At 35.6% G+C, this 144,179-nt stretch overlaps 9 protein-coding genes across 9 annotated transcripts; 6 read left to right on the top strand and 3 right to left on the bottom strand.

Moving 5' to 3' along the window:
* Positions 1–26,876: 26,876 nt before the first annotated feature.
* LOC120218750 (probable E3 ubiquitin-protein ligase XERICO) lies at positions 26,877–27,762 on the bottom strand. Its single transcript, XM_039215649.1, has one exon. The coding sequence runs from the start codon at positions 27,668–27,670 to the stop codon at positions 27,119–27,121; it is 552 nt and encodes a 183-aa protein (XP_039071580.1). The 5' UTR covers positions 27,671–27,762; the 3' UTR covers positions 26,877–27,118.
* Positions 27,763–59,022: 31,260 nt separating this feature from the next.
* Positions 59,023–61,621, top strand: LOC120218749 (protein TIFY 3B-like). Its single transcript, XM_039215648.1, has 5 exons — positions 59,023–59,223; positions 60,220–60,331; positions 60,422–60,629; positions 60,761–60,818; positions 61,075–61,621. The coding sequence occupies exons 1-5, from the start codon at positions 59,096–59,098 to the stop codon at positions 61,235–61,237; spliced, it is 669 nt and encodes a 222-aa protein (XP_039071579.1). The 5' UTR covers positions 59,023–59,095; the 3' UTR covers positions 61,238–61,621.
* A 1,236-nt stretch (positions 61,622–62,857) lies between these two features.
* LOC120218748 (F-box only protein 13-like) lies at positions 62,858–65,119 on the top strand. The gene is made up of 2 exons (XM_039215647.1): positions 62,858–63,215; positions 63,831–65,119. The coding sequence occupies exon 2, from the start codon at positions 63,855–63,857 to the stop codon at positions 65,088–65,090; it is 1,236 nt and encodes a 411-aa protein (XP_039071578.1). The 5' UTR covers positions 62,858–63,215; positions 63,831–63,854; the 3' UTR covers positions 65,091–65,119.
* A 13,208-nt stretch (positions 65,120–78,327) lies between these two features.
* LOC120218747 lies at positions 78,328–80,335 on the top strand. Its single transcript, XM_039215646.1, has 2 exons — positions 78,328–79,631; positions 80,074–80,335. The coding sequence occupies exons 1-2, from the start codon at positions 78,400–78,402 to the stop codon at positions 80,120–80,122; spliced, it is 1,281 nt and encodes a 426-aa protein (XP_039071577.1). The 5' UTR covers positions 78,328–78,399; the 3' UTR covers positions 80,123–80,335.
* Positions 80,336–88,731: 8,396 nt separating this feature from the next.
* LOC120218745 lies at positions 88,732–101,156 on the top strand. The gene is made up of 12 exons (XM_039215643.1): positions 88,732–89,112; positions 89,333–89,424; positions 89,625–89,727; positions 89,829–90,091; positions 90,296–90,427; positions 90,600–90,722; positions 90,921–91,043; positions 91,132–91,346; positions 91,436–91,589; positions 91,714–91,977; positions 97,754–97,758; positions 101,145–101,156. Exons 1-10 carry the CDS (start codon positions 88,902–88,904, stop codon positions 91,930–91,932), a joined length of 1,635 nt encoding a protein of 544 aa, XP_039071574.1. The 5' UTR covers positions 88,732–88,901; the 3' UTR covers positions 91,933–91,977; positions 97,754–97,758; positions 101,145–101,156.
* On the bottom strand, positions 92,708–97,478 carry LOC120218746 (polyadenylate-binding protein-interacting protein 7-like). The gene is made up of 5 exons (XM_039215645.1): positions 97,223–97,478; positions 95,594–96,481; positions 94,453–94,773; positions 93,859–93,983; positions 92,708–93,442 (listed from the first exon to the last, which is right to left on the bottom strand). Exons 2-5 carry the CDS (start codon positions 96,383–96,385, stop codon positions 93,148–93,150), a joined length of 1,533 nt encoding a protein of 510 aa, XP_039071576.1. The 5' UTR covers positions 96,386–96,481; positions 97,223–97,478; the 3' UTR covers positions 92,708–93,147.
* A 1,576-nt stretch (positions 101,157–102,732) lies between the features above and the next one.
* Positions 102,733–107,917, top strand: LOC120218744 (guanine nucleotide-binding protein alpha-1 subunit-like). Its single transcript, XM_039215642.1, has 13 exons — positions 102,733–103,249; positions 103,357–103,429; positions 103,926–103,963; positions 104,046–104,135; positions 104,268–104,345; positions 104,491–104,598; positions 104,718–104,819; positions 106,557–106,612; positions 106,863–106,997; positions 107,128–107,221; positions 107,315–107,374; positions 107,457–107,536; positions 107,625–107,917. The coding sequence occupies exons 1-13, from the start codon at positions 103,163–103,165 to the stop codon at positions 107,800–107,802; spliced, it is 1,179 nt and encodes a 392-aa protein (XP_039071573.1). The 5' UTR covers positions 102,733–103,162; the 3' UTR covers positions 107,803–107,917.
* Positions 107,918–108,752: 835 nt separating this feature from the next.
* Positions 108,753–109,579, top strand: LOC120218903. Its single transcript, XM_039215792.1, has 3 exons — positions 108,753–108,822; positions 108,931–109,099; positions 109,204–109,579. Exons 1-3 carry the CDS (start codon positions 108,753–108,755, stop codon positions 109,577–109,579), a joined length of 615 nt encoding a protein of 204 aa, XP_039071723.1.
* Positions 109,580–109,853: 274 nt separating this feature from the next.
* On the bottom strand, positions 109,854–140,703 carry LOC120218743 (myosin-15-like). Its single transcript, XM_039215641.1, has 39 exons — positions 140,522–140,703; positions 140,186–140,314; positions 139,934–140,083; positions 138,946–139,091; positions 138,695–138,851; positions 138,228–138,286; positions 136,841–136,997; positions 136,185–136,334; positions 135,968–136,104; positions 135,242–135,388; positions 135,003–135,104; positions 134,746–134,803; positions 134,539–134,640; positions 133,992–134,029; positions 133,769–133,895; positions 133,509–133,682; positions 124,722–124,853; positions 124,059–124,168; positions 123,623–123,683; positions 123,328–123,505; positions 115,702–115,907; positions 115,308–115,427; positions 114,680–114,778; positions 114,349–114,570; positions 114,013–114,152; positions 113,639–113,750; positions 113,472–113,522; positions 113,242–113,331; positions 112,963–113,133; positions 112,630–112,782; positions 112,166–112,342; positions 111,638–111,772; positions 111,316–111,386; positions 111,135–111,234; positions 111,001–111,057; positions 110,862–110,918; positions 110,696–110,776; positions 110,537–110,619; positions 109,854–110,366 (listed from the first exon to the last, which is right to left on the bottom strand). Exons 1-39 carry the CDS (start codon positions 140,525–140,527, stop codon positions 110,243–110,245), a joined length of 4,569 nt encoding a protein of 1,522 aa, XP_039071572.1. The 5' UTR covers positions 140,528–140,703; the 3' UTR covers positions 109,854–110,242.
* Between the last annotated feature and the right edge of the window lie 3,476 nt (positions 140,704–144,179).

The following is a 144,179-nucleotide window of genomic DNA, read 5'->3' as shown; positions in this document are numbered from 1 at the left end:
TATTACAAATAATCAATAAAAATATTGAAAATTCGTAATATTTACAAAATCCCGTATTAATCCCGTATAGGATTTTCTGCATGCACCGTCTTCAGTAAAATAGTCATATCTTGAGTTCCCGATATCGGATTGATGCGATTCAAGAATAGTTGGAAAGATAAGAGAAAGACAGTCATATATCCAGAAGACATCTTGACTAAATAAGATCATGATCCCATTCAAAAAGTCGTCGTAAGTCTGCTTCTGTTCTGATCTTCTTTTCCAATGCTTGGACGAGTGGATCATTTGGAAGAGTTATTATTTCTTCCTTTGATGTGAGCCTTGTGATGCATGTATCATCCTCCCTTTCTTCAAAAAGATTCGACCTCGAATCTGAAACATTAAAGGGAGCAACATTAGAATCATTTAATGATTCATTCACATTATACTTACCGAATATATATGCTTTGAATCTTTGAGACTTTGTTCTTCTAATAGGTTCGAGTAGAAACATTTGTCCAAAGAAGCATGTATTATGGACTCTGGTGCATGTATCATTCCCCCACTCCTCAAAAGGATTCGTCCTTGAATCTGAAAATCCAAGAGAAAGAGACTTAGATGTGTTGAAAGGAAAACTTGTGAAACATTTACCAGGATCAATGTGATGTGTCTTTATGCGTTTCAGTCGAGGTTTCTTCTTTGTAGGAACTGATTTCTTGTAGTCTTGAAATCCTCTTTTGCATACAAGTCTTGTAATCTGATGTTTAGGTTGAAATTCAACATGGTGTCGACCACTGTTTGCTTTCTGTATGATTGCTTCAGATAATTTCTCCATGGTTTTATTCGTGTGTGGTGAGAATGAGTGTTTAAAAACCATGTAAACTGGTTTGTTAAAGTAATCCCTTAAGTCTCCTAAGTGTGGTTCATGAATTAATAATTCTCGGCAGGATATTTATGGATTGTAGAACCTGTTTAGTTAGCAAGGAAACTCATATACAAGATAAAACTCATTAAAAACACTTTTAAAAGTATGGGTAGAAATATCAGAAATATCCGAGTTATCGTGATATACATCTTTTATATGTTCAATTCTTGGAATAGTAGCATGCTTAAGAGTATACCTTCGTGGTAGTGCATCGTCTAATGTGTTTTGCTTACCTCGGTTTGTTACGCACTTAAAGGAGTTGTGTTTAGTATGGATGACAACTTCACGAGCCTTACCTTTGGACTCTCGTAAATCATGACTCTTCATTGATATAGCATAGTGATTAGGGCTTTCAGGTGGTAACCCGTCAGGAGGGTCACCTAGCACTATTCAATAACTCTTGGCGATAGAAGATGGTGTGGGCCAGTCTCGTGTTGTTTTTACTTTCTCATCATTTACATGGATTCCCTGTGCATGAATTATAAAGCATGTGGAGTTGTTCAAGTCATGTTTCGTCATTAAGATGACGTTACGACTAAGGCTTTCATGGATGTAGCCTTTTTGTAACAAATTTAACTCTTTGGTTTCTTCGAGATTGTATGTTTGACAAGGTATGATGGAACCTTGAATTAGATTGGTTTGGTGTTGTTTTCTTTTTTCCAGTGGTAATCCGTCAGGTGGATCACCTAATTCTTCTTGAAAATCCTGTAACAAAGATGAAAACACACTAGGCAAATCCTTGTTAATGTTAGAAATCGAAACAATTGATTCTCTAAAGCGAACAAGGATGAAAGGCTGTTTGTAAAGAAGGTTCTCTCTCAATTCTTTTGTGCTCACACATAGATTTTGAGTCACTCTTTTCTTCTCACAATTAGGTTCACTCACCTCCCATGGGTCATTATTCTTTTGGCTTTTATAACTAGTGACCTCTTTTGCTTTTGCCTCTTTCTTAACTTTTTCTTTTTTTGCTTTCCCTACCTCCTCACAAATTATTATTTGATCTTTAGGGACTGGAAGTGTGTCATTCTTTGCTGGTCGTTCTTTCTCCTTGTCAGGTTTGTCATCTCTTGGCTTTTTTAGAGAAGATGGAGTAGAAGATGAGGAAGGATTTGAAGGATTACCTTGGTAAGAGGATGAAGTACCTTGGTAATGTTCACTGATTCGAGATCTCCTTTGGATTTGTGCTTCGATTGTCATTGCATTCTTTAGTGTATCTTCAAGGTTTTCGTACCCTTGTAGATCAAGAAGATCAGTGATGTTTGAGTTTAAGCCGACGACGAATCTTGACACGGTGACTTCTTCTTTTTCGGTTATATTAGCCCTATTGAGTAAGGACTGCATCTCCTTGTAGTAATCTTCAACTGAACTTCTACCTTGTCGAAGTCGGTGTAGTCGTTGTTTAACTTCTCGTGTATAATGTGTCGGTAGGAATCAGTTTCTCATGGTTTGTTTGAGGTCAGTCCAAGAAGTGATTGTTGGAATTTGGAAGTTTTGGATCTTTTTCCTTGTTTGCATCCATCAAGTTCGAGCATATCCTTCAAATTGTATGGTGATGAGGTGAACTTGTTTAGCTTGGGGATAGTCATGGTATGCGAACATGAGATCAACTTTTCCTTCCCATTCGATGTACCTGTCTGGATCGTTGTCTCCTTTAAAAGACGGGATCGTGAACTTTGGTTTTGTAAAGAGTTTGGGTGCTTGAAAACGTGGTTGTTCTTTCCCGGGTACCAAAAGTTCAGCATTGTTTGGTCTTGGATTCTGGTTTGGTAGATCCAGTTGTGGTTCTTGTCGTTCTCTCACGATTTCATCAAATCTTTCAACTTGAGTCGTGAGTCGGGCAAGTATGGCTAAGATAGCCGTAAGTGTCTTGTTGTTAGTGTCGCCCATTCTGAAATCATAACACTCAAAAGAAAATTTTAAAGTAAAATAAAAATAAAAGAAAGAAAATTCAACAAAGTAAGAAACCTCACAAGTCACTCCAAAAAAGTAACAAAACGAGAGGCAAGTAAGCCAATCTTGTACTCTTTAAAACTAACTTTACCAAGTAATCTTCCACAGTTCGTATCGGAGTTTGATTACTAGCAAAGATTATAAGAAAAACTTAAAAGTTCTAAGAGGTCAAACAAGGGTTAGACTCCAAGAGAACGAGAATGCAAAGAAGGAAGAAATATGCAAACTCTTTAGTCCTACTAACACAAGAAAGATAATGTGTTAGATAATGCAAAAGAACAATAAAAAGAAAAAACAAAAGAACCTAAAGCACTAAGAGTCAAAGAAAAAAAAGAACCAACCCAGAAACCTGGAAAACGCTGGATCAACTTGAGCAACGTTTTTGAGGGGGTTACCGATTTCCGAAAATTTTGGAAAAATTCTTGAATGTTTTTCGATGCGTCAAGAAACCACCAGTAAAATTTCAGAATCAAATATCTTCAGTAGTATCCAGTGGACTCTGTTGAACGGTGAGTCCTCAAACAATCTGTTTTTCTTGATCACTTTGTTCGAAGGTGTTCTTGATCTCCAAATATTCTGATTTTTTGTGTAAATGATCTTCAATATATGAAGTTGCAATCTGGAAATTTTTACCATGAAATTCCTCCTGTAGAATTTTCAAGAACTTCGACAAGATCCTAGACCAAATCTGCCGATGAAACTTGAAGAACGTATTTGAAGGCTCTAATGAACTCCGATTTGTGTGGATTTCGGACTGAAGATTTATATTAGGATGAATATGATATCTGGATAAAATCAGCCCTAAATACCTTCGTTTGCAATTTTTTTGAAATTTTGGGTTTTTTGTTTTTTTTAAAAAAAATAGCAAACTAACAAAAAGGATTTGAATCTAAATTAAAATTAAATAAAAAAAACCTGAAACGATGAATCTTCTCTGAACTAGCTCCGTTGGGGTACCTTGACGGTGTTGTGTGCAAGAACAAACAAGATTGCTTGCTTCTTTCCAAGAATCGGCCTAAATCTGATACCAATTGATAGGGAAGCGGTGGCGGGTTAATGAACGTTGCTCTTGTTGAAGAATCAAGCCTAGAAAAGATCTAGACTCGATGAAGAACAATAAGGGATGAATGGGGAATGTTGCGGCAATAGATAGGGTTCTTTAGGGTTTCTTTTTGGTGTTGGAAACAAGATAAGAAATAAGATTAAAACAAGATAAAGAAAAGTTAAAGGAATTGAAAATAAAATAAGATAACCAAGAAATCAAAAGATCTCCCTTATGAATGTGAACGGTAAAGATGATTGATGACGTGGATGGATATGTGGAAAATCGATGGATAATGTCCTATCGAGCCCTCCTAGTCGCAATGAAAAGGCAAACACGATAATATGGCTCTAACCAACCCTCCTAGTCGCGATGAAAAGGCAAATTGGAGTGTGAAGATTAATCTCCCTCGCAAGAACTTGAAAGAACTCAAGGAGAAGAAGCTTCGAAGGCACAAGGCAATCAGCACTTGCAAAAACGAACTCTCGTTGTATTATTAATCAAAGAAATCTTGAATTAAAAAGTTTAATGAAGCCTCCTTTATATAGGGGCTGAGTTCTAAAGGTCCTAAATAACTAATGAATAAAATAATAATAAACTAAATATATCTTAACTCTAATTCCTAATAAAATAATAATAACTAAAGATAATATTTTTAACCCAACCTTAATTCCTAATAAAATAATAAATCTAATCCTAAAAGATAATGCATCATCCTATATTAAGTTATATTACAAATAATCAATAAAAATATTGAAAATTCGTAATATTTACAAAATCCCGTATTAATCCCGTATAGGATTTTCTGCATGCACCGTCTTCAGTAAAATAGTCATATCTTGAGTTCCCAATATCGGATTGATGCGATTAAAGAACCGTTGGAAAGATAAGAGAAAGACGGTTGTATATCCAGAAGAAATCTTGACTAAATAAGATCAGGATCCCATTAAAAAAGTTGTCGTAATTCTGCTTCTGTTCTGATCTTCTTTTCCAATGCTTGGACGAGTGGATCATTTGGAAGAGTTATTATTTCTTCCTTTGATGTGAGCCTTGTGATGCATGTATCAATCTTGCATAATAGTATGTGATTGATTTGTAATCTTTATGGTGTGAAGTGAGATGTGTGATATGATGATGTGTATATAGCTTGGTTAAGAGGAATTGATGCAAGAACATATGACAAAAAGATAAAGAACGAAAATAAGATTAATAAAGATAATAATAAATACCTTACAAATGATTTACATGTTTTGTGCTATGAAACCTGTTATAAGAATATGTGAATGATGTGTGTGTACAAGTGGATAGTGGTTGCATGATAGAATGTATGATTTTGTATGATATAATAAGTATAGATTGTGAATGCATTAGTAGTGGTTATATGTTTTTATGCATCACTAAGTCATCGACTTAGCGTGTGAGTGTTTCACATCTAAATACATCAATTTCAAGCATCTCATTTCAGGATTAACCTACATAAACGTTATGGCCATGAGATTTTTTACACATCTAAAATCAACAAATAGCAAATTATTGAATTCTAGGTACTTAACCAAACATTTTCAAACCAACAAAGAGTATATATGTTAACAACACTTGCTCAAACTTACCAATAACAAATGGTTGTTTATGCACATTTTCAGCACGCGGATGCAGGTAGGCAACGTCTAGCATATATCTCTTTAGCCATAAAATATCAAAACCATAACCCTATTGCACCTCTATCTCTATCTGTGGGAGGTAGAAACTGTTTACCTTCTGTCGTCATACGTTTCAAGCACATGCATACAAGAGGACCACAATCCCCTCTAGCTCCAGCCATTTGTTGTGGCGTTGTCTCGTCTTTCATCATTGTAACTTTTAACTTATTTGGCTTTTTATTTCCTAAATTAGTCCAATAATCAATTGCATCCAAGTATTTAGCCAAATGAGCGCTCCATCCCCTATAAATAATATCTTTCAAATCAGGCAATGGTATGTAATTTAACTTGCTGTCATATACTATCGTCTTCAGGGATGGGAGTTGAAGCTCGACGAGAAGTCAATGACAACGTTCCATAACAGGCATAAACACATGCAATCATAAATAATAATTCAATTGCGCACATCAAATAAAATTTATGAACACCTTTAAATATGCAAAAATAAATACTAACCTTATCAATCTCCCACCACGCAGGATAAATGATAGTTTTTCCATTACCCAACGCATATGAAGCATCTCTCTGATCCTTCAAATGAGCTACGTGAAAAGACGAAAGCATAATAGTCCACCGCGTCTTTTTTATTTTCTTCAATTTCCTTATAATCAGAAGACGTGACACCCATGCATCAATATGTTGTTTTATAAAAAAAATAAATATATTAGTGAATTTAATAAATTTTAAAAAAAAATAATCAAAATGCAATATAAGAAGAATATAAGATTTACCCCCATTCGAAATAGCCATTCTCTTCAACCCCTAATAAAACACCCTACCAAGACCGCTCAAGAAATAAATACATATTATCGTCGATTTTGCATATGTCAGCGTAGCACCCCTGGCTCCGCTCATGTAGATAAAAATCAACTGCGGTCTTAGCCCAAAGGGTATTATCCATAATTGTATCTGATAATGTTCTCATCTCCTGCTGAGGAATGGTACTGACCGGTAACTGATATGAAAGTCAACTCTGATCCATTATACCGGGAACGAGAGAGGGTTTATCAATATGTCGACATAGTATGCCATATGAATCGGGCTCTTGAACGGTGGGAGGGGCCTCTTGAACGATGAGAGGGGCCTCTTGAACGATGGGATGGGCCTCTTGAACAATATGAGGGGCCTCTTGAACGATGACAGGTGAATCGGGCTTCTTCTTACGCAGTCTTGGAACTATTGGGGTGAAATGAGACGTAATGGCACGTGCACGACGTCTGATGCATGAATCCCGTCGTGCAAGAAAAACCCGACATAAAGCATCTACCTTATCGGGCCGCTAAAAATAAATTAATATATAAATCAGTAAATAAATAAATAAATAATATCGAAAAAAGGTTATTTGTATTTTTAGTATAATAATAAACAAACTTACCTCATTGTGTAGAGTATGAACCTCATTCTGCAACGATGAAACAATCTCACGTAGAGCGGCTATCTCATCACGTAAAGTAGATACCTCACCACGTAAAGCACCATTGTCATCACATAAAAAACATACCTCACCACATAAAGACCGTATCTCATCACACCATGCACCATTGTCGTCACGTAAAGTATCGACCTCATCACGCAAAGCACTGACCTCATCATGTAACTCCTCTAACTCATCCCGTGGAGGTGGAGAACGGGGAGATAAATGTTGTGGCATCTTTTTCGGTCGCCTATCATGAGGTGATAGTGGAGAAGAGGCTCGATGATGTGATGGAATAGGTGATGGCTCTCGGTGTGGAGGTGTATAATCGGCTCAATCAGGTGATGGCTCTCGGTGTCGAGCTGTAGAATTGGCTCGATCAGGTGATTGCTCTCAAAGTGGGGGGTGCTCATCATCTGTCCCATCAAAAAAATGCCTACTAGCTTGCCACCAATCAGTGGCAAGCTTAACCTCTGTGGGTGTCAGCCTCTGTAATAGATAGTTTACCTCCTAACAATATAAAAGCTCAAACAAAGTTAAATGTCTACTAGTAATAACTTGTTTATATATGGTAGTATTTGTGTTAACTTACATCATTCATCATCGTATATAGTTGTAAATCTTCCCAATCCAACAGCCGGATCCTCCTCCAGGTAATAGCCCTAGGAATATCATTTGAATTTTTTATGGCATATATCTGCATACTGGGAAAAGCCCCAAATATCCAAATCTACAAACAATATAATACACAAACATTAATTTTAGTAATTGTTAAATAATTAATTATAATTTTGGAAACATTATGTAGAAATTCTTACCTTAAAGGCCCAAATAAAGCCTACTAAAGTATATTTGAAACCATGGCCACGCAAACTACGACGGTCCTCAAAGGCAGACGATAACTTTTTCCAGGTAGCTTTCTATAGATATGAACCCCACGAAAACATGTTCCATGCATTTAAGTCCTCTACCAATAATATTAAATCCTCAGAAATAGGTTGTATGCCCTCTTTGCCTAAAAATCCGACATTCAAAAGTAACAAAAGACATACTTGGACAACATCAAGGTCATCCATCTGAGTAAAACCATCATTAAGAAGTAATCTTTTCAAATCGTCGACGTGTAAACTGGGCTTCGCCTTTGTCAGCTCAGGAAAAACCCGAAATAACCATGATGCGCGGGCGATATTACTAGTGTACCGACCTACTTCATCGTGTCATCCGAAACATAGACCAATGATTAAGGAAAACTCTTCCCGCCCAAAACAAGTATACGCCGGTGGAAAATGAAACCATATCTCTTCATCACCACGTTGTATCCTCTCGGGTAGATCGTTAGTCATGGTCTGAAGAAACAAATAGGTCAACATAGCATCTCCACCTGGATGTTGTACTTTCAGCCATGGCCCGAAACAAGTATTCTCAAACAAATTTCTTTGTACAAGTGTAAGTGTCGACGCAATATTAGTGGCTAGGCTTAATTTATTCCTTAAAGTCAATGAAGCCGGAAAAATTCCTAACAAAAACAATAAACATACCAAGTTAGATATACCAAAAACTACAAATTATACACTATAAACAGACATGATATTAAACAGGGAAAATATAGCCAAATATGTTTCAAACTAGCACGGTATTCACTCAAGTCATTATTCTATCATAGTTCACAAAATGCATCAACTAACATTCCAGAAGTAAGCACTTATATAAACATTTAAAAGGACAATATATAGGTTTAGTGCAGGTTCAAGGACAACATAAAGAGTAGTAGTTTATTCTTGAAACTTAAATTCGCAACACTGTGAAGTTAGTATTTGTCTTTGTTTTTTGGTTAAAGTAATGCAATTCTTTCAAGTTTCAATTTGCAGAAGAGTAGTTTTTGAAACTTAAATTCGCCGCGATTTTTGTTGCGAATTTTATTTTCGTGTTGCAAATTTAAGTTTCAAAAACCATTCTTCTCCAAATTGAAACTTGAATGAATTGCATTACTTCAACCAAAATACTAACTTCACAGGGTTAAAGACTAAACAGTTTAGCAGTATTGGTAGCAACCGAATGAATTTACTAAGCAATCTAAGTGAAATAGTTAATCTATATATTGAAATTACCAGTAAATTTATCATCAATTTAAATATAAAAAATCTAATAATAATATAAAAAAATCAAAATAAAAATAATTAAAAAAACTAACCCTCGGTGGTTGATTTTCCATTTGTGGCCGTGAATAGTTGTGAGGGTGGCTCTAAGAGATGGAGATAGAGGGGGGTCGTCGGATATGGGGACGGATGTCACCGTAGAGAGTGAGAGATAGAGATGGGATTGAGTTATGATTTAGGGTTTTAGGTTATGAGTTACGATTATACTGTTTACATTTGTTTTGCGAAATTAATATTGTGTTTCGAATTCGAAAATAAAATTCGAGTTGCAAAAATAAACGAGCTTTGCGAATTTAACTTATGTGTTGCGAATTAAAATTTTGCGTTGCGGAAAAGAAATTCGAGTTGCGAATTTGGGAAATTCACGTTGCGAAATTGGAAAATGTGTTGCGAAATTGGAGTTTGGGTTTCGAATTTGTTGGTCATTTTCTCAAATCCAAAAAAAGTTGGTTAAAATCGTATATTATAAGACATTTTCGGTCACTGAAGTTATTTTCTCTTATTGGATATTGGTTATGTAAATAATATTCAAATCTAACAAACATAGGATAAATTACGTATTTAGTCATCTAATTATCATTTTAGTTTTGTATTTATCACTCAACTGTTATTTTTTAAAATTATACATAAAGTTACGTTTTGGTTTCATTTCGATCACTCTCCGTTAAAAAAAAACAGTGATGTTAACGTATCACCATAAGATAATATTACATCATCATTGAAAAAATCATCACATCAACAATTATGTTTATTTTTAATGGTAGACAACCAAAACGTAACGCTATATATAATTTTTAAAAGTAATAGTTAAGTTATTAAAATAGAACCAAAATAATAGTTGGAGGAACATATATATGCATGGTTAGTTTACCTAAAATTATTACATACATAAAATAATTTTAAAAAATACTTTATGCAAACTGTTTTTTTAATTATGTTATTGGTTGATTAAATCTTGTTTTATTTATTATTTTTCATGTGCTCGGTTTTCAAGAGTTTTTCCCGAAATATCACATTTTACCATTATTTTTCCCTGTCAGGCACTCTTCAGACTATTTTTCCAGATCTAACACCCTTTGTAGTAAGGTGCGCCCCCTACAGTGCACTTTACGATGATCTGGCGCCACGTGTGGTAAGGCGCCCCCCTGCAACGCGCTTTATACTGACATGGACACACATGTCTAAAACGCGGCCCCTGGGGCGTGCCTTACGCCACGTAGGGATATAGCACGGGGCAGGGGTTGTGCTTTTCAATTATCACATGCTCAATTATCAGACATGCATAATGCAAGGAGCGGTGCAGGGACCGCGCCTTGCATAATTTACCATACCTCTCGGCTTTAAAACATCCTCTCTCGGCTATAAATATGCCCTCTCCCCGTAAACTCTCTCACAATTCACTCTCAATCGAGAAATTAATACAACAATCCTTTCAACCAGTAAATAACACCTGATAATCCTCTTATATTTGATTCAGAAGTTCGTTCGATCTTTCGTTATAAGGTAGTTTTGTTATAATATTTTTTATTATACTTATTGTTTATTATGATTATTTGAAAAAATATTATAGTAATTGTTTTCAATTAATTTCTGTGTCAGTTCAAGGGGAAAGCAGAAACATACGTCGAAATATTTTTGCGGTGCAGGTAATAATATAAAATTATATTATTTAAATTCTATGTGTAAAAATTTTATTGTGTTAAATTTTCGTTCATATATTATTTAATCAGGTTTGTTTCAGTTATTTTTTTGCAGATATAATATTGTCGCACTTTTAAACTCTAAGAATGGCGTGACTTTCAGCTATTGTTTATTATGATAGAGAAATTTGAGAAGATGATACCGACATTGTTTTCGTATCAAATGAGCGTGTTAAAATATCATTCAAGAAAAACATAACTCTTGAGGAGTTGATAACGAAGATTTCAATGAAGGTTCATGTTGGAAGTAATAGAAGAATGTCGTCATTGCAGTACTGATTTCCAACATCATTGTTGCCATTAACTTATACAATGTTCGAACTATCAAACAATGATGATGTTGAAATAATGGTTGATTCTTAAAGTAATTATTCAGACGGCGATATTAAAATGTATGCAAAGTTTGTTCAAGTATGTGTTGTTCGGGGTCAGTCATTAAGCTCCTACTATGGGTTGGCTGAACAAGTTGATTAAATTGACAGCCCGACTACAGTAATGTGTAATGATTTTAACGTCGTAATGGGAAATCCGCATCTTGGTGTCATCACATCAACTTCAATGCGGAGACATTCATCCGCAACTCCTTACGATATGTACCAAGGTTAGTCCACAAATAATTCGTATGGCAACATCGCGTCCAGTTCAAGGGGAAGGCATTCATCTGCAAATTTCTTTGACCATAATATGGAGATGCCATCGACGCAACAATCTGTGCAGTTTCCATTTGACACGATGGCTTCAAGCTCTAGGGGGAGGCATTCCACTACGAGTTTTTTCGATCTCAATGTTGATATGCCTTCTAGTTCAAGGGGAAGACGTGGAAGTAATAGGTTCTTCGACCTAAATGTGGAGAATATGGAGGAACTATCATCTCCACCAGAAGAACCGCTTCGTGAGCCTGGTGCGGATAGTGCTGAGACTGGACTATTCATTCGCCCAGAATCATCGCAATTCAACTCCGATGATGATGATAATGTATATGAAGTTCCATTAAATGTGGCACAAACTGACCGTCCATCACACATATATGAAGCTGATTATGGTGTAATGTACGGGCCAGAATTTACGGATATGCCTCATCTCGGTAATTATGGATATTACTCATCAATAAATAATGGTGAGTTATCTTTAGGCATGGAGTTTTCAAGCAAAGAATAAGCGATGATAGCTATAAAAAACAACAATATCCGTAATTTTGTCCAATCGAGAGTTGACTGCTCCACGACAGAAAAATATGTATGCTATTGTGTCCGACGCAAAAACGGATGCAATTGGATGGTTCGCGTATCAAAGAGGAAGAGAAAAAACAACAGATGGGAACTAACAGTATACAACGGTCCTCACACATGTTGTGCTGGAGTGGTCAACCAAGATCATCCCAACTTGGACTATGAAGTGATATGCCAAGTCATCATGCTCATGATAAAAGAAAGCTCTCATATAGTTGTTGTTGTGTTGATTTCAGTTATACAATCGCAGTATGGGTACACTGTCTCCTATAAAAAAGCTTGGTTGGCAAAATAAAATGCCATTGTCAAACTTCACGGCGAATGGGATGTATCTTACAACGAACTTCCAGGCTGGTTTAGGCTGGTGCGGAGGTTGAATCCTAGGACAATTGTGGAAAAAAACCTCCTATGCATACCATAATGATCGAGTTCTTCACGATCGATACCAATTCTACAGGGTTTTTTGGACTTACCCACAGTGCGTTAACGCTGTCAAATACTGCAAGCCTGTGGTGTAGATCGATGGGACTTTCTTGTATGGAAAATACAAGCAAGTTTTATTATTGATAGTTGTCCAATATGGCAATCACAACATTCTTCCAGTTGCTTTTGCTCTTGTTGAATGAGAAGATACAGATTATTGGGCATTTTTCCTCCAAAACTTATGTGCACATGTTATCACGAGGGAAAAAATATGTGTCATTTCAGATCGCGGAGCTGGGATCAAAGCATCAATGGAGTCTTTGGGTCCAATGTGGCAACCACACTGTTTCCAACATAGGTATTATCTCGGACACATTGTTGCGAACTATCATGGAAGGTACAAGAAGAATGATGAGCGTCAATTAATTGTGCGCATGGGTAAGTGAAATTGATGTAGTTTGTTTTCTTTCGATCATTTTAATTTTGCAAAGAAAACAAGTTAGTAAGTTATATATTTTTTGATCAGGTTACGAACTACTTCCTCAAACGTTTGAAGCAATGCTTCAAGATTTGCGGGCAAAAAACGAGAAAGGATACGATTACATCAGCCTCATCGATAAAGAGATGTGGACAAACGCATATGATGGTGGATATCGATATGGACACATGATGACCAACTTGGCTGAGGCAATCAATTCAACCTTAAAGGGTGCACATCACTTACTTGTAGCGGTTTTGGTAAAAACTACATATTTTCGTTTGGGGGCACTTTTTACGAAGCTCGAGGGATAAGCTCAAACCTGGATGCAAGGCGGTCATGTCTATCACCATAGATTAGTTGCAGATTTACAAAAAAAAAAATTGATGCATCAAATGGAATGTCTGTAACAAAGTTCTTTAGAAGACATGAAATGTTTCGTGTCACAGGGTTGTCGCGACCTCTTCAAGGGATTGAAGTTGTGTCGTTAAGAGTAAATCTACGGGATAGAACGTGTGACTGTGGGTTTTTTCAAGCTTTGAAGTATCCATGCTCTCATGTGATAGCAGCTTTCTCGCATACACGTCAAGACTATAACTGTTTTGTAGATCCTGTATACCTACTATATGAAGTTTTTAAGGTATACGAATTTGAATTCCCCTATAGGTAATAACAAAGACCCTGATGAGGTTCAGGATTGGCTTCCGATTGTACCAAATCCAACTTTATTGAGGGAGTGTGGTCGTCCAAAATCCAATCGAATTCATTGTGATATGGATATTCGAGAAAGATCTAGACAAGACAGAAGATGTGGGCATTGTAGAAACCCAGGACACACTAGAAAAACATATCCACTTCTGATGTCATCAAGTAACAATTGATGAGGAACTGATGTAGTTGTTTATTAAATAAGAATTCTTGTACTTTAATTTGCATTTACTTCAAGTTAATGTCATTCGATAACCGCTGATAAAGATTAAAAAAACGATACCAGAATATGAGATTTGACGTTGATGTTATATGTGATTATAATAAAAGAGATAATAAGTGACAAACTGAAGAAAGTTATCGAACATAATTATTAAATTTTATCAATCTAATAACAATTTGGTATTTGAATATAATTTTAAATACAACATACTTACAATAAGTATTAAATGGTAAATGATAAACAAATTACAATAACTGATATTAAATGGTAATAAACAAAATTAACAAAAATACATTAACAAAAAGTCTAACAAATTTAACAAAATAAATTAAAATAAATCCAACCAAATTAATGAAATAAAGTAAGTATTAAATGATAAATAATAAAAAAATTACATAAAAAAGTCCAATAAACAACTAAATACAAATATAATAAAAAAACAAGATTTATCAATGCCTGCGACGCAAATGTGTTCCGCAGGGTGGTGGTTGTCAATCTCGAGGAGGATTTCTTTGTATCACTGGTTGTGACTCCTCATTGTCGTCGTCGTCGTCGCCATCGTGAGCATCTACATTAGATTGATGAGGAGTTGATGAGGATGAAGCTCCTCCATAGAGTAAGGACCCTGGAGGTGTATGATTGATATCCCACCGGCCTGCGAAAACTGGGAAAACTCATAAAACCCAGACATCGCTGAGTGTGAAAACTGTACAGGAGGTGTCTATGTTGCGGTCATGGGTGATGAGGCTGAACCTGCCAAACTGTGGACATATGAACCCGAAGTCGGATATACAAACATAGACCCATAATATCCTCCAGGAGGGGTCATAAAACTCTGTGACGGTGGCGGCGGCGGCATCGGGTAAGGGAACGATGGTGATGGTATCACATATGGTTGCGGTATGTAAGTTGCTGTAGACGATGGCTGCTGTGAAGGTCCTGCTAGTGCAGTTGAGGATGAACCGGAAGCACTTGCTCTTCGTCCACAAGTCGGGGACGATGGTGCTGTGTCAGTGAATGTCTCTGTCGACGTCGCTGAAAGGTCCGCCCTTGTGCATCCTCGGAAAGCAGAAACGGTTTCCCGTTACTGTTGAACCACTCATAATAACCATCAAGTGGTCAGTAAAAATGGGCACTCTACGAGAAAGGCGTCGATGTCGATCCTCCCACAGCACGACCCACTTTTGATGTCTCACCAGCCAATTTGTATCGGTCTTGCAGCGTCTCTCTGTGCTATGCAACTCGTCCATATTGCGATGTGCTTCCGAAATTGGTTGAAAACAACCAAATTGCCGAAGCACGCGATCAGTGGAGTGCCACTCGATGATCGCATAATAGATCAAAGGGACCATCGCCATCCAAACATCTAATGGGCCCCTCAACTCAGGTGGGGTCACCATCCTCACATCATCATTAGAATATGACACCCATTCAAACTAAAACAAGTATATATAATGTTTATCAAAATAATAATCTAATTATACAACTATAATCTCAAAATCGATTTTTAAACATTCAAATGCATACATATGTGTCAGCCTTCTGATCAATTAGCACCCTAATTTTTTCTAAATCGTCAGGTAGCTCTTGATGATTTTTCCTATCAGTAGACCACCTATTCAAGGAAAAAAAAATTATTATACACTGTATAAAATGATTAATATATGAAATCAGTTTTATAATTACCTTAATAGTAGCGGAAATACGAATGGGTTCTTGACAATGGGACATAAAAAGGGCAATCAATACCATGCCCAAGACTGTAGCAGCAGGAGACATCCGTCGATAGCATTTTTCCTGTAGTCAGTGGCTCGACACATCTCCCTGTACAGGAAAGCCAAAACTGCCGAGCCCCAACTGAGTGATCCGGTCAGACGAAAGTCGCCAAGATGTCACAACCACATACAGTGAACTTGGTTGCATGATTTGTCCGGCATCAACAACCCTCTTATCAGCTGCAGTATGCATGCCCGTGCATACATTTTAACTTCATCATCAGAGGCGTCCTCGCTCAACTACCGAAAATTGGCATCTAATTAATTTAACGGTATCCGACCACCGTTAAAAATTTTCGGGACACGTCTTAGATAGTCCCGGCACAAAGCAGTCCATGAACCGTGCGCCATCCACCGGAAGCCCCAGGTGCATAGAAACATCCTCAAGTGTAATCGTGCACTCTCCGCACGGAAGATGGAATATGTGGGTCTCCGGCCTCCACCGCTCCACTAAGGCAGCAATAAGGTCTGGTTCTATCTTACAGTGACCCTCATACCTACCTATGTGACCGAATCCAGCCTCTACTAAATACGACAAGACACGGCTTGGTATCACTAACTTAAGGTTCCTAATAAAAGGATCTAATACACGGTCCCTCTCCTAAAATTAAATAATTACAAAAATTAATTTTTAAACTAATAATCATGCATTAAATAAATAAAATAAATTATTACTAATAATTTAAATTATATTAAAACGTTAAAATGTTATCGTATCAGCAAAATGGCGTGATATATGATTTCCATCCAAGCGAAGTAGATATCATTCCATTTTATATATGCAAAAAAAATTAATTAAATAAAATATTAAAAATTTTAAATACTTAAATAAATTAAAAACAAAATATTAAATATAATAAAATATACTTTAAAAAGTTAAAATAGAATATAAGAGTATTTGAGAGAAGTTAGTAGGATTTGGTGTGATGAAAGTGATTGATAATGGGGGTATTTATAGGGAGGGGGTGAGGTGTGAACGGTCGGGGTAAGTGGGTAATTAAACCTAAGGCGCGCCGCAGGGGACGCACATTTCTGACGCGTGTCAGATTTAAAGGTAAAACGCGGCCCCTGCCCCGCGTTATACTCCACATGGCGCCATGTCAGCATAAAGTGCGCTGTAGGGAGCGCGTCTTATTGCAAAGGGTGTTAAATCGAGAAAAATAATTTGAATGATGTCTGACAGGAAAAATTAATGGTAAAAGGTGATATTTCGGAAAAACGCCCGGTTTTCACGGTAAACGATTTCTTTTATTAAAAATGTAATGTCAGATTGAGGGTGAATTCACGAGATAATGTTCTCGAACTTTTTTATTCACGATATAATGCACATTCCAGATTAATTGCTGGGATGGGGTGAATTCTACAGTGATCTCGTAGGATGCCATGCAATCCAGGCGATCTTGTAGGACGCCATACAATCCAGGCGACATACGGGACATACGAGCCATACGGGTGACATACGAGCCATACAAGCCATATACGAGCCACGAGCCAATGGAGAGGTCGCCATGCAGTATTATACGAGGAGAGGTCGCCATGCAGACGAGCCAGCCAATGGAGAGGTCGCCATGCAGACGAGCCAGCCAATGGAGAGGTCGCCATGCAGTCTGGGCGACCTTGTAGGTCGCCATGTAGTCCCGGCGACCTTGTAGGTCGCCATGTAGTCCCGGCGACCTTGTAGGTCGCCCCGGCGTCACCTATCTCACGAGACCATGCATGCACATGCAGCCAAGATTACTTCACGTGCTCCTGCTCCCCGCTGCATGCCTACAGCTATTGATGCCATGTGATCCTAGCTCACGAGACCATGCATGCACAATAATTGAACCATTGTTGTGGGTGAAATAATTGAGGCAGCCGGTTATATATGGGGTGTGCAAATCGCAAGAACATAAAAGAAAGATCTCACATAAAAGAAAGAAAGAAAGGGAGAAGAGATTGCAGCCGAGAAAGAAAGAAAGGGAGAAAGAAAAGAAAGTAAGAAGAAGAAAGGGATATAAGGTAAATTTGTTTATATTTAAATTAGTTTATTATTATAAATGTTAATTAGTTTATTAGTTTAGGGTTATATGATTGTTAGTTTAAGTTATAGTATACATAAATTAAAAATTATTTAATTAGTATATGTTTGATAGTTATATAGTTAAAAAATAATTAATTAGTTTGTTTTGTTAATAGTTAGTTATATAAAAAAATTATTTAATTAGTTTTTGTTAGTTAAATAGTTAAGTTATATTTGTTTGTTGAATATATATTATATAAAAAATTAGTTAGTAAGTTTATTAGTAGTATATTATAATGAAAAAATAGTTTATTAGTTAGTTTTAGTTATATAAAAAAATATTTTATTAGTTGTTTAAGGGTTTGGTGTTTACGTTTAACTTATATTTTAAAAAGTTTAGTTTGTTAGTTTATTAGTTTATTATATTATAAGTTATTATATTAAAGTTTTGTGTTGAAAATTAGTTAGTTAGTTTATATTAGATTATATTAAATGATTTTTTAAATATTGTTGTTTAATTTTTTTTACAGATTCATTCCAATGGCTGACCAAATTCCACTGTTGAGGCTTGACAATGAACATATTTCAAGTCATTTGGGAATAATGGTGAAAAAATATTTGTTTAATGAATTATAATTAATAAATATTTGAATATTATTTTATGATTGTGATAATTTTTTTGAAATATTTAATTGTAGGAGGACGAGCAGCGAGTCCTTCGTCTTCGACTACATAAAGTGCCCAAGCCACACCCACTGATAGAAGAAAATTTGCAAGAGGCTGGATTTTGGTATATAACATTTGTGCGAGATTACAAGTTGGTCCCAGGTTTGATCAGTGCGTTGATTGAACGTTGGAGACCAGAAACGCACACGTTTCATTTGCCGTGTGGCGAATGCACTATAACTTTGGAGGATGTGGCAATGCAACTCGGGGTCCAAACTAATGGGATGCCGGTGGTAATGTCACATGAGTTTAATAAGGTGGAACAACTTTGCAACTTGTTTCTTGGGAAAGCGCCCGTACCACCAGAGTGTAAAGGGTGGCGGGTGAGGTTGTCATGGTTGAAGAATGAATTTCAACTTCAATCAAATAGTACGGAGCACGAAATTATATATGCAACACGAGCATATATATTACAATTGATTGGGGGAATTTTGATGCCTGATAAATCCGGTAGTTATGTTCACACTCAGTATCTTCTTTTTTTAACAAATTTTGAGAATTGTAGGCAATATAGCTGGGGTTCGGCGATATTGGCATTCTTGTATCGTGAGATGTGCAAGGCATCATTGGTCATGAATAATAATAATACAGTAGAAATCGGTGGATGTCTGTTGCTGCTACAATCATGGGCTTGGCATAGACTTCCGTTTTTGACACCGATTAGTCGGACTGCGGTTGACTTTCCACTTGCCGGAAGGTAATATGAATCCTCTATTTTAATATAAAATATTAATTAAAAAATATTTATTTTGATTAAAATTATTGAACAAAATGTCTCTATTTTTGTTTTGATTGATATACAGATGGAGGCATAAAATTGAAGGCACAGGGTTGGTGCACAATAACATTAAAGAGTTCAGGTTGAAGATCGACATTAAGGCCAAAAAGGAGGTATGCATAATCTGTATTTTTTAATTATTATTTAAATTAACATTAAGATCGACATTAAATTGTTTTTGTAATTTTACAGTTTAATTGGAGACCATACATGAATGAAGAATTATTTGCGTTGATACCGCACGATATTTTAGATGGGTTTCAATATTGGTGTGCTGTTACACCATTGATCAATTTTGCTTTTGTTGAGATCCAATTTGGGGATAGAGTGCTGAGGCAATTCCACTTCCACCAACCTATTCCGCGAAGTCCATGGGATCATGACCTCCTCCAAAACTTAGATGGTCGTCGTCCAGTGAATTGGGTTGAGACGCATGACGACCTGCACAGATTTGATGGTCGTCGTAAAGAAAGCGTTAATTGGGTTGAGAAGCATGCAACCTACATTAATGCTTGGAACAATAGGGCTTCATTCATGCCAACTCTTGACGCCATTCAAGATGACGACTTTAATTTTGAGACTTCGGCTTACCTTGCTTATTTTTTGGATAATGGAAAGCCGTTCCTCACAACAATAGTAGAGAGGCGACAATTTTTGAGGTTTAAGAAAAGATTTGGTAAAGCTGAATACTCTCTACCGAGTGGGAGTGGGAGTGGGAGTTCATCTCTACAACCTGAAGCGGAAATGACCGATGTGGATAATAGCGCACCACAATCGTTGCATCACGCAGTTGATGATTCTACTATCCCGGCATACATACCAGAGTTTGTGCAGCCTGAGGCACCCATCTATTCTCCTACGTTTTCGTCGACGTATGACTTTGAACACATGACAGTTCAAATACCCCCAATGAATGAGGGGGATGGGTACAATACTCCTGAGCCACAACGGCCACAACGTATCAGACGTCCGCCCCGACATTATCATTCAACAACACCCCGGCATCGACAACAATTGTAAACTCGTTTGTTATTTATTACAAATTATTTATTGAAATTAGACTAGTTTTTTTAACCTTAACAATGATTTTTAGTATCAAATCATTATTATTAGTATTAAATCATTAAATATTTAAATCATTATTAAATCATTATTATTAAATCATTAGTATTAAATCATTACTAAATTATGAAATCATTAGTATTAAATCATTATTATAAATAATTACTAAATAATAACTAAATAATTATTATAAAATCATTATTATAATAATTATTATCAAATCATTACTAAATCATCAAATCATTAAATATTTAAATCATTATTAAATCATTAGTATTAAATCATTAGTATTAAATCATTATTATAAATAATTACTAAATAATTATTATAAAATCATTATTATAATAATTATTATCAAATCATTACTAAATCATCAAATCATTAAATATTTAAATCATTATTAAATCATTTTTATAATGATTATTACTAAATCATTTTTATAATGATTATTATCAAATCATTACTATAATGATTATTATCAAATCATTACTAAATCATCAAATCATTAAATATTTAAATCATTAGTATTAAATCATTATTAAATCATTAGTATTAAATCATCACTAAATTATTAAATCATTAGTATTAAATCATTACTAAATTATTAAATCATTATTATAAATAATTACTAAATAATAACTAAATAATTATTATAAAATCATTATTATAATGATTATTATCAAATCATTACTAAATCATCAAATCATTAAATATTTAAATCATTATTAAATCATTAGTATTAAATCATTATTAAATCATTAGTATTAAATCATCACTAAATAATTAAATCATTAGTATTAAATCATTACTAAATTATTAAATCATTAGTATTAAATCATTATTATAAATAATTACTAAATAATAACTAAATAATTATTATAAAATCATTATTATAATGATTATTATCAAATCATTACTAAATCATCAAATCATTATTTATTTAAATCATTATTAAATCATTTTTATAATGATTAATAAATACATAGAAATATATATGATTACTAATGATGAGGCTTATATCTTGGTAAATTAGGACAATTATTTTTTGAATGGCCTTCACCCCTACATAATCCGCATCTCTTTGTTTGACCTCTCTCTCTAGCATGGAAATCCATACTGGTATGAATACGAGTGGACTCAGGTCGACCCTTTGGACTTCTGCGAAGCATTGGATTTGGCAGCCATTCGTCATGATCTTTTCTGAGCTAATATGATTCATTTGGTATCTGTCTGAACTCATAGCTGTAGACATTTAATATCCTACGTAAGTGAAAGCACTCATCAACATAAGTGTATGCGCTTACACCAGCATACATACATGCTGCGACTGCATGAGCACATGGATATTTCCATGCCTGAAAACGACCACAAGCACACCATTTATGTCGTAAATCAACTCTAAATGTTTGGTCTTCTCCTCCGACGTTACGGCGTATGCACGACACGACAAAAGTATGACCAACTCGGTCGAAATTATGAACAACCATTGATGTTGCCAATCGCTCATTTGCTTCCATTGATTCCACCACTGTAGGAGCCCAAGTTTTACCCCTATTTATAAGACTCTCTATTTCTTTGCCTTTGTCCGACCAAACTTTACCCAATCTAAAGTACGTCTCTTTCATCACACTCGCAATTGGGAGATGGCGTGTACCTTTTAGTATCGAATTAATGGCCTCAACAAGGTTTGTGGTCATATGTCCGTATCTCCGACCTTCATCATATGCTTGTGACAATTTTTCCCGCGGTATTTTTGAAGCCCACTTCCAAACACGCTGATCATCGTAAAATACCTTCAAATTCTCCAATCTCTTATCAAAATTTGGTCGACGTAGTTCGTATCCTGTTTCATAATATACTGTGTTAAACCGCAATTAAAAAAACCATGTAAAAAATGCACAAATATTGAAAATAAAACTTACCCATGCTGACTATCTCGCTACGAATGTGTGCGTTATGAAATTGGTCGATACTATTCTTGCCAATATGACGGATACAATATGTCGGATATGCATACGGAGGTATCCAACGACTTCCTGGTTGTTCAATTGCCGCCAAAATACCAGTTCCTCTATCGGATATCAAGCAAACTCCATCTTCACGAATGACATATTGACGTAGATTGGTCAGAAAGAAATCCCAAGCCTCTGTTGTCTCTCCCTCAACAATGGCGAATGCAATTGGGAAGATATTTCGCTCACCATCTTGAGCAACTGCCATCAAAAGTACATGCCTATATTGACCATACAGCCACGTACCATCTACTTGGATCATACGTTTACAAAATGGAAATCCTTCAATACATGCCTTGAATGCCCAAAATAGTCTATGAAATATTTTCTTCCCTGGCAGAAGTTGACCTTCTTCGTCATATGCGGGCATGGTTTGAGACTTCACTATGGTTCCTGGGATAAATCGCTTCATTGCTTGTAGCAAATGTGGTAGCTCATTGTACGATATATCCCAATCTCCATAAGTCAGCTTCATTGCCTTCATCTTCGCATTCCACACCTTGCCATATTTTACTTGATATCCAAATTGGCTTCGAATAGATGCAGCTAACACTGAACAAGATATCCTTGGATCATTTTCAACCATCGCCTTCACGTATTCACATATTACATCGGAGTCCAATAGTCGGTGGTCTTGTTCGATGAAGTTTCGCAAACACGTGTGCAGACCATTGTACCTCGTGATGACCCAAACATCGTGCCTTTGATTTTTCGACACTTTGATCTTCCACTTGCACTCTAGGCCATATTTTACACACTTCGCGTATAGGGTTTTCTGGTTGGACTCTGCAACATGGATATCAACATGGCATTTTATGCAGTACTCTTTAATCGCCAGGGTAGCTTCATTTTTTCCTCTGAATTGCACCCCAACTGAAAATTCACCAGAATTATCGAATGATGTAGTCATTTGGTATGGAGGTAAATGTGGCATGTCTGGGAATTCAGGTGCCCTCATCGCATCATAGTCTATCTCGTACATGTGAGGAGTAGCTTCATACGGTGCCGGAACTTCATCAATTGCACCTCCACCAAAAATATTTTCGTCGCCGCCCAAAACGGGTTCTTCGGTTTCTTCATCTTCGCTTGAATCATCATGAATTTCTCCCCATCGATTTTCAGCGTCAATATCAACAACCAATTCCGGTATGTTTCTCGTCTCACACTCTTCTGTTGCAGATGTCCCCCCGACTTCATTTACACTTTCCAATAGTGCCATAAAACTGTTCGGGAACCTGTATGTCGGCTCCTCAAACTGACTATATAAAGTCATTTCAGATGGATTTTGAGCCACACCTCTTGATGACCCAGGAACATCACATATGTTATGCACATCAACAAATAACTCAATAACTGATATATTGGTTAACTCATGTAATCGAACCATGGTTCCAATATCATCATCTTCTTCAAGTGGAACTGCAGCATATTTGACTGGGTTGGGGCATATCATAAACCTATACCTCAAACCATCAACTGCAACTCGAATTTTTCTTTCTATCTTATGCTTTATTTCTATAAATGTGATGTCTTTTTTGAACATCATATTTATTGGTTTTTCAGACTGAAAAACTACTCCGATCTCATTTTCCATAATCTGTCCATTATAATGGACAATCGTGAAAAAGTTGTTGCTCATTTCCTTTCATTTCCTTTCCTTTATTGTTTCTTTCTTCGAATCAATATGTATGTGGAAAAATGTTGTGGAGTAATGCTCTGTACGTGTAAAAAAATTATTTCTTTAAACAACAATAAATTAAAAAAATTAAATTTATATAATCTAATATATTATTATAATATAACTTAAACTAATAAACTGTTTCTTTATTATAATATAATTTAGTTAAAATAACAAACTAACAAACTAATTAAGCACTAATTAACTTTTTTAATATTTTAACTTAAACTTCAACAAACAACCTAATATACGTTTAAACACACTAACAAATTAATTAAATATTTTTTACATTTAATAACTTAAACTAAGAAACTAATTAACTAATTTTTTATATAATCTAATATATAACTTAAACTAACAATTTAATATAATATAACTTAAACTAACAAACTAATAATTTATACTAACAAACTAATTAACTAAATTTCTGTTTTATCCTAAACCCTAAACTAACAAACTAATTATTTCATAATTTCATATTAATAAACTAAATTAAACAATTAAAAATTACCTCACAAACGATGTTTGAGCCTTTATCTCCATTTCCTCTTCTTCTTATTTTTCCTTTCATTTCCTTTCTCTCGCCAAATTTTCTTTCTTTCTTATGATTCTACCCTAAACCCCTCATATCCAATATATAATGATATTTCAACGGTTGGTAGGTAAGCTGCAATCAATTTGAGCTGTATAATTCACGTTGAAAGCTGTACATTTTTCAACCGTTGAACGCTGCAATAATACAACACAGCTGATTTTATGATGCACCAATACAGCTATGATAACAAGAGTGAACAGTCTCGAAGCTATGGCATGAGGGACTAGCTATGGCTAGAAGCTAGGGCACGAATCTATGACACTTTGCAGCTCAAATCATGCTGCAATAATACAGCTATTACAGCTGCATGCATGAGTCTCCTGAGCAGATGTAAGAGGAATCACGCGAGGAATAGGTTCTCCTGAGCAGCTGCAAGTGGAGAGGATTGTATGGCTACCTATCCTGCATGGCCCAACGTTGTTCAGTCCAAGCATGGACTGCATGGTGACCTTTGGCGAGCTGGGCGTGCATGGAGGTCGTTGGGCGTGCATGGGCGTGCATGGAGGTGCTGGTAGGTCGTTGGGCGTGCATGGCGACCTACCAGGTCGCTGGGCGTGCATGGCGACCTAGTAGGTCGCCGGGCGTGCATGGCGACCTACCCCCGGGACTGTAGACCACACCACCTGAGCAATTAATCTGGCGATCCCACTATCTCGTGAAAAAAAAATTCAACGCATTATCTCGTTGATTTTGCCGTCAGATTGATGAGCTTGGTTGTTATTTATTATTTCTATTTGTTATGCTCTCGTGTTCTAATTTCACTGCAGATAATTTTCATTCCTTTTAATTAATTTATATTTGAATTAGGTGCGTTTTCTTAAATTAATATTTAAAGATTTTTGTGTATGATTTTTCTTGATATATAAATAATTTTTACTTTCAAATTGATAACAAAAATTTGATTCCATTCATTATTTTGATAATTTTATTAATGATATTTACTTTTGATGATGTGATTATATAAAATTATATTATGCGTAAATAATATTATCATCATGTGGTATTTAAAACCTTATATTTTATAAAAATTAGACTTTATGAAAGTTTGAATTAATAGGGTAATACATTATGTAGAGTTTGTAAAGACCTTAAATAGAGAATCGAGTAATTGTACATTGTCTTCATGAGAACTTAGTCAAGCGGATCTACTGAGCCCATATCTCTTTCTAGTATGTAGCAAGGGTTTGTTGGCGGACGTAAGATTTCATGTCATGAAGAGTGAACTTATAAAATTTTAAGTAGTAAAAAATTTATAAAATTTTAAGAGGTAAACACGTATTTTCAATAAAAATATAAAAAAAATAAAATATATAAAAAATTATATTTTTTAAGGATGGAAGTCCACCAACTCACCTGCCCCTCTAGATCCATTCATGTTTGTCATGATTACTTCGTTGGGTAGCCTTGGATGGTACTCCTCGGGGAGCACATATCAACATGTATGCTCCTATGGTAAATCATTTTTTTTCGAACGGTTACATCATCTTTAATGAGGCTTTAATTCAAGGTGCAATAGCAATAAAAGACGTTCTTCATACTTGTACACAATGTCTGGGTCAATTAGTTAATTTAATTAAAATCGAGGATTCTCTCATAGAGTATATGAACTGTTAAAGGGCCTTGGGTTTCATTTTTATATGGGGAGATTATTGACTGCTCGGGAGAACCCAAAGGAAGAATGAAGCCCCGACAATTGTTGGACTGCATCTGATGTGCTACTTAATGATCCTATGTGATGGAACCCAAACCTATTGGATGTAAAATCAGCTTCGAATACCGACCAATTGAACGGGCCGAAAAGATCTAAATTCTATTCGGTTGACTCTTGAATTTAGCCACATATTTTCTTCTTACACTTATTTTTTTCTTTTTGGAAAGAATATAAAAGAAAAACAAAAATAAGTGTCAGTGAAGGAGGGGTTTTTTCATACCATAGAAATGAAGATTCTTGATTATCTATTAGCCACTTTTTTTTCACAATACATATTCACACACATATATATGTCATCTCTTAATTTTAGTTGTAAAATTATTGAACTTATTTTTAATGTATGAAAAAGCAACCTGGAAAAGGAAAAACTTTAAATAAATTGAATTATGTGCGGTCCAAAGAAAACTAAATAAAAAAAATTAATAATACTAATAACTACCAGACAAAAGAATAGGCAATCAAAAGCTTCATAGACCAAAGTTATTGACTCGTTCTTCCACTCACTGGAAAGATCTTTTGAACAATAATTAATAAAATATAGGTATATACAACCATACAGAGTTATAATTTCACATGGTATTTTTGCTCAAGAGATACTAGGCACGTAATGAAAATAAAATAAAAAATTAAGACGTATTCATTTATATATAAATACCACTATTAAAAGGGTCAAGCTTCTAGAGTTTTGACCACTCCAACGAACAAAATTGACCCTTTTCGCTACGCTGAAACTATCGACTGACTACTAAAATATACAATAACCATTGCTCCAAGCTCTATCTCAGTGATTAATTGAGCAAACAATATGTAAAAAGAAAAAAAAAACTGAAGAGAATAGGTAAATGACGTGGATCAAGGGAGAAGATCGTCCCCGAATAGGTAAAGAAGGCGCTCGACGGCCCAGCTGGGTTCATTCTTCGGCCACACCAAGCATTGTGAAGAAGTGAGTAAAGGGGCCCTGCAAAGTGGGCAAGTTTTGTGATTGTCATTGTCTTCTTGATCATGATCTTGGTGGTTGTGATCTTGATCTTCATCGTAGTCAACCCACCTGTCAATGCAATTTCTATGGAACACGTGGCAACAGTTCCTCAATTCTCTGACCTCGTCACCTTCCTTCAGCTGACTCAAGCAGACCGCACACGTGTCGGAAACCCAAGGTACCCTGTCCTTAGCATATTCAAAGGTTGTCAGCACCAAACTGTCTGTAATCATTTGCGAAGAAACAGAGGAAGATGAAGAAGAGTTGTCCTGGGAGTCGGAATATGAAAAAATGATACTAAACAAGCTCATGTCTTTGAAACCAAGTACCCAGGAGAAGACCCATCTTAAAACTGCTAAAACAACAGCTGTTCTGTAAAGGAGATGGGTTACGATCAGCCCCGGATCTTCCACAAAGAAACTCATTGCAAATTTGAAAGAACAACAATGAAGGGAAAGAGAAACGAAAGGAAAGGAAAAAAGGGGGAGGAGGAATTAGAGGTGCATCTTGGGGAGTTGTATAAAAGGAGGAGGAAGCCCAAGTGGGGAGAGATAGTGGATTGCTTTGTTGGAATCTTGTCGGTGTGTGACAAAGCTTTTGAATAAAAGAAGATTACTACTAAATGTACCAAATTTATTGAAGAGAGAATAATTTCAGTGACTAATTTTTTTTAAAATATACGATTTTGATTATTTTTTTTTTGATTTGTCAAAATGACCAACAAAATCGTAATGTGATCTCTAAATCGTAACGCGATCTCCAGTATCGTAAATTAGTTTTCAGATTCGCAATGCGAATATGTAAATCGCAACGTGATTCTGACTATCGCAACACGATTCTGACTATCGCGTTGCGATAATACAAAATCGCAATGCGATTTTCAAAGCGCCATTAGTATCGCAACGCGTATTTTATTTTCAAATTCCAAACACGAATATTAATATATTCCGTAAATACAACTCTTAACCTAAAACCCTAAATCACAACTCAGTCCCATCTCCATCTCTCACTCTCTACGGCGATATCCGTCCCCATCTCCGACGAAATCCGTCCCCATCTCCGGCGAAATTCGTCTATCTCCATCTCTCAGAGCCACCCTCACAATCATTCACGATCAGAAATGGAAAATCAACCAAATCAACCATCGAGGGTTAGTTTTTTCAATTATTTTTATTTTGAATTTTTTGCATTATTATTAGGTTTTTCATATTGAAATTGATGATAAGTTTACTGGTAATTTCAATAATAGATTAATCATTTCACTTAGATTGATGCCAATACTGCTAAACTGTTTAGTCTTTAACCCTGTGAAGTTAGTATTTGTCTTTGTTTTGTCTTTTGGTTGAAGTAATGCAATTCATTCAAGTTTCAATTTTAGACAATGATTATTTGAAACCGAGGATCGCAACGTGAAATGAAAATCGCAACGACAAAATCGCACCAAATCAACCACCAAGGGTTAATTTTTTTAATTTTTTTTATTTTGAATTTTTTACATTATTATTAGGTTTTTCATATTGAAATTCATGATAAGTTTACTGGTAATTTCAATAATAGATTAACCATTTTACTTAGATTGCTTATTAAATTCATTCGATTGCTGCCAATACTGCTAAACTGTTTAGTCTTTAACCTTGTGAAGTTAGTATTTGTATTTGTTTTGTCTTTTGGTTGAAGTAATGCAATTCATTCAAGTTTCAATTTTAGACAATGACTATTTGAAACCGAGGATCGCAACGCTATTTTAGTTTCGCGTTGCGATTTTCATTTCGCGTTGTAATAGTCAAATTCGCGTTGCAATAGTCATTTTCGTGTTGCGATTTTCATTTTTCGTGTTGCGATTTTAAGTTTTAAAAACTATTCTTCTTCTGCAAATTGAAACTTGAATGAATTGCATTACTTCAACCAAAAAACAAAGACAAATACGAAATTCACAGTGTTGCAAATTTAAGTTTGAAGAATAAACTACTACTACTATTTATGTTTATTATTGTTTTTGGTATATCTTCACAGTGTAGTTTTTGGTATATCTAACTTGATATGTTTATTGTTTTTGTAGAACTTTGTTTCGGCTCAATTGATCTTAAGGAATAAAATAAGCCTAGTCACTACAATTGCGTCGAAGCTTTCACCTGTACAAAGAAAATTGTTTGAGGATACTTGCTTCGGGCCATGGCTGAAAGTACAACATCCGGGTGGAGATACTATGTTGACCCATTTGTGGCTTCAGACCATGACTAGCGATCTACCCGAGAGTATAAAATGTGGTAATGAAGAGATATGGTTTCATTTTTCATCGGCGTATACGTGTTTTGGGTGGGAGGAGTTTTGCTTAATCACTAGTCTACGCTTCGGACACGATGATGTAGGTCGATACACTAGTCATATTACCCGGCCATCATGGTTATCCCGGGTTTTTCCTGAGCTGTCAATGGAGAAGCCAAATTTACACGTCGATGACTTGACGATATTATTTAATAAGAAAGATGGTTTTACTTGGATGGATGACGTCGATGTTGTCGAAGTATGCCTTTTAGTACTTTTGCATGCCGGTTTTTTAGGAAGAGAGACCAGACAACCTATCCTAAGGACCTAATATTATTGGTAGAAGACCTAAATGCATGGAACATGTTTCTATGAGGTTCGTATATATGGAAAGCTACCTGGAATAAGTTGTCGTCTGCCTTTGATGACCACAAAAGTTTACGTGGCGATGGTTCCAAATACACTTTGTCAGGCTTTATTTGGGCCTTTAAGGTAAGAATTTCTATATAATGTTTCCAAAATTATAATTAATTATTTAACAATTACTAATGTTTGTGTATTATATTGTTTGTAGATTTGGATATTTGAGGCTTTTCCCGACATGAAGACATATGCATTAAAAACTTCAAATGATATTAATAGGGCTATTTCCTGGAAGAGGAAACGACGGTTGTTGATTTGGGAAGAGTTACTACGGTATACGACAATAAATGATGTAAGTTAACACAAATACTACCATATATAAAAAAGTTATTAATAGTACACGTTTAACTTTGTTTGAGCTTTTATATTGTTAGGAGGCCAACTCTCCATTACAGAGGCTGACACCCACGGAGGCTGAGCTTGCCACTGATTGGTGGCAAGCTAGTAAGCGTTTTTTTGATGGCATGGATGATGAGAAGCCTCCACTTCGAGAGCCATCACCTCACCCAGAGACATAACCTGATCGACCACACTATACACCTCTACAACGAGAGCCATCACCTATTCCGTCACATCATCGAGCCTCTTCTCCACCATCACCTTATGATAGGCGACCGAAAAAGATGCCACGACATTTATCTCTCTGTCCTCCACCTCCACGGGATGAGTTAGAGGAGTTACGTGATGAGGTCAATACCTTGCGTGAGGAGGTCAGTACTTTACGCGATGACAATGGTGCATGGCGTGATAAGGTATATACTTTACGTGGTGAGGTAGCGGCTCTACATGAGATGGTAGCATCGTTGCAGAATGAGGTTCATACTCTACGCAACGAGGTAAGTTTAAGATTTTTCATATTTAACTTGATTTACTCGTAATGTCACTTAGATTGCTTAGTAAATTCATTCGGTTGCTGTCAATACTGCTAAACAGTTCTAAAATACCCTGCGAAGTTAGTATTTGTCTTTGTTTTGTCTTTTGGTTGAAGTAATGCAATCCATTCAAGTTTCAATTTGCAGAAGAAGAATAGTCTCAACACGAAACTTAAAATCGCAACGATAAAATGACTATCGCAACACGGAAATGACTATCGCAACGGGATAATCGCAACGTGAAAATCGCAACGCGAATTTAGTTTTGTGTTGCGATTTTCTCGTTGCGATTTTTATTTCGCATTGTGATTATCTTGTTGCGATAGTCAAATTCGCGTTGCGATAGTCATTTTCGCGTTGCGATTTTAAGTTTCGTGTTGCGATTTTAAGTTTCAGAAACTATTCTTCTTCTGCAAATTGAAACTTGAATGGATTGCATTACTTCAACCAAAAGACAAAGACAAATACTAACTTCACAGTGTTGCAAATTTAAGTTTCAAGAATAAACTACTACTCTTTATGTTGTCCTTGAGCATGCACTAAACCTATATGTTGTCTTTTTAAATGTTTATATAAGTGCTTACTTTTGGAATGTTATCTGATGCATTTTGTGAACTATGATATAATAATGACTTGGGTGAATACCGTGCAAGTTTGAATCATATTTGTCTTTATTTGTTTTAGATGTGTAGAAAGTGTTGTTTGAATATTTTCATTTTGTGAACTATGATAGAATAATGACTTGGGAGGTCGATAATGTTAGTATTTATTTTTTAAATATTTTAAAGGTGTTCATATTTAAGTGCGCAATTGAATTATTACTTATGATTGCAGGTGTTTATCCCTATTTTGGAACGTACTCATTGGCTTCTCGTCGAGCTTCAGCTCCCATCCCTGAAGATAATAGTATATGACAGCATGATAAATTACATATCATTGTCTGATTTGAGAGATATTATTAAGGGATGGAGCTCTCATTTGGCTAAATTCTTGGATGCGATTAATTATTGGACTTATTCTGGAAACAAGAAGCCAAAGAAGTTCAATGTTACAGTTATCATAGACGAGACCGCGCCACAACAAACGCAGGAAGCCAGAGGGGATTGTGCTCCTCTCGTATGCATGTGCTTGGAGCGTTTGACGATAGGAAGTACACAGTTTCTACCTCCCACCGATAGAGATAGAGGTGCAGTAGGCTTGTGGTTTCGGCATTTTATGGCTAGAACGATATATGCGAGACGCTGCCTACCTGCATCCGCGTTATAAAAGTGTCCATAAACAATTAGTAAGTCAAATGCAAGTGTTGTTAAGTACCTAGAATTCAATAATTTGATGTTTGTTGGTTTTAGATGTGTAGAAAGTGTTGTTTGAGCAAATGTTTGGTTTCTGCAGGTTAATCCTGAAGTGAGCTACGTGAAATTGATGTATGGGTGCATAAACAACTGTCTAGGGTACATTTTTTTTATTGTTTAATTGATTCTTAAAAGTCTGATTTATTTAATTGATGAGGAAAATAAGAATTATTATTATTTTTTGCTTGTTTAATTGATTTGTAAAAGTTGATTTGTAAAAGTTGATTTGTTTAATTGATGTGTAAATAATTCTTATTTGTTCTTGTTTAATTGATTGAAATGTAAAAGTTGATTTGTTGATTTCAATCTGTATCATATTGAAGGCAAAAGACCTGTTGAAGGTACACTTTCGCAACGCTAAACTCAAAATCGCAATGTGAAACTCAAAATCGCAATGCGAAAGCCAAAATCGCAACGCGAAAATCAATTCGCGTTGCGATAGTCTAATACGCTTTGCGATTTTCTCGTTGCGATAGTCAAATTCCCGTTGCGATAATCAAATTCACATTGTAATAGTCAAATTCGCGTTGCGATAGTCAAATTCGCGTTGCGATTTTTGCGTTGCGATAGTCAAATTCACGTTGCGATATTCAAATGAATGTGTAATAAGTGATAACAACTGAACAGATCATAGCAATGTTCAAACTCAAGTTACTAATACATGTCTAACTGAAAATGTTAAAAGTTTACACATAAAATACACATAATAGTCAAATTCGCGTTGCGATATTCAAATGAATGTGTAATAAGTGATAACAACTGAACATATCATAGCAATGTTCAAACTCAAATTACTAATAAATGCCTAACTGAAAATGTTAAAAGTTTACACATAAAATACACATAATACAACGTTTGCATTTAAAAATCACCTAAGTTAATAGTCCCAAAAGGTGAAGCCGGTTGTGATTGAGATTTTGATTTTGATTACGATTTTGATTGCCTTTTGCTTGACACCATATGATCTTTAGATTTTGATGAGGATCCATATTTTAGTAGAGGAAAAGATGATTGTTATGGTACTGGTGATCCACATGTCAACCTTGTATGATCATTTTCCTTGTACTGACTACATGTCGATCTCCTCTTCTCTTCACCCTTAGACGGTATACGATCGTGACTTTTGGTCGGCCAGGTAGCCTGCTGTCCATGGCTGGTGGCAAAACTGTTTGTAAGTCATCTGGTATGTCTCACTCAGAATGATGTGGAATAGGGTAGATAATCTCGGCATAAGTCTGTCGATATACTTTTGTAGTGTAGCAATCCATAGCGTATGCGCTTGAATCATCTTGGTTTAGATGAAGAGCAACTTTTATAACATGGCCACACGGATAACCAGATGTTTGTCATTTCATACAACTACACGTCTTTGCATTTAGATCGACAAGTCCATTTAAGTTATTATCCAGTACTTCAAACAAAGTGTTTGAACATGGTTCAACTCTCCATGACGTTGACTTCACAACACGTTTCGTTATCTTTTTTTCAGTCCATAGTGTAAAACGATGTTCCAATGTTCATGTAAATTTAAATAAATAATACTCAGTAAAATATATGATAAGTTACGAATTTAAAGAAATAATACCTGCATTGTTTCTTTTCTTGTAGTACCACTGTTGAATAGAGGCTCGAAAAAACTCCATTAACATAGTAATGGGTAATTTTCGGGAATGACGACTTAGAGCGTTGATTGATTCTGCACTATTAGATATCATGAAACCATATCTTGCTCCAAGTTGATGTACTCTTGACCATCTTTCAAACTCGACATCTTCTAGTGTTTGACCACACTGAGGCAAAACACGTCTTAAACAATTTATATGCTTATTAAAATCCACTTCCCGATAAGCTTTTACAGCCTTCCAGTATGTTCATTTGTGATTTTTTATACCAGCAGACCTTGATTTTAGATTTCTATACAAATAAACACCACAAAGTCATGAAAAGCATATGGGAAACACCTTCTAACAGCATTGTCAATTGAGTTTGCCCTATCGGATATGATTGTCAGATTGCTAATATGACCTATGCAATCCCTAAGATGCCCCATAAACCATGTCCATGAATTAGAGGTTTCAGATTTGCCAACCCCGTAAGCTATTGGTAATATCTCATTATTAGCATCCATGACTACTACTAATAAGTTTACTCCAAGGTATCGACCTTTCAAATGTGCTCCGTCAACTATAATAACTGGGCGCATGCAAGTAATAAACGAACGAATCTACAAAATAATATACACAATAAATATAATCATTTAAATGTGAAATGCATGTAACTAACAAAAATGAGTCAACAAAATTATATTGATTTACTAACCGTAGCACCAATGGCGATAAACAGCAACTCAAAGCGTCCATCTCTATCTATTTTGATATGAGTTACCGACCCAGGATTTTTCAGCTTTAAATTGTGACAATAAGCCGGTAGTTGGGCAAACGATGCTTCTGGTGACCCCCTCAACAATTCCAAGGCATAATATTTGGCTCTCCAAGCTTGAGAATATGAGATACTAATCTTGAACCGAGCATTCATTTCAGTCATAATTTTATGTCCCCGATATACCCTTCCATTCAAAAACATTAACTGAGCCAGAAAACCACCGAACCTTTTTGTTTGTTTGTCTATGGTGAGGAAAAACTTGCGTTCTTGAACATGTATGTTTATCAATAAAAGTCCTAACTTGAAACATTTCGCAATCTTTTATCCTCTTTGCAATCATACGCCATGTACAGTTTTTGTCAATCATACATCTTGTTTCGAAACGATCTTTGCTTGATTTGTTAACTTTTAGTTAATAGTCATCTTCCACACATTTCGTATACAAAGTTATCTTCAAGTCTTCCTTTGTATCAAAACAATCATCTTTCTTGATATGAATAATTTTTGTGTAACAATCAACTGCTATCTTTACCAACTATTTTTCGGTATCTGAAGTAATTCTGTCATATTCCAGTTATACTCCCGTGGCATTTTCTTCAGGGACTTTTCTTCGAGGATTTCTTCTTCTTCTTTTTCTTCTTCAGAGTTATATGAATTACAGAATGGATGTTCAACATGTTCATTCACAGTCGTAACTTCCTCCTCATTATCATCAACAACATCTTCCTCGGCAGCGGCTGTTTCATCATCAAAATTCAGGTATTGACCAATATCAAAATCATTACACGCAGGGTCTGTTTCTTCTTCTGAAACATCATCAAAATCCAAGTATTGACCAAGATCAAAGTCCGGGTATTGACCAAGATCAAATTTCGAATACTGACTAGTACTCACAATTTTTTCTGTTGGCTCATCATCGTCTAACTGGTCAATACGAAAACCGGAATTTGGTGCTGAAAGTTGATTGGGATTTGGATTAGGGAAAGGTTGTGGGTTTTGAGATTGTGTTTGGTATTGGAAATGTGGTGAAACAAAATTTGCTTGATGATGAAATTGTGGTGAAACTATTAAATTTTGAGCACCATAAACTGGGGTTGAAAAACTTAGTTGATTACTACCCGCTACTGACCCAACTTCACTACTTCTAGGTTCAACAACATACAATGTAATATCATCTTGTGAAACACTAATGTAAGCAATGAATCGTTCAACATCTTCATTGTCGGTTAACAAATAAACTTTACCTTTTCTATGATAAGATAGCTTAAACCCACTTAGGGGCTCTAAATTCAATTTATTTGCAACATGTAACATTAGAGTTTCATAAGTTAACTTTTTTAATGACAGTTTTAGTTGAAGATTCATGGGTAAAGGCATATATTGTAAAACACCATGAACATTCTCCCATGACCCTCCAAAACACAAATCTATCCAAACATGATCAACATTAGATGATTTCATTATTGTAAATTAATTTACTAAACAAACGAGCTGCGAAACTAAAACTTGTTGCCAGATGGGGAATGATGTCGTTGGATATAGGAACGGATGTCACCGGAGAGAGTGATAGATGGAGATGGAATGAGTTACGATTTAGAGATTTAGGTTATGAGTTGTTACTGCTGCGTAGTTATATACCCAAAACATTTGTGTTGCGAAACTAAAACCTGTTGCGAATTTGAAATTCAGTGTTGCGATAGTCAGAATCGCATTGCGATTTTGGAAAATCGCAATGCGATAGTCAAAATCGCGTTGCGAATCTGGAAACTGATTTGCGATACTGGAGATCGCGTTACGATTTAGAGATCGCATTGCGATTTTGTTGGTCATTTTGACAAATCAAAAAAATGGTCAAAATCGTATATTATAAGGAATTTTAGGTCACTTAGGTTATTTTCTCTTTACTAAATCTACCATTAAACAATCATTTCCTCTACTACCCATTATCATTAAACAATCATTTCTTCCACTACTCATTAAATAAATTCTCTACTAAAAAACCCACTATATATTAATAATCATCCATTACATGATAAGTGAAAGTAAAAAACGTGAGGTGGGAAGTAGGGGTGTATTTGGTTCGGTTCAATTCAATTTTTTACCAAAAATTGAACCGAACCGAAATAAACGAGTTTTCAAAATTTAAACCGAAACTATAAGGTTAAAATACCGAAAAAATAGAAACCAATTTTTTCAGTTCGGTTTTTTTGACTGTTCGGGTTTTTTGGTTCGGTTCAATTTATCGTTTTTCAATAAAAAAAATCACTTGAAACTATAATTTTTTTTTTAAAAAAAAGTACATATTCTGTTCAGTATGAAACAAATGGGTTACATATAGAAAACCCGAACCAAACCGAATCAAAAGAATTGAGACTTTAAAATAATTTAATTTTAGTAGGATCTGATTTGTTTAAATTATTTCAATTTCGATTTAATTTTATTTTTTTGTTACATAGTATTTTTATTTTTATTTGAATTTTCAAGTATCACAAATTTTTTTAATTGAACAAATTTATAATAGATCTAAGACTTTTGATCGATTAACTCCCAACCCGACGCAATTTAATTTAGACTCACCCTAAAGAAACCAAAGGGTATGAGTGTGTAGTGCTTTTTCATTTCTTTTTTTAATGTGAGAAAATGGCTTTGATTTCAAAGATTGCACTTTTTTTTGTGGGCAATACCAATGATTACAATTATCATGTTCCCAAAGTCACTTGTAATAAAAAAATAAAAAAGGTGGTAAGTTTAGTAATTTTCTTGGTACATTTAGACACACCCTAAAAGAAAGACAGAGACGGGGGAGTTGGAGGGTGCCAAGTGAGTGATTACGCCACCATTCGCGTGCAATAGTATAAGTCACAGCTCACAAGGACGGTGGTCGATTATCTCAAGTATCTTTCATAATTTTTTGGGGATCTTTAATTGGAAGTATAAGTTGCATTAAAGTTTTTTTATATATAATGTTTAGATTATATATATATATATATATATATATATTTAATTTTAAGTATTGCATTCGTTTAAAGTTATTGGATTTTAAAAAGATTTAAAGTAAAGTAACTGGATCGAATCATAGATTATGGATGTCCCGAATGAACTTGATGTTTGCTTCGTAAGCAATTTGGTAATGGAAAATGTCTAAAAAGGCTGTCTAGCACTAAAAACATCGTTGGCCATGTTCATTTTTTTTCTTAAACGGTAAGATAAAAGAGAAATTTTAAACTTGTCGACATCAATTAGAAACCACATTGCCAATCTGAATTAAGGAGTAAATTCCACTACATCATATATAATGTAAATTAATAAGTTAATGTTACACATAAATAAATTATTTGCTTCTCAAATTTTATATTTCTTTGTTTCGCAACTCGTGTCAACTTTCGAGATGTAGTGTTTACTTTCGTAATAAAATGTAAAGCAGATTATATAACTTATCCTACTGATAAAGTATCAAATCACGCGTACAACAAACCTTTTTACTAAGAGATTCCATATAGGTTAAGCTCATGCAATATGCATTGGGCCACAACCGGACCCATCTTGTAGGTTAATTGAAATGCTTTTCTCCCGCATGTGCTCTACTGACTGCTTCCCCAGTTTCGCCATGTGTCTGATGTGTGTGCCCGAAGGCCTAAAGCATTCCAATCAACTCTAGAGAAAGGGGAAAAGAAAAACATAAGAAAGCAAGGGCAATGTGGTAATAATAACCCATCATCACACATCATCCATTAAGTAAAGAGCATAATAATTTCAGATTGTTAGGTAGAAGAGAAGTAAAATATAATCCCATATATGCATGTAAAAACAAACAAGATTTTTTTGATCACTGACACGTTAGAAATGGCCCCCGCATCGAACGTGGGTTACCACAATCCAAGTCAGATCCCACCCAGCTCTGTGGCAATGAAACAACTTATACATCGACGGTTGACTTTTAGGTAACAAAAGAAACTTTGTTACCTAAAGCTAAAAACCATCGAAGATTTCAGGCAGACACATGTAAAAGAATGACAGCCAGCACTGGTCATTTCCTAATGACTAGGCCAAGTTTGATTATTAGTAGTATTATTTCAACGTCAGCAAACTTATGATTAAGAAGATTTTGTTGAAAATAGTTCAAAACCTAAAAAAAAGGGGTAAAACAGACTAGTTCATCAACCGACCATGGTGTCCCGTCTCATTCTCACGCACACGTTATGTTTATTTTTTCTGCTAGTTACTCCCACATTACGAGTTACCAGAATAGTATAATTGTACCAACAATGTGACCCATCATATTCTCTCTCACACACGTTATTTTTACCAAAACAGTAACAGACCTAACGAGTTTGGTATTTTTCATGGGAAACTTTTTATTATTGCCTAGCAAACACCGTCTGGATTGAGCTTCTGTCTTCCGTCATGTTTCAACTTTCACGATTTGTCTACCAGATATAAATCATAAAATAACATACACTTGCAGCATTATACTTATAATTTGTTGTTGAAGCTGACGGCATGAAGCATTATGAGAAATAGTTTGTTACTGAAGGTGACGGGTCGAGCTTATTCATGTCGGCTAACGGAGTAAAACTGTCCATCTTCCTTCACGTTTGCTTGTCTATTTGAGTTCTCGCTGTGATCTCTCTTTTTCATCCTCTAATGCGAAGTGAGTGGTGAAGAATCCATTGGCGTTTCTCCTGGGACTGATGTGGTTCGGAAGCATATTGTGATCTGCATCTACACTCTGCTGATCATGTAATCATATGTTTATTTTCAGCAGTATAATCGTTTTCATTTTTTAGCTTCTCGAAGCTCCGCGAGTGTAGTAATGCGCGTGGACACTATTAAAAAAACAAGTAAAATACGCCTGAAATTTTAATTGCCACTTAACTTTTCAAATGGTCGTGCAAATAGAAATCAAGAAGCACGAAACACGGAACTAGTTTGGGTATTTCTCATATAATGACTTCAATCAAAACGTTTATGCTCCTTGTTTGCTTGCTGTTTTGCTCGATTCCTGTGGCGGACTGCTTTGTAGTGTGTTAAGCTGACTGTCATTGGTTTTTTTTCCTCTCGATTCCAAGACTTCTCTTGAATAATTTAGACTGCTTTGCGTCGTACACTCGATTTTAATGAGTGAGTCACCTAATAGGAATTTTTTGTATACACAAAATTTCGAATTCGATACATACTTAAACGAGATCAAACTGCTTATCACTTAAACTAATCCATTGATATTGTCATCAAAGGAGTCCTTTTGAATTTAACTTAAGTGCCTAACCACATTTCGGTGCGTTTAGCATCGATGTTGGTGCAATCGCACTTACATTCATACTGCCTTTGGGTAACAATAGTGGAAAATTTCTATCACGCACGCCACACTTCAGCTTTTGCACGGGAAACTTGAAGTCTTACGAGAATTTGAAACTGCGTTAGCAGTTGAATTTACACTTTCACCCTTTCTTTCATTTGTTAGTCATTTAAGGTTTGAGAGGATAAATATAAAGTAATCGTCCCCCCCCCCCAAAACTGCTCTGCGAAACTCCCTCTTTATTTTTCTCCACTGTTCAAGTGCTATGCCAAACTCCTCCTTCCCAACCTTCGGGGAGTCGTTTGGCCTTGGCAACCGATTATTTTTTTCTATATTTATCTTTGATTTAATTGTAAATAAATAATCATTCCTATTGTATTTTAAGGGAAACAGCTTTGATACGAATATTAACTGTTCTCTCAGTCTCTTTTTCTATGATAGGGGTCATGGCTATTGTTGTTTTCTGATCTGATTTTCAGGACACAGTGCATGTTCATGTTCTTGGTCGTTTTCATGATTAACTTGGTTTGGCACGAATGCTTGTTTGGTATTAGGTCTGTCTTCGAGATAATTCTTTTGATTGGTATTGGTGCCTATCCGTTATCTCAATTTGTGTGGTAATATGTGGTGGTATTTATGCTTGACTTTAATCTAAGTTATTCTATTCCACATTGGTTGTGTTTCCTTCTTTGTCTGTCTTGACACGATAGCCGACATTTCTTCCTATTCGGGGATTGCCTCCTTGATACATATGCATGCACGACTTGTAGTTCTTTGTCGGCTCTAGCAAATGGTGATAGTTTCTTTAACACATTGTTTACTGTCTATTCTCGCCAATATACGAGTTCGGTGTATTTGTTGTACTATCAATAATACTCCATATGTCTTAGTATATTGGGCTTGTAACACCCTTACCCGTATTTAATTCTCAAATACGAGTCAGATTGTCACGAACTAATTTTCTAGCATTCAAAATTTAAATCATTTATCAATTTATCAAGTAACATAAATTTCAAACTTTTAATCAACCAAACTGAATCCGATTTTAGATAGCAATTTAGCAGTTCATAACTACATCATATAAATATATAGCTGCTTAAAAACTATCTATATTCAACCTTAATTAGTAGCTCCATTTTATTCTATCGTTTACCAGATTATTAAGCCTACAATTCATTTAACAATTACAAATACTAATATAAACTATCCATTGTTTATTTTTAATCATTATCCACTATTACCAACATGACTAACTTATAATTTATTATCAGTTATATCTAAACTATTAGAAACCAACTATTATCATCATATACATGCCAACTAGAAATTTAAACAACATCAAATTGATGTAATTACTGATATTGTAGATGTATGATAATTTCATAAAAATACTATATTTTTTGTCTTTTTACTTAAGTTATTGATTGTCTAAAAGCCATTGACATAACATTTTAGTTGCATATAGTTGCATTTAGGACATTTCTGCATACGGTGGATAAGTTTTGCCGCGGGAAAGTTCTATTTGATTAAACTGATGTTGCTGATGAGAAGGGTTGTGTGTTGGTTGTGATGATGCATGTAATAGGAAATGACCGATGAAGAATTTATTTGCCGAGACAAAATTCTGTGCCAAGGCCAAAGGAATTGAAGACGATGACCATGGGGAATAATTTTTTCCGCGGAGAGTTTTATCTCGAAAGTCTGGTGCAGTACAAGACAAAATTGCTGACGTCGCGTGGCCAGTTGTCCAATGCACCTCGCATGAACCCCTATTCCTGTTAAGAATTTGGGACCACTGTCAGCTATCATTTTATTCATACAATGGGTGGGAGATTTAGGGGTATTTAGGGAAATTCCAAGGGCACTAAACCCTAGAAATTCCCACTATAAATATCACATTATACCCTCCAAAAGAAGGAGAGACAGATACCCTACTATAAAGGCTTAGAGAAAGGCGACTGTAACTTCTTATTTTTTCACCGTTCCACTCTCCCCGTCCTTGGTGTCCTCCATAGCTAGGCTTCGCCGAAGCAGCGGTCAGGCCCTCGAGAGAGGCTGGTGTGATAGAGCAGTCATGGTGGTGGTTTGATGTCACGATAGAGCTCTATTCTTGGAGTTTTTCTTCCTCTTATTCTTCATTTCTTATCTTTTAAGGGCTTATATTTATTGAATATTTTTGGGATGATATTAACCACACCATGAATTGTTTTATTTGGTGTTGGAAATGTTTGGATGATACTTTATTTTACTGATAATGAATTATTAAGTATGCTTTTGTTAAATGTTGTTTTGTTCACTGTTTTAATCTTTTGCCTTGACATTGTAAGATATTTTGAAAGATTTGGTGCATTGGCAAAACATTCCTAATCTTTGTAAGAGCTTTTGAAAGATTGCCATTTTTCTAGGAGTTGATTCCTAATATTCGAAAGAGTTAGGTTAGATCTACGTGAACAAGAAAACTGATTCGGGTTGGGAGGTTTTAATCAGCCTTAGAGATAAGGAGATGGTTTTATTCGACTAAGAGGGATAAGTGCTAAAGTAGATAGGCGAACGCTATTGTTTACACTGAGGAGTATTGTCGTAGCAACAGTTTGACAAACCAAAGGCTACAGTTAACACTGAGTAGTATTGTCGTAGCAATAGTTTATCAGGTTCCGTGTTAGAGATACTCTTGAAACACTGCAATAAATTCTGTCGGGCAGCATAGGCATAGCATACTAAGATAATCCTAGACATATAATAACTTCTCGCCATAGCAAATCCAAACCAAGTGCTCTATTAGAAGTCTAATTGTGTGAGGTTTTCAGTATATATTCGATACTCAAACATTTTTAGTCTTGGCAACTTTTATATGTTTACTCTTGCATATTTTTCTTTCTACGACAAAACTTCATGCTCAATTCTCACACTTTTCTTGCCTCGACATACATTTTCCATATGTTCATATCATTTGTCACTGCTTATTTTTTTCTTTGTGAATACCATTAGACAAGAAGCATAGGACTAGTTAGTGACACCTAGTTCTAGCTATAGCGATCTTAAACATTTCCCCCAATCCATGTGGAGACGATAATTCACTTTCTACTATATTACTTACATCAATTGTGTATACTTGTACAAATTTACGTGCCACAACACACACATTTACATGCGATCAATGTACCTCTTGATGAGTATGATGCTTGATACTCCTTACTCCAATTTTCTACTTTTTACCTACGCGTGAAAATCATCACACGCTAAGTATACACTTAGTGAAGCAATAATAATAATCAGTGCAATACATTGTATATATAAATAAATAACAATATTCAATGCATCATGATCACTTTACTTGTATTATCTTCATGTTACACATATTAACATGAAATAAACAATGTACATAATTTCTTACCAATATAATTGCCATTTATTCTATAAGCTCATAAGCTTAATCATCTGCTTATATTTTATTAAACAATAAACCATAGCATAAATATAAGCCTATGAGAATCCTGGGTTCACGAGTCAAATATGCGCCGAAGTGTTAATACACATAAGGTCGTGCCCATCGTATGCACTAAGTGTCCTTTATATACACTATAATGCTAAATCAAATATGTAGCATGCCGCTGGACTCTATGGCATGCTAACCATACCACTGTCCCTCAATAACATACTTGGACATATAATTTATATTTATTTCATTCATGACATTGTATATTAACATAAATCAACATTGGGCAGTTCATACCCTAAATAACTATCATGATATAACAACATAAATAAACTAGTGATCGATGCATTTGATGCATTTTATATTAACTTTTGACATATTTAGAACATGTCAAATATATGATTAATGACATAAATATCATGCTAATAAATAAGGTAGACTCATTACAAGTCTTCCTAATGATGTATAAAACATTCATGTATCATGTATGTATACATTGCATTTACCTTGACACTTTTTATATAAGTCAAAATATAAGTCTTACTAAGCTTTAAGCTCGATCTTTTTCCTTTATTTTGTTGCTAGTTATATCCCAATTTTGATTATTTGTATAAATACATCAAGCATGTAACACAAATAATCAAAAGCACATGTTAGAATCCATCTAACCCATACGCTTATAGTGTAGGAAAAATTCATAATATTCATTTCAATACAATATTGTAATTATAATATTTCCTACACTTCATTTCCACCTTAACTTACTTGAATTCACCTTTAAAATCACCATTTCACCTTAAGCCCTTGTTTGTCACTTTTTGGCTTTAAGGACTAATCATAAAAATTTCACATTTCAAGTCTAAATCCAATAATTTAATCATCAAACTAATCTTTGAAAGATAGCAAATATCATAAATAAGTCACTTGAATTTTCCTATAAATTTTTATTTAATAAACCCATATGGTTAAATATAATCCATCACCTTTCAAAGTGTATTCAAGTTCCAAACATAAAATTTAAACATGTATTATAATTGAGAAAATCGCCTCAGTGACCAAAAAAAAGTTATAATATACGATTTTAACCAACTTTTTTTGGATTTGCCAAAATGACCAACAAAATCGCAACGCGAAATAAAAATCGCAACGCGATCCCCAGAATCGCAAATCAGTTTCCAAAATCGCAACGCGATTCTTGAAAATCGCAATGCGATAGTACAAATTCGCATTGCGATTTTCCAAAATCGCAACGCGAATATGAAAATCGCAACGCGAACACATAAATCGCAACGCGTATCCGTAAATCGCAACGTGTATCCGTATATCGCAACGCGTATCCGTAAATCGCAATGCGTATCCGTATATCGCAACGCGTATCCGTAAATCGCAACGATAATCCGTAAATCGCAACGAGAATCTGTAAATCGCAACGATAATCCGTAAATCGCAACGATAATCCGTAAATCGCAACGAGAATCTGTAAATCGTAACGATAATCCGTAAATCGCAACGAGAATCTGTAAATCACAACACTGAAATTTTGGGTATATAACACTGAAATCATAAACTAAATCCCTAAATCGCAACTCATTCCATCTCCATCTATCACTCTCTCCGGCGACATCCGTTCCTATATCCAACGACATCCTTCCCAATCCGGCAACAGGTTTTAGTTTCGCAGCTCGTCTGTTTAGTAAATTAATTTACAACCATGAAATCATCTAATGTTGATCATGTTTGGATAGATTTGTGTTTTGGAGGGTCATGGGATAATGTTCATGGTGTTTTACAATATATGCCTTTACCCATGAATCTTCAACTAAAATTGTCTTTACAAAAGTTAACTTATGAAACTCTAATGCTACGTGTTTCAAATAAATTGAATTTAGAGCCCCTAAGTGGATTTAGGCTATCTTATCAGAGAAATGGTAAAGTTTATTTGTTAACCGACAATGAAGATGTTGAACGATTCATTGCTTACATTAGTGTTTCACAAGATGATGTTACATTGTATGTTGTTGAACCTAGAAGTAGTATTGTTGGGTCAGTAGCGGGTAGTAATCAACTAAGTTTTTCTCAAAACCCACAACCTTTCTCTAATCCAAATCCCAATCAACTTTCAGCACCAAATTCCGGTTTTCGTATTGACCAGTTAGACGATGATGAGCCAACAGAAAAAATTGTGAGTACTAGTCAGTATTCGAAATTTGGTCTTGGTCAATATCCGGACTTTGATATTGGTCAATACACGGATTTTGATGATGTTTCAGAAGAAGAAACAGACCCTGCGTGTAATGATTTTGATATTGGTCAATACCCGAATTTTGATGATGAAACAGCCGTTGCCGAAGAATGTATTGTTGATGATAATGAGGAGGAAGTTACGACTGTGAATGAACATGTTGAACATCCATTCTGTAATTCATATAATCCTGAAGAAGAAAAGAAGAAGAAAAAATCCCCGAAGAAAAGAAAATGCCACGGGCGTATAACTGGAATATGCCAGAATTACTTCAGATACCGGAAGAAGAGTTGGTAAAGAAAGCAGTTGATTGTTACACAAAAGTTATTCGTATCAAGAAAGATGATTGTTTTGATACAAAGGAAGACTTGAAGATAGCTTTGTATACGAAATGTGTGGAAGATGGCTATCAACTAAAAGTTAACAAATCAAGCAAAGATCGTTTCGAAACAAGGTGTATGATTGACAAAAACTGTATGTGGCGAATGATTGCAAAGAGAATAAAAGATTGCGAAATGTTTCAAGTTAGGACTTTTATTGATAAACATACATGTTCAAGAACCCAAGTTTTTCCTCACCATAGACAGGCAAACAAAAAGGTGTTGGGTGGTTTTCTGGCTGAGTTAATGTTTTTGAATGGCAGGGTATATCGGGGACATGAAATTATGACTGACATGAATGCTCGGTTCAAGATTAGTATATCATATTCTCAAGCTTGGAGAGCCAAATGTTATGCCTTGGAATTGTTGAGGGGGTCGCCAGAAGCATCGTTTGCCCAACTGCCGGCTTATTGTCACAATTTAAAGCTGAAAAATCCTGGGTCGGTAACTCATATCAAAACAGATAGAGATGGACGCTTTGAGTTGCTGTTTATCGCCATTGATGCTACGGTTAGTAAATCAATATAATTTTGTTGACTCATTTTTGTTAGTTACATGCATTTCACATTTAAATGATTATATTTCTTGTGTATATTATTTTGTAGATTCGTTCGTTTATTACTTGCATGCGTCCAGTTATTATAGTTGACGGAGCACATTTGAAAGGTCGATACCTTGGAGTAAACTTATTAGCAGTAGCCATGGATGCTAACAATGGGATATTGCCAATAGCTTACGGGGTTGGCAAATCTGAAACCTCTGATTCATGGACATGGTTTATGGGGCATCTTAGGGATTGCATAGGTCCTATTAGCAATCTGACAATCATATCCGATAGGGCAAACTCAATTGACAACGCTGTTAGAAGGTGTTTCCCAGATGCTTTTCATGGACTTTGTGGTGTTCATTTGTATAGAAATCTAAAATCAAGGTCTGCTGGTATAAAAAAGCACAAATGGACATACTGGAAGGCTGTAAAAGCTTATCGGGAAGTGGATTTCAATAAGCATATAAATTGTTTAAGACGTGTTTTGCCTCAGTGTGCTCAAACACTAGAAGATGTCGGGTTTGAAAGATGGTCAAGAGTACATCAACTTGGAGCAAGATATGGTTTCATGACGTCTAATAGTGCAGAATCAATCAACGCTCTAAGTCGTCATTCCCGGAAATTACCCATTACTATGTTAATGGAGTTTTTTCGAGCCTCTATTCAACAGTGGTACTACAAGAAAAGAAACCATGCAGGTATTATTTCTTTGAATTCGTAACTTATCATATTTATATATTTTACTAAGTATTGTTTATTTAAATTTACAGGAACATTGGAACATCGTGTTACACCATGGACTGAAAAAAAGATAACGAAACGTGTTGTGAAGTCAACGTCATGGAGAGTTGAACCATGTTCAAACACTTTGTTTCAAGTACTGGATAATAACTTAAATGGGCTAGTCGATCTAAATGCAAAGACGTGTAGTTGTATGAAATGGCAAACATCTGGTTATCCGTGTGGCCATGTTATAAAAGTTGCTCTTCATTTAAACCAAGATGATTCAAGCGAATACGCTATGGATTGCTACACTACAGAAGTTTATCGACAGACTTATGCCGAGATTGTCTACCCTATTCCACATCCTTCTGAGTGGGACATACCAGATGACTTACAAACAGTTTTGCCACCAGGCATGGACAGAAGGCTACCTGGCCGACCAAAAAGTCACGATCGTATACCGTCTAAGGGTGAAGAGAAGAAGAGATCGACATGTAGTCGGTGCAAGGAAAGTGGTCATACAAGGTTGACATGTGGATCACCAGTGCCATCAAAATCATCTTTTCCTCTACCAAAATATGGATCCTCATCAAAATCACAATTGGCTTCACCTTTTGGGACTGTTAACTTAGGTGATTTTTAAATGCAAACGTTGTATTATGTGGATTTTATGTGTGAACTTTTAACATTTTCAGTTGAATTAATGACTCAGGCCAACCATTTTGACTTAACCAACTCTTGTTATTCAGTTGTTATCACTATTAGGCATGCATTTGACTATCGCAACACGGAAATTACAATCGCAACGAGAGAATCGCAATGCGAAATGAAAATCCCAACATGAAAATCGCAATGCGGAAATGAAAATCGCAATGCGAAATGAAAATCGCAATGCGAAATGAAAATCGCAACGAGAGAATCGCAATGCGAAATGAAAATCGCAACGGGAGAATAGCAATGCGAAATTAAAATCGCATTGCGATTCTCCCGTTGCGATTTTCATTTCCGCATTGCGATTTTCATTTCGCATTGCGATTCTCTCGTTGCGATTTTCATTTCGCATTGCGATTTTCATTTCGCATTGCGATTCTCTCGTTGCGATTTTCATTTCGCATTGCGATTTTCATTTCGCATTGCGATAGTCAATTTTGCCTTCAACATAATGCAGATTGAAATCAACAAAATCAACCATTACATTTCAATCAATTAAACAAGCACAAATAAGAATTATATTCGCATCAATTACACAAATCAACTTTTACAAATCATCTTTTACAAATCAATTAAACAATCAAAAAATAAGCAATAATTCTTATTTCCGATCATCTACTATTGAATCAACTTTTACAAATCAATTAAACAATCAAAAAACAATCAATTAAACTATTGAATCAACTTTTGCAGCCATACATCATTTTCACGCAGTTCACTTCTGAGATTAACCTGCAGAAACCAAACATTTGCTCAAACAACACTTTCTACACATCTAAAACCTACAAACAGCAAATTATTGAATTCTAGGTACTTAACCAAACATTTTCAAACCAAAAGTATATAAACTTACCAATTGTTTATGGACATTTTTATAACGCGGATGCAGGTAGGCAGCGTCTCGTATATATCGATTTAGCCATATAATGCCGAAACCACAAGCCTACTGCAGCTCTATCTCTATCGGTGGGAGGTAGATACTTGATGCTTCCCGTCGTCAAACGCTCCAACGCCAAGCATACGAGAGGACCACAATCTCCTCTGGCTCCGCTCGTTTGTTGTGGCGCGGTTTCGTCTCTAAGAACTGTAATATTGAGCTTCTTTGGCTTCTTGTTTCCAGAACGAGTCCAATAATTGATCGCATCCAAGAATTTAGCCAAATGAGAGCTCCATCCCTTAATAACATCTCTTAAATCAGCCAATGATATGTAATTTATCATGCTGTCATACACTATTGTCTTAAGGGATGGGAGCTGAAGCTCGACGAGAATCCAATGTTTACGTTCCAAAATAGGGATAAACACCTGCAATCATAAGTAATAATTCATTCATTTGCGCACTTATTTCATAAAACCTTTAAACTCGATCTAAAATAAATACTAACCTTATCGACCTCCCACCATGCAGGATAAAGTTTAGCTTGTCCATTGCCCAAATCAAATGATTCATCTCGTGCATTCTTCAAGTGAACGGCGTGAAAAGACGTCGGCATAATTGTATATCGTATATTTTTATTTTTCTTAAGTTTTCTTATTATTAGAAGACGTGTCACCCACGCATCGATATGCTGTTTTACAAAAAAAGACATATATTAGTGACTTACATAAATTTAAAAAAAAATTAATCAAATTGAAATATAAGAAAAATATAAGACTTACCCCCCATCGAAATAGCCATTGTCTTCGACCCCTAATAATACGCCCCACCAAGACCGATCAAGCAACAAATAGATATCATCGGTGAGCTTGCATATGTCAGTGAAACACCCCTGGCTCTGCTCATGTAGATAAAAATCAACAGCGGTCTTAGCCCAAAGGGTGTTATCCAGAATTGTGTCCGGTAGTTGATCCCTCTCCTCTTCAGATACCGGTATGGTACTGGCCGGTAACTCATACGAGAGCCAACTTGAATCCATCATGTCCGGCACGTCAGAGGGTTTCTCAAGAAGCCTACATATGACGCCATGTGAATCGGGCTCTTGAATGGTGGGAGGGACCTCTTCAATGATGATAGTGGCCTCTTGAACGGTGGGAGGGGACTCTCGAGGAATGATAGGGGGCCTCTTCAACGATAGGAGTGGACTCTTGAGGGATGACAGGCGAGTCGGGCTTCTTCTTGCGGTGTCTTCGCACTATTGGGGTGTACGGAGACTTAATAGCACGTGCACGCTGTCTGATGCGTGAACTCCGTCGTGCAAGCATAACCCGACGTAAAGCATCCACTCTATCGGGCCGCTAAATAATTAAATACAAAAATCAGTAAATAAACAGACATGATATTTAAACAGTGAAAACAAAGACAAATATGTTTCAAACTTGCATTGTATTCACCCAAGTCATTATTCTATCATAGTTCACAAAATGCATCAGATAACAAAGAAAATATGTTTCAAACTAATACCCTGAAGTTAGTATTTGTCTTTGTTTTGTCTATTGGTTGAAGTAATGCAATCCATTCAAGTTTCAATTTGCAGAAGAAGAAATAGTTTACTTTCGCAACACGAAACTTAAAATCGCAACGCGAAACCAAAATCGCAACGCGAAATGAAAATCGCAACGACAAAATCGCTATGCGAAATGAAAATCGCAACGAAAGAATCGCAACGCGAAATGAAAATCGCAATGCGATTTTGGTTTCGCGTTGCGATCTTGTCGTTGCGATTTTGGTTTCGCGTTGCGATTCTGTCGTTGCGATTTTCATTTCGCGTTGCGATTTGGTTTCGCGTTGCGATTTTAAGTTTCGTGTTGCGAAAGTAAACTATTTCTTCTTCTGCAAATTGAAACTTGAATGGATTGCATTACTTCAACCAAAAGACAAAACAAAGACAAATACTATTTCATAGTGTTAAAGAATACACAGTTTAGCAGAATTGGCAGCAACCGAACAAATTTACTTTCAACCAAAAGACAAAACAAAGACAAATACTATTTCACAGTGTTAAAGAATACACAGTTTAGCAGAATTGGCAGCAACCGAACAAATTTACTTTCAACCAAAAGACAAAACAAAGACAAATACTATTTCACAGTGTTAAAGAATACACAGTTTAGCAGAATTGGCAGCAACCGAACAAATTTACTTTCAACCAAAAGACAAAACAAAGACAAATACTATTTCACAGTGTTAAAGAATACACAGTTTAGCAGAATTGGCAGCAACCGAACAAATTTACTTTCAACCAAAAGACAAAACAAAGACAAATACTATTTCACAGTGTTAAAGAATACACAGTTTAGCAGAATTGGCAGCAACCGAATAAATTTACTAAGCAATCTAAGTGAAATGGCTAATCTAAGTGAAATTACGAGTAAATTTATCATTAAGTTAAATATGGAAAATCTTAAACTTACCTCGTTGCGTAGAGTATGAACCTCATTCTGCAACGATACTATCATCTCACGTAGAGCGGCAACCTCACCACGTAAAGTTGACACCTCCACACGCCATGCACCATCGTTATCGCGTAGAGTACCGATCTCCTCACGCAAGGCATTGACCTCATCACGTAACTCCCTTGACTCATCCAGTTGAGGTGGAGGTGGAGAACAGGGAGATAGGAGTCGTGGCATCTTTGCCGGTCGCCTATCATGAGGTGATGGTGGAGAAGAGGCTCGATGATGTGACGGGATAGGTGATGGCTCTCGTTCTAGAGGTGTATAGTCGGGTCGATCGGGTGATGGCTCTAGGTGAGGTGATGGCTCTCGAATTGGAGGAAGTGGATGCTGCTCATCATCCGTGCCATCAAAAAAACTCTGACTAGCTTGCCACCAATCAGTGGCAAGCTCTTCCTCCGTGGGTGTCAGTCTTTGTAATGGAATGTTGGCCTCCTAAAATATAAAAACTCAAACAAAGTTAAACGTCTACTATTAATAACTTGTTTATATTATATGAAAGTATTTGTGTTAACTTACATTATTTATTGTCGCATATGGTATTAAGTCTTCCCAATCCAACAGAGTTTTCCTCTTCCAGGAAATAGCCCTGGGAATATCATTTGACGTTTTTATTGCATATGTACGCATGCTGGGGAAAGCCTCGAATATCCAAATCTACAAACAATATAATAACAAAATTAGTAATTGTTAAATAATTAATTATAATTTTAGAAACATTATATAGAAATTCTTACCTTAAAGGCCCAAACAAAGCATGACAAAGTGTATTTGGACCCATCGCCCCGCAAACTTTTGCGGTCATCAAAGGCAGACGACAACTTAGTCCAGGTAGCTTTCCATATATACGAACCCCACGGAAACAGATTCCATACATTCAGGTCCTCTACCAATATTATTAGCTCCCGATGAATAGGTTGTCTGGCCTCTCTGCCTAAAAAGCCGGCATACACAAGTAGTAGAAGGCATACTCGGACAACATCGACGTCATCCATCCGAGTGAAACCAGCTTTCTTATTAAACAATTTCTTCAGGTCGTCGACATGTAGGTTCGGCTTCTCCATTGACTCATCCGGAAAAACCCGGGATAACCATGATGGGCGGGCGATATGACGAGTGTACCGGCCTACATCATCGTGTCCGAATCGTAGACCAGTGATTAAGCAGAACTCCTTCCGCCCAAAACAAGTATACGCTGGTGGAAAATGAAACCATATCTCTTCCTCACCACGTTGTATACTGTCGGGTAGATTTGATGTCATGGTCTGAAGCCACAAATGGGTCAAATTAGCATCTCCACCCGGATGCTGTACTCTCAGCCATGGCCCGAAGCAGGTTTCCTCAAACAATTGTCTTTGAGCAGGTGAAAGCTTCGAAGCAATTGTAGTGGCCAAGCTGACTTTATTTCTCAAGGTCAATTGAGCCGAAAAAAATTTCTACAAAAACAATAAACATACCAAGTTAGATATACCAAAAACTACACTGTGAAGATATACCAAAAACAATAAACATAAAAAGTAGTAGTTTATTCTTGAAACTAAAATTTGCAACACTGTTTTGTCTTTTGGTTGAAATGAAAATCGCAACGAGAGAATCGCAACGCGAAATGACAATCGCAACGAGAGAATCGCAACGCGAAATGAAAATCGCAACGAGAGAATCGCAACGCGAAATGAAAATCGCAATGCGATTTTGGTTTCGCGTTGCGATTCTCTCGTTGCGATTTTCATTTCGCGTTGCGATTGTCATTTCGCGTTGCGACAGTCATTCTCTCGTTGCGATTTTCATTTATCTCGTTGCGACTCTTCTGCAAATTGAAACTTGAATGGATTGCATTACTTCAACCAAAAGACAGAACAAAGACAAAGACAAATACTAACTTGAAAATCGCAACGAGAGAATAGCAACGCGAAATGAAAATCGCAACGACAGAATCGTAACGCGAAATGAAATCTAAGTGAAATGGTTAATCTATTATTGAAATGACCAGTAAACTTATCATCAGTTTCAATATGAAAAACCTACAATAATGCAAACATTTCAAAATAAAAATAATTAAAAAAACTAACCCTCGGAGGTTGATTTTCCATTTCTGAATATTGTGAGGGATTTCTGACCGTGAATGGTTGTGAGGGATTTCGCCGGAGATGGGGACGGAAATCTTCGGAGATGGGGACGGATTTCTTCGCCGTAGAGAGTGAGAGATAGAGATGGGACTGAGTTGTGATTTTAGGTTTTAGGTTATGAGTTGCGATTACGAGATTTTGTCTTAATATTGGTTTTTGTAATTTGAAAATAAAATACGCGTAGCGATTATAATGGCGCTTTAAATATCGCGTTGCGATTTACGGATACGCGTTGCGATTTTATGTATTATCGTTGCGATTTACGGATACGCGTTGCGATATACGGATACACGTTGCGATTTACGGATACGCGTTGCGATTTATGTGTTCGCGTTGCGATTTTCATATTCGCGTTGCGATTTTGGAAAATCGCAATGCGAATTTGTACTATCGCATTGCGATTTTCAAGAATCGTGTTGCGATTTTGGAAACTGATTTGCGATTCTGGGGATCGCGTTGCGATTTTTATTTCGCGTTGCGATTTTGTTGGTCATTTTGGCAAATCCAAAAAAAGTTGGTTAAAATCGTATATTATAACTTTTTTTTGGTCACTGAGGCGATTTTCTCATTATAATTTTCTATCATAGCTTTCATCAATTTCAAGCTTTGAATATAATTCCAAAACTTTTCCTAAGGTGTCGTTTTGGTCACAATTAGGATTCAACCATTCTTCCTCATTTTCAAGCTTGAATAAACATGCTAAGGCATACAACATAATATTCTCATCATATCTAACATAAAAATTTACTCAAAACATCAACCCCTTAACTTTTCATCTTTTCCAAATTGACCCCTAAAGAAAAAACTAATAGATTTTTCATCACTTAAAGCATGAAATCAACATCACAACACCTATATAATCATTTTCAAGCCTTGAAACCTCAAATTTAATCATCTCTCCATCCACCCTTTACATAAATTCAGAGTTATAAGCATGGAAAACATAAACAAATGGTACCAAATGAATGAGAATTCAATGGAAAATAAAATTAGATTTCACGTCTTAATCTTAAATCCAACTTAAAATGCTTTAAAAGTTAAAAATAAAAGTTCACCTTGCTTTTGTTGAAACTCGCAGTAGCAGCGAACAAATTAAAGAAAGTTCTTGAATGTTTTTTTTTATTTTAGTCCTTTTAAGATTTTTATAACCTAATTTAATTTAAAATTCATTTTAGTGCAAAATGACTATTATGACCTTAAAATCTAATGATTTTATTCATGTCACATATCAAATTTATCATCCAAGGGTTGAAATTAAACCATGAAGTTAGTAGTTTATAACTTTACCCTTGTAAAGGTCCAAAAATTACAATTTTGTTCTTTTTAATCCAATGGTTAAGATTTAACATGAAAATCAACTTAAATCCAATGGTTCACATTAAATCTTATCATTTTAAAGTATGAAAAATACATTTTTCCCTTGCTTTATCATCTAGCAAGACTTCCTAAATTTTCGATTCGATTGACTATCCAAAATTTTTCTAGAACTTTCACACTTTATAGCTTTAACACAAACTCCATACTAAAAATCCGAGTGACACCAAAAAATCGTTCTTGAGGGTAACTATTCATTTACGGGATTAAAGGACTCCAAAATTACCATTTTAGTCTCTATAATTTTTTAAATTTATACTTTAGTCACCAAACTTTCATTTTATTCATTTGGGCCACTAAACATGTTTTTGGGTATTAAAGGGCTTCAGTTAGCTTTTCATATTAACATCATTTTCAACTAGGAAAATATAAGTTATTTAATTTTTAAAAAATGGTTTGAGAGGATAAGAAACCCATGTGCGAATAAGCATCCAATTGAGTTATAAGATATAAAAGTTATATCAATTAATTTTTTTAATATTTTTTATTATAGTATGTGTATTAATATAGTCATTAATTATCGACGGGAATTAGTTCAAGTGATAAGTAGTTTGATATCGCTTAAGCAAAGTCTCGAGTTCGAGTCCTTATGAATCAAAAAATCTATGCTATGAGACTCACCTACCAAATCAGATGTGCAACGCTGATCGATCAAAATTAGTGCATCACTACTCGAATAACCAATAAATAATTACATTGATGAAAATAAAGACAACAAAATTACACGTTGTTTTTTAGAATATAATTTAAAACATTTTTAATGATTTTATAAACTTCAAATAACATAAAATTATATTCTATACAGTTTTATTATACTATATTAATAAAAAAATTGATTCTCATTTCATCATTATTATTATATTTAACTACTAACACATAATTCACCATTGATTTTAAATATCATTACTATGTATTTAAATTTATAATCATCGACATGAATTAAGCGGCATCAGTGGTTAAGGATTTTATTGTTATCTCTTTAAGTTTTGGGTTCAAGCACCTTATATGCATAAATATAAGCGTTCATTGTCAAAAAATTAAAAGTCTTTAAACAAACACTAACTTAGATTTCACTATAGTTTGAATGATAAACAACTTGATATTACTTATACAAGGTCTCGAGTTCTAATTTTTGTGTATGCGAAAAATCCCTGTTGAGATACTCTCTCACCAAAACCAAGTGTACGACGATGATAGATCTAGATTAATTAAGGTGAAACCATGAAACCGGGAAGACAAAAAAAAATTATAATCACCAATATATATATATATAATGATAGGCACCACTCTTTTAATCTCAACATATCCAGATGGAACTTCTGATAAAAGATTTCAAGCCCATGATTCCACAACCGTCAAGCAAGGATAGCCCAGAAATAGAGACGGTTTCCACTCTCCAATTGGATGGAAAGATAATTTATCAAAGCATTTTGAGGGTGGAAAGCGGGTAACTTTTTTGTGCGTTAGTCTAGTTTAAGATTAATTTAAAATAAGTTTTAATTTAAAATATTATTATGTTAAATTTAAAAATTTATAAAAAATTGTAATATGTTTTGTTGTAGCCGTAAAGTTACATTGTGGATATAGAGTATACAATCCAAAAAATTATATAAATTTATAACATTCTCAATTATAATAAAAAATATTATAAATATAATATATTTAATTTCAAGCTAAAATACTATTATGTTATGCGCTCTTGTGGGCTGCAACAGCAGGAGCAAAATTGTTGAGATGACACCCTTCGTTTGATGATCTTGAATTTGAAGGGTAAGTCTCTCTTAGTTCATGTTCTGAAGTTAGCTTGGACTGGTTTTGTTTATTTCCTATGGAAAGAACGTAATCATAGGCTTTTTAGAGAATTGATTCGTTCGGCTGATATAATTGCGAATGTTATAAAGGAGGCTGTTAGTATTAAAATGTATATATGTCATATGAATAAGTTAAATTGTGTAAATAGATAGTTGTGCATAAATTGGGGGTTAACCTAGTTAGTTGTAATGTTTGTTATAGCAGTTTTACTGTTTTCTTTTGGATGAATACAACTTTAATTATCCAAAAAAAAAAAAAAATCGGTGATCACATTTCAAAGATGAATACAAAACTCAATGACAGCAGACTGAGTAAATGTTATGTCCTCCCAGAGCATCGGCAATGGTGATGCAAAACGGAGAAGAGGTTGACATATTCTACACTGCAGTATATATAAATAAATTAATAAATAAATACAGGTCAGTCTGTTTAAAATGTGTTGACATATCCTACGGTATAAATTCTAAATGTGTTGACATATTCTACGGTATGAAAAATAAATTTAAATATAATTGCTTATTTCCCGTTTGCTGAGCAAACATGTCGCATGTTCTTTACGACGACTCTTGTTTTAAATAGGGTCGGCTTTAGAGGGTAGGCAAGGGCAGGGCGGACCTCTATGGTGCCTGGGGTATTCTGGGCAACCCCTCATCCAGGGGCGGACTTCCATGGTGTCCGGGGTATTCCAGGCAACCCTTCTGCAAGTGTCACCCCTGATACAAGTGTCACCCCTCAAAAGTATCATCCCTGGGACTCTTGCAACCCCTGAATTTTTATCCTGGATTCGCCTCTGGACAGGCCTGCCCCTAAACCTTTCTAAATTAGTTTTGTAGCCCTTTCTTGTTATATCCAAATTATGTGCTTAAACTAGATACCTCAAGGAACAACAACAATTCATTTTCCATAAAAGTCGTTGGTCTCATCCACGAATTTATTTTGTTTTTAAATAGCCTTTAAAAAGTCATTTGATTTATTGTTAGAATAATTAGATATATAATTTTGGCATTTACGTGCTATGTGTAGGGATGATAATTCAAATTATGAATCTGAATATTTGTTGACATTTAATTTTTTATAAATTCGAACTTAAAACTATTGTTATTGTGGATTCAAAATAAATACATATACACTCTTAAATATTTATATTTTAGCTCATATTATTTATACGAATACATATCACATATTAAAATATTTTAATATAATTTCGAGTTACAAATAATAATATGTTTGTTTTTATATTCAAATTTTGGTCATTTAACTTTTAGTGTATTTAGATTCAGATTTATGTGGATTCATATATTTTGACATGTAATTTAAAATTTAAAATTCTCAATTTTATACAATATTGTTGATTCAAGTTTTTATAAAATATTGTTGATTAAAATTTAAATAATTTAAAAATTATAGATATTCGACCCATTATTATTCTTAACATGTATACCCAATTATTTTAATGATATAATTTGATACTTAACAAAAGTGACCACGTGTGTATTTTACCTTTCATATTTTATATTACATATATTTAACTACGAATGTTTCATACTTATAATTTTGTAGCTATTTTAGTTAAAGTGATAATATGTTACACATAGAGACAGATAGGCTAAGATTTTATGTTAAAACGTGAAATTATAAAATTTCAAAAAGGGACAAACTTATAATATTTTAGAAGTGCGAAAATAAATTTCAATAAAAAAAATCTAAATTATATTTTAAATTTTTAGGGAGACAACTGTTCCAACCCATTCTCTCTTAATCCATCACCGTTTACATATTCAAAAATTAGACATCAAATTTCTAAACATGAATGTATAACGTATAAAAGTGAGCTGCCTAATTATACTAAGAAATTAAAATTTGAATATCTAATTCTACCATTAAAAAAATTGGGTGTTATATAATATATAAATACCAAAATTAAATACAAAAAAATGAGTACCACGTTACATATAAATATAAAAGTTAAGTATAAAAAATTATATATTCCAGAACATTTAACTTTATTTAAACATTAATTTCAATCTATTACATAAATATTATCAATAAAAATATAATTTTAGCGGTCATTTTGTAAGTTTTTAAATTTGAATGACCAAAATAAATATTTTAAAGATCGGGTGACCAATTGTATATTTACCGTTTGAAAAGCAAAAAAATATAATATTAAATATTAATTGAAGTGAAAAAGAAAAACGTGAACTGGACTTAAATTATATACTGCAATTTGCTGTTTTGCTTTTGCACCTCGTAGAATGGTCCCCACCCAGCCTTTGAAAACCACGCAATTTCCCTAAACATTTAAATATCGTTTCATCAACAGCCCGGTTTATCGTATAAAAGACACGTGTGATAACAAACAAGAACCCCAACCACCGCCCTTTGATCGGTTTACTTTCATTTTCATGTTTATTTTTTTTTACAGTTTTTAATCACATTTTGGTCTGCCTATAGCAAAGCAGTTCAAAATTTAGCAACGAAAGGAAAGATCAACAGAGAAGGAAAAATTAGGTTTCCATGGAAGGGGAAGCTGGTTCGTGCGAGGAAATTAAGCCAAACGTCGTCGATAAACAAAGTAATGGCGATGTTGTCGGGAATCTGGGGTCCGTTGAAGCCCCTGATTTTCTTTCCAAGTTCCAAAACTGGTAAGCGTTTTTATTTTCTTTCCACGGAAACGAAGAGAAATCTTTCTGGATATGGGTATTATTTGATTTCATTGCAATTTTTGTTGAATTTTTGTTTTGAAAATGGAAAGGATTCACTTTGTGGTTGTTATCTTAATTATGTGAAAAATAGTTCTTAATTAATTACCCTAATCTCATTTGTTTAGGATAATTATTCGAATGACCTATCCTTTTCCAGCTGGGCTATTTTAACGGTACTGTATATGGAATATAGTAGTTTTACTGTTAGTTTTTATTGAGACATTAAATGGTTGGAAGGCGACCCAAGCTTTGCTATTTTTGAGAATATAGTAGTACTAGCAGTTTTTATTGTGATGGTTGGAAGGAAACCCACGTTTCCTTTGAATTGATCGTGTAGTCAATAGTATCCTTAAAAAATGTAATTTAACAAGTCCCGGTCAAGCCAGTTTGGCGTTGGTTTAATGATAAGGTTGAGGTCCACTTTGAGATTCAGGTTGAGCCTGTCATATGTGAACCATGTGTGACCTCTTTCCATATTTATTTTGGTTTCTAGTCTGATTGTTCATTCTAATGCTTGATTATGATGATAATTATTTGAACTGTATTGATTATAATTGTTATTGTACCTTCAAAAATAAAAAAAAAAGTCTGTTAAAATCTTAGCGAATGTAAGTTGTCGTCATTTTTCCCCCCTCAAATTAGTTATTTATTAAAAAAATGGAATGGGTATGGTTACACCGAGCTTTGGATATTAGATTTTAGGGTTGTGTGTTTGGATTTTGTTGAGTTTTTTTTTGAGGACTTTTGGTTCTCGTTATGTTTTTCTTTGATGTATAACTTTTTTTCCAGAGCACATGAAGATGTTTACTTCTTTATTTATTCTACGAACATTTATAGCGACAAAGTCATTGGTTTTCACAGTATATATTGTGCTCCCATTACAAGCTTCTACGATGTTATCTAAATCTTTCTTTCTTTCTTTTTACGGTGAACAAGGTCCGTAGCAATGTCGGCATCTGGACTAAATACCCCAAGCCCTGCTCCATCCCAACTCACCATCTTCTATAATGGAAGTATTTGTGTGTTTGATGCAATTCCGGCAGAAAAGGTTGGTCTTTTTGTTTTCCTGAAGGTGTTACTAACTTCAGCTGAAGGGGAGGTCTTATACCAAAATTCACCATTGGTTCATGTCCGTCAGGTGCGGGAGATTATGCTTATTGCTGCAACTGCTGCAGCCGCTGCTGCTAACTCTGTTGACATGAAGAATGTTGCAACTGATTGTGCCACCACTTCACCTGCTCTTACGAGGTCTCCTTCAGTTCTTAGTGCTGCAACTGCAACTACTTTGGCTTCACCACAGGCACAAGTCTATCCTGTTAACAGGCCTGCCTTTTGCAAACTGCAAGGTGGTAACTCTTAACTAACTTATCTGGAAGATGGATGAATTAGAAATGTGAATATTCAATGATTAATCGATTCAGTGCATGCTAGCTAATAAATATAGCTTGATGTTTTTTGTAAATATCTATTGGATCAGAATTACCGATTGCAAGGAGACACTCCCTTCAGCGTTTTTTTGAGAAGCGACGTGACAGGTACACCTTCCATACCGAACTACCATTTTCATGGTTAGATTTATGATCCTAAGCGTTCATGATATTGCATTTTATATATGCGGTAAAATGATGTTGCACGAGTGTTGTTACTTTTTGTTGTGATATACTTTGGATAAAAACTATCAACTATTCTCAAAGTGGATAACATTAACTACCTAGAATTTGTGCCATGCTTGGGGATTCGGGAATATAGTTGAGGTGGCAACTGTTTCCATATGCTTGTTCCTTGCTGCAGGCTGGTGAACAGGAACCCATATCCTAATCCATCAACACCAAAATCATTTGATGACACCAAAGCTAACCTCAGTGCTGCAGCTTCACCAGAATCGGGTTGCTTCGGTAAATCACCTGTTCTTCAAGAAGAATTCCAACCAAAAGCTCCGGCCCATGCTGCCTAAGCTAAGCATATACCTTATATATATTTGATAAAAACTATTGTGAAATGCAAACTGCACTAGGATAATGAATTTGATCTGTCTTTGGAATTGATGTGGATTAAAATTGTACAACTCAAGATTGTTCTCATGGTAGGTCTTGTTATCTGCCACGAGAGTACTGCCTGGTGTAGGATGAACTTTTCCGTTTTCGTATTACCTCTAGGGGCAGTTGTGATGTCCTTAAAATCCGGTTACCCTGTCTAATCTGTCTGACAATCGAAAAACTAAGCTATCTAGTTTTGCTGTGTATGTGACGTTGAATTGGTTGTTTTTCTGTGTTGTTTTCATATGTGAAGGCTTATCATTTGTGTGATATTGATCGAACTTTTGACGTTGCATTGTTTTTCAATTAGCATCGTGTGCATCTACAGATCTTAGATCATAGAAACAATTAAACTGGACTAGCGTTTATACTTATCATAGACCACAATTAAATGGAAGGAAAAAAAAAGACACGATGAATTTTCAGCTACTGCATGAGCACTAATTAATCATCTTTTGCAACATAAACAGACAACGCCGAGGTGCATCAATGGAGTGACTTACCCAAGTCCAAGGGACAAGCCAAAAATGGATTTTCCTGGGAAGCTCAATAAATATAATATTGTGACATTGTTTCCAACTTAATCTCGATGTGGATTAACGTTTCACCTTTTCAAGGTGATATTATATCGGACTTGATCTTGTGACGCTTTCATCATAGGTTATAGTTGTCTATCGTGTTTAATCTATCCAAAATTAATGTCATTTATTTCTCTTAAGTGTGATGCTAACTTATACAGGCAAATGACATTAGGCGGTCTCTCTTGTTGTAAATTTTGACTTGGCATTCGTTTGTCTCTTTAAAAGAAAATTTGGGTTCATTCATAGCAACCAAACCTCATCTTTTTCATTGACAGTTAAAGGGATGGGCTAAATTGATAAAATTTGGTATGGGTTGAGAACTGCGGGTCCGCCCATGTAAGGTGGCATCGAGATGCGAGTCTATCTGTTGGAAAACACAGCATGAAAAAGGGACGTAATTAACGGCTTTTTTGTTCTTCCAGTTTAGATGAATGATTTTATTGTTATTGTTTTTGGGATTTATAGGAATCGGCTCTTGCTTCTCGGGCATTTTGACTTTTAATAAACAACATACATAATCTGATTGAGACCAAAGCGAAAAGGAAAAAAGAAAGAAAGAAAAAGAGGTGGAAAGATTCCTTAACGAGGAAGACGAACAAAAGATAGCAAGTTATACCCAACCAGAAGGAACTCTGTTTTTCTCTTTCTTTCGGTTGCTTTGACTTTATGTGTAATATATTATAGAGGTCAGCAACCCAACAGAACCTACTCAGAGAGGATCAACCCTTCACGGTCTTACTCCTTTGACAGAGAAATGCCGTTCTTCTCTTTTTCTCAACCAGGGGCTACGTGTGGTTTCACTTTCTTTTATGATTAAAGTGCTAAAAGCAACAAACAAAATCCTTGAGCTTTGAACTTTTGTTTTACTTCACGGGTCGGCCCAACCCAGAATCCAATGCACGCATCTCTCTCTCTCTCTCTCTCTCTCCCTGTTACCCTATACTGGCCCTACCTTGTAGAGCTGTAAAGAGTCAACTCAGTAGATATTGTTTTATTTTGCTTTAAACTTTCTTTTTCTTTTTCTTTTTCTTCTCTCTTCGCTAGTGTGTGTGAGTAATGTGAGCCTGTGACTCTCTTCACCTTCACTTTTATGCCCTCTTATATTTGTCAACGCTTACGAAAAGAGGAACCTAGGGAAGTTTACTACCTCCCTTCTTCCTTTAAAGCCCATTTACTTTCCTTTATTTGCCCTGTTGCTTTCTCTTTTGTATTGTTTTTGGGGCTGTTTCGATTTTCAACTTTGTCCCGTTGCTTAATCCTCCAAAGCCCCCACTAAGCTTCACTCAACGCCTCCCCTTCAGCTTCGTATCACCATGTACATTTGTCTTTCTTTTATCTTTCTAACCTTTCTGTCCTCTTCTTCTTCTTCTTCTTCCATTTCGAGCTCATTTAGGATTTGTTTTTATCAAGCTTTAAAAAGGCCTTTCTCTTCAAGGGTTATTCTACGCGGTTTTAAAAAATAAAAATAAAAGAGTCTCTTGCTAAATGCAAATTGATTGTCTTTTAAACAAAAGTAACCCCTTTTATAATAGTTTCTTGAGGTTCCCCTCTTTAATTTATGGTTTCCCGTGATTGTTGCTCTTTTAGTAACTTTCCATGAAGAAATTACTCTCTGCATTCATTGAAGTGAAATTGAGTGGAACTGATTCGTGTTCTTGTTGGACCCCTTTTGAAAAAAAAGGAGAGCCTCTTATTGCTTCCTAGTCATGTGTGGACCTTTAATGCTTATGTTAGTTAGGTCGTCAAATTTTCTCTAATCTTTTTAATTGATGTGATATTCAAGCCTTATTTGCACCGTTTCATATGTTCTGTACGATGTGGATAAATTTGAAAAGGGATTTGGGGTTTGATTCATCTGTATGATGGTATGAGTGGTGAGTGATAATGGTCTCTTATTAATAGTGCAGTTCTCCTCTCTTTATCATTGCAGGTTATTTTCTGAAATAATCTTCCAATGGAGAAGGCTAATGGCTGCATTTCGAGGCAATCTAGGAAGAGAAAGTTGCATCAAGAAGGAAATGATATGTTGAACTTCTCCTTGGATGAGCTCACTGATGACCTCCTTGACAGGGTCCTTTCATGGTTACCTACCTGGACGTTCTTTCGCCTCCGTTCAGTGTGCAAGAGATGGAAATCGGTTGCTGGTTCTGAAGGTTTTAAGCTTGCTTGCTCTAGGATTCCTTCAAGGGAACCTTGGTTTTTCATGGTGGGTCCCAGTCTTAATCAATCGGTGGTATTCGACTCTGCTGAAAGAAGTTGGAAAAAACTCAATCATCCGCCTCTCCTCTCGAATAACTGTAACTGTGACTCCATCCCGGTTGCAGCGGCTGGTGGGCTTGTGTGTTTCCGCAATATATCTGGTGATTACCTTGTATGCAATCCGGTGACAGGATCATGTCGTGAACTACCTCTGGTGAATGCGGACTCTCTTGATCGGCCACTTCATGCTGTAGCGGTGAATGCATATTCCAAGTACTTCTACAAGCTAATCTTAGTGTCTGGTGATCTTTCAATGCTTTCCTTCAAGGTTTACAACTCTAGTGCTGACTGCTGGGAAGAGGAGATTATGCTAAGGAGAAAAACCGATGATTGTACAGGACACGATTCGAATGACAACGACGATGATGCCATGTATTTCCTTAGCAAAGCTGGAAATGTAGTGGCAACTAACATGCTGAGAAGCCCATCCAAGCAATATTCATCAGTTATTACTCTTAAAGATGGCGAGGAGATTGTTTACTTCCTCAGCTCCTCCGGGACAGTTGTTGCTTGCAATCTGACCCGGAAGCATTTCTCTAAATATCCCAGACTGTTGCCTGTCTTTTTCGAGTACTCCGTCGATGTGGTGGAGTGTAAAGGAGAGATGTTGGTCGTTATGTTATCAGAATTCTTTGAAAGTGCAAGCCTTAGGGTGTGGAGATTTGATGAGAAAACAAAGACTTGGCATCAGATTGCAAGCATGCCTCCTGCAATGTCACACGAGTTTTGTGGCAAGAAAGTTGACGTAAATTGTGTTGGGGCAGGTGACCAGATATTTATCTGCATAAGCTCTGTTGAGCTTTGCAGTTATGTTCTCTGTGATATCGTGGCTAACGATTGGGTTGAACTTAGCAAGTGTTTTATGAATGGTGAAGCCATGAACTTCATGTCTGCTTTCTCTTTTGAGCCGAGGATCGAAGCTTGTGTATGAACACATTTTGGGGACAATGCTATATTTTGAAAGATTTGATAATGTTCTGTGATTCCTTCCCCCCCCCCCCCTTTTTTTACCCTTTGCTTAATTTATTTTGTACTTTCTTGTATCCTTTTAGAGCATTGATTTTTTCCCCTCTTGAATTGTTTAAGCAAATCAGCCCCTTTGCTGAATGTATTTATTAATGAGACTATTGGTTTCCTTATACAAAGTTATCTTCTTTTTTGTAACTTTGAATGCTAATGTGTCTCTCATCAAAATTTCTTGGTTTCTTGATGCAATTGGAACTTATACCAGAAAGATGGTGACTGGTTTTTACACTATATTATCTGAATGTAGTTGTGAAATAACTTATGTGTCGACATGACGAAAATGACCCTTTTGTGCTGCAATGTCATCCCCCAACGTTGAGATAACGATTCCATTGCTGCAAAAGCCTGCATCCGAGAAAGTTATCTCAATATTTGATTTAATTAATCTTGCACTTCTCCTCTCATGTTAGCAGCGTATAAACAAGTAAATTCTGCCACATCGCGAGCAAGAGAAAACCCTTGGTATTCTTCTTTTTTTGCTGTACCCTACCTTCATATGGAGGATAGAGTGGACCAGGAAGCATGCTAAAAAGCATGGGCATGTCTGAAGTTCATGCGTTTCTTTGCAAAGACTTGGTATCATCATTACTACCTGTACCATCTCTTCACCCTTTAATGATTACTACCATCTCTCTCTTTCTCTTTCTCTTTCTCTAATCACTAGTGTAAATCTACTTGCATGTTACGGTGAACGGAATAAAGGTCTAACTTATATGATTGCAAATTTAAGTAAATATCATCGCAGTGGATTGCGTTGAAGATCGACTAAAAAAGCTAAAACCATGTCACATTCATCATTAGGGGCCGATTCACAGCTTTTTGTGGATGATTTTTTCGGTTAATTATTTATTTTATTAATAATGTTTTCTAAAATTTTATTTATATCAATTTCATTTAAAAAAATCATATTTTTAATATTAAATGTCTACCTTTAAAAATATTTTTAAATCTAACACGGTTGACAATAACCCGTAATTATAACTCCGTTTAGTTCAGCATAAAATTCATAGCTCTTAGTTTGGTTTTTCGATGCCTATAGCCCTATACAGACAATGCTTATTGTAGAATGGTTTCCACACTATAATGATGGGTTGGTTTAACTCAAACATGGCTGCAGGTTGCAACAGCTATTGTATTTGTACCGAGGATTTATGCTACATATTTTTATCATTGTTTTAATGTTAAAAAGCCAATGAATAATTGTGGCAAGGAGAATAGATGGACCGAGTCTTATATATGTAAGATTTCATTTTATATTTTTATTAAAAAAAATATTTTAAATTTTTAAATTTTTATAAATTTGTCCCCAGCATAATATTCTATATTCATCTTTGATATATGGCATAAAAGATAATCATGGTACTCCTCTCATCTCTAGAATACAGAAGAGTGTATACATTGATACTATTTATTAAATTATTTTCTTGTTTTAATATAATTTTTGGATGATCAAAAAATATTATTTGATGACCGAATACGTGATTAATATTTGTTTTTTTTTTATAAATTCGTTATCACTTCAATTGTAACTTTTTGTTGAACAAATTTCATAAAATATTTTTTTAATATAAATTATTTTCTTTTACCTATATTATAAACCTGACATAATTTAATATGATAAATTAATATATTTACCATTTTTATTTTTGTAAAATATGAGTTATCTATAATGGGTAAAACTCAATAATTTTACACAAAAATATAGAACGTTAATATAAAGATCAAGATGAAATAATATTATAGTTTGAAGATCGACATAAAACTTTATAAAATTTATAAACTAATTAAAAATGTAATTTATTGTACGAGAACATCTTATACAATTATCTGGAGAAATGATTATTGGAAGAAAAAAAATGAAATATACAAAAATTCTGCATATAATGGAATGGGCCATTGGGTTCAGAATCCAATGTATAATAAAGTGGGCCTAGCTGCTGGGATTGGGAAGGCTCGTACAGGCAAGCCTAATATTGAACCGCTTACTGTAAGTTAGCATTGCTGAAACAAAGTCGTCCTATCCTGCAATTTAAGACCACCCCCACCCACTCCAATAAAACCTATTCTCATTAATCTCTCTTACTGTCTGTAATTTATTTATTTTTTATTATCAAAATTCGGAGTCCAGAAAATAAAAACAAGCCAATCTGGATCCTGTAATTTCTATTTTATTGCCTTCTATGAGACAACTTAAAGCAAAACTTTTCACGTTGTTAAAATATAATGTTGATAGTGCGAACGTATTGTCTTCTTTTAATGTCATTACAGTTGAAGGTGATCATTGATATCATAAAAATAGTGATGTTTTTGTGTGCCGGTGGGAGGCATTCTGAAAGTTTCCTGCACTACTGTTATCATAAAAGCTGTGATATCAAAAAAGTTAATATCAAATAGAGTATTTTGAAAGGAATTTTTTTAATAAGATGGCTGAATAGTAAGGATGCTTCATGTTATCTCACTCTAAGTGAATTTAAATTTGGATATTTTTCTTAAAATATAATATCTATTTACTTAATAAAAAAAATCTTTCGAATCCTCCATATTGTAACGGAGTAGTAACTTCTCCAAGCCTATAATACTCCTTTTTATTAAAAAAAAAATAGTAATGTAATAGTAATTTGAGCAATCCCTTTTTCTATTCACTTACTAAAGTAGCAGAAGGGGATAAAAACTTTAGTTGGTATTAAATGTCTTGAATGTGATCATCATGTAAAGATGAGTGCATGAATGGATTAGGTTAAGCTCCCCTTTTTATAAAGGAAAAGAATGAGGATGTGCACATGATGATGCAACAAACTGGAAAAAATAAAATAAAAGAGTTGTAATAAAAACAAATGTATATATTGTCTTGAGGAAATGCACCGTGCAAAGTGAATCAGCACCCACATCAGCTAACTTGGTCTTCAATACTCACTTCTCAAATCAATTGAACTTTGCTGCAATGGTGTTTTTTGGACGGGTTTTCAATGCCTCAAGTAGAGCCATCCATCAACTTGATCTAAATCACAGATTTCATGCCAAATGATGCTTAAAAACTCTGTTCAAATGTCATAAAATGTTCACAGTAAATGGTTAAAGGCAGAAAATTGCACAGTAAGATGCATTTGTTTATCTATGGATAGCCCATTGCTTCTTAATTTGAATGCATGCATGCGGCTGATAAGTCTGATATTTTTCTTCCTGCATGCATGTCACCTTTCAGCATCATCTCCTATCATGTGCCTGCATTAAAGTGGAATAAAATTTACATATCTTTTCCAATATTACACCCCAAATAAATTAATTATGATAAGATTGAAAGATATCAGGGAGTAGTGCACTGCAGTTTTCTCTGTGGTCATCCTCTTGCACTTTATATTTCAGAGAAAAGACAGTGGTTTGGCATAGTATTGGATTGGAAATACTGGGTTTTTATTGGCTGCAACTTGTCATTCAAGAAAACCAAAACCAAAACCAAGGGTCCGAACATTTGGTGCTACAAAAATCTCTCTCTTCTCCTGGTTCTAGAAAGAGAGTTGTGTTCGCAGTAGCAGTATGCTGTTGGTGGCAGATTGAAATATAGAAAATGGTCCCTCCGCCACCACCACCCCATGCCCTCCCACTTATGGAGGAAAGTGACCATACACTTTGGAGGGTAAATGGAGAGCAAAACACGGTATGAGGGGCTGCATCATCCCATGAAAAAAACATGTCAGGTTTTAATTTTGATACTCTCATATTTATTATGATCATGAAAACAAAAAATGATATCGTGATCGATTACGGTATCACTTGAAGTACACCTTCATCTCCTATAAATTCAATTCAATAATTTACCACAATCTCAAGTGGAAAACATAACAGCTGCAGTTATTTAATACGAACGCTGAAGCATCAGCAATGTGTTGTGGGAGAGATGGGGCAGGCCCTGGAAGTCAAATTCAATTTCGAATCGTAGTTAAGCCATTCTTGTCCCACTGTTTTAGTTTTTAGCAGGATCCTGTTTGGTCAGCTGATGGAATTCAATTTGCGTAAATAACTTGAACGGCAAGCAATTAAGAGCAAGAGATAAAACTTCCGCAATGAATAAGAAAACACGAGCTCCTGTATATATAAACAAAAGGAGAAAAAGATAGGCATGCAGTGCAGACTTTTTCAAACAAAACGGTTTTAGAATCATAGTGGGTCAAGTTGCTTGAATTTGGATATGAATTTTCTCTTTATTTTTTTCCAACAACTTGTTAATTTTAATTTGGATAAACAAACACTCGTACCATGTTAAATTCATTTACGTGGATTGGAATAACACAGTAAATGAAGATAAAAAGCGCAAGTGTGAAACTGAGAATAGGGAAAGGGCACTACTAAAGCTAACAACTTTTACTAAACATATCAAGTTTTTTTTTTTTTTTAATAAAGGTGTAGGTTGTATGGGCCGCAAAGAAATAAAAATGAGCAAATGGGTAATTAGATTGATTTTTTTTTCATAAAACACCATTCCAGTTATTAGAAATTACGGTTATTCGATCAAAAGTCTCAGATCGATTATAAATTTATTCGATTAAAAATATTTGTGATAATTGAAAATTCAAAGAAAAATAAAATTAATATGTAACAAAATAAAATAAAATTGAAATTGAAATAATTTAAACAAATCGGAAAATGAAATGAGTTGTCTAACGACGTTAAACAAAGTGTTCTATGGGGTCAATCCATTTTATTTTTCTATTTATTTAAATTATTTCAATTTCAATTTAATTTAATTTAATTTTTTGTTACATATTAATTTTATTTTTCTTTGAATTTCCAGTTATCACAAACATTTTTAATCGAATAAATTTGTAGCAGATATGAGACTTTTAATCGAATGACCGTAATTTCCAACGATTAAAATGGTGTTTCATGAAAAAAATTAATCTCATTCCACTCGTGCACAATTTGTTCATTTTTTATTTATTTATCGCCCATACATCCTACATTTTTATTAAAAAAGTTAAAAAAAATTGGTATGTTTAGTAAATAGTTTGGTATATTTATAATCAGCCATAGGGAAAATGAAGGGGAAAGGCGCACGCTTTATCGGCGGTGGGCAGCATAAAGATGTCCCTTTCCGTGCAATCCCACGTGGCAAAGTGCCTCTGATTGGAGCCACAAAGGTATGAACACGTGGTATACTTTATCAGGAAATGCTCCCCTCACTGGAAAATAGCCGGTTGAATATGACCCATCTCATCATGTCCGTCTGTACATAGCAGGCAGCCGGTCCCACCCCCATTCTTTAAGCAATTGGATAATCAATTTTTTTTTTTAACCAAATGACCATTCTCCAAGATCATACACCTAAAATGCAAAGCAAACAGTCTCCCAATTCTATCCACATAAGTACATATCATCAACTATTTAAATATCAATTAATTTTCTTAAAATTTTTAAATTTTTTAAAGTTTAACAGCATGGTTTCGTAATATTCCCGTCACTGCATATAACAATTGTTGGTTAGAGAAGCCTTGTTTTGATGCCTAAATAAAATGTACGGATGGTATAGGCGAGGAGAGTATTTTTGTAAAAGGATAAAAGGTTTAAGTAAAATATAGAGAGGGTGAGAGCAGTAGTGTGAACGGAAACCAAAGGCATGAAGCTGAGATAGAGAAATGGAAGAATATGTGGGGATGGATGGTCATGGACGGCGAACGTGTGCTACATTACCTTCGCTTAAATAATTATGTGGTTGGTTGAAAGCAATGTTTTTCATCCCAGGGCATGCCATGACATATCATGAGCATCAAGGGATTGGTTGAAGAAGCCTGAAGGAACATCTTTATTATTATTTTCTCCTCAGGAAAACACACGCACACTGAAACCCTCTTTAAAGTCATAATACTATTTGCATTTCTAATGCCATGCATGCTCATTCATATTGCGGAAGACGACTATCTGATAGAGCAAAATCGTAACTGATAATTTGAGAAAATAAAAAATAAAGATAAAAGAGACAAAATTTACGTAGAAAACCCCTAAATAATATATGGTAAAAACCACTGGCAACGATAGAATAATTTCACTATGAGAAAATAGTAATTACAACTTCTCTCGATCTACCAAGGAGAAAACAATGATTGTGATTTTACCATTTCCAAAAAATTCAACAAATGTGGGTGGAATATTTTATTTCAACTTTCGGTGCATAGTCAACAATATCTCACTTGAAGATTTGATTGGAACAAGCATATCTTCACACAATTCTTTCTACCTTGTACCTTCATGTTGCTTACATCTCTGACAGGCCAAAAGATGATCAACACCAACTAAAATTATCAGCGTTGATCGCTTTCGTCATGAAATCTGCTATGTTGTCTTTGGTATGAATCTTTTGCATATTTATCATTCATTCTTCCACCTTTTCACAAATGAAATGATATTGAACTCGTATGTGTTTTGTCCTTAAATGAAATGTTGGATTCCTTGCTAAATGCAAGGCGTTTTGACTGTCACAAAATAGAGAGACATACTCTTGATTGTGCCCAAGCTCCTCCAATAGCATCTTCAACCAAATTGCTTATTTACTGGCTTGTGTAGCTGCTACATATTCTGCTTCTGTTGTGGACGTAGCCACAACTGACTGAAATTTTGAAACCCAACTTATAGTTCCACCAACAACTTTGAACACATATTGTGTAGTAGATTTGTTTTTATCCAAGTCCCCTCCATAGTCAAAATCTACATACCCATTAATTAGTAAGTTTGATCCTCCGTAACATAATGCAACATTTGAGGTCCCTTTAATGTATCTCAAGATCCTCTTTATTGTATTTCAATGCTCTTTGCCTGGATTCGCCATGTACCGACTAACCACTCCCACTACTTGTGCAATGTCTGGTCTTGTGCATATCATATCGAACATTAAACTTCTCACTGTTGATACATACGGTACTCGAGACATCTACATCCTCTCTTTTTCACTGTTAGGACTCATATTGGAGGATAATTCGAAGTTAATATGAAGAGGGGTAGAAATTGACTTACAATCTTACATGCTGAATCTTGACAAGATCTTCTTCAAGTAATTCTTTTGTGAAAGCCAAATCTTTCTATTACTTCTGTCTCGGTGAATTTGCATCCCTATAATCTTGTTTGCTGATCCCAAGTCCTTCATTTCAAATTCTATAGCCAAATGTGCATTCAATTATTCAATATGATCTTTGTTGGGTCATGCAACCAACATGTTATCCACATACAACAACAATATAAAAAAATCGTTATCACCAGACCTCTTGAAATAAGCACAAGGCTCTGCATTAAGTTTGTTGTATCCAAGGCACATAATGAAGGAATCAAATATCTTATATCAACATCTCGGCGCATGCTTTAGACCGTACAGAGATTTGTTCAACCTGCAAACAAAGTTCTTCTTTTCGTCTTCTTCAAAACCTTCAAGCTGGAGCATGTGAATCTCTACTTTAAGATTTCAATGAAGAAAAGTTGTTTTAACATCTAGCTGCTCTAGATGTAAGTTCAATGTAGCACGCATTGTCAAGACTACTAGAACTGTTGTTAGTCGAACTACAGGAGAAAAGATTTCATTGAAATCAATACATTCTTTTTCAGTATATCAATTGACCATCAGTCTTGCACGATATCTCTCCACTGGATCGTCACCATTTCGCTTGATTTTGAAGACCCAATTGTTTCCAATTGGCTTTCTTCCTTGTGGTAGTGGCACAAGGTCCCATGTATTATTTTTATGAAATGCTTCTATTTCTTCTTGCATCGCCATCATCCATAGTGAAACATCTAAGCTATTTATTATCTCCTCATATGTTGATGGCTCACCGTCATATGTTAAAAGGCGGTATGCAATATTTCCTTCTATAATATAATCTGAGTGCCAATTGGGACGTCTTCTCACACGATCTGATTGACGAGATGTTGAAGCTTCAGAACTCTCTGGTTCTTGTTTATCATGTGCTGATTCTGCTTCAGAAGAATCTCCTTGTTCAACCTCATTTTTCAAATGTATCTGTGTAGTATCTGACTTTTTAGCACTATCATCATTTTCTTTTCTTTGTAGTTTATATTCTACAAAGATAACATCCCTGCTGATGATCACTTTGCGGATAGTGGGATCCCACAAGCGATACCCCTTTACACCATCAGCATACCCCAAGAATTTGTATTTCCTGGATTTTGGATCCAGTTTTGAAATTTCTTGGGAGTTGTACATCACGTACACAATACTTTCAAATACATGGAGGTTTGAATAATCAACTGGTTTACCAGTCCACATCTCTATTGGTGTCTTAAGCTCTATTGCAATTGATGGAGCTCGATTCACCAAATAACAGGCGATATTGACTTCTTCTACCCAGAATGATTTTTCTAGGCCTGCATCCCTCAACATTGCTCTTGTCATTTCTAACAAGGTTATGTTCATTCGCTCTGCCACTCCATTTTGTTGAGGAGTGTTCACCACTGTGAACTGTCTTTTGATGCCTTGTTTCCTACAAAAGTCATCAAATTCTCCATTTGTGTATTCTCCTCCTTTATCATTTCTGAAACACTTGATCTTATTTCCAAAATCAAGTTCCACCCGCGCTTTGAAGATTTTTAAATTGGAAAACACATCTGACTTCTTAATAGAGTACACCCAACATCTCATGGAGTAATCATCAATAAATGAGACAAAATATTTTAATCCGCCTAGGGATGTAACTGGTGCTTGCCATACGTCAGAGTGAACCAATTCTAGAACATTTTTGCCTCTAGAATTTGATGTGTTGAATTTCAATCGGTGTTGCTTACTTGTTATGCAATGCTCACACAAAGTAAGTGATACCTTTGTTAAGTCTGTAAGTAGCTTTTTCTCCACAAGGACTTTCATTCCTTGTTATGATATGTGTCCAAGTTTTTGATGCCATATCATTGCATAATCTGAACTACATGAGGCAACAGAGGCTTCTGCTTCTAGCAAATTCTCTCACTTCAGCATGTATAAGTTTGTTGTTATCTTTTCGCCTTTTATCACCACAAGCGCTCCACATAACACATTCATGATTCATTTCCGTGTTTCAATCTTGCTTGCATTATTATCCAACAATTTGTAGGATAATAAATTTTTCTTCAGGCCTTTCACGTGTTGCACATCTCAAACAATTTTGATTGTTCCATAATAAATCTTCAATTTGATTGTTCCCACGCCAATGATCTCTAAGGTATTATCATTTGAACTATACACATATCCTCCTCAGATAGGTTTATAATGATGGAACCATTCTCTTCTTGAGGTCATGTGATATGTTGCTCCCGAATCAATGAGCCATATATCTGAAAATCTTTTTCTGGTTTTCATAGTGGTTGACGCTTCACAGCATAGAGCATCTCCATCATCTAAAGTGTTTGCAATATTGCCTTGTGGATTGGAGTTTTTATTTAGACTCTATCAATCATTCTTCAAGTGATCATTCTTTCCACAGTTGTAACACTTTAAATTCTTCTTGCTCATCGAATTCGATCTACCATGTTTTTGATTGCTGCTTTGGTCACGTTCTATTGATCTCCCTCTCATCATTGTCAATGCTTCTGCTTGTTGCAGATTTACTTGTATGTCTTCCTTGTTCTTGCGCTGATTTTCTTCTTGTAGAACAGCAGTTGCAACGTCATCGAAGACTAGACTGGTGACATTATTGTTGTCAAGTTAATGATGAGTTGATCATACGAATCCAATAGACTTTGAAGTATAAGTTCAACATTTTCTTGTTCTCCTATTTTACAGCTTAAGGATGTAAGGTGAGAAAATAAAGTGTTTAATATATTTAAGTGCTCCGTCACTGAAGTAGATTCTGGCATATGGAGAATGTACAATTTTCTCTTAAGGAACATTTTATTGTGCAGCGATGTGGCCTCGTACAGTTTGGTGAGATGATCTCATATCTCATTAGCTGTCTACTTCTCCTCGATGCTTGACAATACTTTATCTGCTAATGTTAGATGAAAGTTTTTCATAGCATTCTTGTATATTTCGATCCATTTGTTGTCATCTGTGAAATCCATCAGCCTTTCACTAATAGCTGCTAGACAACCGTCTTTCCTCATGATGACATTCATCTTCAATTTCTACAATAAGAAATTTCTCCTATTGAACTTTTCAATATCAAATTTCGTTGCCATGGCTTTTAATACAGATAACTCTCATTATTTCACTATCGTTAATAGTTCTCTAGAACCTTCAAAGAATGAATAATACCTTCTTACTTTTTTATGTTGGAGGATCCGCCTTTTGGTGACAATCATAAAGACAATAAGTAGATATTACACACTCTAATCTGGCTCTGATACCAATTGTTACAGAAGATGACTATCGGATAGAGCAAAATCGCAACTAATAATTTGAGAAAATACAAAATGAAGATAAAAGAGACAAAATTTACGTGGAAAACCCCTAAATAATATAGAGTAAAAACCACGGGCAACGGTAGAAGAATTTCACTATAAGAAAATAAGAATTACAATTTCTCTCGATCTATCAAGAAGAAAATAATGATAATTCTCTCTTGATAAAAAAGAGAAAACAACTCACAAAAAACTCTCTAAATTCTCTATTATTGGGAGAAAACTAGAATAATTTGGGATGATTTTGAAGCTAAATGAGTTAGGATATTTATAGTTGAAGCTTAAGAATTAATCTTATAAATACCCTAAAGTACAATGACTAAATTATGATTTTACCATTTCCAAAAAAATCAACAAATGTGATTGATATATTTTATTCAAACTTTCGGTGCATAGTCAACAATCCATTCTATACCAACATATTCATCTCTATAAATTAAAATTTTATTTTCTGTTTTATCTTTATCCTTGCTATAAATATTTCTTTCTGTTCAGGTGCACTTGTAAGTATCCTAATGGCTATGGTTATATATTTCACATGTTTGTTTCTGTTCTGTATTTACTCTATTTTCTCTGCATAGTTTTTCACCGTAATTCTAATTTATTGATCGCATGTAATTTTCTCCCCCATTTTCTCGTGTATGTTGTTCTACTTCTACCTTTTACTTTTGATTTAATTAAGACAATATTTTTAGTAATCTTAACGTTGTTCAAGATGCTAAAATGTGATGTATGTCCGGTTTCTAAGTTTCTTATTAGTGCAAGCTTGAGATCAGTTCTGAGCCGCCAATGCCGTAACTTCCGCAAAGATAAAGGCTGTAAAAATCTTTAAGTTGGGATTTGTTTATATTACTATCATTTGACAGCAGTAATAATATCTTTTCTCTAGGCTTTATTTTCACTGTTTGTTTCTGGTGCCTGAAAAGCTCTGCTACAATCAGCAGAAAACCATACCTCTGACTCTGCCACCTCCAATTGGAGTAAGAACTAAAGTTGCAGTAAAAAAGATAAAAAATGAAAGAGGTATAGTTAAAATGGCAGCAAACAGTTCCAAAAGATGACGGTGATGATGGAGATGGTGGCATGGGACAGACTCAAATCATGACTACCAATTTGTTCGATTGATGAAACAGAACAGAAGAGGCTCGAACATGTGTTTCAACTTGCCGTAATATGCGTTTACAAAAAAAGGTCCAAGTTCTCTGTTTCAGACTCAAATAATCAACAAATTTGTTTTTGAAAAACAGAAATATTCCAAGTCTGTTCTCCCCTTCTTTTTTCTTATATATATATATATATATATAAAGGAAAGTTACAACAGTAATGGAGATTCTTCTGTCAGTATCTTGTATTTGGCGGTTGCTGACGTTTCTCATTGCCTGGTCCCTTCGTACTTGCAGAGAAAAATAATACCCATCTACCTTTTCTTTTTTCACTCTGGTTAAAATTCAGAAAGTTTCAAAGTAAAATGTCGATTTACCTGATTTGAGTAAAAAAAAACAAAGGATTTCAACTAGAGGATACCTTACGAGTTCTTCTCCATTCACCATTTCACCGTCCAAATCCTCAACCTAGGAGTCAGAAGCTGTCCCCTTTGACATAATGAGGACCAAAAACCAAATCCTCCACTGTTTATGTATATTAATAGTATATTAATTTAGACTCTTCTTCTTCTTCTTCTTCATCATCATATATAAATATATTAATTTATTTTGGACATTTTTAATAAAATAATAAAGCAGGGTAACACATGCATATCGAAACCAGTCTATTATTTATAGTGATATTGATAATTTTATCGTGCAAGCATGAAATAGTTACAAAAATTGCTTTAATGATTGACTGGAGTTGTCTCCTATATTTGTCTCAATTTAAGCCACACATCTTAAATTAGTTTTTTATATTAATTATTAATATTCAATTTATATTAATCAATTAATTTTTATAAACATATATAAAAAATAATAATTTAAGTTGATATTTAATTATTAAATTATATCATATAAAAAATTAAATAAATATTATCTTATAACCATTTTAAATTCTTTATTATATATATTTTGTTTTACATTTTTAATATATCTGCATTAAGTTACACTTGTGTTGAGTCATTTTTATGGCAAGTGAACATATTTATTCACCCAAGAGGGTTTCCGATATCTGGATGTTTGGACGAAGAAAGAACCGAAGTTCCAAGGTCCAAATGGTGTTTAATTATGCCTTCAGTATCTGTATCTTTGGATTTTTAAAATTTAATCTCCTTACTTTTAATTTCATAAAATTAGCCCATTATTATTTCAAATTCAACGTATGACATTATCAATTGATTTTTTAAAAATATTTTACCCAGTATACTTTAATTTTTAAACCATATATTTAAATATTAGAATATTAAATTTCAGCAATAGTGTTTATTAATTTTAGAAACTTTTAAATTAAAATCAAAGATGAAGGATTAAATTTCAACAAGTTGGGACAACAAAGGGAGTGGAAGCAGATTAAGCGTCCGGTCCAGATGACAGATTTGTAAATGTATTTTAATAAAAAGGACAAATTGGTAAAAGAAAATGTGAATTCTTAACTGCCCATGTAATAAAATGGTAACAAATGTTGATTACCTAAACTAGGAAAAATCCAAAAAAATTGAAAAACCCTAGGACACTGCCTGTCGTCCAATATTTATAACGCACCCCTTCCCTTTCAGTTCCTCCGTTCTTAACCATTACCTCTCTGCATCCTGTACTTGTTTTTCTTTTAGAATAATTGAGTGTAAAATCGATGATTCTTCCATCCAACCTTTTCTCCTAACTTGAAAACCCAGAACAAAAAGAAAGAAAGAAACTGTAGATATGAAAGGTCGATCTTCAAGGCACGAACCAAAAGAAAGAATGGAAATTGATAAGATTAGTAAACTCAAAGAAGAGCCTCGTCTATCTGGTGCTTATATCCGTAACCTTGTTAAACAACTCACCACTTCCAGAACCAAAAACCACCTCATCAACCTCCCCAAAGAACCCGACGACGGTTTCGATGGCCAGAACTCGGCCAAATTCGGTGAAGGTTTTAATGAAACACCGCCACAGACGACCCAGCAACAACCCCAGCCACCACCTCAACAACATAAGAAGCAGGTGAGGAGGAGACTTCACACCAGCAGGCCTTACCAAGAAAGGCTGCTTAATATGGCTGAGGCTAGGAGAGAAATTGTCACCGCACTCAAGTTCCATAGAGCTTCCATGAAACATGCAAATGATCAGCAGAACCAACAACAGCGGCTGCAGCATGAGCAGCAATTGTTGTCCCATACTACCTCTAATCTTTCATCTCCACCACCACCACCTTTTGAACAAGAACCTAAGACTAAGTCTAGGAGAAATCCTAGGATATACCCATCAAGCACCACAAACAGCTTGTCTAGTTATAATTTAGACAGTTTTTCATCTTTCTCTCAACATTACCCTCATCCTACACCTGCTCCTGCAAATCCATATTCTTGGCCTGCTCCTCATCAGACTTGTTTTCCGTCTCCCACAGATGCTATCAACTTCACTCTGCCAAACCAAACCTTAGGCCTAAACCTTAACTTTCAAGATTTCAACACCATAGACACCAGCCTTTACCATAACAACGACAACCCATCAATCTATTCATCATCATCTCCATCGTGTTCGTCCTCGCCGACTCTCTCGGTTGTAACCGAAGAAGTTCCTTCGGTTGCACTATCATCACATGAAGTGCGGACAGGAGCTATGGCGGCTGATCTAACTAAATCCTACGGTGGGGAAGGACTGCATCAAGCTATGGATGATGAGGAAATGGCGGAGATCAGATCATTAGGAGAACAGCATCAGATGGAGTGGGATGACACCGTGAATTTGGTAACATCAGCATGGTGGTTCAAGTTCTTGAAGACTATGGAACTGGGGGCACCTGAAGTGAAAGCTGAGGAGGAGGATGGCTATCAACCATTTGATCAAGTGATGGAATTCCCTGCCTGGTTGAATGCAAATGACGCCTGCTTGCAACACCATTTCACTGATATTTGCCCTGATGACTACTTCCAGGATTCTGCCTTACCTTGGTAAGAATCAAAAACTTAAAAAAAAAATTGCGAAAAAAGTATATCAATTAAGGAATATTTCTCATGTCATGTCCATTCATTCCCTGAGTATTTAGTATGATTTTGATTCTCAATCAAACAAGTAAAAAAATCAATATTTTGGTGAATTCATCATATAATAATTGGATTGATTCAGAAGTTTACCCTTTCTTTGTCAATTTTTCATTGATGCACGCACTTCCAACAGATGCCACCCTATGTCGTTACTCAAACTCAATTGCCCCCAAAAAGCCCATTTAACTTCTAATGATATGGTCTCTTTTAAAAGTTATTAGTAAAAAAAAAAGGAGTTATTGAATCGAACTTAATATTTGATGTTAACTCGTATAAATATATTATTTATATGATAAGATATTGAGATTTTACAAGTTGACTAACTTAATTTTTGGTATTTACTACACAGCATGGACATTGGAGAAATTGAAGGAATAGATGGGGAATGGCTGGCTTAACAAGGATTGATTGTGTTTTTTAATTAATCAAACCCTTGGCAATTTATGTCCCCTTTGTTTGCATCTTTAAGTCCTTTCGCCCCTACTTTTTTAAGCACTGCTATCTCTAGAAATTTAAATAACAGGCTTGCACATGTGGAAGGTCAACACGCATTGCAGGTCATTCGGGAAAATAATATTACTATGTATCCAGCGAGAGGAGTTTGTTTTCTCTTCTACAAATTTTCCAATATCCATCATTTTTATATATTTTTATTGCCTCTTTTTTATTTATATTAATAATCATATTTTCGATAATTGGGATATCATTGATGAAATAATACATCAATACATTTTCTCAATCTTAAATATGCTTGGTATCAAGTCTTAAAAAATTACATAAATAATTTTGATTAAACCATAAAAGAATAATTCAGCTATCCGAATGCAACGAGGAACCACAGTAAATTTGAATTGGAGGGTTAAATTAAAAAATAAAGATTGAATTGTAATCTGATCGACATAGAAGTTTGTAAATTTGAATTGTAGGATTGAATTTTGAAAAATAGATTGAATCATAATTTGATTGGTATGGTTGTTATTGTAACATTTAAGGGTATGAGACTCGATCATTATATATATCATACACTGAGATAGAAACTGAATTGGTTCAAATGAAAGTAGAGAATTTATAAAAGGGAAGAAAAAAACGTGGAGGAAGAATGTAAGGATAGAAGAGGAGCTAGAAGCTAAGGTTTAGGCGGTCCAAGTGTAGGAAAGCAGGCATGCAAAGGGCAAGCGTCAAAGCCTCGATATATTACATGCTACTAGGCATAATATTGGCATGTAAATTGTCAAATCATTTTCTGCATGTCTTTACCGTATCATCTCAACAATAAATAAATAAATGAGAGTTTATATCTACAAATAATACCGACCAAGCAGTCCCAGTTGAAGGAGAGCTTTCCTATTGAGAATTCCACCTATTATGATATCTTGCAAATCACAGTTGCCCATAATCCATATATATATATATATATATATATATATATATATATATATATATATATATATATATATATATATATATATATATTATGGAGCCATCTACTTGGCTCTGAACGGTAGGAAAAATGTGAAACGATGAACATAAATGAGAATTGGCGTTCAGACGGGTCAATTCTGAAGCCAGATCAGCTTCTGTTCCAATCCCTTTACGATCCAACTTTCAGGAATGGGCTTATATTATGTCCTATTGATCCAATCTGCTACTCCAAAGAAACGACAAAAATGGGAAACTAAACACAACTGAAGAGTGCGAGAGGTACGTTTCAAATGGAATGATAGCTCCATTGACCCGCTCTTGCCTTTTCAACATCCTTCAGTAGCTTGACTCGATGATGTTGATTACACAGCACTTTCCATCTTTAACTACAAGCCTACCTTTCTTCTTACGTTTAGGTGTCGGTCAATAGTCCGTCCCCAAACATCAATCAATATATGCAGAAGAAAAACAAAGATGAAGAGATGGAATAATGTAAAATGGGGCATACCCAAGTGGTGGGTCAATTCCAAAAATTAGAGCTTATTTTATGTTTTGTTTGCTGTGGGTTGATTTTTCTTACTGTTTTGATATCACATTATACGGGTGAAAATGACATGAGAAAGACAGTGGGCAGCTATATAGGATCTTGTAGGCACTAGATGGTTGAATAAGAAGAGGAGAGATGGTTCATATGGTACATGACATGAGTCATGTCGGGGGATATACAAAATCAATTAAAATGGTTTAATCATTTGTTGGTGGACTATCTCCCCTCTCCCTTCCTCATGATGTGCATGCAGAAGGAATTCAGAAGTTCTTGATTTCTCTACCGCTTTACAAAATATTGTGGCATAGCTCTATGAATCCATTTCCCTGCGCATGCTCTGATATTACCACTCATCACTGCATTTTGAAACCCAAACTGAAACCACTTTATATCATCCAATCCAACCTAACAAAACAGGACTTGTTGACTCCTGCTTCATAGTTTAGACGATATCAAATTATTTCACTACATTTCCATGTCATCCTCTTACTGCAACTCTTTACTCATCTTTTCAACCCTTTCTTTCCCTATAGTACACGGTAATTCTACTCTAATAACTTGGGATTTTACTGTCTCAAATTTGAATAATTTACTGATTTTAAACATTCTTCTTCTTCTTTATATATATATATATATATATATATATATATATATATATATATATGAGCAAAATATATTAGAGATTACAAAATTATGGTTAAGCGATAATCAATGAGGTTGATTCAAGTGGTAAGTAGTTTGATATCGCTAAATAAATTTTGAGATTTTATGTATGCAGAAAATCCTCAATGAGAGACTCGTCTATCAAAATTATGAGTGTTACATAAATCAATTTGAATTAGTCATGAAAAAGTCATAAAAAACTAAGAAGACAACCTCTTCAAATAGGCTACACAACTAACAAAACAAGCAAAAAAATATACAACTTAAACCTAAAATCATGGAAAACATAACAACTTAGATAAAAAAACAATAATTGCCTGTAGACTAGGTCCATAAAAACTACTGAAAAAGTCTAACAAATCCTCCCTTAAACTAATATTAATTTCTAATATCAGTTTAAACTAAGAAATCTTTATGCCTAGCTAACTCCCTGCATTTGTCACCTTGCAAACTCCAAGCATTTGTTGCAGCTTCTGAAATGTTGCAAGTTTGAGGGCCTTGTAAATATATCTGCGATTTGATCCTCACTTCTGCAATATACCATATCAATCTCTTCATAATTCACACAATCTCTCAAGGAATTATATTAGACGTCAATATGCTTGCTTCGTCCGTGCAAAATATAATTCTTAGATAGCTTTATGGTTGAACTATTGTCAGTAGATAATAATAAGTCCCTTTTGCTTGAAATGAACTTCCTCAAAAAGATTTCTCATTCAAATGGATTGACATACACATGTTGATGCAGCTAAAAGTTTCGCTTCGATTGTTGATAGAGTGACAATTGATTGCTTTCATGACAACCATGAAACAACTCCCGACCCTAACATATAAACATAACTAGATGTACTTTTTCTATCATCTTGGTCTCCTACATAGTCACTATCCGTAAACCCAATCAAGTCTGATTTTCTCCCTTATTGTACAAAATTCCATAGTCGATTGTACATTGCAAATATCTAAGGATTTTTTTTGTTGCTTGAAGATATATTTCCTTTGGACGTTCTATGAATCTACAAATAACATTTACAACATATGTTATATATGGCCTGGTCGCAGTGAGATACATCAAACTCCCCACGACTTGCTTGTACAAAGTATTGTCGACGACTCTTCCATTACCATCTTTTACCAACTATAAACTTGTCTCTGCTGATGTACAAATCGGATTACAGTTCTCCATTTGAAACCTCTTTAGAATCTTCTGTTCATTCAAATCTCAATGAAAAAATGTCGACTTGACATTTAGTTGAAAAATTGGCCAAGAATTTTGAGCAGCCTATGCAATCACCAATCTGATTGAGTCATGCCTAGTAACTCTAGCGAATACCTCCTTGTAATCAATGTCGAACTCTTGACTATAACCTTTCTCTACCAAGCGTGCTTTGCATTTGTCAACTTCACATGTTTTCTTCAGTTTTGTCCTATAGACCCACTTCACATCAATAGTTTTATGTCCCTGTAGAAGCTCAGTTAACTCCCACGTTTTGTTCCTTTCAATAGCTGGAATTTCATCATCCATTGCTTTCTTCCATTTTATTGTTTAATCGCCTCTTCAAAAAAGACAAGATCACAATCTGAAAAAAGAGCAAAATAAGTGAGTGGTTCCTCAGATTAATTAATTTCTTGAACTTCATTATCTCTTATTTAGGCAGGTTTTCTTCTTATACATGGTGTTGTTGGCTCTGTTGCAACATCAAGTGACTTTTGAATTATTTCTTGTTGCTCATTTGGTGGCTGCGAAATATCTTCAATGTGTAACTCTCTATCAAAATCTGTTGAAATATTCCTTTGAATTATTGGTGTTTTCCAACACCAGAACCTTACTTCATCAAAAATCACATCATGACTGATGAAAATTTTCTTTGTGTTAGGATTATAAAACTTGAATACTTTAGTACATTCACTAACACCAAGAAAGATGCATTTTTCTCCTTTGTCTTCTAACTTCTTTCATTTTTTATCAGAGACATATGCATAAACAATACACCCAAAGATTCTGAAATGGCTGACATCGGGTCTCTTTCCGCTCCATGCGTCTTTCACTTTTCTTTGTTGCAATAAACTTCGTACCATGTTGAAAATGGTTCAATTCTTTCTTTCGGATACATCATTCTGCTGAGGAACGTAGGTTGTTGTTAATTGCTTTTTAATTCCATGTTTTTCATAAAATTGAGTGAAATCATGTGAATTATATTATCCTCCGCTAATCCTATTTCTAATGGAGGTAAACGTTATCTTAACACATTTATAGATGATTTAAGTAAAAAACTTTGGGTTATTTTTTTACAGGAAAAATTCAAAGCTTTTACCACTTTCAAAATATTTAAAGAAACACTTTTATAGAATGCCATGCTTCTTTCTCAACTGTTGCTTTAAATCTTTTGAAACTAGTAAAAGCTTTGTATTTTTCCTGTAAAAAATAACCTAATTTTTTTTTACTTAAATCATCTATAAAGGTGATAAGATAACGTTTACCTCCATTTGAAATGGCATTAATTGACCCACAAATATCATAGTGCACTATCTCCAATAGGTTTCTTGTTTTTTCAGATTTTCCTTTTGGAAATGGTTATCGGTGTTGCTTACTGAGCACACATTCCTCACATACATTTGTAGGTCAAGAGAACTGTGGGAGGCTAACTACCGTGCTTTTTCGTTTAAGCGTTTGTAAGCCTCTAAAACTGAGATGACCGTAACAAAAATGCCATAGTTGCATTTGATCATACAGGCTCGTTGCAAAACTAGACCGAGTAGAATGATTGAGATTGAGATAGAGATGAAACATCCGATTTGCTGCCATAGCTTCGAGCAATTAATTCTGATTTTCCATCTTGAACTTGAAACATCCCATTTTTAATTTTGATCTTTAACCATTCTCTTGCAATTGACCAATACTTAACAAATTGATCTTTAAATCTGGGACATAAAGAACATCAGATGGTCTGAGTAACATTACTTTTATTTAGAATAGTTACATATTCATTGCCTATCACAGAGATCTTAGTATTGTTGTCAAACTTTACATTATCTCTTAATGATTCATCAAGAGTGAAAAAATTGTCTTATCTCCACTCATGTTATTGCTACATCCGGTGTCTAAATACCACAAATATTTGTTGGTAGGTTCTTTTGCATGACATACCATCAACAATGATACCTCTTCATCTTGTTCTATTTCCTTTCTAACAAAATTGGATTCTTCCCCATGTGCACATAAGAAAGTGGTTCGACACTCCGAATTGTAATGACCATACTTGTCTGCTGGTTGTGTTTGATAATTGCCATGTTTTCTCACTCTTTCATGAGATTGGTTTCCTGAATTATGTCGATGATCATAACTTCCTCTACCGCGACCTCTACCTCGGCCTCTGTCATTATGGCCATTTGATCTGCATCCTCAATTGCCTTTAATACGATTGATTTGGCAAAACTTTCAATGTTAATTCTGCATTATCTTGTTGCACCAATTTTCTTTCATGAACCAACAATGAGCCTTGCAATTTATTAATGGATAAAAGATCAAGATCTTTTGACTCCTCAATGGAACATACCACATAATTGAAATTTGGTGTCAATGAGCGGAGAATTTTTTTACTACAACCACATCCTCTATTTTCTCGCCAAATGTTCTCATCTTGTTGATGATAACCATTATCCTTGAGAAAAAGTCAAAAATGGTATCCCCATATTGCTTTCGATAAAGTTCAAACTTTGAGCGAAGTTTCTGAAGCTGTTGCCTCCTTGCTCTGGTTGATCCCTGGAATTTCTTTTTCATCGAATCCCAAATATCCTTTGATGTATCTTTGCAAAGGATAGTTTCAAGGTTAAACGATCAATCACTTGAAAGAGATATTTCTTTGCCTTAAGATATTTCAATTTCAAAGCGTCAATTTCTAATCGTTGTGCATCCATAGAGATGACTTGCCAATACTCATTGGATCTAGAAAATTTTCCATCAACATGCTCCAATGATCGTAGTGACCATCAAAGAGAGGAATTGATGGTTGTACAAAACTATATGAGGATATTTTGTTAACTAAATGAGGAGAAAACTGTTGTTTTATCGCTAATTAAACCTGGCTCTTGATGCCACTATTGTATGAGCAACATATTAATGTAAATGAGATAATTTAGAAGGAATATGACATATTATTAATGGATCAAAACAACCTCTTTAAATAGACTACACAACTAACAAAACAAACAAACAAATATGCAACTTACTCCTAAAATCATAGAAAGCACAACAACTTAGATATAAAAAACAAACAAGCAACTGCATGTAAACTAGGTCCATAAAAACTACTAAAAAATCTAACAAATAATTATTTCATAATAGTTCAATATTATTAAATTATTATACTTGCCCTTATGTAGTTGCTTTTAAGGCATCAACTTTATAGTAATATGGTAGGAACCCAACTTAATAATAGGGATCAACTTTAATAAAGGACACCGATGTTTGTATACCGAAAATGCTTTCAATTTTATATCTCAATATTCATATTTTTTTCTTTAAAAAACTATAATTTCTTTCAAATTACACGATAACATCACTTTGGTATAATTTTTTTAATTTAGTGACTAAAAGTGAACATGTATAAAACGAAAGTAACTATTTAAGAATTTACCCTTCTAAATACAGTTTCTATTTCGCCCTAAAAAATGCAAATAGCTATTGGATGAGGATTTAATTTGGTTGTAATTACGAAGTAGAAATGTGGTCACTTTCAATAACATTATTAGGGAAGCTATTGCATGTGTTATCTCATCCAGTTTCTCCTCCACAAATATATTTTTTAAGTGAAAATATCTTTTTATAGCTCATATAACATTAATTATTAATAAGTCGTACATATGCTAAACCTATATCAAATCTATTGGGGTGTTATTTATATTTGATTTTTATCTTTATTAATATTATCAGGGTAAATAACATTGGAGGTCTCTTATATTTTCGGCATGTTAGAATTTTGGTCACTGATTTTAGAAAAGTTTGGTTTTGATCACGTTTGATCCAACTTATTTTAATCATTTGAAAGTTAATTTTTTGTTATTTTATTGACATGACATGTTAATAAAAATAATTAATTTCGTTTTTGTTAAAATACAAGCATGCATTTTTTCTCTCTAAAGCCACACTTGCACCATAAAGAAAAATCAATGTCCGCTTGATGAATTGGAATGCGTTTTAAAGAAATCATGTCATTCTTTTAATTGCAGTAGTTAATTATTTTATCTATTTAGATTAACTGATTTTATAAAAATAGGAGGATTAAAATATTTAAAACTAAAGTACGAAACCAAATCCAAAATTTAAGTATAACAAAGGGACCAAACCTAGAAATTGACGTTCATTTTCAAAGCAAAGTAGCAAGAAGCGCTGGCCGGCTACAGTCTCTTTATTTTAATGGGTTTCCCTTTCACTTCCATGTACTTTATTTGTTCAAATGACAGTAAGGAAAATCATAATTAACTATGAGAAAATTTTGGCAAAGGGAAGAAGGATGGCGTCAAAATTATTTAAAAAAGTCGTAGGAACTATGAATTATAGGCAGCGAGGTGGGGGAAAAAACGCTTCTTTTTTTTTTATAGTAATTTCATAGAGCCTCTTTTGGATTTCAAGCTGCGAGGGAAAAACCAGGCAAAATGCTTTTGAAGAAAACAGCTGCCTTTCATCGAAGTCACCACCAGCATTTGATTTAATCATTAATACGTAATTTTGTAACTCAAAGAGTGGAGTTGGAATCTTCTTTTAAAAAACATACTCAAACCATTGCCGCCATTTGCACTTAACAATGGTGGAGCCCTGCAGCCTTAGCAGAAAAGATCAGACTTTGAATGGTTAGCTCCTTAGAATTCAAAAGATCACCGAATAGAGCAAAAAGATCAAAGATCACCGAATAGAGCAAAGATGCTTGCCAGGGTTTGTTTCCTCTCTGCATTGTATCTAAAAGATCACCGAATAGAGCAAAAAGATGCTTGCCAGGGTTTGTTTCTCTCTGCATTGTATCTATGACAATGGCAGACCCCAAAAAGAAAGCGCTTGCTTCAAAAATAATTCACCTTTTCTTTTTACCATAGCCTTTATATATGTAAGTTAATCAACTCGAAAAAAAATAAAAGCCAAAAATCCTCGTTTCGTCTCCAATCTCTGATCCCATTCGCCCCCTCTCTCTTTATTTTCCCCTTATTATAAAAAAGATGCTTGCCAGGGTTTGTTTCCTCTCTGCATTGTATCTATGACAATGGCAGACCCCAAAAAGAAAGCGCTTGCTTCAAAAATAATTCACCTTTTCTTTTTACCATAGCCTTTATATATGTAAGTTAATCAACTCGAAAAAAAATAAAAGCCAAAAATCCTCGTTTCGTCTCCAATCTCTGATCCCATTCGCCCCCTCTCTCTTTATTTTCCCCTTATTTAATTCCTCTTTTTTCACATTCAGGATTCCTTCTTTTGACTCACTTATTTCGAGTTTTCTTTCCTTGGGTTCATTTAAATTCGTTTGCTCATTTTAAGTGAATGATAGAAAGAAGAAAACATGGATGGTCTGAACAAGGTGGAAGTGATAAACAGCAAAGGCTGTTCAAGGTTGTTTGTTGGTTTCTCACCTTCAGTGCCATCGTTCAGAAGTTTCCAATCTTCTGAACCAATGTCTTCTGCTCCTATCTCTCTTGGTTCTGAACCTTTAACGGTTCGATCCACCGGTCCGTTTTCAGGTCTGGTTATTTGCGTCACTGGCTTGTCTAAAGGTTGGTAAATTTGTATCTAAATTCAATCCTTTTTTTCCTACTCTTCGGCTTCGTTTTTTATTTTTTGGTTTGTTGTTTTGGGTAATTTTTTTCAGTTTACTGCTGAATGAGTTTGATAAAACTTGTATGATTTTGAGTCTGGGTACTCGAATTTCGATTGCACTCATCATGTTTTGCCATTGCATGTATTAACACGTTGATTTGTCTGTTGTGCTTGCAGAGGCAAGGAAACAAGTTATGGAGGCAACGGAGAGATTAGGTGGTCAATACAGTAATAGTTTACATCCTCAATGCACCCATTTGGTGGTCCAGATATCCTTTCTCATTTGCTTTAAATTACTTAAATTTTGGCATAATTTTGAAACTTGGCTGATTGAAATAAAGAGAAAGAAATAACCAATATGATTGTAAGTATGTGTAAGATGATGATAAACGGTTTCTATTGGTCCTGTCTTTGAATTGTCTTTACTACTGCAATCGCATTTGTAATGTCGAGCCTTAATATAATCTACAGCTTTAGCGGACGTAAGTTCGAGCATGCTGTAAAACATGGATCAAGAAATGGTCTACTCCTTGTTAAACTTGGATGGTTTGTGGATAGCGTCAACAGGAATGGTAAGATTAGGCTGATTCTCAATTCAGACTTCCCTTTTTGTGATTTAAGTTTTGTTGCAGTATGAAGGATTTGCTGTTTCAATTTTTCTACGTTCATGCAGTAAGGTTAAGTGAATCGCTCTACGCCGTGAAGGGTATTGGAGAACATGTTACGCCTGAAGATGAGTTGAATCGGCTTGCTGTGTCGACCGCTTCCAAAAGTTCGTGTCTTCCTGCCGGTTTTCATGATGCCAAGAAAATAGACACGATAGAAACACCACATGCGCGGTTTTACCAAAGAGGTCCTAATAAAAGTTTGAACTCAATGTTATATGGTCATACCATGTACATTGATTCTGATATTTCAGTTGAGCTACGGAATAAGGTAACATTCAGTTTGCTGCCTGAAATTGATGTCGTTTGAAACGCTAATTTAGAATATGTTGCATTTCTGCGTGGTATAAGTCATAAACTGAGGTCATAGATTTGGTGTGTCAGTCTATATGTCACTGCAAGACTTGTACATAACTCACCATGTTAGTTATGGCGATTTGTTATCAATTCATTGAGACATTTAGTATGTCGATAGGTTCTTGAAGCTGCTTCAAAAGAAGGGGCCACAGTGGTAGATCGATGGTTTGTTGGTTGCGGTGCAAGTCATGTGGTGTGCGAAAGAAGTTCCATCCATCGATATATTGGCCACTCAAACAACATTATTACGGTGAGTGCTTCTGCATTGCCATTATGGGAACAGGGTATTTTTTTATGCATGATCCATTGATCATCACACTGCTTTTGATTCCGACACTTTTTTCTCTGAGCAATATGCATAGCACCTGCAAGAGCAAACAAACTTTGTTATGCTTGAACTGTTTCGATATTTAATGTCTCAGCCACTATGGGTCCTCAAAACAGCTAAGGATAGGACTTTGCAGAGACTTGTTCACATGTCTACTGATTTAGCCATGCAGATTGGGGCAGTGATCGAAAATGCTCAGAACGCCAATGTAGGAGAGGTACTGTTTTATTCTTACGATATGGGTACATGAATTCCTTGAGAAATAGATTTCACATTTTTTCCTTCTATATTAGCAAAAGAGCCATTTTATGCCTTCTGCTAACTAGATTCAGCTTTGGTTTCAACCGGCAATACTATAGACAGTTCTGATTGTGTTGCATTATTCTAATGTTAAGTTTCACCTTTGTTTCAATAGGAAAATAATGTGGCTAATTCGACGACCCCAAGCGTTAGAAGGAATGAAAGTCATCAAGAGAGGCAACAGATTGTACATTTAGCTAAAACTGGGGTTAGAAATCGCCGCAGTCTCCGTATGCAGGCAAGTTGTTTTGATCGTGTTTGGTATGCGCTAGCACTTGGTGCTAATGTGATTTCTTGCATTTCTTAGATGATCTGTTTTCTTTCAGACTTGTCAAACCCCAATCCATCCTATAAGCCCAACCAGTCTTTTGGAACCAGTTTGCTGGTCAATATCCGACCCAACTTCGACTGCTTCTATTTACACTGACACTTTGAGTGGCGAAGATGTTAGTGACCATCAATCTGTATTCTTTGATGCAAATGGTGATGGCAAGGGTTCTGAGGCCTCTTTTACAAACTTAACCCGGTCACTTACAGAAAGGTGATGGATCACTCTCTTGATATTCTAGGTATTTGTCCCATAGTCTTTTGGGTTCCTTCTCATGTTTTGATTTAATAATTCTCATGCAGCGAGAAAACTGAGTTAATAATCAAAAACCACTTTGTTACCATACTGTTTCCGATTGATCGATTTTCTGAGATGGGGCCTTCTTCAAGGACATATTTCAGTGATAACGGCTTTACATGTCTGCAGATTTTGGATTGCATATATGCCTTTTATCAGGTATGACTTGGATATGTTTCTCGTCCCTGGAATAGTATTAATTAGGTTATAAAAGCAAAATGTTGAACCAGGTTTTTAGTATCAATCATTACCAATTTTTTTTCCTGTTTCTGTTCTTTTGCAGGAGAACATGTCAATTCATGAAATAGAGGCTGCTATTCACACAGACTCGAGGCATGCCAACCAGCTTCGATCAGCATACTTGAGTAAAGAGACAGTAGAACGTGGATATATGGCTTTCAAAAGAATCGATTTCTTAGGAAGTTGTAAAAGCTTTGAAATGCTGAAGCGCGTTAGTCAAGATAATAACACTAATGTGTACGAGCTCTTGATCAGAGCTTAACCATGTCTTTGCATTGTATGCCATCATATATCTATATTGAATATGGTGAATGATACTGCAGAGCACCTTCTCTCATAATCACTTTAAACGAGAAAAGAATGAAAATGGGCGACTGATGGATAATACAACATTCTCTATATCTTTGAAATAGAGATCCCCCTGCGGTTAAAGTTCATAAAGCTTAATGCGTGCTGAAGTGACCCAAGAACTTTTGTTTTTGGTCAGCAATTTGCATGCTCTTCTCTGCTTGTCATTCAGTAATATGCCAAATATCGGTAATCAAACACTGAAAAGTAAATAATGAGGGCAAAAACACTGAAAGGTAATAGCAGATAAGCTTTAACAGAAGGAAAAGCACAAGGCAGAACCTTCAAACAAGGTCAGTAATCAAACCAATATGTTAGTTCATCAGCCGCTCGTACGTCAATAACCCCGCGCCAGTATAATTTTGTAAGAAATGTTCTTTTATATTGGATTCCTGTAGCGTGGTTTTGTGTGCTTTTCAAGTGGTGCTTCACTCGAATTTAATAACAAAACTAGTCTAACGCCAGCACTCTTGAAAAGGTCCAAGGGAATGCATAACACTATTCGGCATGGTCCAACTATATTAAAATAGATCACTCCTGAATCCACCCCCAAGGATGCTCATATTGTTTGGGTTCGAATCATGACATTTTCCTTGAAAATGTACTACACACTCTCTACTTAATCAAAAAAAAAAAAAAATAGATCACTCCTGAAATCCATCCCCAAAGGCCCAGACTAAACAAGCCAAGAATAGAAAGACTAAAATTTCAACACGAGTTATTTCAAGAATCCGTCTATCATGTAATTCAAATCTATCAAGTTACATCTGAGATTAAACCCAAAATTTAACAAAGTAAGATTTACGATACAAAATTAACAAACCAGAGAAAAGATGTTGCTTACCGGCAGTATCTGCCCCAGCACAACCCCCTGCCCCTGATGCTACCAAAATGTAATTGCCGTGGTCATCTGGCTAAACATTAATGATACACTTCTTTTTTTTCCACCTTTTTCTTCCCCCAACTTCTGCTTTTTGAACTTTTTTTTTTCAATTTTTTCGACTTCAACTACTCTTCCTTTTCCTCCCATTTACAGATACATGAATTGACTATGGTGACTATGACTTGATGGTTTTTTTTACTGTAGTGTTAAAAACTCCTATACCTCAACTCAGTCAAGTCCATGGCTTCAATATATCACAACTCGAAGCAACCCTGGCTGTGGTTCTGTATAGTCAAGGCCCTCTTCTTCAAGAAGATAACGTTGTACAGCAACTGGAAGTCTTGCTGGATTACGAGCACCCCTAGTATGGTGGCCAGTTCCAACACATATGTATACTTGCAGGAGCTGAGCTGCTGCCCGTGCTGTGCCCCTCAGCACTGATAGTTCATGCTTCAGCATATGAAGGGCTTCGCTAACATGCAATCCATGCAGGTCTATCATCCGCTCCTGTCCTCTGAAATTCTCTAGAGGAACTGGGTTCCTATATTATTATAGTTTGTAAACAGTCAAACAAGAACATATCAGCATTAAACCAACCAAAATAATAACCAAGAGTTTCAATTACTGGAAATAACCAACAACCAGGATTCAGAACAAACAAACTCAGGTGTATTAAGCATCAGACCTGTGAGCATGAAAGATGGACAGATAGTGAAAGGAGAAAGGATAGGTAGTGGTGGTGGTAGTAGAAGTGAGGCATACAAACCAATAATACTTAATTGTTGACATTCCCGGAACACATAATAACTAATGTTTTTATTCTCCACCAAAAAAATACCCCTTGATCAACAGATGTTAAAAGCAATAGTAGTAGTAGTAGTAGCAAGAGAAGAATATCTTGAAGCCTTTAAACCACCCGGTAAAGGGACCAACTGCAACAGGAAAGAAATGACAAACCTATGTTGATATATAGACTCCTGAGCTTTTCCATGTGCTTCCTTCATATGCATATTGTACATTTGTCCTTTCACACTAAGCTCCTTTGCTAGAGTCTTGTTGCCAATGAGAAATGCTTGACGTGCCTATGTTAAATATACAAGTACCATCACTTAACAATATGGGTATGTTGTGTAGACTTAGTTCAGTGGGGTAGAAAGAAAGAATGAGAGAGAGAGAGATCATCAATGAAGGAAAGACTTCATGTGCAAGTTCAGTGGGGTATGTTAGAAATTTGCTTTCTACCAGTCTAATAATTGATGCACTCTGAGCTCGTATAGTTGCAATGCACCAAACACATGCTCGTTGCTCATTTTGAAGCTTAGGGGGATACTACTTTTGTTTCAAACTGATACAAGCAAAATTTGTACAGGAAGGACTCAAAAAAGTAAAACTCATTTCCCAGGGTTGCAAAATGGTGCACAAATAAATTGGAACAAAGGTGGTTGAGCAATTAGGCTGAAATACACTCAAAATTCCATTGTTTACTAGCAAAAAGTAGGAACCTATAAACGGAGCAGTTTCAATATATGAAAAAAGTTTCCAGTGAAATACCTGTTCAAAATAAGCATTACGTAAACGTGCATGGTCCCGAGCTTCCTCCCGTAGTTCAGAGTACAAATTTGCTGCCAGCTCAATAACGTTAAAGCAAATAAATGTGCAGAGAGAATATATTTCTCCTACTAAAAGCTCTGTAAATGCCTTGTCAGAAGATCGATAGGGACTGGCATTATGTTGAAGATCATCCCCTGCATATTTTGAAGGACCACTCTGATCATCTGATACGGTAAGTGCAGGAATGTCCATAGTACTCAAACTGGGAGCTGACAAGGTCTTTGAATTCAGGTTCTGGTTGAAACCACCATCAACTTGAAGCTTCAATAAGAATCAAAAAGACTCATGGAATGCTAAAAGATGTAATACAATTGATAGGCATAAAACATACAACAAAAACTCCAGAAAAAGAATTCTCTAGGGTACTAGAAAATTGTGAACCAAAAACAAAAACGAAGATATAATTGCAAAATTAAAATAAGAAAATCCTAAAGAAAACTGTCTCTGTGTACCAGGCCACCGGGATTCTATAAGCTAGAGTCAACGCACAAATTGGAAGGAACAAACCAGACAACAAAAACTCCAGTAAAAAAACTTGCGAGGATACTAGAAAATTGTGAGCCCAAACCAAAAACCTTAGAATATATAACTGCAAAAAAGAAGAAAATCCTAAAGAAAACTGTCTCTGTACCAGGCCACCAGAATATTATCAGCTAGAGTCAACACACAAGATTATGGTTGACTTGCGTCACCTCAAAACTTTGAGGAGCCAGCTTTTCCCTGTCAAACTGCAGTTAACATCAAACCATTACCATCCAATGCCATCCACAGCAGATTCCCAAGACCCCATAAGTAAAACATAAGAAAAGGTGATAAGCAATTGCAATGAAAATAAAGGAATGCGGAAAACTTTTAAACACAATTCCGCATCCAGATTTTGGCCATAAACCTTTGAGTGATTCTGCAACTTTCTAGCAATTGATAATGGGAAAATAATTTAATTATCTAAAAAATTAAGATAATCATAAAATAAAATATCTATATATAACTTGAAGATGTAAATAACTGTTGCATCAGTACTTGAACAAAAAGGGCAGATGCAAGCACTTAGACCAAAAAAACAAAGTTGAGGACCACTCACCTCGAGCTGTGTAAGCATCTCTATAGTTAGATTTAAGTCACAACCATTGGCAAAATAAACTTCAGCAAGGCTTTCAGCAGCAAATCCAGGGAACTGAGAAGCCAAAAAATCCACATGACTCATTTCAGTATCATCCATGTTTGTTTGCTCACCCAAAATATCATTGACGAATACATGTCTAGAGTTTCCATTATATGGTTGCCCCTCCCTCCCATTGCCAATCGGCTGATTACTGTTAACAAGTTGCTTGTCCCAAGGTTTGAGTGGCAGGTTCAAAATACTGGCTGAAATAGGATCTTCTCCATAAGATGAAGCCGGATATCTCAAATTTTCAGCTCTGTTACTACCATTACCATAGTGATGCAGCAGTTCCTGCTGATCATCAAATACATATCCACTGCCAGCAGGAAACCTTGAGGCTTTGCTACCATCATGCAAGGACAAACCTTCTATATAGAGGCTCCCAGATTCGTTTCCTTGAGCGTCATCTTCATTAATAACCTTAAAGTCCGGGGTAATGTCATCAGGGAGCTGGTGTCGCCAGAACTGATGAGCCTCATCATCAGAATTATTTGAAACAGAAGACCCAGACCGATCAAGCACTGCTTTCCCAACAGTACCAGTAGTAGCAAACGTTGCTGTTGCAGCAGCTGCTTGGATGCTTCCTGATGAAGACAGTGACCTAAGAGAAAAGGGAACGAACTCAGCTGCATTGGGATTCAGAGTTGTTACCTTGCTAGGGGTATTTAGTTTTGTGTCACTAATTTGGGTCCCTTTCTTGGACAAGCTCATTCTTTGCTTAAAAAAAGTAAAAAGTAGATTCTATGTATATAAAGGAAACTGATGCAGAAGATATAAGCTTGAGTTTTACTAAACTCTAACCGAAACCTGCAAAATCATTCATCATATCACAATATTAATTGGTCAAATATAGAAGAGAATCTTAAATTAAATTGAAGACAAATCCTGAGCAGAAAATAACTCAATAACCAAATATAGAATGCAATTAACACCAGAAAATGTCGCTCTTCATAGAAACTTCTATGTTAATAATTTCCATGAACATAATGAAGATGAAGCATCGTGATGGACTAAAATCAAAGAAATATTAACCATGTTTGATTCTTATGCGTGCAAAATCCATTGCTTTAAATGAAACAGAGTGCTATGATTAATTAACTGAATGAAACTCACAGCCTCCTAACTTTAACAATTAAGCCTAGAGACTATAAGTTAATAGCAAGATATTCATTTAATAAACCAAAATTACTCCAATATACAGTTCAAAACCTTGAAATTCCCCAGTCAACAAGACTTAAACCTGAAGAGAAAAGGAAAGGACAAAATGTTCAAGTAAAAATTAAACAGTAAGCTCATTTAATTAAAAACCCTAATCAACAAAAAAGAAATAAGCTTTCTAGGCATATAGCTAAACGAACAATTAAAACGAAAGGGCAGTATAAGTCAAATCTATGCTCTTTCCTTATCTAAGGCACGAAGTTCTTGAGATCTCAAGTCAAAACCAACACACAAAAAAAAAGACAAAAAAGGAAATAAAAAGGGGAAAATTAGTAATAAACATAACGAAGAAAGAAAATTTTAAAAATCAAGAGATCCGAGAAATTATACCTTTGCGAAACAAATCAAAAGGCCTCATATCTAAATATATCAGATGAAAAGGGGGAAACGAGAAGGAGATCGAAGGGAAGGGATAAACAAAGTAGGTCAAATTCCCGATAATTTTTGTTTAATTGGGATTTGAGCTTTGGTTATTTTTTTTCATTGGATGCAGTCTTATTATCTCAGCTTTTTGTTTCACTCACAACAACGGTTTCTCTGTTTCTTTTCTCTCTCTCTCTTTTCTCTTCTAGTTTTCAATTTTTTTTTAAACTGCGCAAATGATAAATAATATTTAAGGAAGCTTTTGTTTTATACACTGAAATTTAAAAAGTAATAATTATTTATTAATATTATTAATTTATAATAAATCAGTCACTCATCATTTACTATCGTTATTACAATAACATAATACTAACGTGGTGTGTTAAATTAATTGATTGAGCACGTTTGACTACTATTCTTCTTCTTTTTAGAAAGAGCATGAAACTTCATGAAGAAACAACTCAAACAAAAGCTTCCTAAATTGTTTACCTCGGTAAGGTATTGTTGTTATTGCTTGAGATTTCGGGTTAGAACACTAGAAATACTAGAGGTGTGAGAATTCAATAACAAATAGTTAAAAGTTATCTTTGAACGAATATTATCTTATATTTATCTAAGATTAATAAAAATAAAAATTGTAACAACTTTTACCTCTCGTTCCTCTTGTCTCCTTTTCATATTGATACTATGCATCTTTTTCTCTTCCTCCCAAATCTCATATGAAAATGAATTATTCGTAGCAAATTAACGGTCCTAATTTCTTTCTTTGAGAACGTTTTCACTGCTCCTCTAACTCATTTAAAAATTTGGAACTCCTTTCTTCGAGTGTAGAATTCTGAAGATCCAGAAATAGGTCCCACTGCAATTCTTCTTTCAACTTTGAAGGAAATTCTATGACAGCCTTAGGAGGTGCAACTTCTGATGGAAGCTTCAGAATATTTTCCAGAGCAAGGCGTATCCTTCAATAGTTTCCCTAACCGTCATGTTTTTAACAGTTCTCTTAATTGAAGCAACATTCAGTGCCAATGGTGTCAATTTTCCTTTTAATATCATTTGCAGTATGATCAGTGTCAGAACACTAATATTCACCTTAGGGGAAAGATATTCGTACACCCTGTTATCGACCTAATTGTTACTACCAACACAAAGTCGGTAATATGCCAAATGAACCGGAATATGGATGAACATGAAAGAGCATAGACATATTTCCTTATATTGGAGAGATTTGGTGCTACGATTGGTTTCCCATGGGACATGGCTTTTATCAAACTTTCTGGAAATGATGGCTCTTCAAGGAACGAGTCATATATCACAAGGTCTGTCGCGCTAAGAGAAATATATATCACACTGTCAACCTCACCATCAACAGCTACATGCTTCACCACCCCACTGGGATATCTTAATTTATGAGCAATTTTCTAGGGAAAAGAGAAATATATGTGAAATGGATCGAGAGAAGCTCGAAAACTACATATGCACAACATAAGTATAAAATGATTATGACCATACCTCAACAGCCATGCATGCTGTAGTTGCTTGTTGAATCACCGGTTAAGACGATGATTTTGGGGAGGGAACTCGAATTATTATCAGATGAAAAGTCGGCAAAAGTGGTAATAAAGCATGCAAAATAAGTGCATGTTCCAACCACACGCCTCTGTACATAAATTGACTTCCAACAATTGCTATAAGGAATTCATCAAGTCCATAACCCATACTCTTATGCTGATTATCTCTGTACAAATCATCTGTAGAAGGAAGAGCATTAGGAAGCAATGTCCTTTCGCCAACTTTAGTAAGTAATATGCTGACAAAGAATTGAGGACTATATGATTATCCAATAACTATTACCGTAAGAGCATAGTTTGGGAAGACAACAACAGTAGCACGATTGAAAGTCTTTTTCCAATCATTCACAAGCTCAATATGCCCGATCAATGTGTCTAGTATCAAACGAACAACAAGAGCTCTTTCATGGATGGTCCATATAAGTGGAAAAGATTTAAAAGGTTATTGCATAAAACTATAACAAGTAAACTCATTCACATTAATTGAATCAGACAAGTAACATTTCCAGTCAAATCTTTAAATTGTCGCAGTAAAAGGATCAAACAAAGCATATTTATATCTTCGGCAGATGCTGAAGTATTCTTAAACTTCTGAAAGCAATAGGTAAAAGGTGTTTCCAAATAAAAAATAAAATAAAAATGAAAGTATTTTATCATAACAGCAGGCAAAATTCAAACTTGTGCTTGGAAACAAGTGCAGTTTGTTTGCAGCTACAACAAAAAGGTCTTCTTCACCGGAAAAACTACTACAGGGAAGATAGGAAAGAATGAAACAGCGAAAAGGGAATTCATGAGAAATATTAAGACAGAATAAGAAGAAGAAGAAGAAGAGTTAAATAGTCGGTCAAACATGCTGAGTCAGCTGATTTAACGTGCCACGTTAGCATTCTATTACTGCAGTAACGACTATTAATGGCGAGTGACCGATTTATTATAAATCGATAACAGTAGTGACTAGTTTGTTACTTTTAAAACTTTAATGAGAAAAACTAAAACGTACTCAAACATTAGTGACCATTTATATAATTTACACTTTTTTCCTTTGAAAAAAGCTTTAGCAGCTGCCCACCACCACAAAAATATATATATAATAAATAAAACAACACATCTAATTTCAATCCACTCGATTTGACCTTTTTTTCATTTTTTTCTCTTTTGGTCTAATTGTGAACCTCACTCCTCTAATTTATTAAAATTGAAGAGTTGGTCCCTGTAAAAAAATTGACGAGTTAATATTTTGTTTAAATTTACGATTCTCATACTTTAAGAAAAATTATAAAGTTAGTCTAATTGGAATTTATAATCTATTAAATCATATACAATTAAAATTTTTAAAAAGTAACGACCGCCTCAATTCCCCTATCAATCCTTTAATTTGCTCATAAAATAAAATTTCTAATAAATAATTTAATGCTGTTGTAACAAATAAATAATTCATCACATGAGAGTTGGGATTTTAGAATAAATGAACATTCACGTTACTTTCTCTTTTATTCTGGATAGGAATATGAGCTCACAATGCAATATTATAATTTGGTTTATTTCTCAACGTATGACCATATCTTGCTATTATATCACCATTTTGGACATTTTGCCAGTTGTAGCCACGAGGGACGATGCAAGAGTTATTTATAATATTTTTTATAATTCGATTAACTTTAGATAATTATCATTTAAATCACACAAAAGCGTTTTACACGTGTAAATAAAAAATAGCTTTTTTCATTAACTAGGTTTTCTCTGTCAATGATAAAATAATTGTTATTATTTCTTGAAGTTTTAGATTATAATTTTATATTAAGAGTTATACGAATCATTTTGTATAAAAATTACTATTATTCCTTGGAATCTCCCGTGATAAAATTAAATTTAACATTTAAGTTAGATTCTTAATATAATTTTTATAAAAAACTCGTTTTAATTGAATGACTAGTTATAGTTTTTATAGCAAGATGATCAAATTGAAAAATACTCTATAATTGAATAATTAATTTATTATATTAGATATTTAATTAAATCTATAGGAACGTTTGTATAACATGGTCCCATCCTATGGACCCTAGGCTTGAAATGTACACTGAACGAGCCTTGTTTGGGTGATAGGGAACATAAACCAAATATGGTTGAGGAGATAATGAAAGTTCTCTTTTCTGATCCCAGGCAATTAACATCATGCATGTCGTAATTTGTATTTGTACTGAATTTCTTCTTCTTATTTTTTCATTTATTACAATTGTGTGTATATACTATATGCACTAATGGTAGTTAAATTTAATTATCAGCTGTCTTACAAGTGTTATTTGTATTACCTAAAAAAGCAGTAATCTGCTGCAAATTTACTACAGCTACACTAGCAGCTTATTATAAAATTAACAGCCATACTCACCGGGACAGATCAAAAAATTTAAGAATAAGATTTAAAATTTTAATATTCTTTTTTAATAATGGATACATAATTTTTTCTTTTTTTAATATATTAAATTATATTTAACTATTTTTAAAAATAATGAAATACACTTATCTCTAACGGCCCTGACTAATTACAAACAAGTCCCTAAAAAATATAGGCAGGACCAGATCTATTGTCATCTCTGCCCAAAGCTTGATCAAAGGCCCAAAAATTAACAAAAACCCCACATCAGTTTCGTTCCCAACCCGGTCGTTTCCAGGTCATTAAAAAACAACTCTAAAATCTTTAATTTTCTAAATAAGAAAAAATTAAACTCCCCTTTGCACCATCGCCTTTCGACCTACACCAATAAAAAAAAGATGATATCAGTGGTTGAATGCGATGGTAATATATGAGATTAGGAGATTTGTGGATAAGGATCTTAGGAGTGTTTGATAGTTTAGGGATTTTAGAGACTTTTTTAAATGAGAAATTATAACTTTAATGAATAAAAGAAATTAAAAAAATCATGTCATATAACATATATTCACTGGATAATAGATTTGTCTTGACAAACATCGATGATTAAATCTTAAAATAATAATAAAATGAAATACTAAACACTTTGATAAAAATTAAAAATATATAATATAAACACTTATTTTTCAATTAAATTATTTAATAACATTGGAAATAATGAATCATCATATTAATATCCAACTAAACCACTTTTACATTTTCAGCACTTATGTACCTCCACATGATTATTGCACACTTTATCATTCTTCATGATGATGTGGCCGAATGTATCATCCACCTTAAATTCATCAATAGTAAAAGGACACTACTGATTTATGTGATTAAAAGAATATATGCGATGAAAACAAGTACATATTTTTTCAACAAAATGCATATGAATATATTAACGTTCTTAGTTAGCATTGTGGTGCAACTAGAAGCAAATTAACCCACCATCATTACCCCTCTTGCATGATACTGACAAGCGTGCATGTACGTATATATTCTGGTATTAATATTCAACCTCTTTAATTATCAGTGATAATAGATAGGGATAGATGCACGTCTTTATTAGAGTCGGCATGTTCTTATCTTAAGATTTAAATTTTCTCTAATTAATTATTTATTTTATTAATTATGTTAATTTTAAAATTTTATTTATTTTTATCTTATATAAAAATTTTATATGAATAATACATATATGCTTGTTATAGTAGTAGAGATACCCCAATCCAACACTGTCTGCGGCACTGGGACGACTGGCGACTGAAATTGTTGAGTATGAGCATAGGTAATTCACAATAAAAGACAAGGTCAACATGATCTATCAAATCACAAATACAATAAACCTGACAAAGGCAATTCACAGCTCCAATATAGATCAACAGGGTACGTCAGGACGCAAGCATGCAACATACATCAACAGTTTCAGTTATAGCAGCTAAAGCAAATAAACCCACTATATTGGTTACTCGTTGTATGTTGTTAATCGTCATTCGTGTATGATGTATTGGTTTTTGTCTTACACGTGGCCATGTGCTTCAGTGCCATGGTCTCATTAAGTTTGTAGATTCTCGTGAAATGTCATGGATTTGGTTAGTAATTTGCAGTCTTAAATCTGGGCGGGGGAATTTAATCACTTATGATTTGCTATAGTCTATATTTCTACTTTTTTGGAATGTTTCGTATGAGTTTGTTCATAACCTGATTTATGGCTCTTGAATCCATGTTTCCAGGAGTAGAATATTCTTGTGATTTTACCTTGCTAGAAAGTTTATGGAGTTGGTTTAAGCAATTTCATGGTTTCTTACTTAAGGATCTCTTGTAGGGGATACGACTGTAATCCTTATCGGCTTACATACAATATCAGCAAATACTTCAGCAGGCAAGGGCTCGTAAAATGCCTTTCAGTGCTTAATTTACACATCTTCTATGCTGAGTATTGTTCTAGAGAAGACGGGTTTATTATGCAGCAAACATCGTAGTTACAATGAAGCTGATACCGAGGAGAATGCACAGGTAAACACAGTGTACATAGACGGTCTATCATCCTTTTATGGAGTCCAGCCAGACAAACTCTTCATTCATTTCAGTTTCAGTTTAATTTTAAGTTTGTTCATTTTCAGGCTGCAGAAATTGAAAGGAGAATTGAACAAGAGAGAGAGGCTGAAAAGCATATCCAAAAGCTTCTACTACTTGGTGCGTACAACTTAGATTACATTCCTTGTTGCCTTGTTTGCAATAACGAGCTATTTACTCATAATATGACTGTTAATCTCTTTTCTATGAAGATATCAATCGATATGGATCGCTTATGATTCCTATTGAGCGCAAAAAAAAAAATCACCATCCTGTTTGTTTATGGAAATGTTTATGTTTAGGGACGGTTCTTATGGACTTGATATGCAAATCAGTCTTATCACATAATCTTTCGATGGCTGCATTCCATTACTTTCATTTATTTTCACCCGGGACATGAAGTTGCAATACTTACCATAGAATTGCCGTAGGTTAGGCAGATGGGCATTAGGTGCTTAAAGTACTCACTATCCCATAATAATTGAGATAAGAAGTTGAACACCCTAAAACGTTCATGCTGATTTGCTGCACTGTTTTTTTAAATGTTCTTTCAGTATCTTCCCCTTCACTTTTCTGGGTCGCCCCATTAATGATTGAAATTTTCGTTGTTTTTAAGGTGCTGGTGAATCTGGGAAGTCAACAATTTTTAAGCAGGTTAGACCTATTGGTTGACCCTTTATTGAGTCTATTTCATAATTTTTTAATCATCTTTTTATTCTACATGGCTTGTCTGGAGATAAAGCTTCTGTTTCAGACTGGTTTTGATGAGGAAGAACTAAAAAGCTATATCTCAGTCATCCAGGCAAACATATATCAGACTATAAAAGTATGCAAAACCTGAAAAGGGTGTGTTGGTTTATTTCCCTTCAGGTGTCAGTTATCTATGATGCGAAATTTTATTTCTATTATGAGAGGATCTTTATCTATGTTTTTAAATCGTGCTTTGCATGGTGTATAGATACTGTATGATGGATCAAAGGAAGTTGCCCAAAATGAAGCAGATTCTTCCAAATATGTTCTATCCAGCGAGAATAAGGTTTGAAGTCATCTATTTCTGCTATCCTGTATTTGTAAAGTTTAGTAATTGCTTTCCAATTAGTTTCTCCTCTTCTTTCTTTTTGAAATTATCAGTTATTGCATCTGTGGTCAAGATATTACATAAACTTTCTGTTTTCTATCAGGTTATTGGAGAGAAACTGTCAGAAATTGGAAGCAGGTTGGACTGTCCACGTCTAAATGGAGAACTTGCACAGGAGATAGAAACTCTCTGGAAAGATTCTGCAATTCAGGCAAACTATGCTTTTATATATAAATGATATAAGCTGATTTTGTAGCTCCATCGCTTAGTTTTGTGTTTAGGTATTTTCGATGGTGTGTTTTAGTACTTAATCACTCTGTGTACTAGTAGGAAACCTATACTCGTGGAAATGAACTTCAAGTACCAGATTGTACTCATTATTTCATGGAAAATTTGCAAAGATTGTCAGATGCAAATTATATTCCAACAAAGGTATCTAGAATTAGTGCCACGCATATGTCCTGCCCATCAAAACAATCATCATACATATGATTAATACCCAAAATGAGAGGATCTTTATCTATGTCCATAAATATGTCCACGCATATTTCCCTTCAGGTGTCAGTTATCTATGATGCGAAATTTTATTTCTATTATGAGAGGATCTTTATCTATGTTTTTAAATCGTGCTTTGCATGGTGTATAGATACTGTATGATGGATCAAAGGAAGTTGCCCAAAATGAAGCAGATTCTTCCAAATATGTTCTATCCAGCGAGAATAAGGTTTGAAGTCATCTATTTCTGCTATCCTGTATTTGTAAAGTTTAGTAATTGCTTTCCAATTAGTTTCTCCTCTTCTTTCTTTTTGAAATTATCAGTTATTGCATCTGTGGTCAAGATATTACATAAACTTTCTGTTTTCTATCAGGTTATTGGAGAGAAACTGTCAGAAATTGGAAGCAGGTTGGACTGTCCACGTCTAAATGGAGAACTTGCACAGGAGATAGAAACTCTCTGGAAAGATTCTGCAATTCAGGCAAACTATGCTTTTATATATAAATGATATAAGCTGATTTTGTAGCTCCATCGCTTAGTTTTGTGTTTAGGTATTTTCGATGGTGTGTTTTAGTACTTAATCACTCTGTGTACTAGTAGGAAACCTATACTCGTGGAAATGAACTTCAAGTACCAGATTGTACTCATTATTTCATGGAAAATTTGCAAAGATTGTCAGATGCAAATTATATTCCAACAAAGGTATCTAGAATTAGTGCCACGCATATGTCCTGCCCATCAAAACAATCATCATACATATGATTAATACCCAAAATGAGAGGATCTTTATCTATGTCCATAAATATGTCCACGCATATTTCCCTTCAGGTGTCAGTTATCTATGATGCGAAATTTTATTTCTATTATGAGAGGATCTTTATCTATGTTTTTAAATCGTGCTTTGCATGGTGTATAGATACTGTATGGGATCAAGGAAGTTGCCCAAAATGAAGCAGATTCTTCCAAATATGTTCTATCCAGCGAGAATAAGGTTTGAAGTCATCTATTTCTGCTATCCTGTATTTGTAAAGTTTAGTAATTGCTTTCCAATTAGTTTCTCCTCTTCTTTCTTTTTGAAATTATCAGTTATTGCATCTGTGGTCAAGATATTACATAAACTTTCTGTTTTCTATCAGGTTATTGGAGAGAAACTGTCAGAAATTGGAAGCAGGTTGGACTGTCCACGTCTAAATGGAGAACTTGCACAGGAGATAGAAACTCTCTGGAAAGATTCTGCAATTCAGGCAAACTATGCTTTTATATATAAATGATATAAGCTGATTTTGTAGCTCCATCGCTTAGTTTTGTGTTTAGGTATTTTCGATGGTGTGTTTTAGTACTTAATCACTCTGTGTACTTGTAGGAAACCTATACTCGTGGTAATGAACTTCAAGTACCAGATTGTACTCATTATTTCATGGAAAATTTGCAAAGATTGTCGGATGCAAATTATATTCCAACAAAGGTATCTAGAATTAGTGCCACGCATATGTCCTGCCCATCAAAACAATCATCATACATATGATTAATACCCTCCTCCAGAGCATGCATGATAAATGAAACCTTGAAAACAGAACTTCTTTAACGTTCAAGCTGTTGGTGGCATTGCATTATAACTTATCTTCTAAAGATATTTTCTCTAAATCAGTTTCTTAATCTGGCTCATATTGCAGGAGGATGTTCTATATGCAAGAGTTCGTACAACTGGTATTGTTGAAATCCAGTTCAGGTGAATTATATTTAGTCTTTACTTTGCTTATGCAAGTTCATTGATGTGAGAATTAACTTTAGCCAAATAAAGAATCATGTTTTTGCCTTCTCAAAATGTGATTGAGTTCAGATTTATATGCTTATATAGATAAATTAAAATGGGTACTCAATTATGGTTACAATGGAGATGCGGCATAGGTTCCTGTGTCTGGCATTTTGTAGGATATTTTGATTACTAATTTGAGTCGTCTATGGTGTCTGTTTTGCAGCTCCGTGGGGGAGAATAAGAAAAGTGGTGAAGTATACAGACTCTTTGATGTGGGAGGCCAGAGAAATGAGAGAAGGAAGTGGATCCATCTTTTTGAAGGTGTTACAGCTGTGATCTTTTGTGCTGAGATTAGCGAGTAAGATCCTTTTTACTTTTGCCATCTCTAAATTCTGTTTTGTCTGTATACGTAACGATACCTAGCTGTTTCTACATCAGAGCTGGTATAAAATGCAGAAATGTTAACTGAGAAATTGTCACGGTTTTAGGTACGATCAAACACTTTTCAAGGATGAACAGAAGAACCAGATGATGGAGACCAAAGAACTCTTTGATTGGGTCTTAAAGCAGCCATGCTTTGAGGTTTAGGCTGTATATGCTCCTTGTGTATCTAATAATCAAGTATTGCTCATAGCTGGAATTTTGCTTAATCTAAAACCTGGTTCTTTTCTGCAGAAAACATCCTTCATGCTGTTTCTCAACAAATTCGACATATTTGAAAAGAAGGTTCTAAAGGTAAAGGCCAGTAGAATGGTATAACTTTTAGGATACTTGTGTTTTAGTATCAGTGTGGTCTTTGATGCCCAACATTATGTAGGTTCCACTAAATGTATGCCAGTGGTTCAAAGACTACCAGTCGGTTTCAACTGGAAAACAAGAGATCGAGCATGCATACGAGTAAGCAATTTCTTCTAATTCCCATCATAAGTCCTTAAGAAGAAGGATTTTTCATCCTAAGACTGTTTATGATTCTCTATCTGTTCAGGTTCGTAAAGAAGAAATTTGAGGAGTTATATTTTCAAAGCTCCGGCCCTGATCGAGTGGATCGAGTCTTTAAAATCTACAGGACCAGTGCACTTGACCAGAAGCTTGTGAAGAAAACTTTCAAGCTCGTTGACGAGTCCTTGAGACGGAGAAATCTATTCGAGGCAGGGTGGTTGTGAATGATTGCAAAGAAAAGCAAAAGCCATTTGGAAAGACTTGATAATTTGCAGCGATGTGATCCACCATTTTGGATGTCTTTAAGGTTGGAGGAAACACACATCTTTTGAAATGCAGGCATATTTTCATCACAGGCTAAAGTTTCGATTTCCCCATAGTGTTGATCATATATATATTTGTTTCGAGGATATTGGATCAGCGACTTGCGACGGGGAAAAGGAAGATGTGACGCTGATTTGCTTCCACACGTGGTCTTATTTAATTATAAAAACTATAGTAAATTACGTATTTAATATTTAAACTATTAATCTTATTATGTTTGATATTTAAATTTTATTATTTTTATATATTACATTTAGTTTAAATTTTATTTTGATATCTTATTAAAAATTTAATGGTAATATTAATTTATCATTGTACAATAATGCCACGTTATTTTTGAAAAAAAATAAAAAAGATCAAATTAACAATTTTATTAATTTTTTAAAGATGAGATATTAAATTGAATCTTAAGCTAAAAGTTAGATATAGTTTTTTTTTAAAAGTAAAGTTTGAATAGTAAAATAGAATAAAAGTAATAGTTTAGGTGCTAAACATGTAGTTTACCCTAATAATTATATACTATCATACTAAACATCTTGGGCTCGGCCCCACTTACCCAACCCTATACGCCGATACTACAAAACCTTTAGGCCCATTCAAGCTTCAAGCGGACTCCTCGGGTCAACTCTTATTTTCAGTGTTTAATTACAAATATTTGTTTCTAAAAAAAAAGCTGATGTCTTAATAAAATCTGAATCTTTTTGCTTAAATTTCCAATTTTCAATAAAAAAAAACTCTCACTATTTTGTATATAGCCGAGCGGATCCATTGCAAAGCTATATGAGCTTTTGAGTCAAATATTCATTTTTTTTATTGAAAAAAAAGGTTACCTAGACAAACCCAAAGAACAATGAAAGTGCCAGCTGCCACGTCATACATATATCCATGTTCGTGGAGAGGCAGACAGTTTTGTAAACATGGTATTGATCCAAAACCCTGGTTCACTTGACACGCTAATGACCAAGGATTATTATCATTAATAAAAGCATAGAAGCTTAATGCTTCCAGATTTGAATCCAAAATGTAAGAGGTGAAGGAGGAAGATGATTGTCGTTCATCGTCTACCACGACGTCGTCTTGGGTCGGGATGAATAGTGATGATGTGTCTGGACGTTCCTCCTACGAAGATGAAGTTCAAAGCTCCTTTAATGGTGGCTTGGACACCATGGATTCGCTCCAACGGGTTTTGCCTGTCAGGTTAGTTCGTATCTCCGCTTAGCTCTACTATACAACCATTTTCTTTTTTTTTAAAATTCATCAAATTAATGTAAACAGAAGTTGGGTTTTTTTTTTTCGAACAGGAGAGGCATCTCGAGTTTTTACAATGGCAAATCCAAGTCTTTCACAAATTTGGCTGAAGCTACATCGATTTCAACAGTTAAAGAGATTGCAAAACCCGAAACCGCCTACGCACGGAGGAGGCGAAACCTATTGGCAATGAACCATGCATGGAACAAGAAGTTAAAAAGATCAAGCAAAAGTACATTGCCCTTGCTAGCAGTTGCCATGAGCGCTACCACAAGTGACGACTCTGCTTCCAACTTCATGCCCTCAACTTCTTCCTCCTTTGCACCCAACCTTAAACCACAACCTTTTTTCAATATTATAGCACCCCATCCACGTTGTGGGCTGATGTACGGGACTGTACCACTTGTGGGCAGCACTCATCCACGTTGATCTTTAGTTGAGGATTAAACCAGCTATAGGAAGCAATCTTGAAGAGAAAAAAATTGTAAATTTTACAGATTTTGTATACTCAAAACGGGAATCAGGCTTATGGCTTTTTTTTTTTTGCCAATTTGTAGCAGTTTTTTCCTTAATGCATGTGCATAAATCATCTGTTTTTACCTTAAATTAAACGTTTTTATCAGTATCTACCAAGATAAACTCTGAATTCACTTAAAAAGCACTATGTTCATGATTTAATTATGTCCAAAACTAGATGGGTGCTCAGGAACAGTAATGGCAATTCTATGTACAATCTAAACGTTCTTTATACAAGCATAAGAATACAACATGAAAGCATTTTTACAGTTAAAACCAAATGTGAATGAAGGATGAAAAAGGAGAGGACAAGCTTCACAGGTAAAAAATACAAGAAGCATCCTTCTCAATTCAAAAACATACAAATGGCCTATCCCTAAACAATGCCAATATTGTGGTTACCTACGTCCTACCACTACCCATTGCGGATGCCACCAAGAGAGATGGCAGTTTATAGATGCAATTTCACAAGTATATAGATTCTTTGCAGCGCAAATCTTTTATCTTCGATGCATTAACTTTCAACACCAGCTATGCTGTGGGTTCAAATAACTGCATCCGAATCATGCTGCGGGCTTACTTTTGATTCTGAGTTAGAAACTGTGCACACGAATATTCCAATAAGAATCCAGGGAGTTCAATGGCCGAGGGGTCTATTGCTGGTATTGCAATATCTATATCTTCAGTTGAGAATGGAATGCTGTAATCAGAAAATGGTTCGATTTCAGTAACAAGCCTATACATACAAAACATGGATTGACGTATAATAACACCAAGAGGATTTTGGCAGAGGAGAAAATACTTTCAAAAGGCAAACTGTATCTTCACTCTGGTAAAATTCAGACATAAATTTGACAGAAAACACATTACCTGAGATCATCGTCCAGCAAGAATGAGTTTGAGGCCAGATATTGGCTGTCCTTGTTCAACATCTCCCTCATTTCAGCAACAACCTAGAGATAGATAATGTCAGAAACCCAAGCGACACTATAAAACACAAATTTGCCAGAAACCGAGTCTATAACTCACCTCATTTGACACACTTTGGGTACCATATTTGTCATCCCAGTACATGGTACTTATTCGGTAAATTTGCCTAATAGTCAACGCCTGTACAAGTTCCACAACACAAGGAATGATTATTAACCTCCAAAAGGGGAAATGAGATATGGGACTCATACGAGCATTAGCTTACCGGACATAAATCATTACTTATCTCAGCCAAAGATTTTTTTCTCTTTTGATGTATGACCTAAATAAATGTAGAACAAAAAAGTGAACAGACTTAATAGGCCAGATGTATAAATATGTATGTATGAAGCTTGGACACTAACCAAAAAGCCAACAGCTTGTCTAATATAGTTTAGCTCATGCCAAGAGGTTCCTGCAAACTGTATATTCCAATATTTCAGAATAAAAGACTATTGCATCCAATTAGTACAATAATTCGCTGAAGAATGTTATTTACCTCCTCCTTTGCATTGACTATCCATTTCTCTAGTTCTGCTAGGCCAGATTTAACATATTCTCCATTTGAGAACGAGCAACATTCTCGTCGAAGTAAAAGACTGGATAAAATTTCATCTTAATAGTTTGATCATTCAACCAATTGATTCTAAAGATAATTTTAAATACTAATGAACTCATACCTGTTGAAAAGAGACATATTGATGAAGGAGAAAACCTGAGTTATTAGCTTACGAATGAAGAAAGAGGGTACCTACATGCACAGGGACTGAGTCAGAAAGGTCATTGAAGAAACCAAAAGCTGGGATGAATTTTGACATTACTGCTCTAAATAATTTTGTAAGACAAACCATTTTTAATTAGTTGATAAAGATATTATTCAATTCTCCCATCAAGAATTGTGCGCATTTGATGACCTTATCAACTAAGGTTTAACAATCATTTGCAAACTAGTAATTCTTGTATCTAGAAGAGAAACACCTTGCTTCAAACTATTACACGTACATGATTTTCACGTAACCGATCCATAAGGGAATCCAAGAATTTGATGATGCTATCCCATTGACTACTAGGTGACTGTTGGGTAAGCCCTCCAGGAGATCTTGATTTCCCAGCAAGCATTCGTGCATTTTTTGGCACCTTCAAAATCAACAAAAATTATCCAGCAATTACAATTTTAAGTTTCCAACCGTCTGGTGCTTTCTCACAAGGATCCAAACAAATATACCTTATTTTAAGAAAACAAATAAATAAAAGAATTGCATATACATGAAAACATATATGAAAAATATTGATCAAATCACAATTAGACAATGAATGCCATTATCTCAAGTAGCTTTCTACAGTAGCAAACAATTTAATAGTGAGCTAAGCATTTGAACTGCACAGCACAAACAGATGATTGAAACATAACACAAACACAGCAAAATAATAATCAAAACTGATCTTGGGGCCAGGTAAGTCATAATTTTGATATTTGGGTTTAGCTTCCAGATCTGCAAAACATATTAGCATCTAACATTCAATACAAACCTGAATGCAGAGTCCCAAAAGCGGAGATAACTCTTTCTTAATGTTGTCACGAATCAAGCCAAAAATCTTCTCAACACAGGCTGTCAGTTGTTGTTTGAATAGTATTGCTGGATATCTCGCGTCTATATGTGACATACCATCTTCAAACCCGAGGTATTTGAAAGGGGATTTTAGACCCTAGAGGTGTCAAAAACAAAAATCAGCTTAACAAAGTTGTTCAATGGCACGATAAAGTGAAAAAGAATGGAACATGACTACAAGCCTAATACAGCAGTGATAACTATTATTAGAAGTAAAGGTGTCTGCTTCAGTCATATGATAACAATAACAAAATAAACAAAACTCGGGATATATTTTAGCAGGCAATGCATTAAAAAAAATTAAAAATGGAAATAAGAATTCTACTAAATATAACAAAATTACAACCCAAAAAGGTCATTTCAAAATATTGCAACAGAACTCACATAGGAAACCCTTCCAGCTAAACCAGTATTTCCTCCAGAACGTTGAGTTGCAACAGAAAGAAAGCCATTTGATCGTAAATTTTTTTGCAGGAGACACAAAAGTGCTGAGGTGTTGGACAGCCAATAAGGTAAGGTTGCATTTTCAGGCCCAACCTGCAGAAATGTCAAAGATTGAATACATAAAACATTCACAAAAGGCTAAAATGTTATTCAAAATATTATGGGATTGATTGAGAAAAGGAAAGAAATATGATTCAAATATTATTATCAGTATCTATTACAAATTACGGCCTTCCAATTTCATGAAAGTTTGTGATGATGTACTACAAGTACCTTCAGAACATCGTTGATTCCTTCTATTATGTAGTCAAATATAGCAGTCCGTTCAGACTCGAAGGAATGCCAATGATGAAGACATTTGTATATGATACAAGCAGCCAGCGGTTTACCATTCTGAAACCCCAAATTTTCTTTGATACATCTTGAAAGAAATTCATAATTTTCCTGTGCAAACAGATTCTTATATTTTAAGTCATCCAATGCAAAACTATCAAAAGATCTCATTGTGAATCAAAAGAATAAACTTAAATGATATTCATATAAACAAGAAACCTGTTGTCTCTCTGCTGTTAGTTTAGGCCTTCTTGATTCTGACATGCTATGTGAGAAAGGTACAATAAGTTTTGAAGGTGTGGGAGATTCCTGCAGAAGAGACAATAATCAGGAAAGCTTAAAACTTACACAACAGTCGGAGCTAAAACTAGTCAAATGCAGCAATAATTTTCTAATGGAGAAACGAGAAATTGTGTGTGTGTGTTGGGGGGGGGGTCAAGAAGTCTTACATATGCTTGCTTCCGGTCAGTCTGAGGAAGACTAAGTGTACTACCATATTTCTGGTTCATTAAGAAGAAAAAAAAAAGCAAATTTAAAGGAAAAATAATTTAAGAGAGAAGAAGAAAAAGGATGTAAGGAAATATAAGCCATCTAAGAAAAAAAAACATGCACTTACTTCTGAAAATGACTTTAGAAAGCTAGCACGGTTGCTCTTCGGGGACGGAGTCAATGCTTTTTGACGTAGAACAAGATTTTCATCTTCTAAATGGGAGAGCTTCTCCTCCAGACTTGTTAAAAACCAGAAAACAAAATGAATGAGGAAGTAAAATTAATTAATGTGCAAACCAAATTAGTATATCCACTTCAGAATAGATGACAAGACAACAAAATAATTCAATGTAAAAAGCAGTCAGTGGAAGACTAAATCATAGCAGAATAAAATCCAATGTCACCATAGCAAACAAATAAGTAAAACAAACAGTATGCAAAGCATAGAATATGCATGCATCTATTTAAGTCTAGATCACAGTTTCAAGTTATGAAAGATACCTTTTCATGTTATTCTGGAGCTCAGAATTGTTTTGTTTCAATTCCTGCAATTTTTCAATCGTATCATTGGCATCTTGTACAGCCTTCTTGAGCTCAAGCTCCAGGGAAGAATTCTTCTTTTCCAAGGTATCCAAAGAACTCTGAAAAGTAAACAGAAGTCAAAGGAAAGTCCTTATTAATAACAAAACAGATGAAAATTATACAGAAAACATATTCTAAATTCAATTTCTAAGAAAAGGTTTAAATCAGAAAAAAGTAAACAACGTTCCAAAGTGGAAAGTAAGTAGTTTTCTTAGACTAATCATAAAAATTGGTAATCAACACCAAAACACAAACCTTAAGTAATGCATTTTCCTTTCTCATTTCAGCCATCATAGTAAGTTCCTTTTCAAAAGAAGACTTTTCTTTTCTTGATAATTCCAATTGATTTTGCAACACTGCATTCTTGTTGCACTCACTAATTGTTGCCAGCTTAGCTGCATCTAACTCAAGCTTCAAAGATTCCAATGCTTTCTGAAGTTTTGAAACTTCAACTGACTTCGTATCTTCATTGGAAACCTGCAGGTTGCCACATTTAAGTAAAAAATGGAACATAGAATAACATAATACTTTTATTAAAAAAAAGAATAGAAGCACTAGAAAACAGATCAGAAACTATAAGTGATACCCGCATTCGTTTTTCTAGATGCAGTCGCCATGTGAGATCTTCTAATTGCTTTTCAAGCTTGTTCTTAGCTAACCGTAAGGCACCTGCTTCATTAGCCTCCTGAAGATTGTATATGGAAAAGTGGTCATGCAATGCAAGGAAGTTCATAATATGTGGAAAGTCTGATGGTGAATTGTGACTGTAATGAATACATAAATCAGAAGATTCCATCTTGTTGCATAGATGGGTCTGATCTTAAATGAATATTTACTTTTCAAGTCAAACTCAAGAAAACAAGGAATTTCTTAGAACTTTCTACAATTCCTTAAATCCTTACATGAGTACAATTGATAAGTATAGAAGAACATTTAATACACAAGGAAAATATAGGACTTTTATAGACTGATTTATAACTCACATATGAAGATTGCTGACCAACCATTTCACTTACTAAATAAATGCCTACAACTTAATGAGACTCGAATAAAGCTTTATGATACTAAAAGCACAATTTTCATCAAACAAGGATTCTCTTTTCTTTAAATATTTTTTCCTGGACCTTGGAGGTAGCACTCGGTAGATTCCACAAAACACATTTAACATGAAGTTTACATTGAAAGAAATCACAAGAATAAGCAGTTCCACATACTTGCTTAAGCCTTCGGAGTTCTCTTTTTGCAACTTTTTGCCTCCAACGACACTGTATTGCAATGATATATTTTTTATAATTATGGAAAGCAGAGCGGAATCTGTACAATCTCCAATGAGCCTGCTCAATGCAAGAAAAAGAAGGCATTAAGAGTCAAATTCCAGCCTGCAGAGGATTTTACCTAAAAACAAGCAACAAAGGTGAAAAAGCTTCACAATAAGCAACTAGACGATAAGCATACAATGAATTTGAGGACAGTAGACAGACATTAATTGTTTATCATACACATGCCCAGAGTGCAACTTCCTAAAACCATGATGAACATAATCACATACATATTGAAAACCACATAATAGCATATGAATGCACAGAAATATGATCAAGTTTTGCTCACCTGGATCACAGTGGCAGCTCGATGCTTCTTTCCATGCAAAAACTTTTGACGAGTTGAAAAGCCACGGATGTTGGACTGTATAAAAACAGCTGCTGAGAATAGTTTCAGATAAGCATGCCTCAATAGCCACCTTCGGGCATATTTCTGTAAACAAACAGCTGCTGCTGCCTCTCTTCTTGCAGAAAACATCTTTCGAGCAAGGCATCCTGCAGAAATCATGATAACTTAGCACTAAAGCAAAGATCAAACATATGAGACAATTGATCTTGTGGAAAGGATAGTTAATGACAAAATACACTTTGTTATCAGAAGGGGCTAAATCATTTTGAGTATTTTGTAATAACAAATTCAATTTAAGATTATGTATTTTAAGTTTTCGTTAGTTAGGTTACTTTGTTTTATTTAGCTTAATGAGGGTTATATTTGGAATCTTCATTTTTAACTAGGGTTTCATGAATTCTCATTATATATTTTGAAAATCGAAGTTATTTTTTTTTTATAAGAATTACAGGCCTCATTTAAATCCCCCTTCTTGACTAAAGGAACTTTTGAGAAAGTTCCTTAATCAGTGAAGGGAGTAAAAGAGTGCCTTAGGATTTTATTTCTGAAGAGAACATAGTACATAAGAAACACCCCACAGACTGACTAAACACCATAAAAAATACAGACCAATTATCACAACCAGTCTGCCCCTATACAATAGCGAAACTACCACATCCCCTACAACCACAATAACCCAAAACCCCACTGAATGACCTCTAAAACTATGATGTGTGATCAGCCAATCCCCTGTTTCGCTAAGGTATCAGCCTCACAATTACAATTTCTCGGAATATGTCTAATAATGATCGCCCTCTCCGAGATTAAGGACGCAATTTTTAGAACCAATAACCTAAGAAAAGGAGGAGAAGAAATCGGTTGTAAGATCCAATCCACCAATGTCTTACAATCACTCTCAATAATTAACCTTCCTTGAGTCACCCATTCCGACGATAGAAAAAATTCAATGCCTTTCTCTATTGCTTTCATCTCCGCAAGTGGAGGAGGACATGGACCAACAGCAAGTGAGAAAGACCCAAGGATTTTGCTTTCCGAGTCCCTTAAAATACCCCCGATTCCCCCCAACAGGCCGTCCCCACTAACCGCCCCATCAACATTAACCTTGAAAAAATGTGGAGGAGGAAGCCACTCCTGAACCTTCACCCTTTTATGGTGGCTTGTCTGGTGCTTGTCTGCAAGCGACGGGTCTCCAACAAGAGCATCAACCTGAATGAAATCATTTGGGTATTTAGCAAGGAACCACTTAACCAACCTAAATCTGCAAATGAAGAAAAGATTAGGTTTGTCCAGTTTCCCATCATCAAAAACCACCGAATTTCTAGCCTTCCATAATGACCAAAGAACTACCCCCGGTATAAAGGACCATATTAATGACTTTGGCCTTAAATCCGACCAGGAACACAACAGAGAGGCTGGATCATTAGGTAAAACTGCCGAAACTCCCCATAACCTCCAGAAACTGCTCCATAACTCCCATGCAACCTGACACGAGATAAACAAATGCTGAACTGTTTCCTCTTGCTTAGCACATAACGGGCAAGCCACCTCCTCCAACATAACACCCCTTTTTATCAGCTCCGATCTGACTGCCAGTCTTCGATGGGAAACCTGCCATAGGAAAGTTTCGACTCTCGGTGGGGCCAAACCTGACCAAACGAATTTCTTCCAAGTGAGACTGCCCCCTGAGTTAGAAGAAAGTGTCAACCTGCAGGCTTTAGCCGTAAACAATCCATGACCCTTTCCCGACCACGCCAAAAAATCATCCACTGATTCCGATAGCCCCACGTTCTCCAATAGTGTCATCAGTCGAATCCAGTGCTCCATCTCCCAGTCACAGATATTCCTTCTCGTTTGAATGTTCCAAATCCACTTATTGCCTATTCTACTCCCAAACTCTGAAACTTTTCCCCACCTATTGTTGGATAGAGCATATATTCTCGGAAATTGACCTTTCAAGGATTCCTCATTTAGCCACACATCATGCCAAAATACAATCGACTTTCCATTACCTACTTGTATCTTCGAGTGAGATCTTAAACCATTTCCAATTGCATCCTCTGCCAAGTAATTTCTTGTAATCCCCTTCCATATCCAAGAATCCGAAGGAGAGATTACCTTGTTAAGGTCTAAAGACATAGTACTCGCATTGTGTATACTGCAAATCATGTTCTTCCATAGTGAGTCTTTCTCATTAGCGAATTTCCATACCCATTTGCCTAGTAGTACTCTGTTAGCAAAATTCAAATCCAAGACTCCCAGTCCACCCTCCTCTATGGAAAGACACACCCTTTTCCAGTTCACCCAGTGAATTCTGCTTTTGGAAGAACCCTCCCCCCACAGAAAGTTTGCCATAATAGAATTTAGTTTCCTATAGACCTTACTCGGAATTCTGAAAATAGAGAGGAAAAAAATTGGCAGGGAGGATAAAAATGATTTGATCAACACTAATCTCCCCGCCATAGAAAGTGAGGAAGCTTTCCATCCGGCTAGTTTCTTGTTAAAACTGTGTATGACTGGCTCCCAAAGGGCCTCTGAGTTCCTTTTTGCACCTACTGGTAACCCTAGATACATTACTGGAAAAACCCCAACAGCACAACCAATCTCCTTCGCCCATTCATTCAATACCTCGCCCTCCACATTGATTCCATACAGACTACTCTTCGACATATTCAAATGGAGACCAGTCATTATGCTAAAAGTTCTCAGGACTCTTTTAATATTGAGGATGTAGGAAGTTGAATCTCGGCAAAACACAATCAAGTCATCCGCAAACTGTAGGTGAGTTAGACTGAGGGCACCCGACCTTCCAAAAGTGAAGCCCTGAAAAAATCCCACATCCGCTGCTTTCCTCAACATACGATTTAACAGCTCCCCCACTAAGTTAAACAATAGAGGAGACAAACTACATCCTTGTCTCAATCCTTTGGCCATCGAGAACTTCTCTGTAGGTGAACCGTTCACTAATACCGATATCAACGCCGTAGAGAGGCAACATTCTATCCAAGAAACCCATCTCTCCCTGAAACCCATGACTCTCAGTAATCTATAAATAATTGGCCATTCAACCGTGTCATAAGCCCTCTGAAAATCAGCTTTGAAAACCACCCCTTTCAGCCCTCGCTTCCGCCAACTATCTATGCTTTCATTTGCAATAAAAGCACAATCTTGTAATTGTCTCCTCGGAATGAATGCAAACTGTGAAGGGCTCACAATATCTTGGATCACCAAAACTAATCTCCTTGCTAAAACCTTGAGCCCTCTGAAAATCAGCTTTGAAAACCACCCCTTTCAGCCCTCGCTTCCGCCAACTATCTATGCTTTCATTTGCAATAAAAGCACAATCTTGTAATTGTCTCCTCGGAATGAATGCAAACTGTGAAGGGCTCACAATATCTTGGATCACCAAAACTAATCTCCTTGCTAAAACCTTGGAGACGATTTTATAGAGACTGCCGACTAGACTTATAGGTCTGTAATCTTCAATACATTCCGGATTGTCTTTCTTTGGAATCAGAGAAATGAACGCATGATTGACTCCATGATCCCATTTTCTTCCAAAGTAAAAGTCCTCCATAAACTTCATAAGATTCCCTTTAATAATTGGCCAAACTTTCTTATAAAACCCCATTGTGAAACCATCAGGGCCTGAGGCTTTAGAGCTATCCGAAGAAAAAATGGCCTCCTTTACTTCCTCTTCTAAAAAAATAACCTCGAGGCCCTTCCTTTGCTCTTCTCTCAATATGTCAAATTCAGGTTCAAGTTGTCTACCTCTAGAAAATCTCTGGAATTATATGCTTTCTTGAAGAACTGAGAGACAGCAACTTTTACGCTTCTGGGTCTGTCAACACTCCCCCTCCACTTTCAATTCCGAAATAGAGTTGAATTGTTTCTGTTAACAGCACATAGGTGGAAGAACCTAGTGTTCTTGTCTCCGTCTTTAATCCATTTCTGTCTCGACAATTGAAACCAAATACTTTCCTCGATTCTAAACAATTTCCATAGCTCATTCTGGGAAGATAGAAGCTGTTCCCAGTCCGAAGAAGATAATCCATGCTTTGTGCCTTAATTTCCAGATCATAAATTTTACTCTCTAACCCAGTAATAGCCTCCGATATCCCCTGTTTACTTCTGATTGGCCCTTCCTTGATACGTTTTTTGGTTCCTTTTAATACATTGAACATTCTGCTTCCCCCTCTATCGTTGGCCTGATCTGACACTACATTTTGAACCATATCTACAAAGCCATCCTCCTCCATCAAATAGTTGAAAAACCGAAATGGTTTCGGTCCCCAATTCTTCCCATCTTCCGCCAATAGAATCGGGTTGTGATCAGAAAGAGATCTAGGGAGAAGTTTCTGAACCACCTTGGGGAAGCAACTTAAGAAGCTGCTGCTCAACAAGAAACGATCCAGCCTAACCCATGTGGTAACCTTTCTATTACTTCCCCATGTGAAGGTATCACCTACCAAAGGGAGGTCAATTAGATTCGACTTTTGTAAAAAATTCCTAAGCAGGCCCATTGAATGCCAGTTTGAGAGGCACCAATCTTCTCCTATTTCGAGATAAGCATTGAAATCTCCCCCAATGCAGAGAGGCAGATCAACCGAATGCACAAAACTCAACAGCTGACTAAAAAACTCCTCCTTTTCTTCCTCAACCGATGGGCCATATACATTGATAAAAACACACTCCGTCTTAGACACCTTGAACCTTCCTTTTAGCATCTGGAATCTACTATGGTTGGCCATGTCAATTACCTCAAAAACATCATCATTCCACAAACACATCAGTCCACCAGCAGACCCATCCGCTGGCTGAATACTTGCTCCCTTTAATAGCTTTCCTCCTAACTTCCTCTTCAATCCCTTCTGACTTTTATTTAGTTTAGTCTCCTGTAAAAACAATATACCGGCTTAATCTTTTTAACAAGTCTCGACACACCTCTAATTTTTTCCTTCCTACCTAATCCCTAACATTCCACGAAATAAGATTGCACTCCATCATATGCATTTCACCGAAACCTGTATGACACAGAAACTGGCTCACTGACCTGCTTCATAAACCACCCCTGCTCCTTCCTCCATCATTCTAATTTTATCCATGAAAGCCTCCCTCCCTTCCTTAAAAGAAATGCCTAAACTCTGACAAACTTCCCAAGTAGACAATGCTTCCTCCAAAACTTTAGAGAAGGACCGAGAATAGACTGTAGACACTTCTGCACTTGCCAAAGCATCTGCAATTAAGCCTCTTCTCTTCTTTCTGTACAATCTTCGACTCTTTGAAATACTAGGCGGGTCTGCCCCCCCTGGTTGGAGAAGAACTGCTCTTCATATGCCCCGTAGAAGTATTCAGAATTTGCCCAGAACCTGTTACCTCCTTGACTTGACCGCTATCCTCTGCCACTGAAGAAAGTTGCTTAAAATTATGAAGAACCAGCCTGTTTTGACTGTGCTTATGGCTATTTTCTGAACATAGCCATACTCTTCTTGTTTTCGACCTTCTGTACACCCTATCAATACGTCCACAACCCCTCACACCTTCAGAATTATTACTAATTGACAATCCTTTCGAAACCTGATATCCCACTCTCCATCTCTTACACCTCTCCCCCATTGGGTTGCTGCCAGCCTTTTTAGATTTACGTTCTTTACCACCCTTAGCCCACTCTTCCAATTCCTTGCTATTTTCCTTCACCTCCTCCCCCATGAAATTATTATTTTCCACATATGTTTGGAAAAGAGTTTGGTCCTGGATAATATTTTCATTCTCCACAGGACAACCTTGGGCTGAAGAAATATACCCACTCTGCTCAGGCCCAATCTCCACATATCTGCCCGTTTTAGGGTAAATCCCCCAGTCTTTAACACCTTTATCTTGCCCCGAGGATTCACCTCCCAAACTACACAACCTTTTTCTCTCAGCAGAGAAGGTTTCTGACACGTTCTTCCTACTTTTAACCTTACCTAGTACTGTCCCCTGCTCAGTCTGGACAGTCCCTGTAATATCATTGACTTCCGCTTTTAAATTCAAATTACCATCAAACAGCGTGTCAACCCCATGAAAGGCTCCTGACATCGGCAGAAAATTCAATTGTCCTTGCAACTCTTCTCTATCATCTCCTATGTTCTCTTCCGAATGAGTTTCTTCCCCCGGGGTCGACTCGTCCTTCCACAGAACCGGCTTCCTCCACTCCATCATCCAGCTCCGGAAAAAACTCATCACATCCTTCCACTTTGATTTTTATAATAAATGATCTGCCATATGTATTAATGACTACCTGGGACGGAATATCAAATGGACTTTCCACTCTTATCAACAATTGAGCCACCCTGCAATCCGTTCTTTGAGCAGTCTGCTCCTGAATCTTTACTAACTTGCCCCATCTCTCTGCCAAGTTAGAGAAGAAGGGAACTGACCAACAGTTCAGAGGGACACCCATCAAAGACACTGCACAGAAAGATAAAGGAACACCCTTCTCCTCCATAACAGGCTCGAGCCTTTCGAACCAAAAAGACAGTGCCTCCCATTTATCCTTCACCGCTGCTGTTTTCTCTTCCATCGACTGAAAGACAATCAGACAGGCATTTTTCGCAAAACCCCACCTTACCACCTTGACCTTGAAGCCCTCAGTCCTTAGACTTCTTTGCACAAGCTCCACCTCGAAAATATCCTTACATATACCATTTAGAGATGATCTTAACCAAGTTCTATCTTCCAATGGAATATGCACCTCCAAAGTCTTCTTACCCCCCTTCACATCGCACCACTAATCCTCTGCTGGTTCTCCTTAATATCCCTTCCCACTACCGCCTCCTTGTAAGATCTTCCATCGTGAAAATTACTAAGCAACTCCCTCTTCCTAGTCTCAACAAGGCTTATTGGTCTCTTCCCACTCGACTCCTTTTCTCTTTCCACTCCTGACCCCGCTCCAGGAACTTGCTCACGGCCTCTCTGACCGCCGCTCTTCTGATATTTTGCAATCGACACCGATATTCTCCTACCGTCTACCACAGCGTTATTCATCCTATCCATTGCATTGAACAGTCCCTCCTCACTTGCAAAATGCACAAAGGCGAATGTGCAGTCCTTGTACTTTGGCCTACTATTAACAAACGGAATGAATACTTTAATCACCTTACCGAAATAACTAAAACGCTCCCATAAAACACTTCTATGAACTCTCCTGCTAAGATTATCAATGAAAGCTACCCATACTCCTTCGCCAGGCAGTGCTCCGCCTCTGTCTGAAGAGCCAATACCATGCGCCACGCTCACTCTCTCACTAACTTTCTCACTCATCTTTTGGTTCTCTAGCATCCTCTCTTTTTCCTATGTTCACTTACATTCCCTCTATTTCCTTTTTCTAGCTTCTCAATTCATATCTACCCTTGTATCCTACATCACATATTAATTTTGTGACGAAATGAAAAAAATAGCCAAGCATAACCTTTGACAAATATATATAAAAAAAAACTTTAAGAAAAAGAAAGTTTCAAGCAATGAAACAAAAAATGAATCAAGGGTTATATCTGTAAGAAAAGTAGGTGCACTGTCCAGAGAGAGAACCTCTGCAATATGCTTGGAGTGCAATTGCAGCAAACCTAGCTGAAATAAACTTTCTACGGGCAATAAATGTCTGCAAACGGTGCTGAATATGTTTCGCAGATGTATCCAAAACCTCAGCTCGTCGTGAATCTAAAACACCTATCTGACCAGCCCTAAGAAACACTTTTGTCTTGCCCAACTGCACAAAATATTTGAAAACAGAGAATCGGAAAAATTAGGCCATTTATTGAAAAATTGCAAAAGCAGCAACAGAAAATTAGAAATAATTTAATTATACAACGTTAATCATGATTACCTGAAAATTTTGAAGGTTTAACTTCTGCAGAATTTTCTCTGTCAATGCCTTTTCATCGTAACTGCAAATATAATTTTAAAAGTTAAACAAGAAACAGAAAAAGACGTATCAGAGAACAGCAAAATGCAGAAGAAATGGATTTCATTAGAAGAGATTCTGGAAAACACAGCCATGGGGAAGCAAGGATGCCCTTTACTATACAGAAACAAAGAATAACAAGTTGTGAGCAAATTCCTGAGAAAACTACATGTGCAAGGTACAGCACAGACAGATTTTAACAGAAATGAAAAAAAAAAAGATTACTACATGGAACATGGAGACATACCAATTATAATTTAACCATCCTAACAAGAGAGCCTATAAGAAAATATGTAGTTTGACATGTGCATATGGTAATCTGCATGGCATGCAGGTGTGTTTATAAAACATTTACTACCTTGTATCCATGAATTCTGAAGCTAACAAGCCAAAGCGATCCACAAATTCAGAATAAGTTCGTCGAGTTGGATAGCCAGCTAGACTTATTCGAACAGCCTCCAGAACACCCTAATTTCAAATCAAATAAAATTATCTTAGCAAATCACATCTATAGAATCAAGAATCAAGAATCAATCATGTGGCACTTGCACCAGGGACCTCTGCCATCAATTAAGTAGCGCACTAAGTATTTGAATTTTGACCTGATTGATGTTATCGGACAATTTCAGGCTTGTCTATTCTATTTCTTTGTCAGAAAACAACATTTTCAAGCCTGATTGAAAATGTAGCCTTTGTTGTTATTAAGCTTTTAAAATACTTCCCTGCCATTTTCATGTAGAAATTAATGCAGACTCATAAATCAACTGAAATCAAAGAATTTCCTGAATGAAATGAAGCCAAGACACACAGATGTGATATCCATGTAAAGAAAGAAAAGAAAATTGCAGTCAAAGAGATTAGGAAAGTAAAGAGCAGATATTTATGTAAGAATGGAAGGCCTAGGTCAAATGTTACAACACACTAATCAACATCAGGAGCACAAAGCTTTAGAATGGCATTTCCATTGAGATTGATAGCACTATAATTCAAAAAAGGAAGCATACATAAAGAGACTACATACCCCACAACGCAGTTGATGAAGGACACTGAGGTTCTCAAATTTTTGAGGTCGGTTCAATGAGTTTGGCTTCACACAGCGTATATAATGAGGTTCTGTTGAGTTGAGGGTTTCCATGAGTGCTTGAAGTTGTTGCTATAAAGAAAACGAAAAAAGAATTAAAAGCATTGGCATTAACGAATTATAAACATTATGTCTGATGTGCTTACAGTGAACAGAAAACCCTCATCAGTAAACCACATGTAAATAAGTACACTAACAGAGAAATCTTTTAGCGATCAAGCCACTCAACCAAGAACATCAATAAAGAAAATAAATCATCAAAATCTTCAAAACCATCCCACTTCCTAAAAGTAAGGTCCAAGAAAGAATAATATCAGCACCGCAAAGAAGAAAAGATAGAAGTAGCCAAATTTCCTGTGATAAGTTTATTGTCTTAAATAATATCACAAATGACATGCCTGAACCTTCACAAGAGCTACCTAAAACAAGTGTTCAACTATGTTAGATGGACACGCGTATGAGTAGCCATACAAGTCTGTGTCCATGTGTCAGACTCGTCTTCTGGTAAACTATGGCTCTGACAGATTCGGCTAAAAAATAAGATAAAAAAATGGGATCATTGTAAGAACTTATATGAATATAACAATACTACATGGAAAAACCACAACTCTCAAAAAATATCATATACCGCCATTATCCTAAACAAAACGTATCATCATGAGTGAGAAAGGCAGAGAGAGAAATAGAGAGCTTGTGACAGGTCGTTCATCTTCCGATAAGGATTGGACTGTTTTCGTAGACAATCTTAGTAAGAGAGTTACTAGAAGAGAGTTAAGAGAGATCTTCGATATTTATGGTCGTGTTTTAAGGGTCTATATTCCAAGTTTTATGGTGAAACCAAACTATAAGTCATCAACGTTTGCCTTTGTGCAATATGCGATGGAGGAAGGTTGTAGAAGAGCGATTCAGAACGTCAATGGAACGCTGATAGATGGGAAGAGAGTCTCAGTGGGGGTTGCAAAGTATAAGAAGGAAAGAAGAAGAGCAACTGATGACAAAAAGTTCCAGGTGGAAGGAAATAAGCATGTGCGAGGGGAGGAAGGTAGGCAGCAGGAGGTAATGGGAAAGCCGAGCAGCCCGAGGGACGGCAGAACGTATAAGGAGGTGGTGAATGTGGAGGAAAGAGCGGAGAATGATAGAGCGGGAATTAAGGGAGGACAAAATTTGAAAGCAAATGGGATAAGGAATGTATGGGAAATGCACATTCCTTCTGAAGATTCAAGCTGGCTGAAGAATTCTTTAACAGGGGTTTTGAAATATCCCCTTCAGTCTGATATGGTGAAAAAGGCCCTAGCGAAGGAGGGTTATGAGGTCAAAATAGTAAGCTGGGGTTATGTTAAGAATGCTTGTATCGGTATATTCAGTTCTAATGAAGATTTCGTAAAGGCTTGGTCGAACATTAGAGAGAAATTGTTCCTCTGGTTTAAATGGTTATCTCCATTGTTAAACGAAGGAGGAGTTCCATTGGCGTACTGCTTGGTAAAGTTGGTGGGGCTACCATTTCTTAGTTGGTCTGCACCTTTTCTGGAGAAACTTGCAGGAATGTGGGGAGAGCTTGTGAATATCATGGAGGAGACAAAGAATAGAGACGATCTTTCATCAGCGAGATTACTGTTAAGGGTAGCAAGTCCTTTTGATATACCCGAATATACTTATGTAGGGTCATATGGAAGATCTTTTAAAGTCATAATCAATACAGGATCGAAGTGTAACAATTTCCAAGCTGGAATCGGAAATGAGCTGCAGAAGTATTTTGATTATGAGAGTAGTGATGATTTTTCGAAGGAGGATGAAGGAGTTAACTCAGAGAAGGAAGAAGACAAGTGGGAGAAGTCAATAGAGGAAGTAGGGTCAAAGGTGGACACGTGGTTACAGCAGGGTCAAGAAAGTGGGAGGTTAGAAGGTGGCGGGGAACAATCTCTGAAACATAAGTCCCACACGAAACCTATCATTAATGGGCTGTCAGACAATTTTGAATTTGAATTTGAGGCTAAGTCTTATAGAGATTATGTGGGGCTTGGGCTACGAAAGGAAGTGGATCAGTTACATTCAGCCCAATCTGATGGGGAATCATCTTCATCAGTCTCTAAACTAATTTCGGCTGGGCCTGCTGTTAAAATTAAGTGGGATGGACTGGATAAACAAAACAAGTTCCATTCTCTTTATGAATTAATGGAGGATGATAGTTGCAATATTCTAGAAGAGGATAATGAGGAAGGACAGGGTGAGGAAATTTTTGCTCGTGGTAAGATAGCAGAAGGAAGTTTCATGCAGGAGGATAATAATGTAGGATTTATGAAGAGCTCTAAAAGTTGGAGAATGGGTCATTCAAATTATGCTAGTATGTCAATTAGAAGTGCACCCAGTGGTAGGAGAGAAAGAGGTCGATACGCTAGAGTCTATAGAAGGTCAAGAAATAGACGAATTTGGTTAGATGCAAATAACGAAACAGAATTATTTTGCTCAGAGGTTAATCCGAACCAAGGACAGAAGGCAAATGAAAGCAGATATTTTCAACAGAGTTTTTCAGAATATAGGGGAAATGGACAGGAAGAGGATATCAATTGTTCAACAGATGTTCAGAAGACACCGAACGTCCCATTAATTGGCAGTAATCATTCAGAGAGTCTGGCAGCAGCTTCTTACACTGCTTCAGGGTCACGATTTAATAAAAGAAGGAAGAGAAGAGCTCTAATCAGTGAAGCTTTGGAAACGGTTAATATTTCTACTGCTGCTTCATCTCATTTTTCGAAGCTGGTAGAGGAAGCAATGGCCACATAGGAAGTGTGTCAGATGTTAGGTATTTCTTTCAAGGAAGGGAAGAAGGCTTTTATTGATAAAATTGTGAGTCTTGAAAATGGTTTGGAGGTAGGAAGGGAAGGGTGATATGCTAGTTTGCAGGGTATATTTTTGGTGTTTGGTTTTGAAGTCAGTATATGCAGAAATTTAGTATCCTTACTTGGAACATTAGAGGTTTAGGGAGGAGGGAAAAATCTTTAGTAGTGGCAAGGCAAGTTAAGAAGTTAAAACCTGTTATGATTTTTATTCAAGAATCTAAACTTGATCAGTGTCATGCGTCGATCATAAGGAGGATTGGAGGAAACTTGCTGAAGGGAGTGGTGGTTTCTCCTGCAAATGGGTCTAAGGGTGGATTGATTAGTATGTGGAATGAAAATGTTTTCAATGTCACTAACCAGCATGTTCATAGTAGGTTTATCGCATTAGTGGGGATTTTTTTTGAATGGCCAAAGGAGTTTGTCTTCATTAATATATATGGACCTGTTATTGAAGCTGAAAAGGAGGAATTCTTTGGGGAGCTGCTGAGTTATGTTAATTTGACGAATTTGCCCGTTTGTATTGGGGGTGATTTCAATGTGTATCTTGTTCCGGAAGAAAAGCAAAGGAGATCACAAAATTGGCATGCTATTGAAACTCTTAGATCATTTATACAACAAGCTAACCTTATGGATCTGCCTATGTCAGGAGGTACTTTCACCTGGTGCAGTAACAGAGAGTTGTCAACATGGGTTAGACTAGATCGATTTCTAATTTGTGGCAGATTTTTGAACAGCTTTCCTAGGATTTCACAATGCCTTTTACCAAAATCAATTTCAGATCATAATTCGGTCTTGTTGGAGGATGTTAGTCACAATTGGGGCCCCAAACCCTTTAGTAAGAAGAAGATCAGAAGTTGGCCTGGCAGCAGTTATTTAGGGCTAGCAGACTCTATTTCGCTGCTTGAAGTGAAAATAAACGAATTGGATTTAAAGTCACAAGGTGGAATGCTGTCTAAGGGGGAATGGGATCAGTTGATTGAATTCAAAAATGAGCTGTGGAGATTGTTAAGGATCGAGGAAAGCATTTGGTGGCAGAATTCAAGAAATAGATGGATCAAAAACGGAGACAAAAATACGAGGTTTTTTCACCTTACTGCTATGAAAAGAAATAGTGTCAATACCATTCATTCTCTGAAAATTGATGGGGTGGTAATTTTGGATCCAGTTAAGATAAAAAACAGTGTTTGAGTTTTTCAGGACTGCATACAACACAAAAGCAGCTTCTGAGGGTCTAGATTCTTATTTTATGAAAATATCAGCAGTTCAAAGGGCTTATCTGGAGGAGGAATTTACAGAGCAAGAAGTATGGAATGCAATTTCTTCTTCAAATAGTGCTAAAGCTCCCGGTCCGGATGGTTTTACCATGGGTTTTTATAAGAAATACTGGAATCATTTGAAGGAGCAGATTATGGAGTTTTTTTTCAGATTTCTTTGAAGAAAAGGAGTGGGTACACGGGGTTAACCACGCTTTTATTACCTTGATTCCAAAGAAAGGTAATCCGGAGAGTATAGAAGACTATAGACCCATTAGTCTTGTGAGCAGCCTATATAAAATTCTATCAAAAGTGCTTTCAAAGAGACTTATTTCTTGTGTCAAAGATATTATCAGTCCTAATCAGTTTGCATTTATTCCAGGGAGACAATTGTTGGAATGTGCTTGTGTGGCCAATGAAGGAATTGACAGTTGGAGGAAACAAGGGCTTAAAGGGGTTGTCTTTAAAGTAGACTTCAGCAGAGCGTATGACATAGTGGAATGGCAGATTGTTATAAGATTATTGAAAGAGATGGGTTTTGGTGATAGGTGGTGTTCTTGGACAACACAATGTATTTCCACAGCTTCTATATCGGTCCTAGTCAATGGGTCCCCTACAGAAGAATTTCTTATTGATAAAGGATTAAGGCAAGGATGTAGCCTCTCTCCTATTCTGTTCAATGTTGTTGGGGAACTGCTTCATAAGATGCTTACAAAAGCAGTGGATTTGGGTTTGTTTCAAGGGTTTTCGTTCGGCAATGATCAAAATTCCTTTAATTTATCACACCTGTAGTTTGCGGACAATTTAATTATATTTTGTCGAGCCTCTATTACCCAGATCAAGAATGTTAGAAGAGTTTTGAGGATTTTTAGCCTAATGACGGGGCTCCATCTCAATTTAGCCAAAAGTAAACTTTATGGTATTAATATGGAGAATGACTTACTTGAAGAATGGGCGAGGGATATTGACTGTTCTATTGACTCTTTCCCGACAGTATATTTAGGCCTCCCTTTAGGTGCAGAAAAGAATTCAGAGAAGTTGTGGGAGCCGGTCATAGAGAATTTTAGTAGAAAATTGGCGGGGTGGAAAGCTTCATCTTTATCCATGGCTGGCAGATTGGTGCTTATAAAGTCGGTACTTTCATCTTTACCCATTTTTTATCTATCTATTTTCAAGATGTCATCTACTATTTCTCAACAGTTAAATTCTTTGATGTCGAATTTTCTTTGGGGTGGAGGGGGCGAGAAGAAGAAAATGCATTGGGTTAGTTGGAAAAAGATTTGTAAGCCGTTGAGTGGTGGAGGTTTAGGAGTTGTTGATTTGAATCTTACCAATCGAGCGTTGTTGGGGAAGTGGGTATGGAAGTTTGCAAATGAGAAAGACTCGATATGGAAGAAATTCTTTTGTAATAAACATAATGTGAGTTGTCATTCCTTGAATATCACTAAGGCCCTATCTCAGAAAGACTCGTGGATTTGGAGGGGAATTGTCAATAACTTCTCAAAGAATGACTTCATTGGAGGGTGCCTTAGATCTCATGCAAAAATACAAATAGGGAATGGAAAATCTGTCTCTTTTTGGAAGGATACTTGGCTTGGGATTGTCCATTAAAAATTCTTTTTCCTAGGAATTTTGCACTTTCTACTAACAAAGGTGGCAATGTGGCTGATTTTGGTAGTTTTGACTTGAATGGATGGGAGTGGAATATTAAAAAGAGGAGGAATCTATGTGATTGGGAAGTGTTGCAGTTGGTTGAGTTATTGAACAGCCTTAAAGACATTAAACTGATTGAATCTTTGGAGGATTGCCTGCTGTGGGATGGCTTGGGGGACGGGTTGTTTTCTGTCAAAGAGTGCAGGAAATCTCTAGAGACTGTTTATGAGGATACATTTCAATGGAGAAACTGTGTTTGGCTGGGATTAGTCCCTCCTAGAGTGGAGACTTTCCTTTGGCAGCTATCTCATCAAAAAGTTGCTGTTAGAATGGAATTAATGAAAAGGGGGTTACTATAGGGGAGAACACTAACTGCCCTTTGTGCAACCTATGTGATGAATCAGTCCAGCATCTTTTTTTGTTCTGTCAAGTTTCGTGGGAGCTGTGGAATAAATTAATTTGTTATTGGGGTATAAGTCTAGCTTTTCCATTTGACTCACCTTCCTTACTTAGTTCTTGGTCTGATTTGAGGCCTTCTTCGGTTATTTGGAAGTTTATTCCGGGTGTAGTGCTATGGTCAACTTGGAGAATCAGGAATGAAATTATCTTTGATAATGGTAAACTAGACAAGCTTTCACTGTTTTTCACTGTTCGCTTAAGGCTAGCAAGATGGTTTCTAGCAAAATATCCTCTTTCCTATATTAAGGTGGATTCTTTAATTGGTGATCCTTCCTTGGCAGATAGTATCTCTGCTTCTAAGGAACTGAATCGGGTTACACTTATCTCTTTTTCAGAAAATGTTGGTCCTTCTCATCCCTATTTAGCATAATTGAAAGCTGTAAAAAGAGGCATTGATATCTTTGTTTCTTTAGAATGGTTGTTCAAGGGCATACACATTATTGAATGTGATTGCAAGCTTGTCGTGGATTGGATCAAAGATCAAGCTTTGGTTCCTCTTTCCTGTCAAATTTTGTTAAGGAAATTGTATCTATTGTTTCTTTTAGAAATTTTATTGTTAGGTGGATTCCAAGGTCTTGTAATTGTGAGGCTGACAAGCTAGCAAAAGAGGGGATCGGGTGATTATTTTGTCTGTTTCAGTTGGTGTCAGTTTCTGAGCTTAGAAGCTAGAGGAGTGTGTGAGGTCTTATGTTGTATGTAAAAGTGTTTTTAAGTCTTATGTAACTTGGCTTTCATTAATAAATTGAGGTACTTTTTTCCTGACTGGGAATTGGATCAGTGGATGTCATTAATGCTTTTGATTGATAATATTCGCCTGACTGAATCAGTAGATGATTTTCTTGGGTGGTCGGGGAATGGTGATGGTTTGTTCTCAGTTAAATCATGCAGAATGGCTCTTTCAAGCAGAAATGGAGATACTTTTCAGTGGAAGGAGTGGGTTTGGTCTGGTTTGGTACCTCCTAGAGTGGAAACTTTCCTATGGCAGATTTCTCATAGGAAAGTGGCTGTTAGAGTGGAACTTAAGAAGAGAGGAGTTAATCTGGAAAATGTCCAGTGTCCATTATGTCATAACTTTGAGGAGTCAGTACAACATCTTTTTGTATCTTGTTCGGTTGCAATAGAGCTGTGGAATAGATTCATTAATTTTTGGGATATTACTACAGTTTTGCCCCAAGATCCGGTTTCACTACTTTGTTCTTGGTCCTATATTTGGGAGTACTCTACCATCTGGAAGTTTATTCCTGGAGTAGTTTTATGGTCACTATGGAAAGCGAGGAATTCGGTGGTATTTGAAAACTGGAATTTTGATAGCTCATCTCTGTTCTTTATAATCAGATTTAGGCTGGCTAAATGGTTCTTAGCTAAATTTCCTCTTGTTAACATTCAGGCTGATTTATTAATAGGGGATCCATCGCTTGCAGACAAAATCCATACTAAGATATCTAAGAAGAAGAAGGTTATTTGTTGGTCTCCGCCCCCTTATGATTTCTTTAAATTCAATGTTGATAGGCAGTGAGAGGGGATGGGCTGCAGGGAGGAATTGAAGGAGTTTTGAAAGATTCCAACTGCTCTATTTTAGCCTCTTTCTCTATGGCTGTGGGACCTGGCCCTCCTATGTTAGCTGAGTTAAAAGCTATTAAGCAGGAAATTGATGTATTTCTTTCATCGGAGTGGGCAACGAAGGGAAGACTTATCCTAGAGAGTGATTGCAGGAAAGCAGTGGATTGGATCTTAATACCTATTTCTGCCCCAACGTTTTTTAGCTCTTTGGTTGAGGAAATTGGGGCTTATGTATGTGCTAGGGGTTTTATTATTAATTGGATTCCAAGGAGTTGTAATTGGGAAGCAGACAAGTTAGCAAAAGAGGGGATTGGTTGAGGTGTTGTGTTCTGTTGTTGTAGTGTTATGTATTTTATCTAGGGAAGTTTATTATTTAAGTTGTATCTTATGTAATTATGGGTTATTAATAAAATGAGGTACTCTTTTCCTCCTTCCGCTAGTTGCCTCTTTCACAAGAGCCAACTAAGAGGGAGGTTTTTAATGAGGCCTCCTATTCCTATAAAAAAAATGTACTCTTTTCCTCCTTCCGCTAGTTGGGCCTTACCTTACGGGTAACGTCCACTAAGAGGGAGATTTTTAATGAGACCTCCTATTCCTATCAAAAAAATATATAACAATACTACTACAGAATTGGGGTTTTCAGATTTTCTGTACAAGAAAGAGACCTTAGTCTGAATAAAAATCAAAATGCCGGACAAATTCTACACTCGAATCCATGCCATCGCATCATGTATAGGATGTAAAAAAATTCTGAGTCCATGCACTAGTGAATGTCAAAGAACTAAAAGGAACAGTTTTTCAATCATAGATTGCACTCGGAGTTAACTTCTCAAGTGAAAAGCATATTAATATCAACAAGAAATAATAAAAATTATCTGAATATATCATATGGCATAACTAGTAAAAACTTCTTTAAATTTCTAACTCCTAAGGAAAGCCATCAAAAACCAAAAAAAGTTATGTACCTTAAATCTTGTGGCGACTGAAGAAAATTTGTACGATGATCTTGAAGATTCATGCGGAGGTGAAGGGAAAAGACTCGCCACAAATTGGCATTTAGAAGAAGCCAAGAGATTACAATGTTCTACTACAACATAATCCCGGTTTTTGTCTATAAAGGAATCTGTTTGATAAGTAACCTAAAAGGAAAGGAAGTACATCATCACTATATCTGCCTTATCCGAACATAGTTACATTATCCAAGACACAATATTCTATCACTTGCCTTGCCAGCATAATGGGAAACAGTAAAATCTGTTTCTGAAAACTTAGCCTTCTCCAATCTCGGGTGACCTCGGAAATTCTGAAACAATTTGGTCGAAAATGTTTCATGTGTGGATTTTGGGAACATGCTGCACAAATAAGAAAATCAGGATAAGGATTAACAGCAATGATTAAATAGTATAGAGCAACACACACCAATTTATAATGAAGGATTTAAACAGTACCAAGCTTCATCCAAGAGAGAAATTATCCCAATGGGTTTCTGCATATGCAATCACAATAGTATAAGGCCTAATGGGAACAAAGAACATTTAAATGGAAAGAAAGAAATAGAAGAAACAAGTCAAATGATATAAATACTTAAAAAGTGTACAAATTGGAGTTACATATTTGCTCAAGGGCAATTTTACCCGGTGAAAAACAATAACTGTACCTATATGTATATTGCTAATCAGTAATCACTAAATATCATAAAGCTGTGAATTTCAAGTGCACATCCTGTAAGTTAAATTCATCCTTGCCCCTAAAAGAAACACTACTTATAATAACAGCACCGGTAAATGACACAATGCTCTTAAGAAATCCAACTGTATTAAGGGATATTGCAAGTGAAATCCAAATAAACCATGATGATAACGGAAGAATCTTAGATAAGACTATCATGATCATATTATAAGCAAGATAAAAATAGCAAATGTAACACTCTACTGCCGACAGAGATAACAAACAGAAAAGACAAATATTTCTTTTCAGAAGACCATGAATAAAAACCTTCTCAATCAGATCCAGAACATCTTGGTTGTCTATAAATTCGATGTAGCTCCAATTAATTTCTTCTTTCCTATATTCATCCTGCTCCATCTTGAATACATGCTGAAATAAATGAAGAAAAGAATATAAGAAAAAACCAGTAAACTGGACTGCATAGCACAAACAAAATGAATGTAGACTTTATTGCACGGAAGATTTATTACTAACCTCATTGAAATGCTGCTGAAGCTTTTCATTCGCAAAATTAATGCAAAATTGCTCAAAACTAGGGCACAGAAGATGACAATCAATCAAAGAAAAGAAACACGAATACAACTCTATGTAAGTATTGAGAAATGTAAAGCACTAAAGATTAGAGAGTACATATGCATACATCACATAAGATACACTAAAGCAGTAGATTTAAACAATAATAACAATAAAAACATTAAATGAACATACAAAACCAAAGAATTGAATTTTACCTATTATGCTTAAAGCATTCAAATCCATAGATGTCCAAAACTCCAATTTGTACACGGGAATCCGGATCTTGCCCCACAGACAAATTAATCTTATCAACAAGCCTTCGGAAATAAAAAGAAAAATTTAGAACAAAAAAGGTTTACTTATCATAAAAGTTCAGCACAGAAAAGTTTAAATTATCATACAAAATATACGTTATAAAATAAATGCCTATAAACATGCATAAACATAAGCATACCAATCAAACAATCGAGAATAAACTGTTTTTGCCAATGCATCCCGACTAGCCACAGCAGCATTACAATCAAGAGCTTTAACAATACTACCTTCACGGGTTTGAATGGTACGAGTACACAATGTCGCCAACAAGAGGTTCACATCACACCTGGAAAATGAACAATTTGATAACGTGATTAACAAGAGAATGAAAATCTAAAAAATGAACAATGGAAATTGAATAGATCAACGCGTGGCTGGCTTGAATTAGTCGGCAACCTACAATTTCGTTGCTGATCTGCAAGTTACAGACTATTTAATAAACTCAAAACCTCCATGCCAAATATTAGGTGTTTAAAATATATACTTTTATTGCTGAAATTTGAACTAATTATACAACAACCGTTTCCGTACACTACTGATAATTAATTACAACTTTGATTTTCATCCTTTTTTGTCCCAAACAGTATTGAAAATATTTTATTAAGAGGTGTCCCATTAAGTAACCAAACTCAAAAGAATGATTATCAATAATTTATTAATTAGCACATCAATCACAGAACAAATCAACATAAACTATTGATTACCAAGTAAACAATGCAATTCCCAAACCAAACCTCAAGTTCCATATGGTAATTTTGCCTTTAGATTGTGAAAACACCCAAGAAGGTTACATAATTGATACTCTACTCAAGAATATATGATTAAAACAAGACAAGAACAAAATCTATCTTCTAGTATCACCCACCTAAAAAGATCAGCAGCCGTCTGCAAATGGAAAGTAGATTTCTGATCTTTAATAACTGAAGAATCGTGCTCTCTTCCAGGGGAAAATTCAATGTTTCCCAGGTGCAAAATAGCAGCCAAAGTGCGAAATATAGCTTCCTGATTAAAAATGACAGTAGCATGCGGTCATTCAAGGAAAAATAAATTAAAGGCACAAGCAAAGTGTAATATTCTCAAACCTGGTCCTCATGACTGATTCCAACAATATCCATTGCCCTCCTTGTCTTCATATATTCCTCTGCATTGCTCACTCCTTCAAGTTCATATGTCTTACTTTGATTTAAATAATGAAAGTGGCTTGGATGGCCTAATTTGTACTTTTCTGCATCCTGAATAAAGTGATAGGGATGAAAATATCCCAGTTAAGGGATTAAGTTATCTAGGCCTTTATTTTATACCCTGAAACCAATGAAATAGCCTTCTGAATTCTAATAGTGCAATGTAATCACCTAAAGCCATATTTAAAAAAAAATAGTATTAGAGCAGTAGAAACAGCTATCAGCACTACACAGATTCCTTATATGCATATATTAAGTGTGTTAACTAACAAAAACATTTGTAGGACACATTCAACAACACAGAAGGGGGGAAAGGGGATGCACATTCATACAAAAAGATCTCATAGAATGTGTAGATGTACACAAATTAAACACGGTACTTGCAATAACTGAAAGTGCAGCAATCTACAACAATAAACAAAACATTCGCAAGCATATATAGGGTGTGTACACAAATTGTACACATGCATAAACACTGTGAGCCAGACAATGAAGGGAAGGGAAAGAGAAAAAGAGACATGTATGACCAAAAAACAAGATAAAGAGAGACATATTACTTTCCCAGATGCACACAACTGATAGAAGCAATGATAATTCCTCTCAGGATCTGTTATCTGAACAACACGGGACCGTTCAAGAAGGTAAGTTCTAACTGCAGCACCAGATATTCTACCATTTGCATCAAATTGGATCTCAACAAACTTGCCAAAACGACTGCCACAAACAAAATAAAGGATTAAGCAACAGTACAAGAAGATAAATAAATTATATCCTCAGGCACTTCCAATTTCTCAGCATACAACAGCACACTGGCATGTATTATGGAAAAAGCACAAGCTTAACATATTCTGAGTCACAATTATATGGCTTTATGTGACATAATTCAAGTAAAGTCATTTTATATTCCCCCATCTTGATGCAATTAAAACATATGTTGATACACAAACAAAAGAATAAACTACTTGGATTCCTCCATCTTACACGATTACAGATCACTCGATAATCATTACTCACCAACAACAACAACAACAACAACAACAAACTCTATTCCCATATGCAATGGGGTAAGGGGGAGGTAGGGTAGTAGGCTGCCCCCAACGCCAGGTTTTTTTATAGGAATGGCAGGCCTCGTTAAAACCCCCTTCATGATTAATGGAACATAAATTGCTCCTTAATCAGCGGAAGGAGGGAAAGAGTGCCTTAAAATTCATTAAAACGCATAAATTACATAATACTTAGGGAACAATCATATAGACTCCCTATACACACCAACCCATAGCTTAAAAATAACAGACCCAAACATAACCAAAAGACTTTAAAGCTAGCCAATACCAGCCTTAGCTAAGGCATCAGCCTCAACATTAGCTGACCTAGCAACCCATCTAATAATGCCTCCCAAACCTCTTAACTTAGTAACAATTTCGTTCACAAGGTCTACATATACATTGGGACATCTATCATAGTTCTTGATCCAGTCCACCACAATTTTACTATCAGTTTCAACAATCAAGCGATCCTCAAACTGTTGCTGGATTGAAGCAAAGAAAAACAAACCCTTCTCCGTGGAAGACCTCCAGCAGTCAGAAAATTAAAAATAAAGATGAAATGCAATGCAATGCATGTATAAATAAATAAATAGATAAATAAATAAATAAATAGTTGAACAGTCTTCATATGTAGTCTTCATATGCACGTCTGTAATGGGAATTACTCACCAAGAATAACATATAAAGACAGCAGTGAAGGCAGAATTGAAGATGAGAGAAACAACATGGATAAGTATGATCAGATCAGCAACAATTTGAAGGTAACTCTTACTTCAAACTTCATAGTAATAAAGTCTACTTGAAAAGGTCTATAACCCTACACACTGCTGGTCAATGAGTAGGTCAATACACTAGCCAGTAGCCACATGTATTTTGAGAAAAGGGTTCTAAAGCTCACCTCGAATTGTCATTTCTAACAGTCCTTGCATTTCCAAAAGCCTCCAACAGTGGATTTGACTGAATCATAAAGGAAATGAAATCAAGAGCATGTCGGTAACAAAAAGGGGCAGTGCATTCCCAGAGTATGTAAGAAAAAATGAACTAGGCTAAACCACATAATTAGTTTATATGATCCTTTATTAAGCTTCAATAAAAGTACAAAGCAAAACAAAAGTTTTTACCATTCTAAAAGTAATTTGCATCAACCTAGAGCAAAAAATGTAGTGATTGCTTAACTTTCATAAACAGTGGGCTACCTGCCATGCCAGTCCACCCAACCCCCACTACCCCGGAGGAAAAAAGAAACACACAAACACAGACCGTATTTAGCATTAAGAGAAAACCTAATAAGAGAAAAAAAAAAGAGTATATATGTAGCCATTGCGTTCAAGGGGTAATAAAGTTAGTCAACTCATGTAATCTTACTTCAAGAACTTGCTGCTCGACACTTTGGTCATCACCGGCTGTACGGCCTCCAACAAAAGTAAGATATTGCATAATTAGCTTTGTTGTCTCAGTTTTACCGGCCCCACTTTCTCCACTGACTAGTATAGACTGGCTTCGGCCCTCATTCATCATTGCCCTATGTAATAAAACAGAGGATTTAATAGATAACGATTAAAATCATGCCATCACCAGGGCATTATGGATCAAGCGTCCAGAAAAAGATGACATACCTATATGATACATCAGCCACAGCAAAAACATGGGGACTTAGCTCCCCAAATGGAGCACCCTTGTACTGCTCCATCATATGCACATTGTAAAGATGAGGAAGCTTTGTGAATGGATTAACTGCTATCAAAATGCTTCCTGTATATGTCTATAAAAGAGAAGCTTTGTAACTGGTTCTGGTAGTTGAAAAAGTACCAACTAAGAATACTAAGAAAATCAGAAAAAGTTATTTCTTTTTAAACTAAAATATGTAAACCGCAATTAGCTAAATATCACTAATAACAGCATTAAAAAATCAGAGTCAATCACTAATGAACAGATAATGAAACTCAGTAACCAAATTTGTCAGATACAAATTTAGTCAACGATGTCTCTTCAAATGAATTAATCTTTGCGAGAAAGAGAAAGAAACCATGCCTAGATAACAATTAGAGATCTCTTCGAGTAACAGGTTCATATGGTATGCCAATTAAACCAACATAATGCGAAAGAAACCTAACATAAGTAAATAATGCCAGCATTATACTCCTTATCGACAAAGTTAACAGGTGTTGTCATTTAGTCAAGACCATCTAGAACATAACATCTAAGCAGAAGAGGAAAGCAAAAAATCTAAAGTTGGTGCGATAACCACAAGAAGCTCTAAATTTGGGAATAAGTAAGAAATAAAAGAAAACGAAAGACTTGCATGCCTTCAAAGAATCTGAATGGGTTTCTTAATTAACGTGAGGGAATAACTAGTTCTCCTGAGGAAATAAAATTCAAGCATTTATAAGAAACATATTTAACCAAAATTGGAACACATGCTGCATAGTGGATCCTGTACTCCATAATTTCACTGACATGTAACAAATGAAATATATTGAGCTTATATTTTAATCATTAGCATTTTAAACAACTACAAAGTAATATGATAGAAAAACAATAATTAGGTTCAGAACTAAGCATAATTTTAAACATCACTCGAGGAATTAACAGATTTAAACTTACATAAATATCATTCAAAGCATATCTCCTCTGAAGATTATAGAGAACGCCAGGCTCATTCAAATAAGTCAATTTTGTCATATCATCAACACCGCCATGTTCTTCCTCTTCATCTGCATCTCTAGGAAACAATTTCTCTGGCAACGCCAACACCTGAACAACGAAATGAAATCAAAAGTTCAACATTAAGCAAACAAAAAAGTTCAAAATATCCAAAAATAAAAATAAATAAACGGAAGTGAATGAAACTTATACCGTTTTACCAGAGGCGGCTTGGACTTGGACCTGTTTGCCTCTAAGATCAATAATTTCAGCGGCTACCCAGGCCAAGTTCTTGTCTTCAACCCACACCTTAGCACCCTCGCGCAAGTTCATGTCTCGTTCCTGAAAAAAAAATCAAAAATTCAATAAACCAAGTAAGAAAACTAATTAAAACGAAACCCTAATGAAACTCGCTTTTGTTTGTTTGTTTGTTACAGTGAAGAGAAATGAGGGTACGACGAGTGTGACTTTGGAAATTTCAAAGAAACCCTAAATGGACACAGAAAGACAAAACCGAGAGAGAGGGAGGGAGGGAGGGAGGGAGATTACGGGCATGTTATTAGCTGTGAATTTTTTCGACTTCCCGCCCTAACTGGTGCTGTAGACTCTGAACAATATTGAACGAGTATTTTTCTTTTTTTCTTTAATATTTCGTATCCGACACGTCACTCTTTACAGTACACCCTTTGCCTTGCTTGGTTTCCATTTTAGAGCGGGGCAGTTTGCTTTGACTGTTTGTTTGGTTGCTGGGAAAATTGAAAATTTCAAATCTTCAAAAAGAAAAATCCAATATTTTGAAACTTCGAATTTTAATAGTTTTTATATGTGGGGATGTCCGGTCCATATTCATAGCCCATAGCCACGAACTGTGGTTTCACTTAACTTTTCTCTTCCATTCTTTTTCCAACGCTTCATTCCCATTTACATTTCTTAAAAAAAAGGAAAATGAAGTCATTCATTCCTCATTCGAAATTCAAATTTCAAAATCCACCCATCTTTCAAGATTTGTTGATTCATTTTAAAGATTTTTACTGTAAAAGTCGATCAAAGGAAAGGGCCGTTGTGGTAAATTTTGTTGTTAGGTACGAACAACGCAACGAAGTCCACATATTTCCAGGGTTTAGTTTATGGTAAGCATCTATGATGCAACCCAGAAAGAATGTAGGCGGTTTAGCCATTACTGGCCTTATTAAAACGGAAGACAAAATGTCCACTTCACTTGACAAATACGGGCTTTACCCCACGGCAATTAATGGTCACGGCACGGATCTTCTTCTTCTTCTTCTTTTCCTGATCTTCATACAACTTAAAATTTAAAATTTAAAATTTAGATTTAATTTAAATTTGTTGGAAACTTATTTTAAATTTTAAAATATAGATAGATAGAGGTTTGATAATAATTGTTTTTAACTATAGAGATATTATAATGACAAGTTAATTTTCTGTATCAAATTTTATTTTATTCTAATCTATACTTTTTTTAAAAAATAAATTTAATTAATTGATTTTAAACTCGAATTAAAAATATAAATTTATGATATTATATCAAATTAAAATTTGACGAGTCCAAATATTTTGATCATTCTGATTAAAAACCATTCACTTGTAAACAAAGCTTTTACAAGCTCATACCACCGTTTAAGCTTGACCAAAAATTGGTTTTGTAATTATTGGTTTAGTTTCTATTTATTTGAAATTCAATTTTAATAATTTTTTATACAAATCAATTATGAATTTAAAGTTAAAATAATATTATTATATTTATATTTCAAAACAAAGAAAACAACGTAAAGAGCAAGTCGAAAACAAAAAGCACCTTGAAAGACTTGCTATAATGCTGCCATCAAATATAATGCATATCAGAAGAGTTGTCGCTTGTAACCGCATTGAGGCGGCGAATACAGCCGGTTGATTTTGTCTCGTGTCATTGTTCTATGTTTGGATTCTTCAATGCATATTAGAACTCGAGCTTATTATGGAATGTAATAGAATAGCATATTATATTTCTTTATTTATTTTTTATTTGATTGGTATTGAGATTTCCAGAGAAATGAAGTAATACAGAAAATGTATCTCTTGTTTGTTTATTTTTCAGTTAGATCTATATATATACATCTATTAGCTGAGCTGGCTTAACAGCCTTAACCAACTCTAACAACTTGCTAACAGCCCTTAACCATCTAACCAACTCACACCTCAACAACACACGCCTATTTTCACACACAATCACACTCATGCATTACTAATATTCCAATATTCTTCCTGCTCCTTCGACCCTCTCAACGGGGGAATACACACAGTTGATCTCTGAAGAGTTCAAATGCTCCCTTTGTCAGCGACTTGGTCAGCCCGTCTGCCACCTGATGGCACGCCGGAACATAGTTCACCTGAAGTTGTTTAGCTTCAACCTTCTCACGAACGAAATGCACGTCCATGTCAACATGTTTTGACTGAGCATGATACACTGGATTTGTACTCAATGCAACAGCGCTAGTATTATCACACCAAATGACAGGTGTGATTCGATTTTTCACCCCCAACTCACCTAACAACGAGCTTATCCAAGTAACCTCAGAAGCTGCCTCAGCAACGCTTCGATATTCAGCCTCCATCGTAGATCTGGAGACTGTCTTCTGCTTCCTCGAGCACCAAACTACAGGACACGCACCAAGATATACTACATGGCCAGAAACCGATCTTCGGTCATCAAGACTGCCTCCCCAATCTGCATCAGCAAACGCCACAACATCTAGTGCCTTGCTAGTACCTGTAAATGTGAGACCATAGTCCAATGTCCCAGCTAAATATCGGAGTATCCTCTTCACTGCAGCCATATGTAGCTCACGTGGAGCGTGCATGTACTGAGCAGTCTTGTTAACACTGAAGGCAACATCCGGTCGTGTATGACACACATACAAAAGAGCACCAACAATGCTCCGATACTCTCGAGCATTTGTTAATAATTCACCAGCGTCCTGTGTTAATTTTTGAGCACCAATCATCGGTGTAACAGTGGGTGTAGCACCTAGTAAATTTGTTCTCTCTAGCAACTCAACTATATACTTCCTCTGAGACAACACCAAGGATTCATTTTTCCTCGTAACTTCAATGCCCAAAAAATAGGATAGCTCTCCTAAATCTTTTAAAGAGAATTGCAGCTTCAACGTTCTCACCACTTCATCAATAACATGAGAGGAGCCACCAGTAAGGATTATGTCATCGACATAGACAAGAATATAAGTAGAGCAATCTCCATTATCCTTAACAAATAGTGAGACATCAGCTCGAGACTCACTGAATCCCATCCTGATCAAACTGGTTTTAAGTTTATCATGCCAGTTCCTTGGTGCCTGTCGAAGACCATATAATGCTTTGTTAAGTTTACACACGAGCAAACTTCCATCAGCAGCATATTCCTCAAACCCAGGAGGCTGCTGCATAAAGACATCCTCGGTTAGATCACCATTCAAGAAAGCATTATTCACATCGATTTGTCATAATGGCCAATTACTCGCAACAGCAATTGACAACATTGTATTCAATGTGGCAAACTTAACAACAGGACTATAGGTTTCTTTAAAATCGCAACCAGGTACTTGCGAGTATCCCTTTGCCACAAGCCTAGCTTTGTGTCTTTCCACAGTTCCATCAGGCCTTCTTTTTATTCGAAATAACCATTTGCATCCAATCACCTCACGATCTGTAGGCATCTTCACAATCGACCAAGTATTGTTCCTTTGCAGTGCATCAAACTCGGCCTGAACAGCTTCTGTCCAGCTAGAACTGTTGAAAGCCTCATAGACATTGTTCGGGACTTCACTCACAGCATTAGAGGTAAAAGCCTTTGGTTTGAATATGCCACATTTACTCCTTGTCATCATCGGATGACTATTGACTTGTGCATCACACAAATTTTCTGCACCTTCTTCAGTGACATTCAAGTCTTGAGTCTCACCATGTGTACTGACAACTTCAATCTGCTCAGTATTACTAGTATTTTGACCAGTGACTGAAAATTCACTCGACGGTTGTTGCTGTGCACTCAACACATTATCAGCAGTCTCCACCTGATGATCTGAACTTGCACCAGGCAAACTACTGGAATAATTATTTTCATTATCTACTAAATTGTGTTGAGATCCTGTGGTGTACCTTTCTTCTTGAAGTCTGCTAACATCAGTGACAATTTCGATTGAGCCAGATGGTC

This window comes from Hibiscus syriacus, unplaced genomic scaffold (assembly GCF_006381635.1).
Source record: "Hibiscus syriacus cultivar Baekdansim isolate YM2019G1 unplaced genomic scaffold, ASM638163v2 tig00110201_pilon, whole genome shotgun sequence".
Classification (NCBI taxonomy): domain Eukaryota; kingdom Viridiplantae; phylum Streptophyta; class Magnoliopsida; order Malvales; family Malvaceae; genus Hibiscus; species Hibiscus syriacus.
Note: the sequence above shows the minus strand (reverse complement) of the source record. Positions and strands in the feature narration are given on the sequence as shown.

Excerpts from the sequence above, each read along its gene's own strand:
- LOC120218750 (XM_039215649.1), bottom strand. The coding sequence starts at position 27,670 with ATGAGTTTCTTTGTGGAAGATCCGGGGCTGATCGTAACCCATCTCCTT.
- LOC120218749 (XM_039215648.1), top strand. The coding sequence starts at position 59,096 with ATGGAAGGGGAAGCTGGTTCGTGCGAGGAAATTAAGCCAAACGTCGTC. Across the intron at positions 59,224-60,219 it reads CTTTCCAAGTTCCAAAACTG|GTCCGTAGCAATGTCGGCAT; the intron begins GTAAGCGTTTTT and ends ACGGTGAACAAG. Across the intron at positions 60,819-61,074 it reads TTTGAGAAGCGACGTGACAG|GCTGGTGAACAGGAACCCAT; the intron begins GTACACCTTCCA and ends TCCTTGCTGCAG.
- LOC120218748 (XM_039215647.1), top strand. The coding sequence starts at position 63,855 with ATGGAGAAGGCTAATGGCTGCATTTCGAGGCAATCTAGGAAGAGAAAG.
- LOC120218747 (XM_039215646.1), top strand. The coding sequence starts at position 78,400 with ATGAAAGGTCGATCTTCAAGGCACGAACCAAAAGAAAGAATGGAAATT. Across the intron at positions 79,632-80,073 it reads CAGGATTCTGCCTTACCTTG|CATGGACATTGGAGAAATTG; the intron begins GTAAGAATCAAA and ends TTTACTACACAG.
- LOC120218745 (XM_039215643.1), top strand. The coding sequence starts at position 88,902 with ATGGATGGTCTGAACAAGGTGGAAGTGATAAACAGCAAAGGCTGTTCA. Across the intron at positions 90,092-90,295 it reads CAGTTGAGCTACGGAATAAG|GTTCTTGAAGCTGCTTCAAA; the intron begins GTAACATTCAGT and ends GTATGTCGATAG. Across the intron at positions 91,347-91,435 it reads ACCCGGTCACTTACAGAAAG|CGAGAAAACTGAGTTAATAA; the intron begins GTGATGGATCAC and ends ATTCTCATGCAG.
- LOC120218746 (XM_039215645.1), bottom strand. The coding sequence starts at position 96,385 with ATGAGCTTGTCCAAGAAAGGGACCCAAATTAGTGACACAAAACTAAAT. Across the intron at positions 93,984-94,452 it reads GTAATGCTTATTTTGAACAG|GCACGTCAAGCATTTCTCAT; the intron begins GTATTTCACTGG and ends TATTTAACATAG. Across the intron at positions 93,443-93,858 it reads GAGTCTATATATCAACATAG|GAACCCAGTTCCTCTAGAGA; the intron begins GTTTGTCATTTC and ends ATAATAATATAG.
- LOC120218744 (XM_039215642.1), top strand. The coding sequence starts at position 103,163 with ATGCTGAGTATTGTTCTAGAGAAGACGGGTTTATTATGCAGCAAACAT. Across the intron at positions 104,346-104,490 it reads TTCTATCCAGCGAGAATAAG|GTTATTGGAGAGAAACTGTC; the intron begins GTTTGAAGTCAT and ends GTTTTCTATCAG. Across the intron at positions 107,222-107,314 it reads TAAAGCAGCCATGCTTTGAG|AAAACATCCTTCATGCTGTT; the intron begins GTTTAGGCTGTA and ends TCTTTTCTGCAG.
- LOC120218903 (XM_039215792.1), top strand. The coding sequence starts at position 108,753 with ATGAAAGTGCCAGCTGCCACGTCATACATATATCCATGTTCGTGGAGA. Across the intron at positions 108,823-108,930 it reads CAGACAGTTTTGTAAACATG|AGGTGAAGGAGGAAGATGAT; the intron begins GTATTGATCCAA and ends CCAAAATGTAAG. Across the intron at positions 109,100-109,203 it reads CAACGGGTTTTGCCTGTCAG|GAGAGGCATCTCGAGTTTTT; the intron begins GTTAGTTCGTAT and ends TTTTTCGAACAG.
- LOC120218743 (XM_039215641.1), bottom strand. Across the intron at positions 133,896-133,991 it reads TCTCTCTTGGATGAAGCTTG|CATGTTCCCAAAATCCACAC; the intron begins GTACTGTTTAAA and ends TTATTTGTGCAG. Across the intron at positions 111,773-112,165 it reads TTTTGGGACTCTGCATTCAG|GTGCCAAAAAATGCACGAAT; the intron begins GTTTGTATTGAA and ends TTGATTTTGAAG.